Raw genomic sequence first — 144179 nt, 5'->3', positions numbered from 1 at the left:
AAACCAAATGGCCGATGGTCTTCCAAGAGCTTGGCCAAGTGGCAGATGGTCATCCAAGAGCTCGATCAAGCGTATGAGCAAAACGCGATCGAGTCAACAAGGAGGCCTAGAGTGGTTACTGGGATAGATGGTAAGGAAGTCTCCAGAAGGTTTTGTAGTGCTCAACAATTACAACAACTATTAGAACGTGAGAAGCATCTAGAAAGCAAAGTAATGCTAAAATAATTGTCAACAACTATTAGAACGTGGGAAGCATCCAAAAGGCACTAATGACGAATGGTTATAGCAATCGTTAGAATGTGGGAAAGATCTAGATGACTGGATTGATGATATAAATAGCAAAGAAAAACAACAAGAAAAATCATCTTGTACCAACCCAATCAAACCCAAATATATCTTTTAATTATCTTTCAATTGCCAGTCAATTTACATTCCACAGTGTAATCATTTATTTTCCCTGTTAAGCAAATTATATTTCTTAGTATAATCATTAACTTTTCAGTCTCCTATTTACATTCCATAGTGTAATCCGTAATAGTAATCACGTAGCTGGTAACTTTTACCTGTAATTTGAGTTCATGCTCGTACACTGGATTCAGTCGCCTTTTTGCAATTGTTCTTCGCAACTGACTGTAAAAATCCCTTCTTCATTTCTATTTATCTTTATTGAAAAGTTCTTTTGTATGGAAGGTAAAGGAGTATTCCATCGTTAGATGATGAATCTCACCATCTAAATATTTCCTTATCCAATTTTACACATTGAGCGAGTGACTGAATAAGTGGCTGATCTCACAAAATCTCGATCATACACTATGTGTCTACTTATCTTGACGTTTGGAGTTATTGTTGTTCGGTTTAAATTGAAGTTGCGGTTGCAATTCTGGCACGCCGCAAACCTAGTGCCAAAATCAATGTCAAACAACCTCCAGGAAGTTTTCAACCATAAGAATTTAATCTCCATTGTGTGGTCTGTCTATGTCTTGGATCTGCCTCAGTTTTGGACCTTTATTCTGAAATGATATGGATAAATGAATAGACAGTGTGGATAAAACCCATACATCACAGTGATCACTCAGAGCTCCTGCTTGTTTGGGTTGGAGACGGGCGAGTGTAGGATGCAATCCGCGTTCTATGGATTACAGGTTGAGAAATAACTTAGCATCATTATCCATCAAGAAAAGGGGAGGGCTTAAATCATGTGGACGGTGGATGAAGGAGTGCCTTGAGTCTTGAGGGTTTTACTTCTACACGTAGTAACATTGTTAAGTCAAAAAGTTAAACCATCCAACAAACATCACATCTAGTGCGTTCTAATACTAGCATTAGAAATGGAATCAGTGTTTTTTCTTTTCTTTTTTAATCCTTCTAAATTAAAGCATAATTTGGCCGATTTGAATTTAGTTAGGCTCCATTTATATTTTGTACGTACATTAAAATTTTAAGTTATTATATTGTTAATGAATTAATGCATTCAATTTCAAATATAATAATGACCATTTTGTTATCCTCCTTAAGATTATAAATCAACATGGTTTGAATTTTATTTTTTTTACTGAGTCAGCAATTACTAATGCTAGAGGTGTTGCATGTGAAATGCGCATACAAAGAGAGGAATGATGACGTCTTTGGGCATGTGCACGTGAAATCCAAGCCCTCCATAAAAAAAGATCAAAATTTTAAGTTTATAACATAAATGTCATATCATACCCTTAAAACAATGAAGGTTTCTATCTAAAAAAGGCAAATTTTTCTAAGACCTGTTTGCGTTATATATGGAGATTAGAGGTGTACACGAGTCAAATCGAGTCAAGCTATGCCACTAGCTGACCCCAGCTCGAACTTGGCTTGGCTTGGTCTTCGAGCCTGACTAGCCAACTGGGCTCAGTTTGGTCAGTAGCTCGGGCTAGTTCGAGCTGAGTTCGAGCCAAGATTGAGTCTGTGTGGCATTTTCACAAACACATGGAGTGCACTTTTAATTTCTTACTATATGTAAAACAACAGCAACTTTTCACAGGTATTTCATCAAATACCTTATAGGCAACATCAAAATCAAGAAAAAAGAATATTTGTTTCATACACATACCTTCCTTGCACCATCCGACACTTCATTGAGTCATTTCATCAAACACTTGGTGAGCAACATCAATATCAAAGTAATCGAGTCAACGAACTGGTTCGATTCGAGTCTAGTTGAGCTTGGGCAAGCTCGAACTCAGTTGGAAATTTTTTCAAGCTCAAAAAATTAGTTCAACTAGGCTCGAACTCAGTTTCGAATCGAGTTGAATCGAGCTTTTTCAAGTCAAGTCGAGCGAGCTAACCGAGCTAACTCGGTTCGTGTCTAACCCTAATGGAGATGTGTAATTATAGTAAATTCATACCATATATGGCTATGATCTTCCATGGGCACCTTCGATTACTCATTCGTCTACCATTTATTGGATGGTTAAAGATCATCAAATCAAAAATGATTTTTGAGGAGGGATTGATGATCAAAGGTAGATCCCATAAGGTGGATAATGCAAATCATTGATTGGTCGATTTAATAGATGAATGATTTGAATGAGTTGATATTTAAGATCAACAGTTGGATTAGGTCAATATTGAACATTAACGGTTACCATGGATTGATATCATTGATAAGCAGTCTGATTGGGCCGACATTTGAGTGAACTACCCTATTGAGGTAAAATTGACTATCAAAGATCTAATTTGATCAATATTAAATATAAACGTCCAAGTTAGTGCCAAAGTCTAAAGTTTTAATTCCAAATGATATTAAAGATCAACAATCTAATTAGGCCAAATTTAAAGATAAATAGTATGACTAAACAATTTGGTTGGGTAAAAATTCATGATTAATCATCCTATCAAGTCAATATTGAAGATCAATTTAGAGTGGATCAATATCAAAGATGAACAGTTTGATCGGCCAAAATTGGAGATGAATGGTTTGATTTGGTCTTGATGATTAATAGACTAATCAAGCCAATATTAAAGATGAATGATCTGATTAGGCTGATAATGAAGATGAACCAATTTGATTATATTAATATCAAAGTTGAATAGTTTGAGTCAAATGATATTGAAGATAGACCGTCTAATTAAGCTGAAATTGAAGATCAATGGTTAAATTGGACTGATTTCAAAGATCAATGGCCTAATTGGGTTGAACTTGGAGATGAATGCTTTGACAGTTAAGATTAATAATCTAATTGAGTTGATATATAAGATCAACAGTAGAATGAACCAATATCAAAGATGGATAGTCCAATTAGGATGGGATTGGAAATAAATGTTCTGATTAAGCAAATATTGTTGAGCAGATTGGGCTGATAATGAAGAAGGATGGCTTGATTAGATTGATTTCAAAGTTGACGAGTTTGCTTCAAACAATATTAAAGACCATTGATCAACTTAGGGTAAAATCAATGATCAACTGTTCAACTGAACTAATATCATACCATTTCATCTTTAGCATCATTCCAATCATATTGTTGATCTTCTATCTGCCTAATCAGACTGTTGATCTTTAGTATCAAACCAATCACACTATTCATCTCCAATTTTGACCAATTCAGATCATTTAACTTCAATATTTAGGGAATAAATATACATATCCAAATCAATGATGCTTGTATCATAATAATTAACATGAAGCAAGAAGTGGGAATTGAACTCACATTGTTAGTTTGGAAGGCCAATGATCCAAGTCAATGTCAATTCAACACTTCTAATGTCTCTTATTCAAAACTCAACATGAAACTTTGGTTTCATTTGGCTACTTTCTGGAAGATGGATAGATTCTCAGATCTAGGGTATAAATGAAACTAAAAAAAAAAAAAAACATTTACGTTGCCTAGAAAAAGGGTGTCATACAAAATGAGACTTTAAAGAAAGAAAGAAAATATTCATGACATTTATATTAAATTTTCTATTTGTAGGCATAAAAAATGACTCACTTTCGAGATGATACCTCTAGAAAAGGAATAATCATATTGTTGATCTTCAATATTCACCTAATCAAACCTTTGATCATTAATAACAACATAATTGGATAGTTCATATTCAATTTGGCCTAATTAGAGCATTCATCTTTGATATTAGTTTGATCATATCATTGATCTTTAACATTCACCTATTGGACTATTGGTCTTCAATATAAACTCAATTGCATTATTGTGGACGTGGATAGTGGTTGGATAGTGCTCATGTATGCCTTTTTAAGGACGTGTAAATATGTTTGATGTGTAGGGGTAATATATTTGATTGGAGTCACCACTAGTTACTTCACTTCCATAGTCAACTAGACCTAATTGAAATGTTAATTGAGAGACTCCAAAGGTTCTCTTTCCTAAAATGACTACTTGATCTGTAACCGTAGATTTAATGTAAGGGACCACCATTACAGAGATGGAAGGCGTTAGGCACGCCCTCTGTGCACACAATTGTGCAGTCTCCTTTATAGGGTTAAACAAACTATTATAGATAAGGATTAGTTCTGGCGTGCCAATGATGCAAGCTAGAATTACTCTAAAGTTAAAGGGTTTGTCTGGGTTTTTAATCCAACGAATAAGTTAAGGGTTTTAAACAAAATAATAAAAGACTAAGGATCTAGGAATCTACTCATAAAAATCATAATATCTCATTCATTGATTCAATTCTTACACCTCAATTAAAATCGAAGTCATATCCTATCCAATAGGAAGATAATTCAGTTAAACCAATCATCAACACCAATAATATATGAATTCAATTGAACAATGCTCTCATGAAGCACTTAGATATCAATCACAGGGAATCAAAAGTGTCTACAGCACCTATAGGTGACAATAGATCAATCAATCATGCAGACTAATTCCTTCTCTAATTCAGGTTAAGCAATTATTAAATCAAAGCATTCATTATAATCGTAGTTTATAACAAATCTAGAAAATCAACAACTTAAAAAACTTTAAAGTAAAATCCAAATCAACTCAATTTACTAGCATCATTCAAATCATTATTTATTGAATCAAATAAACTAAATATTATAATTAATTACAAGCTTCATCCCTTAGCCTTAGCTAAGAGATTAGCCTAACATGGTTAAAATCCTAAAATAAAAGTAAAACAAAAACGTAAATGACAAACTAAAATCGAGGGATTAAAGAAGAAGAATAACCTCATGGAATTTTGGTCATCCATTGGTCTCTCTCCTAAGCACTAATTTTTATTTAGAAGAGCCTAAAACACCCATTTATATAGGAAAAATTTGCACCGACTTTATACTGGCTTCAAAATTTCGCACTTTTATTACGCTTCGATCGCATCGAAGTTGAATCGAGTCCAACCAAAAGTGCCTTCAGGTGCAGCCAAATTTCATTAAAAATATGTCTGAAGTCTTTGTCTCATCTAGGTTACACCGAACCCTCCTTCAGTGGCATCGAACATGACTTCAGTCGCACCTAAGTATCGAGGCGAATTAAGTTAGAAATTCATTGATAATATCTAAATATTAAATATTTATCCTCTCAATTGCATTAGTTTTCATACATACAAAGTGCTTAATTGATTAACTAACATATAATTTGTACATGCGAGGTAATCTGAGAAACAAAGATGAAACCATGCTTAAGATGGAGGATTGAAGCTCAAAAGATTAATTAAGAGAAGACTTGGAGATTTTGAGGGCATTAATGAAGAATTCACATGCTAAAGATCCAAGAAAACTAAGTACAAATGATGAAGAAATGACTGAAAATCACATAGTGCATTAATAGAAATAATAAACTATTTGGTCCCACCTGAGGTTGGTTCGGTCCGACCGAATGTGTACAAAACAGTCAAGCAAGAAATAATGATTTTTAGAGATAAATCATCTCGACACTTAAGTTCGACCGAAGCCATGTTCGGTGCCACTGAAGGAGAGTTCGGCACAACAATGTGAACTGAATAATGTGCATATTATAACGATAACACCCCCTCCCCAACCAGGGCACGGCATCTGGAGCAGCTTCCGCCTAGTCTCGACCTCTACAATCACCTCACAACTGGTATTTAATGAGGGATCGACCGACACAAAGCAAGTGCATCCCCGCCCAAACCATGGAAGCAATTGAGCTCGCTAAGTCCGATCTGCGCCACACCATGGAGAAGAGGAGATTCGGAAAGGCTCCCGAGGCCACAATAGAAAGTGAAGTCTCGTGGGAAGCCAAGCTTAAAGAAATCCTAGGACAGCTTAATGACATTTAACAGGCATGTTGAGCCTGGGGTCTGACCTCCGCGGAGGCCATGCTTGAGGAAGTCGAACCATTGTTCACTGACGACATTATGGGGGCTCAACTCCCGTCTAAGTTCTGGATGCCCCATATCGCTCCCTACTCTAGATCTGGAGACTCGGACAAGCACCTTGAGTCCTTCAAAGCCTGGATGGAGCTTCATGGCTCCTCGGGCCTCGTGACGTGCCAAACATTCTCCCTAACCTTATTGGGGATGGGTCAGAAATGGTATGGACACCTGAAGCTGACATCCATCAGTTCTTTCACTTAACTTAGAAAGGCTTTCATCACTCAGTTCAGCGGTGGGAAAGTTAGGAGAAAGCCATCAACCAACCTCCTTACAATCACTCAGAAGGAGGACGAGATGCTAAAAGACTACATCATCCATTTCAATGCTGAAGATGTCCAGGTTGACGATTATTCAGACCAGATAGCTCTGTCTGCCATGGTAGCCAGCCTTAAACGAGGAAAGTTTCTCTTCTTTATTGGTAATAACCTCCTGAATACCCTTGTTGACCTACTTAACCGAGCTCAAAAATATTTCAATGATGGAGTTCTTTAGTTCATGAGAGCTACTCGAGGAGGAAACAACTCGGCTAAGGATAGGAAGTGAAGGGAAAAAGGGGAGCCCTTTGCCGCTAACACTAAAAGAAAGAAAGAGGATGACCAATACCAAGACCAGCGTACCAACCGATATCCGAAAAGTCACTTCCATCGGTACACTCCCTTGAACACCAAGCCAGAGTAAGTACTTGAGGAACCTGGGCTAAGTAAGAAAACCTGATGACCGAGCTGAACCAATCAACCAAGCTCGGTAACAAGGCTCATCGGCCAACCCTGACCTACTCGACAAGGGCGACCTCCCTTCTTAAAGGGAAAAAGTTACTCAGGACACTACTGTTATTTTACTATCTACTATGCTCATGCATTCTATAATAAAAGAACTTCCCTAGGTAAGGGGAAGAGAATTTCTTTTAATGATTTCTCGACTATCTAAACTACATGACCGACTACGAGGACTTCCCTCAATGAAAGGAAAAAAAGTCCTTTACTGAGTTTTACAATAGAAGAACCTTCCTGGGTCAGGGGAGGAGAATTTCTTTCAAAGTTCAACTATCTAACATACGTGATCGACTATGAGGGCTTCTCTTAATGCAAGGGAAGAAAGTCCTCCACTATAAATTCTACTATGAAAGAACCTCCCCAGGTCAAGGGAGGAGAATTTCTTTCAAATTCTGACTATCGACTAAAAGGATTTTCCTCAATTTAAGTCCTTAGTGCTCGGCCTAATACAACATTTACTATTTGACGGATGACCTATTGATTTTACTGTGCACGACCACCACACATAAAGGCAATAAAATTGAGGAACATACATGGAATTAGTTGACCTTCTCATACATTAGTTTAAAAATTACTTCTCGAGTGCATATAGTATAGAGCTCAAAAGTTGGGGGCTACTGTTATGTGTAAAATGTGGATAAAATAAATGTATGGGATAGATGAGATGAGCAACCAGACTGGATGATTATGGATTGCTCGAGGGCCAAAAAATCACCTCGACCTCTTGAGCCGACTAATGACTTTGGAGGTCGGTCTTGTTCGCCGACCTCAAGAGACAACATTGACCTCGGGTACTAACCTCGGCCTCAGGTACCAATCTCGACCTCTAATACTGACCTCGGTCTCGGGTACCGACCTCGACCTCAGATATCGACCACCAACTCAGAATAGAAATACCCTTACAATATATAAAGATAGGATTACCCTCCGAGATTTTCGCCGAGGATCATGTCGGTCAAGGATATTCTTAGAGTTAGAGTCCGACTCCAATACGGGCCCCTCAAATCAACTTAGATATGCATACCTCCTAGAAAGCCTATAAATACACCCACTACTATGGGTAAAGGTACACACAACAAATATCCCGATTCTTCTACTACTTCTGCAAACCTACCCTTACTTAGGCATCGGAGGGTCCTTGGCCTTAACCGACACCCCCAGTGCATTCTCTTGTGCCTTAATTAATTGTAGGTACTTAATGGCTCGTAGGAGGTGAGGTAGGATCAACCAGATTTCTGCATCAACGGTTGGCATTGGCTACGATGGTAATTCCAGACATCTTGGGCACCACTTGAGTTAGGCTCACCCACTGACTATTGGAAATATTGCCTAGTTATTCCTACTATTGCTTCCTATCTGGGTACTTGGGCTACAATTAGATTGAGATAGCTCCTGAATATCAGGAGAAGACCACTTTTACATGCCCGTTTAACACATTTGCTTACCGAACGATGCCATTTTGGCTATGTACTACTCCTGCGACATTTCAGAGATGCATGCTTAATATCTTTTCAAACATGGTTGGGCATTTTCTAGAAGTGTTCAAGGACGACTTTTCCATTTTTGGAAGTACATTTTATGAGTTCCTCGAGCACTTGAATTTGGTTTTGACAAGGTGTGAAGAGAAAAACCTTGTCTTGAATTGGAAAAAGTGTCACTTCATAGTTCAGAAGAGAATTGTCCTTAGTCAAGTTATCTCGTCCAATGGAATTGAAGTGGACAAGGCCGAAATAGATTTAATTACTAATTTTCCAGCTCCTAAAAGCATATGTGACATTCACTCTTTTTTAGGTCGTGCAAGATTTTATAGGAGGTTCATCAAGGATTTTTGCCAAACCTCTAGACCATTAACCTCCTTTAAAAAGATGTCTCATTTGAATAGACTGACTCGTACCAAGAGGCTTTTACAAAGCTAAAGGATATGTTGACAATCGCACTAATCATACAGCCAGTCAATTAGAGCATTTCTTTTAAAATCATATGTGCTGCTAGTGACTATGCTATTGGGGTTGTGTTAGGCCAAAAGAAGGACACGAAAGCATGTGTTATTTACTACACAAGTAGAATGTTGAATGGTGCCCAAATAAATTACTCTATCATGGAAAAGAAACTCCTTACCGTAGTCTTTGCTTTGGACAAATTCGGGTCTTACTTGATTATATTGAAAATGATAATTTTCACTGGTCATGTGGCATTCAAGTATCTTCTCTCCAAAAAAGATTCTAAGCCCCGTCTTTTGAGATGGATCCTCTTACTCCAAGAATTCGACTTAGATATACGTGACAAGAAAGGAGTAGAGAACATATTAGCGGACCACTTGTCTCAACTAGTTCTTTCATATTCCATTGAGAGTTCACCAATCAAAGACACCTTCCCATATGAACAATTATTTGTTACCTCCCAATTACCTTACTTAGTAAGCTGACATAGAAAATTATCTTGTGACAGGTAAATTGCTAATACATTGGACATCACAAGATAAGAAAAGATTTTTAGCTGAGGTACGTAACTTTTTTTGGGATGACCCTTATTTGTTTAAATATTGCCCAAAACAAATCATTAGGAGATGTGTTTTGAACAATGAACACTCTAATGTCATCTCCTTTTGTCACTCACAAGCTTATGGATGCCATTTTTCGGTAAAAAAAACTATTGCTAAGATTCTGCAATGTGGTTTCTATTGGTCGACAATGTTTAAAGATACCCATGAGTTTTGTAAAGCGTGTGAGCAATGTGAGAAAATGAGAAGAATTTCATGAAGAAATATGATGCCCAAAAATTTGATCTTAATTGTCAAAATTTTTATTATTGGGGTATCGATTCATGGGACCTTTTTCCCAATCTTTTGAACATCTTTACATCCTCATAGATGTGGATTATGTTTCCAAATGGGTAGAGGCGATTCCATGTAGAACTAATGACTATAAAATAATTCTACAAAATTTAAAAGAAAATATCTTGTCGAGATCTATAATTAGTGTGGTGGTTGGTACTTTTGTAATAGACGATTTTAGAACTTAATAAGGAAATATTGTATTACACACAAAGTGGCTACACCTTATCATGCATAGACAAGTAGCCAAGTTGAAGTTTTCAATAGGGAGATTAAATGAATATTAGAGAAAACTATGAATCCAGAACATAAGGATTGGTCTTTACGGTTAACCGACGCATTGTGGGCTTATAGGAATAGTTTTAAAACTCCTATTGGAATGTAAGTTTGTCACTTGCCATTGGAATTGCAACATAGGGCATATTGGGCCATAAAGAAGTTCAATTTCAACATTGACAAAGCTTGCATGTTGAGTAAACTCCAACTTGTGGAGTCGGAAGAAATTAGGAAGGACACGTATGACAGCGCGAGAATATATAAAGAGAGGATGAAACTGCTCCATGACAATAACATTTTTAGAAAAATATTTGAACTAAATCAGAAAGTCCTCCTTTATAATTCTCATCTCCATCTCTTTCCTGAAAAACTATGATTTAGATGGATTAGACCATTTATTGTAATGCCCCGAATTTCTAGGGCTAATTAAATACTCAGCTCCAAAGATTCCAGGTATTACTTGCGCTTTACGAAAGTGAAAGTTCCTTTTGTACGTCTATTATTTAGTATCTGAGCAGTTGCATAATTAAACTAAAAATAGAGCAACATGTTCCAAAATGATTGCAATGAAAATGAGAAATTTAAATAAATATGTACGGTATGTCTAGTCGGAGTTCGGTCCTACAACTGGGGCCAATATACATTTCAAAGTTCCAAAATGAAGACATAATGTTCAACTAGATCCAAAACACTCAACGCTCCCAATCAAGTAATATGCCGCCTATATCGGCCTGTCAAAAAGCTGGAAGAACGAGAACTACTCTTGATCTAAGTACGCGTCCTTTATCTCATCCACCTAAGCAACTCTTGCATTTATGAATGTGTTTGGTTGGTATTTTAGAACACCTCCTAAAGTGGGAGTGAGTGATCGACTTAGTAGTTTCATTAACTATAAGTTACACATGTTATCAACCCAATTAGTATAGGTAAGGACATTAAAAAAAAAGAAAACAACAATTCTTAAAAACTCTTATTAAGTGCAAAGCATGAAGGTATGACATGATGCATGCTCTTTCAAAATTACACTCCCTCCCAAGCGACTTCAACGCCTATTTCACATATGTCAATACTTCCTTACAGGCAACTCAATGCCAAATTGCAACTCCTAGCTAATGCAATGCAGTGAATGCGAATGTTAGCCAAGTAGTTATTTAGTCCTATTCATCTAGCAATTTTGGGAAAACTAGGGTACCCTTATTTTATCGTGGTCTTAATTGGATTAAGAGGCTTGAAGCGGTCGAAGCAGCCCCTCACCTATGTCCCATATTCCATAATTAGGTTTATCACCCATGCAACAATTCCCCCATCGGTGTGAGGCTAACACTGGCCCTACCGATCGCTAAGGACCTGGATGACACAGCCTGGACGTACAGGGTTAGGCGGCCCATCGATGGGTGGAGGGCGTTCACAATTAGTATAAGAGTTGTCACTCGAACATAAGTGTGAAACAGTCGTGGTGTCAATACGGTTTGAAATTCTAAGCTTATAGCCTTCTTGGTTGCTCATTGGTCACTACGGGGAGGCTCATCACCCCAGCGTAGGTTGACAGCTCGGACACGGTGTCCCATACCACCATGTCTGGTTCATGAGTCTTGTGGATCAAATCGCTAACGATTATAAATAGACTCATTCAATGGTAACGTAGGTATTCTAGGTTTTATTCAGTGTTATCACAAACCACAATTTCCAAGCAATTAATCGACTCTTAGACCGGTTCGGTTGACCTGAGGCACTTGGCTTGATCGACATTCGTATAAGTGTCCCACGTAGTCTAGCTATTGTCGGTCGTCCGAGTCTAACCTGGGTCAATCGAACATGCTAAGAATGGGCGGTTTAAACTGGACCACTCCTTAGTTCAAGCGGTTAGCCGACGTTCCCAAGGCGGGAAGTAACCAAGTATCGCTACAATTCAATAGTTATCATGTTGTTCTAGCGTTGTATTAACGTCACTCCCACACAGGCATTTTATTAAACACATAAGTACTAATAGGTCTACACATCTATTAAATATCGTAGTTAGCACGTGAGTATCATTCAACATCACACTTCTACATCGGCATTCCATCGAGCATGTAATCAGCAATAAAAAGGATAAATCAGGTCAATCGGGCATTTCATCGAACATGTGCACCTCAATAAACAGTTTTAATAAACAACTTGCAATTAATCTCAAGATGGAAACATATAATGAATTGATGAAAATCACTTGCCACACACGATCATTAACTGGACCCTCAGGGGTCGATAAAAGGCAACCTAGGGTTAATGGTCCGCACCTTTGCGGCGAGTCTCCCGATTTAACGTTTTCGGGGATAGGATTTGGCAGAAAGCATTGGAACCTATCTAACACATGAAGCTTATAAGGGACTTGGGAAAGGAAATTTCGATTGCAATAGGGTTTGGAACAAGGGGGTCAAATCTCACCTTTTGATATTCGACAAAACTCGAAAGAGGTCCCGATTGCGACACAGATTCCTCTCGAAGGAGAGGAGAGCAACTCATCTTGATTGGCTCTTCCCTTGCACTCCTTTCCCTTCTTGCTTCCTTGCTTCCCTCCCTCACAATTTCCAAGGTTAAACAGTCAAATTCGTGTAAGGGGAGAGGGGTGTGAGAAATAGGGTATTTATAGTGCCAGTTTGGGTATAAATAGCCCCAATGGCACTTGGTCCCTCACACTAACCCTATGGGAGGTAGTTTAGGCTAGTAGGGTCCCATATGGGGGCATACAGGGTAATCCCGTGTCCCAGTAGTGGATAAGTGATACAATGCTGCGGTTCGATGATCGAGCGCACTGATAGACTTGGAAGGCCTCAACTCCGATTGATGGTGACCGATCATCAATCAGGTCCCAATTTGTACAGATTCAGACAAGACAACAACTTTAATGGGTGCCTCTAGTTTGGCAGTCATTCAACGGTTCGAATGTCACGACCTCACGATCGAATGAGGGTGTTGTCTTTTCTCAAATTTCATGTTATTGCCCTAGTTTTTTGCAATCATTAGGCACTCAGCCTGTGGGCCTAAGTTGAGCAACTTCTGGGCACCGACCTGACTCAACACCCATAATGGGCGTCAAGCTCGCCAAGGCGGATGTCTTCTCGAAATTTCAAGCCCCGTGGGTCGCTAACACGTGATCCATTACCAAAACGGTGAATCGAGCCATCCCTAGGGGAATTTGGTTCTTAGTGCCAATTTCAGGCCCTGGTTGGCATTTGGGGTTAGCCACGCTCGCGACCTTACTCGCTCATGATTTGGGCGGCGGCGCTCATTAGACCCTAAGTGTCCTAAGCCTGCTAATCCCAATAGGTCGGTCAAATTTAATTTGACTAGTACGAAAATTTCCTGGACGTTACATTTATAGTAAAGAATTTCTATCCTTATGGAGCTGTGGAAGTTGTGAATCCTAAAAACGGTTATGTGTTTAAGGTAAAATGGTAAGAGATTGAAATCATTTGTGGAAAAAATTATTCTAGATGAAATGTCCATATCTGTGGAAGATCCTAATTGATCTCCTAGTCTGATAGAGATAATTTCCCTTGCTTTCTTAGGATTTAGTTTCCTTTAGTAGAGTAGGATGTTTGATTTGTAAATTTTAATTGCAGAAACACCAATCTTTGAAGTTCGCTCTCGTACACGTCGTCCTTCAGGTACTTATTTTCTCCTACTCCTCTTTATTTTATTGCTCTAATGTTACATATGTTGCATATATTTTATACATTAAGGACAATGTAGAAGTTAAGTTGGGGGGTGGGTTTTCATAGGAAAATTCGAGTTAAAAATTCTTATTTTTTTAATCATTTTAAAAAAAGAAGATTTCTATAACTTTAAGTAGTTTCAAGAGATAAATCTGAGAGTTAATATTAAATAATTTTGAAACCTAGATTCTAGTTACTTCAAAATTTTTAAGATTAACTTCAATTTAATAATATTTAGTCGAAATTTTTTTAATATTGATTGAGTCATGAATATAGCATGTCATACTTAGCTTACACATTAGACCTTAGTTGGATACTGAATTTTTGAAGTGATGATCACTGAGAATGTTAAGAACTAAGCTTGAGGAATCTGTCCATCATGTTCATTGAAAAAAGTGAAAAAAGAAAGATTACTGCCCATGTAAAAAAAGTTGTTCAAAAGGATTACCTATTGAATTGTCCATGAAAAGACTGTTTGGTATAAAAAAAGGGACAATGAATGGACAAAGAAAAAAATTAGTGTTAAAGTCGTCGATAAAAATAATAATAATCAAAAGCTGGAATAGTGAAGTTTTGAGTTGTAAGACAAGTTCTATTTTAGGTTTTGGTTAATTTAATAACTCCTTTGATTATTATTGTAGACATGAAAGGGAAAAAACTAGATTTGCGGTGGTGTTAAGTCTAGATTATATAATATATTCATGAAATTCAATGTTGGGAATTATTCAATTATATGATCATTACTTTGAGTTTAATAAGGATATTTATTAAAGTACTGAAACTTAGGTGAATGATATGTTTGATTTTGGTTCTCTATTGATTGGTTTAGTTAAAATTATTTGAGATTATAGGATTGACTCTTTGTGGAATTATTTTTAAATTTGGAGTTTTTCTCATGTTTTGCCCAGGATTAGCAAAATGCTGGTTGGGGGTGTGATAATATCTAAATATTGCATATTTATCCTTTCAATTACATTAGTTTTATGCATACAAAATGCTTAATTGATTAATTAACATATATTTTATACATGCGAGATAATCTGAGAAACAAAGACGAAATCATGCTTGAGGAGGATTAAAGCTCAAAAGATTAATCAAAAGAAGACTTGGAGATTTGGAAGTCATTAATGAAGATTTACATGTCAAAGATCTAAGAAAACCAAGTACAAAGGATGAAGAAATGGTTGAAAAATCACACAGTGCATTAATAGAAATAATAGACTGTTCAGTCTCACCTGAGGTTGGTTCGGTCCGATCTAATGTGCACAGAATAGTCCAACAAGAAACAATGACCTTAAGAGATAATTCAGCTCGACACTTAGGTCCGACCGAAGACATATTCAGTGTCACTGTTAAGTGAGAAATATTATATATTTCCCCCTTATCGTGCATTGATTTTACATGAATAGATGTGTTTAATTGATCTATTTACGTATGTTTTGTTATGCAAGGTGATTTAGAAAGGTAAGATGAAAAGAATAACGAAAGAGAAGATTTAATACTAAAATAATGACAAAATAAAGATTTGGAGATTTGAAGGTGATTAATGAAGAATTCAAGAGCCAAAGATCCACGAAAGCCAAGTACAAAAGAGAGAAGATTGAAAAAATCACAAAGTACATTAACATAAATAATTGACTGTTCGGCCACACTTAAGGTTGGTTTGATTCGAACGAATGTGCACAGAATAGTCCAACAAGAAAATGTGATTTTTAGAAGATATTTGGCTTAACACTTAGTGTAACCAAAGCCATGTTCGGTGCCACTGAAGGAGAGTTCGGTGTGACTTGAGGGAGATAGATACTTCATACTTATACTGGAGAAATTCGACTGTAACCAAGAGAAGGATTGGTGTGACCAAATGTAAGTTCGGCTCCAACCGAATACTATCATCTATGCGAATAAAGTGTAACATAAGCGTGTAAAATTGAAGTCTGTTTCAACTCTGTGTGAGTTTTTTTTTTTAAAGGGGTGGATCTAGCCTTCTAAAACACGAATTAGGGTAGAAAAGAAAGCGGAATGACTTATGACTTGTGGAGCTTTTACGGAATCCTCCTTCTCCATTCCTTTGGTTCTTCTTCAGTTTTTATGTTTTTCTTTTGAGTTTAGTTCAATCATGTCATGATTGGCTAAATCTCTTAGATATGCGCACAATTAGCTAAGTGAAATTTGTTTGCTCGGTATCAAAGGAGCCATTCTCGAGATCGTGGGAAGTTAGCAGGATAAGCGGGCCTTATTCGAGAATAATGGCGCGAGTTTGAAACGGTTAAGTGTGGTGCCCATGATCTAAAGTACTAAAAATGCACCACACGAGTTCAATAAAGATGCACAATCGATGCAAATGGGTTTCTTTATTTATTTATCTTCAGGCCAAATATGTTTATTGTGGCAATGGCCGATAGCTCTATTAAATGGGCCAAGTTATGAGAGAATCAGTTATGAATTGCGAGGAAAATATACATAAAGTCTTCGATCGATCATGATAATTTTATTTCACTTTGCTAGTTTTAAATCGCATAATTACATAAGATTGGAAAACTTCTCTATTGGTAAGGATGGTATCAAGGACAAGGCCGATTCATTACAAAATACAGGATTAAGGAAGAAGAGGATGGATGGGATAAGCCGTTGATGAAGAAGATAATCAAGATGACGATTTTGTGTCTTCTCTCGATTAAATGCTTCAGCCTCCACGTGATGTTTCCCTACAGGTAGTTTTATCTGGAACCCTATACATTACATTATGCCGAGTCATCTCTCGACATATTGATAAGGCTGCAGATGGCCTAAGACCCCAGGCTACATGATCAATCCTGCTAGAGATTGAGCAGTCTTGCTGAAGAGTTGTTGGGAATTGGGCCAATGAAACCAACCCTCTGATGTTCAGCAGGACTCGGCCTGGGTAAAGCAAGTGGATCTGAGTTGAGCCATTTGTCAATGTTTAGGGACAACACCATCGACCGTGGTGTCTCATTAATAGGGTAATATGCATGAGTTCCACGCATTACGTTTTCCCAAGCCGTCTCTTGGCTAAGTTCCATATCCAAAGACAAGGAAGGAAGTGGTGAAGTGGTCGAATCCGGCTGCTCCATCATCATCTCAAGTCGTCAGAGTGCTGTGGAAATCTCTATGACTATCCGAACAAATTGATTCTCTATCTGAAGATTAGCGGCACTCGGAATATGAAGGAGGGAACAGTGAGTGTGAAGGAATTTGATAAGGATTTTAAGTCTAATGGTGATTTCTCCTTCATGGTTTGGGGGCTTAGGGGAGAAAATCCATCGTAGGTATGGCTAAGGTTATCAGGGCTATGAGAGGTTTAGAGCCTAAGGCCTTCCTTTTATAGACGAAACGAAGCAAGTGAGCAATTAATGTACATAAAGGGATAACGTCGAATGGGCTTTTCGAGACATAAATACATCAGTTTTTGAGGCATTGGAAAATTGCAGGATTAATTCTTCTTAACATGACATATCACTGCAATTGAAGGTACGGTGGATACGTTCTAGGTTGGTTAAGTACTAAAAATCTGTACTGTTGTACCGAGGTCGAATGAGGTGTGCAAATAGTCCTTGATCTTATGCATGCATGGCTATAATGTGAAGGTTGTGATGATTGAATATTGGCTGAGAGTTTAAAAAAGTTTATTCATTGCTTTGCTGGTCGTCGACCACAACATTACATAAGGAAATATAGATGCTTAAAAGCAATAGCGGCTGATTAAACTAGGCCTTCAAAATTTCAAACTCCGCTAAGAGAGCTTGCATCTCTGCCTCATCCTTCTCCCTGGTAGGACCCCATCGGTCTTCTTCTTCGATGAAGCGTGGCAGAAAATGAAGCAGCTAATCAACACGAACAACGATTGAGCGAACCTCAAGCTCGGCCGTCCTTTTTGAAGTATAACTCAGCGTCAATCGGTTCGATACAAAGCAATTTGTTCATCCAAGAATTCCAAGTCTGTTGGAGTGGCCATTTCTTTTGCATAAAAGGCACTATCTCATTCTCGCAGCTAGTCCAACAGACTGGAACGATAAGATTACAGGACTCCGAGCATTACTCGATTGAACTGATGCACTTGAGTGCAACGTAACTGGTCATACCAGGCTACTTCGTATTTACCATTGATATCGGCATAATCTTTTACGACCATTTCTTGTTGGTTGAGGTAGCATTCATTTACATCATGACGGTAGAAGGCTCTTTCATAACGGTCCACCATGGTGGTCGAGCAAGCCGGAAGCATTAGTGACGAACCTCCTAACATCGGGCAGTAAGAAGGAAAAAGAAAAATCTTTCAATCCTTCGTCAAAAGTCTCTTTGAGAAAGGACTCCACACCTGCAATAAGGGAAGGTAATTCAATAGCCATTTAGTAAGATTAATTCAGAAAGGTAGTGAAGAAGTCAGGGATTGGATGTCATTTATAGTAGGTTATATAGAGGCCCACGATCTACTGAAAGTATGGAAGAAGAGCAGATACATGTTGCAGTTTATGTGGAACATGGGCAGTTAATGCATGAAATTCTAGAGTAACCCACATTCTACGAAAGTCATGGGAATGGCTTGAGAAGATAGGCTCAAAATAGTTACTCAAAGGAGTTAGGTTGCAAAAAAAATGCTCGATGGCCATTCATTTATGTAAGAGACATTACAAATTAGAAGACAAGAAAATTGGTAAGAATGTTTTGGCCATCTCTATCTGTTCCTTGGCAGTCCACAGTGATGCTTCCTCTTTAATGGTTGATTAGGACAATCGGCCGGCATCCTCTACTTGAAGGCATGTTACAGGAACTAGTCTGGATATTTCTTTAGTGATCTTGACATGTTCTACATGTTTGTCAGCCATATGTTGTTGTAGCATGAGTAGCTCAGCCTCTAAAGCCACAATTCTAACTCCTAAATCTTGACTTCCATCTCGATGGCTTTCACAGCGCCATTCTTGGTTATAAGCTCTTGAGCGACCTCTGAATTGGATTGTCGTGGCTGTGACTGGACAATGGGGGTTTCTACCCCTGATTGTTGGTAGATGATGATATAAGCGGCGCGGGTAAAGCACGCTCCTTGTTAACTGAAGCTAGGATGGGCAAGCTGTGCCCCTGGATGATTGCTGGAGAGGAGAAGTTGACCCCTTGATTAACTAAAGCTAAGACGGACAAGGTGTGCCCCTGGTTGATTGTTGGATTGGGGAGGTTGTCCCTTTGATTAACTGAAGCTGAGACAGGCAAGGTGTGCCCCTGGTGATTGTTGGAGTGGGGAGGTTGACCCCTCGATTGATTGAAGCTAAGACGGGAAGGGTGTGCCCTTGGTTGATTTTTGGAGTGGGGAGGTCGTCCCCTTGATTACTTGAAGCTGAGACAGGCAGGGTGTGCCCCTGGTTGATTGCTGAAGCGGGGAGGTTGTCCCCTCAATTGATTGAAGCTGAGACAGGCAAGGTGTGCCCTTGGTCGATTTTGAAGTGGGGAGGTCATCCCCTTGATTGACTAAAGCTGAGACAAGCAGGGTGTGCCCCTGGTTAATTATTGGAGTGGGGAGGTTGACCCCTCAATTGACCGAACCTGAGATGGGTAGGGTGTGCCCTTGGTTGATTGTTGAAGCGGGGAGGTCATCCCCTTGACTGACTAAAGCTGAGACCGGCAGGGTTTGACCCTGGTTGAATGCTAAAGTGGGAAGGTTGTCCCCTCGATTGATTGATGCTGAGATAAGCAGGGTGTGCCCCTAGTTGATTGCTGGAGTGGCTATGATGATGGGTATCAAGGCATCCTAATGATCCTCGAGGTGTTACACTTGGTCTGATGCTTCTTCTTCTTCCGGTGTAGGCAATTCCCTCCTAAATGATCCTAGGATTGTTTCTCACTAGATAAGAGGCCCTAGAGCCTCGCCTAGGCATAAGGGAAGACTTTTATACACTGTGGTCAATCCTTCTAACTTTTTCTCCTTGCAAGGAGCCCTAGGTTTGACGAAGTTGATTGGCATGCATCATAACTTCCTCTTCTTATATTTCTCCTTAAGAACAAGCTTGTCTCCCAATCCCCACTTCCTTTTGTTGTAGGTTGTCTCTACTACCATTATCTTGAAGTGATTTTTTGTACGGTACTTGAAGCTTTGTCGCTCTACTTGTGAGAAGACATATTCATCACTCATTGGCGATGGATTGGTGATTATATTCACAGTCTCGATCTTGAAGTTGTGGTAAGGAATGTCTTCCTCTGAGTGTTGAATGTCGATGACTGGGATGTCTAGTTCTTGTGTACTGTAGTTGCTTGTTTATCTGTATTGAAGAGAAAAAGTTTTTTCGTACAGAAGGTAGAGGTATGATCCATTTTCAGAGGACGAACCCCACCCTCTAATAATCGTCCGATCATCTTAAGCAACGATGTGCAAGTGGTTGAATAGCCGAATGATCTTACTAGATCTTGGCCATATACAGTCGATTTTCTACGTATTAGCCTATCTTGGCACTTGGGGTCGTAGCTGTTCGGTTTGAATTGAACCGCACATTCAATTCTTGCACACCCGCACTAATCATGTGACCGAGATTGAAATAACAACAACAACCCTCAGAACCAAAAAATCAAGTTGACATGTGATTCAAGTGAGCCACACAAAAGAAAATGGTTGGGAGAGAGGCATCTACCCTTATTTTCACATGGCCCACCATGATGATTATATGAAATCCATACCAACTAATAAATGTCATACCAAAACTTAGGTCTCAAGCCCAAAAAATCAGCCCCATCTAAGTGGGCCGCACAAAGGGAAACAGTTTGGAGGGTAAGCGTTGTCCTATACATTATTTCCAATCGTGTGGTCCACTTGAATCACAAATGGGGCTTACTTCTAGGCCCTGATCCTAACATATGGTGACACACCTTATAGGTGTGGTGGATTTCACGCAAACACCATGGTGGGGCCCGTCCTTACGTCTGTCAATTTTCTAAGTGGTGAAATAACTCTCATGTACCATGTATTTATTGACGTTAATTATTCATCCGCATCTATGCTGGTTGGACCTTAGGTGTAGTCCAACTGGTTGGACTTGAGAGTTATACACACACACACATTATATATATATATATATATATATATATATATATATATATATATATATATATATATATATATATATATATATATATATATATATAGATATATATATATGCTGAATGCTCAGCTATGCACTAGTTCGCACGGAACTCATGCAAACTTTTTTGAGAACTCATCATATGTGATGTGACTACAAAATTTGAACGGTCCACTTGAAGTAGCACCACATGAAACCCCACAGACCCAATTTTTACTTTGATCCAAAACTTTGGTAGGCCATGAAAAGTGAAAACAGTTTCCTCCCTTAATTTGCATTTCTCTTTGCTATGGCCCATTAAAATTTTAGATCAGGCTGAAAATTTGTCCCTTGGGGTTTCATGGGATTCCGCATCACATGGATTGTCTGGATTAGACGCCCATGACACGTGTGCAAAGGTTCTTACATGCGTAAGTGCGCATGTGTCCAAAATCTGAATGCTCACCTGCGCACCTATGCACGTGCGCACCTTTGTACTCATGTCATGGGTGTCTAGTCCGAACGGTCCATGTGATGTGTAATCCCATGAAACTCTAAGTGACAAATTTTCACCCTGATCTAAAATTATGGTGGGCCATACCAAAGAGAAATGAAACTCAAGGGAGGAAAGTGTTTTCATTTTCTATGGCCCACCAAAGTTTTGGATCAAAGTAAAAATTGGGCCCATGGGGTTTCATGAGGTGCTGCTTCACGTGGACCGTTCAAATTTTGGATTCACATCACGTATGATGAGTTCTCAAAAAAGTTCGCACGAGTTCCTTGCGCACCAGTATATCCAATATATATATATATATGTGTGTGTGTGTGTGTGTGTGTGGGAAAAAGTACTATACGCTCGACTGTATGTTACCTTCCATACGGTCGAGAGCTGTCACTATGCTAGCAGTTGGATGGCGAAAGTTTCAAAGGAACGGTGAGATTTTACAGGGAGAAAGGTGAGATTTGATAAGTGAGTGGAGAAACAAAACCGGTGAAACCGGCTCTCTCTCTCACGTATATTTCCTACGAAAAGCCTCCGCATGAAGGTCTTGCCCTAGAAACCTAGGTAGGGCTTACCGTGGGGTTTTTTGAGAAATCCACCTCGTCCATCCGTTTTTCTCATATCATTTTAAGTTATGATCCAAAAAATGAGTCAAGTCCAGGGATTAAGTGGACCACAAGTTGGGGATTGAACATCCACCATTAAAAACTTCTTAGGAGATGAAGAATTTTCAGATCAATCTGATATTTGTGTTTTCACTTCATCCACATCTACATGACCTTTTGAATGGGTTGGATGGTAAAAAAAACATCATGTTGGCCCTTAAAAATATTTCAATGGTGGGTGTCATTATCACTGTAGTTTCATTTGGTGTGGTCCGTTGGAGCTGTGGACCTGCTTCATTTTTAGGATCATAACTTAAAATAATATGAGAAAAGCAATGAACGACGTGGATAAAATGATTACATCACATTGGGTCCCACAGAGCCCTGCCAGACAGATTACCGGGTAGGACACAATCCCTGTCCTCTTTCTTTTGCGTCAGTGCAGAATGGCCGGAAACGAATTGGCTAGTCCCCTACCACTGGCCAGGTGGTGATGGTCGGTACTCTATGGGCCCCACCATGATGTATGTGTTTCATCCATGTCGTTTATTCATTTTTACATATCATGTTATGGCTTTATCCCAAAAATGAAAGGGATATAAATCTCAAGTGGACCACATCATAGGAAAACAATAGTGATTGTATATCCACCATTAAAATCCTCTTAAGGCCCACTGTACTGTTTATTTGACATCCAATCTGTCGATTAGATCATATAGACATAGATGAAGTGAAAAAACAAATATCATCTTGATCCAAAACTATTTTGCATCCCAAAAAGTTTTTAATGGTCAATGTTCAATCAACACTGTTTCCTGTAATGTGGTCCACTTGAGATTGGGATATACCTTATTTTTGGTCTCATACCCGAAAATGATCTAGAAAAATAGATGGATGGCATGAATGAGACACATACATCATTGTGGGGCCCACAGAGCACTGACCACCCGCCATTGGCAGTGGCAGGGAAATCGGATTGCATACTGAGTTACTTGGGCCCACCTTGAATGTATGTGATTTATCCACATCGTCCATTCATTTTTCCATCTAATTTAAGGGGTTAAGACCAAAATTGAAGCATATCCAAAGATCAAGTGGACCATACCACAGGAAGCAGCGGAGATAATGATTTCCACCGTTGAAACCTTGCTAGGCTCCATAGTGATGTTTAATTTTCATTCAACCTGTTCATAAGATCATACAGGCATAGATGAATGGGAAAAACAAATATAAGCTTGATCCAAAACTTCTGTGGCCCCCAAAAAATTTCAACTGTAGACGTTCAATTCAACTATTTCCTGTGGTGTGGTCCATTTAAACATTTTATATATTTCATTTTTAGGCTATAACCCCGAAATTATTTGGTAAAATGAATGGATAGAGTGAATATAATAAATAAATCACAGTGGACCCCACAGAGTTTACTCACTACGCAATCCACACTCACTACGCAATCCGCTTCCAGTGGCAGGGAGTAGCCAATCCGTTTCTAGAACGGGCCTGTTTAACGGACGCGGGTTAGATACTGAAAGGTTGAGTAGCAATTCCGCTACTAAAGTGACGTCACTAAGTTTTGTAGGCCTCACTATGATGTATGTGTTGTATCTACACTGTCCATCCATTTTGAGATATCATTTTAGGGCATGAGCCAAAGAATGAGGTAGATAAAAATCTGTAGGGGACCCCACCACAGAAAACAGTGGGGAGAGTGATTCCCAAAATTGAAACTATCCTAAGGCCCATCATAATGTTTATTTGAAATCCAACCTGTTCAAAAGTTAAGAAAGACATGAAAGAAGGGAAAACACAAATATCAGCTTGATCTAAAACTTTTGTAGCATTTAGAAGTTTTTATTGGTGGGCGTCACTGTCCCACTGTTTTCTGTGCTGGGGTCCACTGGAGCTTTGGATTTAACTCGTTCTTTCGATATTGACCTAAAATGATCTCTCCAAGCGGATGGAATGAGTGGATACAAAACACACATTATAATGGGGCCCACGGAACTTGGTGACATCACTTCAGTAGTGGGTCTCGCTACTCAGCGTGTCATTATCTAATCCGTGCCCCTGTTCGACGAAAGCAGATTGTGGAGTAACTCACTACCCTTAGCGTACTGAGTAGACACTGTGAGGTCCACCATGATTTATGTATCTGATCCACTCCATCCATCCATTTTACCACATGATGTTAGGGCTTGAGCCCGAAAATTAATCATATAAAATGTTCAAATGGACCACACCACATGAAACAGTTGAATTGAACATCTACTGTTAAAAAAATTCTTGGGCCCCACGAAAGTTTTGGATCAAGCTTATATTTGTTTTTTCTCTTCATCCATGTCTGTATGATCTTATGAATAGATTGAATGACAAATAAACATCACTGTGGGGACTAACATGATTTCAATGGTTGAAATCAGTATTCCCACTATTTCCTGTGATACGATCAACTTGAGACTTGGATTTGGTTCAATTTTAGGCTCAACCCTTAAATGATATGGAAAAATGGTTGGACGGGGTGGATTTCTCAAAAAATTCCATGGTAGGCCCCACGCAGGATTCTAGTGCACTACTTCATGCTAAAGGCTTTTGCAGGAATTCTCCGAGTCATATTTTAATAACTGGTTTTGTTTCTCTACTGATCCTCTAAAATCATATCGTTGGTTTGAAATTTTCTACATCCGACCACTTGTGTGTTGCCAGCTCTCGACCGTATGGAAGGTAACATATGGTCGAGCGTATAGTACCTTTTCCCTATATATATATATATATATATATATATATATATATATATATATATATATATATATATATATATATATATATATATATATATATATATATAACATGAGATATTTTGTGCACTAACCAACACAAGTAAAAAGGGTGGGCTAGGATTAGGCCCCACCATGATGCATTCACAAAATCCACCCCGATCATTAGGTATGTGATAGAAATTTAGTACTATGTCTTAAAAAGTAGGTAGATTTGTGATTCACATGGGTCACACCAAGTGAAACCGTTTGGATAGTGAGCATCCCCTACATTGTTTTTGCTCATGTGGCCCACCAACATTATAAATGTAACCGATCTTTTATCCCTACAGCTAAATTTTGTCACACACCTTATGGATGGAGCGGATTTCAAATAAACATCAAGGTTGGCCAACCCCTAGCCGACTCAGCAGTGGTTGGGATGCGTTAGAGACGTGGATTGCATGGCGACCATGTCAGTAACTAACGACCTTGTTTCCAGTTGGTGCTAGTGGGCCCAATGATGATGTATATATTTAATCCAAGCTATCCATCCATTTTTCTAGCTCAATTGATAGCATGATACCAAACATGCATAAGATCGAAATTTAGAGTGGACCACACCACATGAAAATAATGGTGATTAAATGCCCATCATTAAAAATTCTTAGGTACAATTTATCTGCCATCCAACCTATTGATTAGGTCACAATGACTTGGATGAAGGGTAAACACAAATATCAGCTTGATCCAAAACTTACGTTAGTCCAAAGAATTTTTTAATGGTGGGCTTTCCGGCAATCTTGAACGATTCGGATTTTGGGCTCATATCACTATAAATGGATTCTCAGAAAGTTTTCACAAGAACGAGTGTGCAGTTGAGCATTCCTCTCTCTCTCTCTCTCTCTCTCTCTGTCTACACACACACATAGAGTAATGGTCTACTACCCATCGTACCGTATAAGGCCTTTTGCACACCAAATTACCATGGGTCATGCCAACTTAAACAAGTGTGCTATAAGTGAGCCTCACCATGATGTGTTCCTTTGATCCACTCTGACAATTCAGTCCGTGATATCAATTGAACTGTGAGATGAAAATAATATGGCTGATTTGTGATTTACAGGCCACAAAATAGAAAATAGTGGGAGAGGAGAAGCCTACCTTTGAATTTTTACGGGGCCCACCATGACGTTTATGTGAAATTCATTTCATCCATTAATTGCCTTGTAGAGGTTAATTCATGGAGACAAAACATTAGACCCATACCTGATGTATGTGGATCACACCAAGTGAAGTGATTTTGATAGTGGGTCCCCTACACGGTTTCTACTCATGTGGCCCACTAGAATTATAGATGTGGCTGATGTTGGAGCAATATGCTTAAATTATCATCATGATCCAATATGGCTGGAGAGGATGTTACGTACATGTCAAGTTGGCCTCACCTCCAGTTGACACATTATTGGTTGAGACGTTGTCCTAGGATGTAGATTACATGCTGTGACGATGATCAGCCACCTAGCAGCTGGTTGGTGCTCGTCAGCCCAACAATGATGTATGTGTTTAATCCAAGTTGTCCATCTATTTTGCTAGCTGAATGTATGGCATGATCCAAATATCAAGTGGACCATGCCATAAGAAAGATTGCTGGAAAGCGCACCATTAAAAAATTCTTTGAGCCAATGTAAGTTTTGGATCAAGCTGATATTTGTGTTTTTCCTTCATCCAAAGTCACTGTGACATAATCAATAGGTTGGATGGTAGATAAACTATACCTAAGAAATTTTAATGATGGGTGTTTAATCACCAATATTTTTATGTGGTGTGGTTCATTTTATAATTGGATATTATGCATGCTTGGGAACATGCTATCAATTGAGCTACAAATAGGGATAGATAGCTTGGATTAATTATATACATCATCGTTGGGCCCACTAGCACCAACAGGCAGCAAGGTCGTTAGTTACCTACATGGTCAGCATGCATCCCAACCATTACTGAGTCGGCTAGGGGTTAGCCAACATTGACGTTTATTTGAAATCCGCTCCATCCACAAGGTGTGTGACAAAATTTACTTGTAAGAATAAAAGATCAACTACATTAATAATGTTGGTGGGCCACATGGGCAAAAAAAGTGTAGGGGATGGCCACTATCCAAATGGTTTTACTTGGTGTGACCTGTATGAATCATAAATCTACCTACTTTTTAAGACATACTACTAAATTTCTATCACAGACCTAATAATCAGGTTAGATTTCGTGAATGTATCTTGGTGAGGCCTAACGCAAGCCCACTCTATTTTACTAGTGTCGGTTGGTGCGCAGAATATTTCATGCGGTGCTGAGCTGCCTTTTCAATCAATCTCTGGCTGCATCATCTCAATGTCATCCAGCCCGCTATTGGTGCTACGATAAGGGATGGAGTCCTCGGTCTCAAGTGTTTGTGTGTGTGTGTCTATATATATATATATGCCTCCGTAGGAACCCATGTAAGGGAACTGTTTGCGCACATATCACCATCGTTGGAGTGTAATGACGTCATCAAGTTATATGGCCCTACTATGATGTATTGTTATATTCAAACTCTCCATCCATTTTAGGTCTACAACAAAAGGCAGTAAAGATTTGAGCACCTACCGTTGAAATCTTGGGTGACCTTTTTAACAGGGTAGATTGCAAATAAAAATCATGGTGAGCCTGGGGAAGGTTTCAACTAGAGTAGTTATTGTCTCCACTGCTTTATGTGGTATGGTCCACTTAAGTTTTGGATCTACCACACTTTTGCGCTCATGCGTTAAAATGATCTTGCCATGTGGATGAACGGTTTGGATATAATACACGCATAATGGTGGGCCCACAATACTTGATGACGGCAACACACCATGGTGCGGCACACCACGCATCGTGCGGGGATGGGATACCACCCCACAAGGAAATGCCTAGAGACAGACGGTCCTGTCATGGGCTATGTGGCCCACCGTGATGTATGTGTTTCGTCCATGCCGATCATCCATTTGAAAAAAAAAAAAAATCATTTTAAGGCATGAGCCCAAAAATGAAGCAGATCAAGTAATCAAGTAACCACACCACAGAAAATAAGGGATTGAATGCCTACTGCCCAAAATCTCTCGGGGCCACGGAAGTTTTGGATCAAGCTGGTATTTATGTTTTCCAATGTTTTCCTTTCATCCAGTCTATGTAACTTTATTAACACGCTGGATGGCAAATAAACATCATGTTGGGCCTATGACAGTTTCAATGGTGGCTCATTGTCACCACTACTTCCGGAGTGTGGTCCACTCAAGCCTTCTATCTGTCTCGATGGCTTGAATAAAACACATAACAGCAGGCTCCACAGAGTCCCTGACAGGACCGTCGGGCTTTAGCTAGTTGGTGGGACCCGGGACGGATTACCATGCGGACAGGGCTCTGTGGGGCCCACCGTGATGTAAGTGTTTTATCCACGCTGTTAATCGTTTTTCTTAAATTATTTTAAGATATGATCCAAAAAATAATGTAGGTAAAGAGCTTAAGTGGACTACAAATTGAGGATTGAATGTCCACCATTTTTAATTTATTGGGAGCGGGAGAAGTTTTGGATCAAGCTGATTTTGAACGTCCACCATTAAAAATTTATTGGGAGCAGGAGAAGTTTTGGATCAAGCTGATATTTGAACGTCCACCATTAAAAACTTATTAATAAGGTCGCGTAGATGTGGGTGAAGTGAAAAAAAAATATCAGTTTGATCCGAAGCTTCTCTAGCTCCTAATAAATTTTTAATGGTTAACGTTCAATTCCCAATTTGTAGTCCACCTAAGCCCTTTTACCTACCTGATTTTTTGGATTGCATCTTAAAATGACCTAAGAAAAATGATTAACTGCGTGGATAAAACACTTACATCACGGTGGGGCGGGGGTAGGACGCAATCCGCGTCCATCCGCGCCCCCACGCAGTCCGCTTCAATCTTTCTTGGGTGCCGCTTCGGTGATCCCCGGATCCACCGAGGTGGGTGGGATCCCTGAGTGCGTGGGGCCACCGTGATGTATGATCCTTATATCCAGGCTGTCCAACCGTTTTGACAGCTTATTTTTGGGCATTATTAAAAAAATTGAAGCAGATCAAAATCTCAGTTGGACCGTTAATCTCAGTTGGACCATAACATATGAAACAGTCCAGGGCCACCTAAATGTTTATTGCCATCCAATTTTTTTGGTAAGGTCACAAAGACCTAGATGAAAGGTTCACACAAATATCAGCTTGATCCAAAACTTTTTGTCGCCCGCAAGAAGCTTTTAGTTGTTAGTAACCACTGTTTCCTATGGTATGGTCCAATTGAGATTTAGATCTGCTTCATTTATGGGATCATGCCATAATGAGCTGTCAAAACTGTTGGACGGTATGGATGTAAGGAATATACATCAAGGTGGGCCCACAGTCAGCGACCCCACCAATTCGGTGGCCCCTTTCTCATATGAGTACTCCGTGAAAGCCGAAAGCTAGGTTGGGCCACCGTGATGTTTGTGAAATACGTTCATCTGTTTTTTCAGATCATGTTAGGATATGGTCCCAAAAATCAGACAGATCCAAAAATCAAGTGGACCACACAAGAGAAAATAACGAGGATTGAATGTCCACCGTTGAAACATTTGTGAGGGTAAGGATAATATTTTGTGTTTTCAGTTATCTCAGTAAGAATGACCTTATGAATGGCATGCATGGCATATGAACATAACCCAAGGGAGGTTACAACTGTCGGCTCTCTACACACTTTTTGCTGTCGCGTGTAGGGCTGTCAACGGGCCAGCCCAGATTTTGATTTCATGGGCTTGAGCCCGCTCATTATCACCCTTGTCGTGCGCATATGGCTCCTGTACCTACGGTTGCTGGGGAAGGATTGTACTGTAGACCTGCTCTCCTGCGGAAACGGATTGGCTACCCCCCTGCCACCAGTGGCTGGTGGTCGGTGCTCTCTGGGCGCCACCATCATGTACGTGTTTCATCCATTCCGTTCATCCATTTTTACATATCATTTTATGACTTGATCCCAAAAATGAGAGGGATATAAATCTCATGTGGACAACACCACATGAAAACAATAGTGATTGGATATCCACCATTAAAATCCTCCTAAGGCCCACTATACTGTTTATTTCACATCCAATCTGTTGATTAGGTCATACAGGCCCAGATGAAAAGACAAAAACAAAGAACAGCTCGATCCAAAATTTTTATGGCCCCCAAAATGTTTTTAATGGTCGACCCTCATTCAACACTGTTTCCTGTAATGTGGTGCACTTGATATTTGGATATACCTCATTTTTATACTCATAATGTAAAATGATCTATAAAAATAGATGGACGGAATGGATGAAACGCATACATCATTGTGAGGCCCACAAAGCACCGACCACCAGCCATTGGCTGGTGTAGGGGGGAGTAGCCAATCCGTTTCCCTCTCCTGCGCACATTATTAGGTGAGTAGCACACGTGTCGTAGGCACAAAATCTGAATGGTCCATGTGATGCAGCACCCCTTGAAACCTACCAGGACCAACTTTCGGCTTCATTCAAAACTCTGGTGGCCCATAGCAAAGATAGAGGCAAATCAAGGGAGGAAACTGTTTCTGTATATCATCGCCCACCAGAGTTTTTGATCAAGCTGAAAGTTTGATCCCTAGAGGTTTCATAGAGTGCCGGATCACATGGACCGTTCAGATTTTGTGCCCAAGACACATGTACGAAGGTGTGCAGGTGCGCGGGTGAGCACCTCTCCCTATATATAACTAAAAACTGTGTTTGGGTGAAAGGAGCAAAGTTGGGACGACTCCGCAAATCAACTTACTTGGATCGCAAGGCGTCCATCGGAAACCTGTAACTGCAAAATCAACTTACTTGGATAGAAAGGCATCGATAGGAAACCTATAAATATACGAGTCCCGAAAAGGATAGACGTAGAGAGAGAGAGAGAGAGAGAGAGCGAACGAACGAACGAACGAACGAACGACCGACCGACCATACGTACATACATGGAAGGAGGAGGAACAGAAGCGTTTCCTGAGCTGGGGAAGCACTGCCAACAATCTTCATGCAATCAGCTGGACTTTCTTCCCTTCAACTGCGACGCATGTCTAATGGTCTGTCATCTCTCATCTCATTTCCTTCCCCATCTTTACTACTTTCTCCTTTCCCTTTTCCTTTCCGTCCATCAGGTGCACCTCCTCGACTTCTTCATCTCGCAGATGAGGCAATCAGGTAGGTCACATCCGAGTGAACAATGGGAAATCATGCTTAACGAGCTGGATTTGGATTGGCCTTTTTTTGTATCCGTTTGTCGGATGTACCTGATGAATGGCTTGGATGGTATATACACGATAAGGTGGGGGCCCACAAAGTCCAGTAGGTTTTATAGGTCAGGCCTCCATCCTCCCAACGGGTCCCCTTTGTATGTACCACTTTCTGTGTTTCCCTCCAATCAGCCGTTACACATTATGGAAAAGGAGGATCTGACCCACCCATTAGTGGGCCCCAGAGAGTGTAGACACTAGCCTATCATTCTCATGCATGTTTGTGTGTCATCAGCAGCGTGTTGAGTTGAGGTGACTTTCCCAGATAAAGAGAGGAATGGTGGAACATGGGTAGCCTACCCTAATTAGTTGGGATAATAAGGCTTAGCAAGATGATGACACCCGTTGAGATAACTTGCAAAAACAATTCACGGATTCGTGGATCACATCCATGCCTGAGATGGGTGGGCCGCACCCCCACATGACCTGATCACTGATCGTGTCATTATCAATTATTCTTATTCAGCTAATGTAGAATTTATGTTCATCTGGGCTTGCTGGCTGTTGAATGGAGTACCATTGGATTGGGGTTTTGTCCGAAAGTAACACTGGCTTATTGGCAGGTATATTGCGTGGAGCATAGATCCTACAAATCCCACGACTGCCCAAAAGCTGAGCGCCAGAGCCGAACTGTGGTGGTGTGCAGCTCATGTTCAATGTCGATAGAAAGAGACGGCAGCAAGGATGACAAGATCATCTTGGAGCAACACCAACAGTCTGGGAACTGCAATCCTTCTAATAAGAAAAAGCCCACATGCCCCGTCAAGCGATGTAAACAAGTACTGACCTTTTCCAACACCGCCGCTTGCAAAATTTGCCATCAGAAGGTGTGCTTGAAGCACCGTTTCCCTTCCGACCATGCCTGCAACAACCCCGACGCATCCACAAGATCTAAGTTACTGACTGCTTTGGCTGCTCGGAGCAACAAGACATGTGGGCAGGAGAAGCATATGTCATCTCCTCCCCCACCATCTGTCAAAGCTTATTGATATTGAATGGCTGATGTTTATTTATTTCAATAACATGTCTCCAAAAACCCCTGTAATCTGCATTCCACTTGCAAAAATAACCAGCAAGCGTTCCCTGTGGACATAATAAGGAAAAATAAAATAAAAAATAAAAAATGCAAGACATGCATCAAAGAATTGCCTGCAAGAGGTATCTCCTTCCGCGCGAGAGAAATAGCAACAACCTCTTTTGTGAGTCTGAAATCTCTAACACCAACCGAGTGAAAGACATACATTTCAAGGAAAGACAGGAAGCAAACCTCCCTCAGTGATATCACTGCAATACTTGCCACTACAGCAGAAGGCAAATCTCTTAACATAATATGTAGATAAAACACTGCACTAGACTTCTATCTATTCATGTAACTTGGATTCGAGTTTGCTGGGAAGAATGCTATTTTCAATCAACTTGAAATTGGGGAAAACCTTTAGGCCAATTTTCCAAAAGCGAAAAGTTAAAAAAAAAAAAAAAAAAAAAAAAAAAAAATACATGGAGAGGATTATCTTGATATACATGATCCCTACGTTATGTTACCAATCATTCAAAAGAACCGACATCCCTACCCTTCATTTTATCCATCTTTTCTCAAACCTCTCGTGACTGTCGATGTTTGGAACGAGGCAAGAGAGCAAGGAGAATCTTCTTCCTGGGTCCCTACACAGCACAGCCCACAACCTCTCATGAGAAACAAAGTCATGTCTGATAATGATGATGATGATGGTGGTGGTGAACATGAACACATTTGACACAAGTCCTCAGACCCTATCTATCAAACTCATCTTTACACATGGAATTTAAGAAACAAGCAAAAGAGCATGATTGCATCCCATTTAACAAGTCCTAAAAGTTACTTGGCGCTGTTCATCAGTAACTGATTTCCTTTCCAGAATACTTGGAATGAAAATTGATTCAAGTTATGACTTTAGAATCACTACAATGCAGCGTGCCAGTTAATGTCATATTTACCAGAGCACACAAACACATGAATTTATAGACATACATACATAGATACAGAACTTTTAAGTTATCATGAATCAGGCAATTTCTTTATTACATTAATGAAGAACTTTGTCCCAACCTTGGCATGAGATGATAAGTTAATAACTCGATATTTAATAATATTTTCTATTCAGGAGAACATTCCATCTCCAAAAATTTGCAAGTCAGTAGTTCCTGTAGCATATCTACACTTCTCTTTCACCACTCTTCTAATCTATTCAAATTAATTTTTCTCCACCAACATCCTCTGTTTGGTTAAGATTGCATGAGGTTTATTTCCTTGAGTTTCTACAAAAGGCAATTCGAATTTTGCCATCCATAGTTGAAGGTCAATGCGCGCTGAGCAGCACTTATTTATTCCTAGATGAAAGTAAAACAAATCTGGCCAGTACCCGTGGAAAGTTCCTAATCTAATGACTTGAGTTTCATGACTTTATGTAAGGACACTGTTTCCTCCTCTCATGTCCACTGTAATGCTACTCAGAAGCTAATATTCTGGCAAGAGGAAGGGTTACCAGAGCTGCTCTAAATCACTATTCAATAGGGGAGAGGTGGTTGGAGGTGTTTGAAAAGCAGTAAGGGTAATGGGATCCAAGATCCGGGCAAGGGCCTTGGATAAGGCAAGGTGTCAAGCACCTTCTCCACCTGCATGTGTAGACGGTCTCTACCCTATGGGATTCAAGGTTCATGGGATTAGAGCTCTAGGCAAAAATCCTCACATAAGTAATAACAGAAAAATAAAATGAGCAAGCAAGTGCGAAAAGGATGGAGATGTAGTAAGTAAATGAATGAGAACTCCGTCTCTATGGACCATGGAGGGCCTTAGATCTAGAGATTTGAATAGGAAAAAAACTTTGTAATCCTCCTCCCAGTACAGGAAGCACTATGAAACCTGAAGGGTTCATAGATCCTTGACACTTTCTCGTTCCTTGATACTCCTCATTCACAAAATAAAAATTCTAGGGAAATGGAGTGTGGGGTAGCAGATATGTTGCAATATAATATGGGTTGCAATGTAATATGAGAAGGCCCCTGTCTAAATGTGTCTCTTAGTTTTCTACAGATGGTCTTCGATCAAAAGAATGAGTGGGAACTGGGTCCATACTCATGCCTTGGTGGTAGATTCACAAGAGTTTCAACACGAGGTCATGGGTTTGAGTACCCATTGTGGTGAAATCCCACTGTGGTGTGAGTGCGTGGGTGTGTGTGGGGTGAGAGTGCCAGTGTACAAAAAAAAAAGGAATGAGTGGGAAGAACTCTCTAATCCTCCCTTGCACTAGGAGGCATTAGGAGGATTAAAGGGGTCTTCGACCCTTAACCCCTTTCCTTTTCCTTTTAACATTAGATGTTCTAGGGGATGGGATTTCCTATGGTTTTGTCTAAAAGCAAGGAGAAGAGGAGAGATGGAGTGTACAGGGGTGGGCGGGAAGTACCGAATCCGAATGCCATTTGCTAAAAGGCAAGGGATCTTATTTATAGATTTAGGAAATGGGCTTTTCGTAAATTTGGAGGAACTTGGTTAAAAAGGTGGAAGGGAGTGGCACAATCCCATAATATTGACTGCAAAGGGACACATGTCACATACCCATAGGACCTTGGGTAGGTATTTTGGTAATTTTGGACTCTCTTTAGGTGCAGGGGCACGTCATTTTCTCAAATAAATAAATAAAAACAAAAACAAAAGAAAGTGAGAATACAGGGGGGAGTTCCTTGGCAGTCGTTTTTAGGCAAATGATAGATTGGGAACATATGGAAATTTCCTAAGAGAGACACTGGGCAAAAAGACCAAAGGAGACTCATGGCACAAAAAGACAATAGGAAACTCACAACAAGAAGAAAAAACAATACATATGGTAGAACGACAAATGCCACACATGCCAACAAGACAAAAAAGGAGACACATGAAAAGACAAATGAGGCACATGACAAAAGTACAAGAGGAGACGCATGGTAAAATGTCAAAGGGGGGGCAACAATTTCTAAGATGGGCACATGGCAAAAAGTCAAAGCGGACACAAGGGAACTAGCCCAAGGGAGACACGTGGCATGTTCCTAAGTGGGACACATGGAAAATGGTCAAAGGGAGACAAATGGCAAATGGTCAAAGGAAGACACATGGCAAAAGGTGAAAAGGGGAGTGTAGTGATTATTTAGGCGAAATCAAATCTCCATCATCAGTCTTCAAACAACTCATGATCAAACTGCTTTATGGGTTAAATTTTCAAAGAATCATGTGTAGATCATCATCATAATTATTATTATATTTATTCTGGGGGACTAGAGCATGATTGTGACCATGTGAAGGGTGGGCCACCATTGAAGGTCCCACATGAAGAGAGCCCTTTGCTTGAGTGATTCCCATCTTAGGCTCACTTGTTTTAGAGAGATTCTCTTACTTTGTTTTAGAGTTAAATTATAACTATTATTACCATAACTTTTCTCGCGGCCATTTTAGTATATTAAATGGAGTCGAGAAAAGTGAAATTAGTCCCTTTTGAAATATTATTAAGCTAGCTTTCCAACAAGCCTAAGACCATGCATTTCCAACATCGTATGAGCAAGTTGTGGTTGATTTTCTTAGGGTGTATAGGGTTGTGACGTGAATAAGGGATATCCTATCATTTAAGCTAATGTGTTGAAATAGATGATTAGGATTAGAAGTTATGAGGTGGAACGAAAGGTCTAAATTGATTAAGTTTTAAACTATGAATGGGTTGTAATCGGTTTATATATATATATATATAAAGAACCCTCTATGTGGAGAGGAATAATTATTGATTGGTGATAAAGAAATTCAGTTTGCACCTGTGTGTTTATGGGATTGAGAATAGCCTCACTAAGCCACTCGTGGAGATCCAATTTTGAGGATTTTTGTTCTCTATTGTTGAGTCGCTCGCAAGTTGCCAAAATCTGGCACGATCAACATGATTTGTTGCTGGGTCGCCTACTAAATCACGACATCAGTTATCCGTTATTGGCTTCTGTTGTCGACACTTTGCCATCATCCTTGATGCTCGCACGTCTCACCTCAACAATATGAATGACCATCATTATTTAGAATCAGAGTGAAGTCACGACCAGTAACCGATCCCTATTCCCCATTCTACCACTGCTGCCATATTCATCTTCATCATCTCCATTTTCATTCCCCACCCTTCATCATCATCACCATCGCTCACCATCATCATTATAATCCATTCCATCATAGATTCTACCTCAAACTAGTCAAATCTTCAATCTTAAATGAGGTGCCTGATTGCGATGGTGGATTATTGGACCTTAAGGTCCAATATTTGACGAAAAGCCCAAAGAGATCGGTCCGATCATTGCCAACCTCTACCCAAAAACATCATCAGCGATTCAACATCAACAACTACCACCACCTTGTTGCCCATTGTTGATGACACACTGCTATCATAGTTGCATAATATGCCTCCACCATCCATTGATCGTTGTGTCTCATCACTGTATTTGTTCGAGGGCTCAAGTGGAAACAAAACTCAAGGATGAGTTTTTCTCAAACTGAGGAGTAACGCATTAAGCATTTGAGCTACATCGATCTCCATTGTTGATCTTCAAATGGCCCGCGATTAATCCATTCAATGGCCCAAATTTTTAAGGAATCATGCGTGGATCGTTATTTTTTACCCGGAGAACCATCCATTGTAGGTACCACTTGAAAAGTTCTCTTTTTGGGCAACTCTCATCTTTGGTTTGCTTGTTTTTAAAGTGATTTTCTCTCAATTTTTATTATTTAGATAGAGTTAAATTTATAGCTATTATTTTTGTTACTTTTCCCGTGGCTCACTTTTGGGATATCGAATGATGTCAAAACAATGTGAAACTGATCTGTTTAAAAGATTATTTAGCTTTCCAATTAGGCTAAGATCATAAAAATCTGACATCATATGAACAAGTTATGGTTGATTTTCTAAGGAAATGTAGGATTGTGAAAGGAACATGGGATGTTTTTGTCATTTTCAGCATTTTGTTGAAATAGATTATTAGGATTAGGAGTTAGGACGAATGAAGGGTCTAGATTGATTAGGGTTTAAACTATGCATTGGTTGTAATCAGATTTTTCTTATAAATAAAGACTCTACGTGGAGAGGAATTATGCTAAAAAAAATAAAATCAGTTTGCACTGTGGTGTGTTTCTGAGATTGAGATTTTCCTCATTGAGCTGCACGTGGAAGTCCAATTTAAAGGTTTTTGTTTTTCCATTGTTGAGTCACTTGCAAGGTGCCAAAATCCAGCCTGATTAACGTGATTTGTCGCTAAGTTGCTCGCCAAATAGTGGCATCAGTTATCCGTCATTGGATTTTGCCATCAACATTTCAGCATCATCCTTGATATCCACGCGTATTGCCTAAATGATATGTACTCTCATTAGGGAGGAACATGGTTAAAAAGGAAAAGGGATACATAACAAATAATTAAAGGAAACATGGCATTTTCCTATAAGGCCTACGAATGGGAAAAGGAAGTAATTGGGTGTGGTTTTATCCTACGGTTATGATCCCTTGTGAAGTACGAGTTTGGGAGTGGGCCAACATGTGTTGGTGCTGATAATCAAATCAAATCAAATAATTTTTTGAAAGCACCTAATGCCTAGACATTTCTAAATGGGCACAATAGTCATGTCCAACATGTGTTGGTGCTGATAGTTCTAGTACCAACGGTCCTACCATTGCTCAAAACCAAAACCTGCAAACAATTCTATATTAGGAAAGAAAGCAGAGGAACATCTACAGTAAACGGGAGCTATTCCTAAGTTGAACAAAGGTCCCAAGCAAACTTACCCAGATAGTGAGTTGCTTGGGTACGTGGAACTTAAATGCATAAGTGTATTGTTGCTTCCTCCAATAGGTTGTGTGCTAGGGATCATAGGGTTTGATCCAATACATGTGCTAAATATATGCAATTTAGATTTATACATGAATTGACATCGCAATTTATATATGAAATGATAAATTGTTATTATTATAGATCTCGTGAATAGTCTCATATTATATGCATGTTATTGCATGGATCAAAGCATAAATCTCTATATTCTAAATACAAATTTACACCACAACTTAATCAACACTAAGACTATAGAATCTTAATTTCAGGTTCATAAATATAGTGATCCAGATCATAAATGACCTGTAATTGCGATCACATGATTTGTAACAGGGTTGGTAATTTAAATAACATTGGTCTAGAGACATGAGCATGGTACATGCTTCCAAGTTGCATCCCCATGAAGCATGATATAACAACTGGAAGAGCATCACAAACAGCATATCACTAGCCTTGCCTATAGAGCTCCCGTCCCAATTAAATGCATTAAATGAGTCACATCTGATATGTTGACTGCGAATGAAAGAAATTATCTCTTTAACCCTACCCATAAAGCTCTCTTTTTTGCTTTGATAAGTCATCCTCACCAATCACAGCCAAAGGTTTTACATTGAACAATCCATCTCGACTTTGACTACAACTCCTACACCAATAGGACCCACCCACATTCCTAAACAAACTTCCTTCAAAGTCGAGATTCAACATGCTAGTACAACATGGACTCATAACTATCCTATTTTCCCCTCTACTGTTTCTATCTGTCTTCCACAATTTCAGATCATTCCTGTTTGAGATCAATTTGCCTCACACCCACAAACTCTTCGTAAAACAAGGCCAAAAGATAATTCTCCCTCTTGCATGCCCAACCACCTTGCCTTCATTTTCTAATCATTCCATTTTCAGATCATTTTTCCTCAAGTCCACAAACTCTTTGCAGACCAAGGCCAAAACATAATTCTCCCTCTAGCTTGCTCAACCACCTTGCACACATTTTCAGCTTTGCTTCAGAAGCATCTATCATAAGATTCCTTCCAGATAAACCAAAACAAAGCTGAAATCTGGAGAATCCTGCCTTGCAGGAAGTAGAACTCAATCTTCCAAGCTACTAAAATAGCTCGAGAACTCGAGCTTCCATCTTCCACAATTTTTAGCCTGAGATCATTTTGCCTCGTTCCAGAAAACTCCTCAAAATCAAGGCTAAATGTTAATTGTACCTTTGGCTCCTATATCTTCAGTGTTATTCCAAAACAATCTATTTGTTCTGCTCCTTCCAAATAGACCAAAAACCATTGAAAGCAGAGATTCCAAAGAATGGTCCCTCGTGGCAAAAGTTTCCAACCTTCTAAAAGAGCTGCAAGAGTCTAGCATCAACCAGGAGACTCCTACCAATCCAAGGATACCCATCCACTTAAGTCTCCTGTGTGAGAAGCACTATCTAGTCGTGACTCCTTTAGGTGTATTCAATCTATATGGACAAAAAGGTCCATCCCAATGGTGAGCTTTGTAACTGCCTACCTTCAGTTGTATCCTCTAACAAAAAGTTTCTTCCACTGTTTTGATTGCTCTCCAAAGACCCGATCATTGGGAAGATGGAAGGCTTGGAACATCCACTGTCCAATAGAACCATAGTTGCCTTGAATTGCCTTCTTCCAAATCCCATTTTCTGTTAATATTGAAATTAATCAGTACCTTAAAAATTCTTAAATCCTATGACCTGCCCACTGTAATACATATGAAAATGCAATACAGTTTTTATGTTTCTTCATATTTAACACTAACATATCTGATAATTTCTAAGGAGAAGATAACCTAAATAACATCACCATAATGGCGTACCCTGGTTTTTCGAGGTTGAAACTCCAGGTACCTTTCAATATGTAGTACATGACGCCCGCAGCTTTCATGGGTAATATGGGAAGGAAATAAATGATTAATAGAGCCAATCCCTAGGAATTTGGCGATAGCCATGCAATTCCGAACAACATGAAGAAAACTTCCCATAAATTCGTTGCGAAAGAATAATAAATAAATAAATGGTCAATGTTTCCTCATCGTGGTAGCACATGAAACACATTCTGGAGAATCATCTTTCTCTCACGGAGATTGTCGGCCGTTAGCACTGTGTTACATCCCACCAGTGTTGTGAATAGCGGTGTAGCGTACGCTACCTAGCGCATTAAAATAGCGTATTTCCCCTGTAGCGTAGCATACACTACATGCATGTAGCATGTAACATGAATAGCGTACGCCTCAGAAGCATGCTCCATTTTGGTTAAAATAAAAGATGTACTTTGTTTTGTGAGTTTGTAAAGTGTTTTAAAATGGCGGTGACTCATATTTCTCACACGTGGCAACATGTAGATCTATCCAGACCATCCTTCACACACGTGGTGCTGCGTAGATTATAAACATGTGCTCATTTAACCTTTTCGACAATCTAAACCATTCAAAAATGGGCCTCCAAATGTACGGATGAGACTTTTTTCCTCTTAGGAGATGGTGGGAGACTCATATTAAAACAAAAAAAAAAAACTTTTTAACTTAAAAGGTTAAGAAGGCTTTCTTTCGAAAGCCCTATCTCGATGCCGCACTTGCCGCAACAAGCTTCCTGGAGAACTTCGATTCTCTCGATCCAATGGCTCATTGAAGAAGAAATTTTGGGCATTGAATCGGCCCCATTGGAGAATCTTATTCTTGTATTTTCAAGAGCATTGAAGCCCAAACAACGGAGAAATCACATTTCTCCCATTTCGCAGCTGCAAGGATACATAGCTCAATAAAATTAGTTTCCAGTTGATTAAATCTCTATTCAAGGTATGTTTTGGCCCTTTAATCATTGCTAATGAGTTTTCTTTTATTTATGTTGGAAAGTTGTGGTTATTTTTTCATTTTTTCAATTTTTTTTCTTTGTGGGGTCCTCTATTGTGTTTAATGCCATGACCCACATGCGTGGAATCCACTGTAGTGTGTGTATGGCATGGCCCACATGAGTGGGGGTCCACTATGATGTGTGTATGGCACGGCCCACATGTGTGAGGCCCACTGTGATGTGTGTATGGCATGGCCCAACTGTGTATGGTGTCCAACTGTCTACTCAGTAGTGTACACTATCCATCTGTGAATTTTATTTTTCAGTAAATTATGGTTAAATGTCCATCAATTGGGAATTTTTTGTTTTTCAATAATTTGAAAAGAGGGAGATGTCTAAGGGTAAAGAGAGATTTTTTGTGGAAATATGTTAAAAAGGATCCACTAGGACAAGCCTGTAGAAATTATGTTTTGTAAATTTTGTGGTCAAAGATGTACGGGAGGCGTGACTCGCCTAAAGAATCATTTGGCTGGAACACACAATGGGATAAAGCTATGCCCAAAAGTGACAGCGGAAGCAAAAGAGGAGTGTCAAAAGGCTCTAACAGTGTATCACAATGAAAAAGATAAAAGAAATGAGGTATTTCGTGATATAGGAAGGGCAGGATCGACATATTGTTCTAATTTTGGTAGTGATAGTATGGGTAATGATGCTTTTGTGATTGGCAGTGGATCTTCTGGGACTTGTAACCCTGTGATGAGAGCAAGAGGTCTCATAGACCAATTTGTTAGCAGTGAACCGCGACAGGCCACATTGAATTCAAAGTGGAAGAGGGAATAGAGAAAAGAAGTGTGCAGGGCGATTGGGAGATTTTTTTTTGGAAATGCTTTGTCATTCAACCTTTGTAATAGCTCATACTTTCCGGCTATGTGTGAAGCGATTGGAAAGTATAGGCAGGGATTGAAGCCACCATCCATGCATGAGAAGAGAACATGGATACTAAAGGAGGAGGTTGGTAACATTGATACTTTGATGAAAGCATATAAAGATTCATGGAAAACTTATGTGTGTTTGATTATGTCCGATGGTTGGACAGAGGGAAAGAATAGAAGTATCATCGACTTCTTAATAAATAGTTCGGCCGGAATGATGTTTTATAAATCTATTGATGCTTAAGATTCAATAAAAGATAAAAATTTGTTGTTTAAATATCTTAATGATATTGTGGAAGAGATCAAAGAAGAAAATGTGGTTCAGGTTATCACAGATAACCATTCGAGCTATGTGAGCGCCGATAAGAAGCTGATGGATAAGAGAAGAAAGATCTATTGGACTCGATGTGTTGCACATTGTATAGATCTAATGTTGGAGGATATTGGAAAAATGAAGATTTATTCTGAAACACTCGAAACGGCAAAAACAGTGACAGTTTATTTATGGACATGGAATTGTCCTTAGCATGATGAGAAGCTTCACAAATAATCATGAGCTTCTACGGCCGGCAGTGACACGCTTTGCAACAGCGTACCTCACCCTTCGAAGTATTTATAAGCAAAGGAAGGATCTTCAAGCCATGTTTGCATCAGAGCAATGGTCTTCATGTTCTTGGGCTAAAAAAACCAAAAGGAATAAGGGTGCGGGCTATCATAATGTTTGATCCAAAGTTTTGGCCGCATGTTGTGTTATGTGTTAAGAGCACAATGCCTTTGGTAAGTGTTTTGAAAGAAGTAGATTCAGAGGAGAGGCTGGCGATGGGCTTCATTTATGAATTGATGGATTCGGCAAAGAAGAAGATTGCATTGAATTGCAACAATGTAAAGAAGAGATATCTTCCAATTTGGAAGAAGATAGATGAGAGATGGTCTCAGCTTCATCATCCTCTACATGCAGCTAGGTTTTATTTGAATCCTCAAATACGGTACTTAGATAAGTTCTCTACACACCCTGAGATAAAAAAAAAAGAAAAAAAAAAGAAAAAAAAAAGGGTTGATGGAGTGCATGGATAGGATGATCACTGATATAAATGATCGGTTTGATGCTGATATTCAATTGGATGAATATGACTTTAGAAGAGGAGATTTTGGTTCTTAGCTAGCAATTACAATTATGATGAGGCGTTCCCTAGGTGATTCATAGTTTCATTTTATGGATACCATATTTTTATAACTGTTGAAAGCATTTCATTAATTTCTAATTAATTTGTGTAGCTGATTGGTGGGCACGCTTTGGAAATAGAACACATCTTAAGAAGTTTGCAATCAAAGTTTTAAGCCTTACATGCAGTGCTTCTGGAGGTGAGAGAAATTGGAGCGCTTTTGAGCAGGTGACTCTTTTACTCTTTGATGTTTTAAAACAACTTTAATTAGTACATTAGCAAGTTTTTTTTTTTTTTATAATTGACATTAATCACCATATGGAATTGACAGATTCACATGACGGGGAGAAATCGGGTAGAGCAACATAAGATAAATTCACATATGGAATTGACAGATTCACATGACGGGGAGAAATCGGGTAGAGCAACATAAGCCTTACATGCAGTGCTTCTGAAGGTGAGAGAAATTGGAGCGCTTTTGAGGAGGTGACTCTTTTACTCTTTGATGTTTTAAAACAACTTTAATTAGTACATTAGCAAGTTTTTTTTTTTTAATAATTGACATTAATCACCATATGGAATTGACAGATTCACATGACGGGGAGAAATCGGGTAGAGCAACATAAGATAAATTCTCTAGTATATGTGATGTATAATATGAAATTAAGGGAAAGGAGTATGAAGACGAGTATGACAATGGATCCTATATTAGTTGACCACATTGCCTCAGATGATGAATGGGTTGCTGAAATAGAAGACCCTCTTCTCCCAACTAATGTATCGTGGCTCGAAGATCAAAGCATGGCATTTGATATTAGTGTTATTACAACTATTCTGAATGTAGATGATCTAGCTAGCAACAATCCACCACCACCACTAGCATCTAGTGGTTCAAGTTCAACTCCTTGTACCCCAAATCCTCCCCCTTCCATTAGTAAAACTTATAAAAGAAAGGTTAGCAAGTTAAGTGCTACTCATAGCTTCCAACTTAAGTTTTTCATGAACATTTTTCACAAAAAACCAACGAATTCCTTTCTTTAATGTGTAGGTGGTCCTATGGGACAATTTCTTTCTCTTATAGCAGAGGAAGGAGACATGGGCAAGAATGTTAATGAAGTGAACGATGTAGATGATGTAGATGCAGATGTTGATGATGAAAGGCCTAGACCTAGTGATGACATGGATGAGGATGACAAGGATGATAATCTATTAGATGATGATGATGAAGACCTCTAACGTCTAGTGCCTAGTAGATTTAGTGCTAAATTTGAGAATTGAGAGTTCAAGGAATGTGAAATTTGTTTTGTACTTAAACCTCTAAACCTTTGGGATTTTATAATAGTTTATGCCTGTGAGTTGTGACTTGTGGTTTTAAACTTCTTAATTAGACATCATTAATTAAAGTAGTTTGCTTAGAATGTTTTTGATGTGATACTAATTTGATTTAGTTTAAATATGTGAAAGGTATCCCAAATCGGTCACGTTTTGGCCGTAACAGCCGATACGTAATGGTAACGGCATCAACCGTTACGCGATTCGGCCCTAAAATGGGGCACCTCTGTTTTTGGGTTCGTAACGGCCCATAAAGGCCGTTACGGTACCGTAACAAACGTTACGGTCCATAACCCTAAAGAAAAATTAAAAAAAAACGGTAAAAAAAAAAAACATACCTTTTTTTTTTCTTTTCTTTTCTTCTTCTTATCATGGGGCTGCGGCGGCAGCAGTTGCTGCCCTTCTTCTTCTTCTTCTTCTTCCTCTCTCTCTCTCTCTCTCTCTCTCTCTCTCTCTCTCTCGGTTCAGTCCCCTCTTCTTTCCCTCTTTTCTTTTAATTTCCCTCTCCTTTTCTTTTTCCAGAAAAAACGAACAGAATGAAACAGCCACGCAGTTTTTTTTTTTTTTTTTTGTATAATCTGTAGTGCACACTCACTATTTTATTACGTGGGGTGGGGCCCACCTTGATTTATGTATGGTAAATCCATGCCATTCATAATTTTTCAAGTTCATTTTAAAGCATGATCCTTGAAATGAAGGGATCAAAATCTCAATTGGACCACGCAATTGGGATTGAATGCCCACCACTAAAATCTTCTTAAGGCCCATTTTGTGATCCACCTAAGATTTGGATTAGCCTCATTTTTTGGTCCATGCCCTGAAATAAGTGGGCAAAAAGGATGGACCACATGGATATACAACAAATACATTGAGGTGGGCCCCACTTTTAAAGGCATGCTCACTAGTTGTCCACTGAGGATTTAAATCTACCTGAATTTTTGGACCATGCCTTAAAATGAGTTGGCAAAATGGATTGACGGCATGGATATACAAATATATCAAGGTGGCCCACCTAGCCCACTAGTGGTCCACCTAAGATCTGGATTTACCTTTTTTTTTCCAATACCTTAAATGAGTTGACAAAACGGATGGATGACATGTATATATAATACATAATCGAGTGAACCCCATGTACATGGCCCCAAAAATTTATACATGAGGTATATATCAACTTAAAATTAACCAATTAAATTTTGGGACCATTGTTGCTAAGTCACAATCCCAAAATTAAATTGTTTGAACAATTTTCACTATTAGTTTGTAGACACTTGTTTTTTGAAATAGGACCATTTGATATTTTTCATTTTTCATTGTCCAATAAATGTCCACCAATCCATTAGTGGGATAAGTGCCAATAGATTGCATTAATTTGAGGCTAGTTTAGGGCATCAAACGGTCCCCTAATCAGCTCCGAATTGACAATACTATTTACCCTAATTTAATTTAATTTTTTTTATAAAGATCTATTGAGGAAAATGATATCAAATTGTTAGGTATATGAATTATATAATAGGATACAAAAGTCCTAAATCTATATATTTAATTAAAATGTATGTGAGTCACGAAGTATGTAATGCACTAGCACAATAAATAAAAGGAAAACTTGAAAATATAAGATGTTTTGGTATTACATTCATTATAGTGTGTGTGTGTGTGTGTGTGTGTGTGTGTGTGTGTGTGTATTAGTTAGAAAACTAAATATCAAAAGTTTGTAGTTAATTCCAGGTTTTCAAGTTCATAAATCCATCAGACAGCCCGATATAGCATTCTCACCAAAGAGTGGACCGTTACACCACCATAAACATGTTCCAAATTATAAACGAATGCATATTTGGAATACTTGAATATTCCGGAGTTAATCCATATTTTTTCATATTTTTTTGGCAAAAAATTTTTTTTTGCACCGTTACGGGCCGTTACGCCCCCATATCCGTATCCGTATTGGTGGGCACCATTACGCCAACCGATACTAATACGAAATACTTTGATGTGAATTGGCTTGCTTTTACTTGAAAAATGAAACATGTGTAGACATTTCCATTTTTATTTTTTGCATTTTTTTCATATTTATTCTTACAATGTATTATATGTTTTCTATTTTTTAATATAAAAAAAAAAAAAAAGTATTGTGTAGATTGCGCTACACGCTATAGGGGGCTAAATGCTACGCGATACGCTATGCTTTATTTAAAACACTGGTCCAGCCAAATGATTCTTTAGGCGAGTCATGCCTCCAGTACATCTTTGACCACAAAAATTACAAAACACATAATTTCTATGGGCTTGTCCTCATGGATCCTCTTCAACATATTTCCACAAAAAATCTCTCTTTCTCTTTACCCTCAGACATCTCCCTCTTTTCAATTTACTAAAAAACAAAAAATTCCCAATTGATAGTCATTTAACCACAATTTACTGAAAAAATAAAATTCACAGATGGACAATATACACTACCGAGTAGACGGTTGGACACCATACACAGTTGGGCCAAGCCATAGATGCATCACAGTGGGCCCCACGCATGTGGGTCATGCCATACACACACCACAGTAGACTCCACGCATGTGGGCCATGGCCGCGCATGTGGACCATGCCATAAAACACCACAAAGGACCCCATAAAGAAAAAAAATGAAAAAAATGAAAAAATAACCACAACTTTCTAACATAAATAAAAAGAAAACTCATTAGCAATGATTAAAGGGCCAAAACATACCTTGAATAGAGATTTAATCAATCGAAAACTGATTTTTTTGAGCTATGTATCCGTGCGGCTGCAAAATGGGGGAAATGTGATTTCTCCGTTGTCTGGGCTTCAATGCTCTTGAAAATATAAGAATAAGATGCTCCTATGGGGCCGATTCAATACGCAAAATTTCATCTTCAAGGGGCCTTTGGATCAAGAGAATCAAAGTTCTCCAGGAAGCTTGTTACAGCAAGTGTGGCATCGAGATAGGGCTTTCGGAAGAAAACCTTCGTAACCTTTTAAGTTAAAAAGGTTTTTTTTTTTTTTTAAAAAAAAAATAATAATCTAAGTCTCCCACCATCTCCTAAGAGGAAAAAAGTCTCATTCGTACATTTGGAGGCCTATTTTTGAATGGTTTAGATTGTAGAAAAGGTTAAATGAGCACATGTTTATAATCTACGTAGTGCCACGTGTGAAGGATAGTCTGGATAGATCTACATGCTGCCACGTGTGAGAAATATGAGTCACCACCATTTAAAAACACTTTACAAACTCACAGAACAAAGTACATCTTTTATTTTAACCAAAATGGAGCATGTTCCTGAGGCGTATGCTATTCATGCTACATGCGTATAGCGTACGCTACAGGGGAAATATGCTATTTCAATGCGCTACGTAGCGTTTTTGGTACGCTACGCACTACACTACAACGCTATTCACAACACTGGTGGGATGTAACAAAGTGTTAACGACTGACTGGCAATCTCCGTGAGAGAAAGATGATTCTCTAGAATGTGTTTCATGTGCTACCAAGATGAGGAAGCATTGACCATTTATTTATTTATTGTTCTTTCGCAAAGAATTTATGGGATGGCTTCTTCAAGTTGTTCGGAATTGCATGGCTATCGCCAAATTCCATTGCACTTATTTATTTATTTATTTATTAAAAAAAAACTTTTTGTGGAATGGCGGTGGCGTTGGAAAGAGCAGGCAAAAAATCTGGTGGCTTTGCTTACTTGTAGGGCTATGGTTCTTATGGCTAGAAAGGAACAATCGTTGCTTCAACAATTATCTATCCAAGGTTGTTGCCCGTTTCCCTGATAGTTGGCTTGAGTTGTAGTTCTCTTTCAACTTGCATATATTTGTAAATGTTAGCTTTGGTCTTGGATAATAAAATTCTTTAACGTTCATAAATAAAAAATATAAAGTAGCACACACTCAACCTTTATTGCCATTATCATGTTCACGGTCATCATAGTCTTTCCTCCAACAAACTATAATATACCATACTGTACTATTGGAGGTGGGTAGATGATCATCAATTTGTTCAGAAGTAAAAAACTAGCTACATTAGCAATCAACATAGATTTTTATTTTTATCCTCTTTTGAGATAACAACAAATTTATTAAGAAGACAACAAAAATGGGAAAAGAATGCAACACCCATGCAAATCAAAAAGATTTGTAGCCAAATTAGCCGTAACATATCCAGCCCAAGTCGACACAAAACCCCTGATCTTACTAATAACATTATCCACCTCCATTCTTTCGTTCCTAAAACAACGACCATTCCTAGCCCCCAAATAACCCAAAGGATACCCATGAGGCACAACCTCCATTTAGCCTTTGTCAGCTTTCCCAATACCTCCCCCGTGGTAAGCCCACAAAAGATGACCCACTGACTTCAGCATCACCTAATCAGTGCAAAGCAATCTTAAAAACTGGACCCAGACTCTATAAACATGAGGACAATTAAAAAAAGTTGATTAAATGATTTAGTGTTCTCCATACACATCAAGCAAACATTGGGAACTTTGGATCTCCTTTGAAGATTATCGATAGTAAGCACCCTCTTACACGCCACAAGCCAAACAAACACCATGACCCGAGAAGGAGCCCCATAAAACCAATGTTGAAATGGATGAGAAGGACTGGACAACTTAGAGATTAAGGAATAAAGCGAATGAACCAAGAACTTTTTGGATTTATAACCCTACCAAACCATCCCATTCGCTTCCAAAGGGGAAGGAAGAGCACATTCGAGATTGTTCAACAAACTAGCGAACTCAACAAGCTCCTCATGCAATAGATTCCCATGGCAAGTCGGACATCAAACCACCTCTCCACCACAATAAGAAAAGGAAGTTGCCATAGACATAAACCAGTCAGGAGAGAAAAAAGATCCTGAAGCGCATGATCACCACACCAAATGTCCACCCAAAATCAAATTAGGTGCCTATTACCCAAAGCAAAAACAATCCCCCTCCAAACCAAATGCTCAATAGCTACAATCCCTATCCATAAATGAGAAGCTCTATAAACCCACGAGAAGCAACCCTAAATATGTTTTAGGAAAAGACCCAGACTTGCACTCGAATAAACCCACAAGACAACAAAGACCATCGCTACAGACATGCACTCCCAACAATTCAGACTTGACCACATTAACATTCAATCTGGAGACCGCTTGAAAACAAACGATAATTTTCTGAAGGTTATCTACTGAAGATTCTTCCGCATCACAAAATAGAAGCATGTCATCAACATACGGAAGATGGGAAACTTGTCATCCGCCATCTACCTTAAAACCACCAAATAACCCATTCTCCTCCCCCTTATGAAGCATCATACTAAGAGCCTCTCCTATCACCACAAACAAATAGGGAGATAATAGGTCTCCTTGTCGAAGACCCCGTGACACCTTAAAATACCCTTTCAGGTACCCATTAACCAAAATGGAGAAGGAAGCCAATTTAATGCAAGCTTGATTCCATTCTCTCCACTTACGGCCACAACCCTAACGATCAAGTATATAATCTAAAAATTCCCAGTCAACACGATCATACGCCTTTGCAATATCCAACTTGCGAACATTGCCCTTTTCTTTGTCTGGAATCAATGCATTCATGCACGATAAGGACGCCGTCCAAAATCTGTCTCGCCACAAGCACCCCCAGATTTACTGATATGACCTTCGCTAAAGCCCCCTGAACCTGCAAGCAAGAATCTTGGCTGATAGATAATAGGACACCAATAAGACTAATTGGCCTAAAGTCTTTAGGATGATTTGCTCCTTCAACCTTAGGAATTCGAGCTATGAATGAAGCTCCAAGCTCACTAGAAAGTTGGCCATGCTCGAAGAATTCTGCAATATAATCCATCACATCCCTTTTAACTAGGTGTCAGAACTTCTGATAAAACATCATAGGGAAACCATAGATGCTCGGAGCCTTGTCCCCAAACATGGAGCTTAGGGCAGCTAGCGCCTCTTCTTCTGCAATTGGCCTTCCAATATCTCAATGTCCTCACCACTCAACCTTAGAAATTCTAAATTATCAAGCGGCAGTCTTGACCACCGATCAACGTACATAAGTTGTGTAAAATTAAACTATAGAGTTGCAAATCTTGCTTTTGTCCGAGGTTCTCATACCATACACAAGAAGATATTTTATTCTCGCAAGCATGGGCACTAGTAATGTTATGGAAGAAGCACATATTTTTATTCCCTTCCTTAGGCCACAATGCTTTATATCTCTGCCACCATTTTATCTCCTCTTCCCTCAAATGACTGGCAAAGTGAAGGATAACTCATCCCTCCTCTTTCTATCTTCCTCCAAGAGACCGCCACCTTCTTCCAATAGGTCTAACTCATGAATCTCTTCCACCATCTTATTGAATTTGGCCTCCCTAGCACCAAGCACCTCTTTCTTCCACAATTTAATTTTAGCTTTCAACATCTTGAGCTTACTACTCAATCTAAAGCTGACATAACCCTCTACCGAGAAAGAAGTCCACCAATCTGCCAAAAGTTGATTGAAGCCGTCAATTTCCAGCCAAGCCAATTCGAAGCTGAAAGGTCTAGGGCACCAATTATCTTCAACCACCTCCAAAATAAGCAGACAATGATCAAAAGAAATTCTTGTTAGTTTGCGCTAACTAAAGGAAATTTCTCAACCCAATCCATCGACATTAAGAATTTGTCCAAATGTGCCAACGATGCATTATCCTACCCGTTGGAGCATGTAAACTTGGCACCCCCAAAGGAAGGTGAACCATCTTGTGGTAAGCCACCCAATCTAAGAAAAGCTTCATACTCTTGGTTATATAAGCCCACCCCTGGATTTTCCTAGGAAAACCAAACCACATTAAAATCCCCCAAAACACAATACGATATCTCCTACCTCTGCCTTACACTGTTTAGCTCCGCCCAAAGTTGTCCCTAAAACTATAAACACATGGTCCATAGACAACTATAAACACCCATTGAAAACCAGAAGAAACATGGCAGAGTTTGACTGAAAGAGAGAAAGCATCGACAAACACATCCTTTTCCACTTCTCAAGATTTGCAAGGAACTAAAGTCCCCCCAGCAACCCCATTCGCGTCGATAATAACCTGACCTTTAGATTTAGTCCCCCAGAGAGAATCAAGAATACCTATATCAATGGATTGCAATTTGGATTCCTGAAGAGAGATTATATCCACCTTAGTTTTCCTGCATGCCTTTCTAACCTAAGCCCACTTGAATTTGCACCCCAGGCCACGCACATTCCATGACAGGACTATCACTGGACATCCGCTCTACCCAATCTTCCCCTCTTGCCTCCGTTAGCTTTAGCCATAGTCTCGTAATTAATAGAGCACTGTAAGCTTAGGAGTTCCCTCATACCTTCAGGAGATCTCTTCGGCTTCAGCAACTAGAGATCTTGTTGCCACTGAGCTCCCCTAGCTTGGACAAACTGAAAGAAAGCGTGGACGTCCTCATCTTGCGCCCTAAAGGTCATCCCCACCAGTCCCCCCACTCTTTCAAAAATGTCTTTGGTCCATCAGAACTGTTCCTCAGAGATCGAATCACCCACACCCAGCGTATCATGATAAACCTCCATAATTCCAACGTCAATCATGCATATCATATATGTATTTCCCCCCATCTTCTCAACTTGGAGAGGAGTGACAACGACAACCCCTTCTAAAGACTTGATCTCAATTCTCACACAGCTTAGCATCTTCTTCCCATCCTTTTAACTTTGTAGCACTCAATCAATCCCCTAATGTAGTGTGGATTGTATTCACGTCTGCCATGGTCCCCTGGTCTCCTGAGAAAAGAGCACCCTCTGTACCCGATATGCCCTAGGATTGCATACACCCTCCTACAAAATCCCCATGTAACAAGCAACGTTCTCTGTTTCCGCTTTCAGAAGATCACTAAGCAACCCCTTTGTGAACTTCCACTATCTCTGTGATGCTGGAAGAAAAGTGAAATTGAGCCTTATGGATCATATAAGGGGTCGAAGGTCCCACATGGGGACTTGGGGCACATGAGTGGAGCTGCTTAAGGAAGCCCCATACGCTAGAGAGCTAAACCGCACGTCACAGAGAACTTAAAACATTCACACATGTTGAGGACACTATTAAAGCCAGAACATTTGAATCTCATTCCGCGTGTGTTGAAATCCAACCGATCATCACCTGATGCTAACTCATCACTCTGCCATGGGTCATCATCAGAGCCCCCCTCTGAAACATCATCGCCATTTGATTGAGGCTCTTGCCTCGGAAGGAGAAATGAGATAAATGCCACCATGGCGTTCATCCCTGTCCTATTTGAACTCCAAACCTTCGCGTCACCGGCAACTTCAATCAGATGAGCCTGGCTCAAGCTCCGATCCTACTTCAAAATCGAGGTTCGATAGAGGTGTGCTTGCCTTGAGAACTCCCACGGAGCACATTTTCCACCCGTCAACCCCTCAGTCTCGCTGACCTCACCTACCTCCTCTCCCCCAATGGGCTTCTTACATGATACTACTGGTGCTCCGCGAGAGTAGCCACCCCGAACTACATCGATTGCCCCCAGTCGACTACCATGACTTCCGACCACACTGCCAACCTCCCTACACTTCCAGATTTCACCCCACAGGAGAGGACATCTGCCAATAACCTCCCACTAAACCTTAAACATCAGCCTCCTTTCCCCAATCACCATAAATAGAAAGGTCTGATCTATTAGAGATTTCTTTCTCTTAACCCTCACTCTGGCAACACCCAATTCTACCCCGTTCTCCGTCACAAGGTTGATTTCGACCACCTCGCCCAAACAAACTGCAACTGCAACGAAAAAAAAATAAAATCCCTGAACCAAAATTCTAAGGGAAACGAAAAAAATCCATGAACCAAAATTCTAAGGGAATCCCCTAACTACGAACAACACATCTTCCTTGCCAAAAACAAAGAACTCACATCTTCTCATGAGATACATCGGACCATCTCTATGAACACACACCAGCTATTAACAGGTTGTCCATGTCTCCTTCCGGACGCAAGTAGATCCACACCTCATTTGATTTAATAGGCCTCAGCGAAAACTCATCAGGAGCTAGACCACAACACTCCAACAACCACCCCTCAATTTGAGATAGGGTGGTATCCTCCTTTGCTTAAGCCACCATTGAATGTTGCAATGAGTCCCAAGGTTCTCAAATCGCATCCTGATTGATTCAAAGCACATACGCATTTGTAGGGCCCTTCATGGAAGGCCCTTCTCCCTCCTACATCTTGATCATTAACTACTCCTTTCTTCTCTAAATCTACTTATGTGCCCTCCTCTTGCGTCTGAGCATAGTTCTCCCCAGCTACAATGTCCTTGTAGGACAAAGAACCTTCTCCCAAATTCTTCCCAACACACTGAGCTTCATCGAGATTCCTTCCAGGCTCCAGCCTCCCTCATCGTTATCACCATTGCAGCAATAACCAACTTACTATTCTTCTTCATCTCTCAACTTCTTTTTCCTCTCCTCTCCTCCACTGTTTGTCGTTTTGAAAAAAAAAAAAAAAAAAGAGTTCTACCACATTCCTACATGCTTAGGGGCCACCATATACAAAATGGTGGTGACTCTTCAGCAGTACACATGGCATTGGTTGTGCGGCCATCCAAACTATCCACATACCAGACGTAATTGTGGACATACTCGGAGAAAATAATCTTAAACATCTGATTATTTACCTTCCAATTGGACACCAATCACTATTTCATTTTTTAAGCATCCATTTGATAGCCATTAATGGGGGCATATGATTGCTTGATCACTGTGATTTTAAAGATATGCTCCACCCACGATGCCCTAACACTTTGGATGGTTTGGATACTGGACATTGGTGCCACATGTGCTGTGAGGAGCATGAATGCATGAGTCACCACCATTTTCAAAATGGTGCTTAAACTGACATGGGAGCCTAACCCTTACTTCCTTTGCTAAGACCACATGCGGGTATAGCTTACACGAGAGGCCTATCATCAACTTGCCTTCACTTGTCTTGATTCAGGTCAACTAGTTCTGATACAACGAAAGTCAGACCAAGTCGGGTTTTTTTTAACTATACCAGGGCCAGATACGTCCCACTTCCCACTGAAACCGATACAACTAAGGCGATACTAAGTCATATTGGGTGATTGTTCAAACCATCTATCTTGTACACAATCCTCCAATGGCATGACTCGTAACTCTGAATCTGACATAACCTGAACCAAATATTTTATGAGGTATAATAGTGAAGTCAAATGCAACAATCCTCTAATACATTATAATTGCATGAAGCATGAAGGGGAGTAGCCTCAAATCGAATATGAGGGCGGAAGTTTCGATTTCAAAATGTTCACAAGTATTAGCTTTGAGTGGGAGTGGGAGCGGGAGTCCAAAGCTAATTTGAAGCAGAAGCTGCACCTATGGAGAAGGTTCCAGCAACTAAGTGATAGCCATGCCTCCAGCATATCAAATGATGCAATGAATGGCTACCATGGATTCCACGGGAAAAGAAAATAGTTTCCCTTGATTTGATGTTTTTCTGCCATTTGATTTGCGAACAAAAGTGGATTCTAAAGTCATCATTAGGCTTTTCCACAAGTCCTTTTCTCTGACACAAGAAACGAGGTACAAATTGTCTAATGAATACAGGATTTCAAATTAGTTTTCCTTACAAATCAAACACAACCTAGCTTTTGGAATCCATTTTTTCATCTGATGGTGAAATCATTATTACGTTTTCCTTTCCATTACCTTGGAATCCATGATTTCAAACAGGCCCTAAAGTAGACAAGGAATGGTTTTTTTTTTTTTTTTTTTTAAAGATAATTGGTGCGGGACAATTAACCACTTGCTCTAAAAGCTTGAACTGATAAAGCATGGCGAATCAATTCCTTTATCTCATAGCCCAGGCCCCACATCCCATGGGTTAGGACCTCGGCCGAACCCCCCTTGTAGGCCCCACATCACATGGGTACCGCCTCACACGAGCCAACCGCCTCACACGGGCCGCTCACCCCGAGTGTGTCCCCACATCTCACAGGCTATACCACTCAAAAATGCCCCTGCATTATTAATTAAAAATAGTGCCAAAACTGCGCTACAATATGTCATTCCAACAAAGTATCGCCAGTTGAGCAAAACTCCACGATATCCCCACCTGAGAGAGAAGGGAAGCCCATGCCTTTCACGCCACCACACTGAATGAATAGGTGGTTGACCAATTCCTCATTCCTGCAGATGATGCACATGTTGGGGAAGGACATATTGTTTCTTCAGGTTAATCTAACACTGCACGCAATTTCTTCACTTGGTCCTTAATTGTCAACTCACTTTTGGAGGTCCCATAAATGGAACATTCTTCTAACCACCGAACAAATGAATATTGAGACATCCATTACTAAAGGAAATAAATCTTACAGATGAGTGTAATATTCTCTGTCCATAATCTGCTCTCAGCAACAGGAAAACCTAGAATCATATGTACTTTCAAGAACATCTTAGTTTGAATGAGTCGTGTGAAGTGGAAACTTGGGGCTTGGAAAAATAACCCAGCATGCTACAAATAAGGATGAAATTAAATGTTCTTAAAGGTCATAAACTTAAATCTGTTCAAGGATTCAACACTTAACCTTTATAGTCTGAATCTCGTCCAAAAAAAAAATAAAAATGTATTGGAGATGCACAATAGCAGCAGTATGCTAAACTTTCCATGTACTTATAACACAGTACTTGTAAAGGAAAAGCAAGTTCAGTTAATAGCTGATTCGGTAGAGCATTTCAAAGTAATCAAACAAGCAGGATGAGACAGACAACTCAGAGTAATGATAGAGACAGAATTACAAATACCATTGGTATCCCTAACTCTTTGAGGTCATTGTCCCCCATCTGCTTCAACGCAGTCATATCAACCTGCAAAATAAACCAAAATTATGCCTGATGTCAGACAATTAAAAAAAATATAAAAGACATCTCTTAGAAATCATCAAATGCCCATGAAACTTTCAAAGATACCCATATCCACCCATAAAAATAATTCACAAACCAGAATGTACAAGACCCCAGTCAAAATATTGTAGTCATAGTCCTGGCAATTATACAAGTGCTTATTTCTGCCATTGCTTTAAATCCTAGTTAAACCATTCTCAATCATAACATTCCCTATGAGGGAAACCACAGCCCAAAAACAAAGGAAACCCAACCCACTTAAGAGATACAATCAGCTAGAATATTCAGATTGGAAGCCCACTCTTTAACATAGAAGAGAGCTCTCCCAAGAGAAATAGAAACTGGAGCCCACTTATCCCTAAAGCGACGGTTGTTTATCTCGCTCCAAATAAACCAAAGGATAGCCAATAAAGACAACCTCCAAAGCTTCTTTCCATCACTACCAATACCACCTCCATGCTAAACTAGAAAGAGATTCTCAATGTTGCCCGAGAACACCAAAGCAGTCTTGAACACCCCCCAAAGAGCCCACCCAAATGAATTGAGCGTACGCGGGCAATGAAAAAAGTAGTTTACTGATTCCGCATCACTAAAGCACAAAAAGCACATATTGGAGATGCACATTGCCGATTCATACTCACCAACCATGCAAAAGTTGCTATCTTTGGAGGAGCAACATAGCCCCAAATGAGAATTCCTCCAACACATTGGAGAGGTTTCTTCTACAAGAAGGGACCACACCGTATTTTCACCCATAACCGAGAAACAACCGGCCACATAAGACTTGGTATCCGAAGCAATCCTCACTAATCTAGGGAACTTGGCTCGAAGAGATCTGTTGCCTAGCCAATCGTCATCCCAAAAAAGCACCCTTTTCCCATCTCCTAAACCAAAACACACACCCTTCTTAAAGCTCTCCTTCACACCTTCAATGGCCTTCCAAATACTAGAGGCTCTATGGAGAGAGAAGCCCTTCACCCACCAACCACCTCAGTCAAACCCCACATTTAGATGCAACTACCCTTCTCCAAAGATTCTCTTCCTCCAACCTAAATCTCCATAACCATTTACCCAAAAGCACCTTATTGATCTCCTCCACTCTCATTATCCCTGCACCCCCTTCCTGAATTGGCCTAAACACGTCATCCCACTTTAAGAGATGGAATTTCAGAGATTCAGACAACCCTAGCAATAAGAAAACATGCCTTAGCTTGTCCAACCATTCCACTGCCTTCAGAAGCAATGTTCTTTTCAGACTAAAGTTGATACTCAATTTTCATATGATCCATGTCCCACCCCAATACTCAATTTTCATTTGATCCATGTCCCACCAACTTAAAAGATACAATCAGCTGGAATATTCAGATCGGAAGCCCACTCTTTAACATTGAAAAGAGCTCTCCTAAGAGAAACAAAAACCAGAGCACACTTATCCCTAAAGCAACGGTTGTTTCTCTTGCTCCAAATAGACCAAAGGACAGCTAATAAAGACAACCTCCAAAGCTTCTTTCCATCACTACCAATACCACTTCTGTGCTAAGCTAGAAAGGGATCATCAATGTTGCCCGAGAAGAACACTCAAGCAGTCTTGAACACGCCCCAAAGAGCCCACCCAAAATGAATCAACCATACAAGCAATGAATAAACAAGTGGTTTTCCGCATCATTGAAACATAGAGCACATATTGGAGATTCACATCGCCCTCTTTTCAAGGTTATCAATGGTAAGCACCCAATTCATACTTACCAACATGCAAAACTTGCTATCTTTAGGGGAGCATCATAGCCCCAAATGAAGTTAAAGGACATGGACGCCCAACGCACCTTTAGGGGTGAGGGCTATGGAAAGATCGGACAAAAGACTTGCCCAATTTTTCTATATTCCACACCATGGAATCTTTCGTCTCCAACACCAAGCTGGTGTCGTGAAGCTTTTCCACTACCCTTGAGAATTCCTTCAACTCTCTCATTGGAGAGGTTTCTTCTACAAGAAGGGACCACACCGTATTTTCACCCATAACTGAGAAACAACCGATCGTATAAGACTTGGCATCCAAAGCAACCCTCACGAATCTAGGGAACTCGGCTCGAAGAGATCTATTGCCTAGCCAATCGTCATCCCCAAAAAGCACCCTCTTCCCATCTCCTAAACCAAAACACACCCCCTTCTTAAAGCTCTCCTTCGCACCTTCAATGGCCTTCCAAATACTAGAGGCTCTATAGAGAGAGGAGCCCTTCACCCACCAACCGCCTCGGTCAAACCCCATATTTAGATGCAACTACCCTTCTCCAAAGATTCTCTTCCTCCAACCTAAATCTCCATAACCATTTACCCAAAAGCACCTTATTGATCTCCTCCACTCTCATTATCCCCGTACCCCCTTCTTGAATTGGCCTACACACCCCATCCAACTTTAAGAGATGGAATTTCAGAGATTCAAACAACCCTTGCAATGAGAAAACATGCCTTAGCTTGTCCAACTGATCCACCCCCGCTTTCAGGCACTTAAACAGAGACATGAAGTAGATTGGCATACTAGACATAACAGCTTTAATTAAGGTAAGCCTTCCCCAAAAAGAGGAGTATCTACTCTTCCACACAAATAACCTTGCTTCCACTTTTTCAATAACCATGTCCCAAAGATGTTTCGGCAACTCACCTATGCAAAGAGGAAGCCCAAGGTAATGTTGGCGTGAGTGTGTGGGGGTGTGTGTGCTTGTTTAAAAAATAATAATAATAATAATAATAATAATAATAAGAGGGAAAGAGCTAAAACCCATAGTTTTGAATACCAATATTGTAGCAACCAATACGGGTTTATCGTATCCATATCAGCTCGATACGAGGGTGGATCAATTGGATATGAAACTCCAATCGTGTATCAGGTTGTATTGGCACCAATATTTAGTACCTGTATCAAGCGAACAAACCGCAACACCCCCCCCCCCCCAAATTTCTCCTTCTTTGCTTCAAATCACTTCAATACATCAAAGAAGAGGGATTTTTAGTGCCATTTACAGCTATTTGGAGAATCAAAACAACAATTTTCATCCAATTTGAAGAATCGAAAGAGGTTGGGGCCAGTTTTGAAAAAATTGAAAAAAAAGGCTTTTTTTTTTTTTTTTAAATTGTTATCCTTGTTCAAATCCATAAAAATGTTCATTATATACCTAGATCTATCAAAGCCTACTGGATTTGGAGATCGATTTAATAATTTTTGTAGTTTTTTTTTTTTTTTTTTTTTGGAATTTACGGCCAATTTTTCAGCAATTTTTAAAAATCGTTTCTTTTCTTCTTTTTTTTTTTAAAAAAAATTTTTATAAATTTTTTTTTAATCTAAGCACAAATCTATAATGGGGACTCAGTTCCAATTAGATTTACATCAGATCTTATTGGAATAAAAAAGTTTAGTTTTGGGGAATTGCTGTCCAAATTTCTAGAAATTCCAAAAAAATGTTTTTTCCTTCTTTCTTTTTTCTTTCTTTCTTTCTTTCTTTTTTTTTTTTTTTTCAAATATATTGCTTTGGGGGCTAATTTTGTTAAGATCTACACCAGATCTGAGGATTGTTGTCATTTTTTTCTCAAATATTATGTTTATTTTTCTTCAATTTCAAATTTTTTTGTTAATTATTTTTTAAAATATGTTGAAATGTAATGCATAGGGGTTAATGAGGGAGTATTTTGCATCAGATCTGATTGGTGATTTGGTTATGTCGGGGAAATTGACATTGGGGATCCGATTTGGGGAAAATCATAAATTTGTTTGATTTTTAAGATTGTTTCTTTTTTTCTTGTTTTAAAATTTCAAATCCAATTTGTAATTAGTTAATGATGCATTATAAAAATTATTGTCTCAAATATATGTTGAGTTTCTTAGTTGATGATGCAAATTGATAATACATTTTCCTTTATTGTGGTGTTTGTGGCTTGTGCAGACTGCAGAAACATTGTCTTATCTAATCTACTATTGTGTATTGAATTTGACCATTGTTGCATTTGTTGGGAATGGCTGGGAATGAGAATGAAAATGTAGGGTGGAAGTATGGAGTAAGGATAGGTGGGAGTAGACAATAAATTATATGCAAGTTTTGCAGTAGAAGTGTGAGCGGGGGCATAACCCAATTAAAACAACACTTGACCATCAAAATAGCCAAGTTTCAGAGTGTGCAAGTATCTTTGAAGCAATAAGGGAGGAGATGGAGAACTTGGAAGAAATCAAAGGTATAAAGGCGATGAGGAAGAAAGAGAAGAAGGTTGTGCTTGATGCAGGTAGAGCGGAGGTGTTTGGGGCTTCCTACGCAATTGGTTGATGAGGACATTGAGTCAAGAGGATTCGGATAGGGAGGTGATGATTGCGAGGAGGAAAAGTTTACGATGTCAACGTGAGGATGATGAGTGGTGTCAAATGTTTGGGAGGAATGGTTTACTTCATGATGTGGGTGGGGGGAGTGGTAGTCGTAGTAGGCATGACAACATATGATTATTTAGTGGTGAGACAGTATTTAGAAAGGACACTAATACGCAAAAGAAATTGAAACACATATGGTCAAAGCAAATAGTGGATAATCTTGGAAAGGCAGCTGCAAAGTTGTTATTGCACAATAGTATTCCTCCACATGTTGTCGATTGCTCATACTTTCAAATGTTTGTGGATGCAACAGCTAATGCAAGACCTGAGATTAAAGTGCTCAGTTCTTACGGCATAGATTCGAAGTATTCAAATGTAGTGAACAATGGAATGTGGACTTATGTACTATTAAAGTCCCTTGATATACATCACTATGCCATCCTCTAAAGGCTCGAGCTTTTAGAGCAAGTGGTTGTTTATCATGGTATCATAGCTATCTTGATCCATTTTTCTTCTTGATCTCTCACTTCTTCATCTTACTTTTTTTTTTCATTCTCTCTGGGTCTGACATAACCTAATCTCATGAGGTTGTTGTACCCCCACGTGATGGGTGGTGAAATCGTGTTTAATGAAGGTGTGTAAGGCTTCCTTTTGCATTCTACCCGCGTGATGGAACAAAGTAATCTTTCATCTTGTATGCAATCTACAATCAGTTTTGAAGTATGGAATCATATTTGAAGGCTGAAATTTTAGAAGTTTCATGAAGCCCTCCTTTATTGTGTTGATAGAGACAAGTCAAAACTCAGAAGCAGGTATTGGTTTAGTAGGTCAGGTTGTTGAAGAATGTGTTTATGAAAAATTATTTGTTATTATTTAGATAGATTCCAAAAATGATTCCACGAGCAGTATTATATCCTCGTCGGATTTGGTGCTTCCAAAAAGCATCAACAAAATTGAATGGCATGAATTACTTATAGTGGGCCACATCTGTAGAAGTTTTTTGTCTGGAAAGAGAAATATTTGACATCGCCTAAACCTAATATCACTGCGACAGACTATGATGATTAAGTTGCAGAGGATGCCCAAATTAAGGCATTGTTATGCAATAACATGGAACCACATATCAGTGCCAATATAATTTTCCTCAATACCGTCAAAGATGTCCAAGATACCTTGAAGGAGGATGTATTCTAGTGAGAAAAACTTAATCCATATTTATGAACTCCTACAAAATATATCCGCATTCCAGTAGAAAGATAGAAGTGTGGGAGAATATTATTCTACCCTATGCAGCATGAGGGAAGAGTTGAATGTATACCAAACATTGTCAATAGATTTTGAGGTTTGCTTAGGCAAAGGGAGGAATTTCATGTTGCTAAATTCCTCTCTGGCCTTCGATCTTAGTTCAGTCCTGTGAAAATCCCAGATTCTTGGAAGTTATGAATTTCCCTCAGTGACAAACAAAGTTCGGAGGACAACTGACATATCTACTCAGAATTCCGCCTCATCAGATCTTTCAACTTTTATCTCTGCATCAAGCAGAGGTGATAGGGGAATTCGAGGTGGTCGTGGTTGAGTTGGTAGATTTGGAGGTGGTTGTGGTCGTGGTGGCAGTAGTGGTCGTGGTTGTGGTTGGGGTAATCGTCACTGTACTTATTGTGGCCTCAACAATCATAATGTTGATTTGTGTTGGGATTTAGATGGGAAGCCTGCCTTGGCTAATCAAGTCAAGTCGTTAGAGGATAGTTCAGAAGGTTATGTATCCAAGCCTACCACTCCTACTAAGCCTAGTACTTCAAGTGACACAGTCACTATGTCCAAGGAAAAATATGCCAAACTTATGAAAAATCAATCCACTCATGCTTCTTCCTCCACTGCTACCCTTGCTCAGTCAGGCCAATCTTGTCTTATGTTTTCTGAGAGTACTCCATGGATTATTGACTCTAGTGCTTCTGATCATATGGCTGGTAAGCATATTTTGTTGTCCAAGTTAGTCTAGTCTTCATCTATTTCGTCTGTCACCCTGGCCGATGGTACTTCAACTAGTGTATCTGGTGAAGGCATTGCGTGTCCTATATCAGATCTCTCATTGTCTTCAGTTTTGTAGATTCCCAAGTTCCCGTTGACCTTATTATTTGTAAGTAAACTAACCAAATCCCTAAATTGGTGTCAAATTTTATCCTTCTTATTGTGAGTTTCAGGATCTAAAGATGGGGATGATGATTGGTGGAGGGCATGAATCTAATGGACTCAACTATCTCAAGGGTGGAACGACTGGAGCTGGAGCCGCATTACAAACTAACATCTCTCCTCATCAATGGCATTCCAGGCTTGGGCACCCATCTTTAACTAATTTAAAGAGTTTTGTCCCGTCTTTGTCCTATGTGTTTAAGTTAGAATGTGAAGATTGTGAGTTAAGCAAGCATTGCAATGTCTTTTCTATCCCGTGAAGATAAAGTTAGTGATAAACCATTTTATTTGATACATCCAGATGTTTGGGGACCCGTTCATATTTCTAGTTTATCTGATTTTAAATATTTTGTCATCTTTATATATGATTGCTCTAGAATGACATGGTTATATTTGCTGAAAGATCATTCTGAGATATTTGTGTATTTTAAAGAATTTCATGCACAAATCCAAATTCAATTTTATGCTAAAGTGTAAGTGTGCGTTCTAAGATCAGATAATGCTAAGTACATATTAAATCTTTTTCACTCCTATCACTTATCTCATGGCATCGTCCATCAAATGTCTTATGCACACACACCGTAGCAAAATGGAGTTGTGGAGTGTAAAAAACCGTCATTTTCTTGAAGTGGCTAAGGAATTATTATTGGATGATGTTTTTGGGGTGACGATGTTTTAGCTGCATATTATCTTATAAATCGGATGCCCTCATCAGTATTAGGAGGTAAAACTCATTTCCTGTCTTGTATTCCCAATATCCTTCCTTTTCTCTTCCTCTTAAAATTTTTGGATACGTATGTTTTGTACATCAATTTGATCATGTCCCCAATAAGTATGAACCCAAAGTTGTAAAGTGTGTTTTTGAGGTACTCAAATACCCAGAGTGGCTACAAATGCTATAATCATATCACCCATAGACAATATGTGTCCACGGATGTCACCTTCTTTAAAAATACTCCATATTTCTCAGATAATGTGAAGACATTGCAACTTTCCACAAACTCTACCACCCTTCCTGTGGTGAAGAACACACATTTACCTGGACAAACTCTACCACCCTTCCTGTGGTGAAGGACACAAATTTACCTGGAAAGCAAGCCACTGAGTCACATCCAAATCTACTGCTATTGCAAGTCTACTCCAAACGTTCCAAGAGGAGTACTGAAGTGCCTAATAATGTGCCCTCCACCTGTTCTACCAATCCATCTGAAGATCCTCCTCTTCAATCTCCACCAAACTTGTTGAATGAAGCTGATCAACCTATTGCTATTCGAAAGGGAATACGTTCCTGTACTCTACGTCCTATTTCCAATTTTGTTTCTTTGAATGGTCTATCACCTTCATTTCGACAGTTTGCTTTGTCCTTCTCATCTATGTCTGTCCCTCAATCGTTTTAGGAGGTGCTTTATAATGATGGGTGGAAAAGAGCTATAGAAGAAGAAATAGTTGCGCTTCATCAAAATCAAACTTGGACTTTGGCTAAGTTACCTACAGGGAAACGTGCGGTACGGTGCAAATGGGTATATACGATTAAGTACAAGACTGATGGCATTGTAGATCCTTTAAAGGCCCGATTGGTGGCAAAAGGGTATACTCAGACTTTTGGAATAGACTACTTTGAAACCTTCTCCCTAACGGCCAAGCTTCATTCAATTCGCATGGTAATCTCTATTGCTGCAAAATTTGGACTAATCCCTATATCAACTGGATGTGAAGAATGCGTTTCTTCATGGTGATTTGCTTGAAGAAGTATACATGGAGTAACTATCTGGCTTCGTCAAATTTATGGGTCAAAGTAGTCTCCACGCGCATGGTTTGACAAATTTAGTAACGTGGTAATTCAGTCTGGGATGAAATGCAGTTAGTCTGATCACTTGGTCTTTGTTAGGCAGAGTGAGACTGACACTCTAGTTCTTGTTGTTTACGTGGACGACATCATCATTACTGAAAATGATGGTAAAGGCATATCTGAGTGAAGAAATTCTTGCAGCAACACTTCTATACAAAGGATTTAAGCTATCTACAATACTTTCAAGGTATTGAGGTAGCTTGGTCAAAATTGGAAATTAATTTATTACAAAGGAAATATGTTATGGACTTGTTAGCAGAGACGCGTTTATTGGGAGATAAGCCGGTTACAACTCTCAAGGGCAGATGAAAGAGACTTGTTTGATGATCCAGGCAGATATCGCCAGTTGGTTGGTAAATTGATTTATTTAACCATTACACGACCAAATATTATTTATCTAGTCAATGTAGTTAATCAGTTTATGCAAGCCCCTCGTGTATGAATGTAAGAGGATAAAACTAAATCCTCTTCCGCCCAAAAGCACCCCAGAGAAGAGAGATGACTTCAAGAAGAGTAATCTAAAAGATGTGAGGTAATCCCAGCCTAAGTCTCTCCACATTATAAACGCCGAAGAGTTTGAAAGGGAGAAAAACTAATTAATTGGTGTATGCTCTCGTGGCAAAAGATGTCACATCCGAGGTTAGCGTAGAGTTGTCACCTGAAGTGAGTCTAGTGTTGGAGGAGTTAAGAGATGCTTTCCCTAAGGACCTACCGGATGAGCTTCCACCTATGCGGGACATTCAGCATACCATTGACTTTGTTCCCTAGTAGACTCTACTAAACCTTCCGCACTACCGAATGAACCCTACAGAGCATGCGCAGTTGAAAAGACGAGTTAGTGAGCTTCTTAGGAAAGGGTTCATTTAAGAGAGTTTAAGTCCACGTGTTACGCCAACCCTCCTCACATCTAAGAAAGATGGCACTTGGCACATGTGCATGGATAGTCGGGTCATCAAGAAAATCACAGTCAAGTATCGGTTTCCTATACCGCGTCTTGACGACATGTTGGATATGATGGCCAATGCCACGATCTTTTCCAAGATTGACCTCAAAAGCAGGTATCATCAGATATGTATTCGCCCATGAGATGAATGGAGGACAACCTTCAAGATGAAGGACGAGCTATACGGGTGGTTAGTCATGCATTTTGGCTTAACCAACGCTTCGAGTACATTCGTGAAAGTGATAACCCAGATGTTAAGGCCCTTTATGGGTAAGTTCCTAGTGGTTTACTTTGACGACATCCTCATTTATGGTACTTTTAAGGAAAAACACCTTCACTGTTTGAGGCAAGTTTGCGGGGTCCTTATGATAGAGAAATTGTATGCCAAGTGCCAACCTGAAGAAGGGTTCTTTCGTGTCTGACAAAGTTTTCTTCTTAGAGTTAATTTTTTTATCAGGAGGGTATGTCTGCAGACCCTAAGAAAGTCAAGGCCATAGTAACCCAGGTGTTGAGGCCCTTTATGGGTAAGTTCTTAGGAGATAAATGAAAGATAACCTTCAAGACGAAAGATGAACTATATGAGTGATTAGTCATGCCTTTTAGCTTGACCAGACCAACGCTCCGAGTACGTTCATGAAAGTGATAACCCAGGTGTTGAGGCCCTTTATGGGTAAGTTCCTAGTGGTATACTTTGACGACATCCTCATTTAATATACCTCTAAGGAACAACACCTCCACCATTTGAAGCAAGTTTGCGGGGTCCTTAGGACAGAGAAATTGTATGCCAACATGAAGAAGTGTTCTTTCATGTCTGACAAAGTTATCTTCTTAGGGTTCATTGTTTCATCGGGAGCGCATGTCTGCCGACCCCAAGAAAGTCATGCCATAGTGAGTTGACCTAAACCGCAGAGCATTCATGAGGTGTGTAGCCTCCACGGTTTAGCTACCTTTTATAGAAGGTTCATTCGAGGCTTTAGTTCCATTATGGTTCCCATCACGGATTGCATTAAGAGCGTTCAAAGAGATTAAGGGCAAGATGATTGAGGCTCATGTCATGCACCTTCTTAACTTTTCTAAAGTCTTTGAGGTTGCTTGTGACTCGTCTGGTGTAGGTATAGGTGCAGCACTAAGCCAGGAAGGGCACCATGTCGTCTGTTTTAGTGAAAAGTTGAAACACCAAATTGGTGTATGACTTACCTGGAATATTTTTGTGGATGGTTATGATCGTGTTGTGACTTATACCTACCCCTTCTTCATCGATGAGATTACCACACACATCACTCCTGCCTAACGATGCTCCGATGGAACACTAAAGTTGTGCTCCTCTCCCCTGTCTGCGGAAGCCGCTCCCTTTCGAGCTACCAGCTCCTCTTCTACTCTAAAGTCAAATCTCTCCCCTCCGTTACGGAACTCCCTAGCTCCTTCACCTTTCCACCTTTAGCTCAAGTCTTTATATCTTGACCACTACTTTTACAGTATCAAGGTCCGTCATCGCCCACTTCTTGACACAAATCTGAGCTACACCAATTTCCTCACAATTTTTTGTCACTGCATCTATAGCAATCACTTCGCCCGGACACGATCCAATCACTAGAAAGGCTTCTCGGAACCATAATTCCAATGGAATTCCCCAAATCAGAAACCAAACTTCTTCTCAGTTAAAGGATTTTTCCGCCCATCTCCTAATCTATCTTATGGGCCCATCATTAAATAAGGCTCTTGCAACCACCTCTCGATCCAGGTTAACCCCTAGTCTAATAGAGATCCAAACCTCATTCATCTAGAAACGCTTGATAATGAAGTCTACCTCCGCCAAGCCACAACAATCTTTGAGCTAGGACTATATCTATGACTTGGTGGCTTCTTTGTTAGTCTCAGTAGCCCATGACCATTGCAAAGTATTCCAGGCATTATCAATCTCTACCAAACTAACTTGAACCACCTGCTTGTCGTCGGAGACCTCTTTCCATATCCATTTCACTTCTTATTATTCCTTCTCCCCCTACAACTTCAACTGATATCTCTCCAACGGCTGCATCCACGAAGGATTTTGGATTCTCCCCTATTCTTAGCATCTTCCCCCCCGCCCCTCTTTTTCTTTTCGAAATACCTCCTGCCTTTCTTCGTCCTTCACCTCCTTGCCATCCTCCTCCCAGCCTCTTGCCTTCCTCGCCCCTTCTCTGTTTTTTACCTCAGGTCCAAATCAAGTCCTTTGAACTTGGAGCTTCTTCTCTTCGAAGCTTATCCCATGAAGCATCTTCACTACCAACACCACCTCCTACGAACTCATTTAGACAAAAGAAAATCCTCAATAAGCCAAAGTTTTCGAATCGCGAGCTACTATCACCTCCATTACCTTCCCCGTGCTGCCAAAGACCTTAGAGAAATCAACGGGTACCATCCCTTAGGGAAGCTGACTACAAACAGGGTATGGAACTCCAACTCCTTCCTAGCTCTTTCTCCTCCAACCCCCGCTTCCTTCTTTTGACTTTCGTCCAGATTCCCTACTCCTCTTTTGACACTGCCCCTCTTCCTTCACTGCCTTGTACTCCTCCCTCTCCCCGACCTTCCTCCCTTTCCCCTTTACATGCTTTCCCCCAGACACTGCTTTCGCTCTGTCCCTCCTCCCTTAGCATCACTTTTTGAACTCCGCTCGCCCGGTCTTCCTTGTTTGATCCTCCTTCCTCCGGCCTCGCTTCCTTTTTCATCTTGTCAATTTTGTCTCTTTTGAGAAGTTTATTCTCTTTACATTACATCATGGTTTCATTAGAGATGCAAACAGCCATTTGCAAACAGTCATGTTGCAGTGATTGAGCCTCTAGTCTAATGGGCATTTAGTAACTTGAACCAAACAGTTTCAACTCCATCATCATGGAAGGATACTCGAGAAATGCTATTATATGGATAGGGAAGGCATTATCATTGGTCCTTGGCTAATATCTTAGAGGAAGTCGTGCCTGCATCATTGAGTGTGTCATTCTTGCATGTCCTCGGATCAGCAAATTCTAAGGCCAATAAGCTCACTGAGGGTGTTGCATGTCCTGATATCCTTTTGACTAGCATCTTCAGGATGAGTGATGGTGCTTCCTTAGGCCTTAGGTTGTGATCTCTTTGTTTGGGTGCTCGTGTGATTTCAAGGTCGGGTGAGTGTGAGTTTTTGTAGTTGCATTGTTTGGTTCCTTCCCAATGTGTTTGTATCTGCTTTCATTTCTTTTTCTTTTTCTTTTTAATAAAAATCTTTTCGGTCATAAAAAGTGTTAGAAAGAACCCACAATTCAATTTAAAAAAATTTTTAAAAAAAATAAAATCCATTCATTTAATGCATGCTTAATAATGTCAATCTGTAATATTGTATTGTAAAAAGTAACATTTGCCATGAACTTCAAGAAAGCTTCAGGAGTATCTTACCTCCTCAGCCTGAAAGAGAATGGAATATTTCCCCAAACCTAGTGAATGCAACAACCCGGCAACGCTAAGTGGTTCCTCAGCCTACACGAAGGCACAACATTAGGCAAAAGAATTGAGAGGATTAAATGTAGAGAGGACTCTTCATAAAGAAAAATATAAACCATAAAGACACCAGATATACACTTGAAAGGATAAGAAACAGATACCCACCACCATTTCTAAGAGCTTTTCTTAGAATAATATCTAACTGCAAAAAGCTAAAGACTAAGTGAACAGGGATTCAGTGGTCAACGATTCTGAGTTTATGCTGGCACTATTGCTATTATTTTACAAATGCTGATATTCTGAGTCCCATGTTTCAACCCAGCACGTGTATCTGATTTAGCATCTTGAAGTTTGATCTATGAATTGAAAATTAATAGACACAGGAACAGCATGCAGGGGTCAATGCCTCTTCAGTGTATGTTGACACTGATGCGATTTCTTTACAAATGACTGACTTGGAAAAGCTATAATTCATTCACGATGTATCACCTCAAACAATTAAAAGAAAGCAACACTTGTCTGAACTGAACTTTTAGTTGCCATAGCATGGACTACTGAATAAGCTTAAACATAATTTTCAAGCAAGTAAAACAGGTTAGGTCAGCTATGTCTGGACTGTATGTTAATTTCTATGAAAAAGTTTTCTCATCAGATTAAAACTCTCCTCTAAGATGTGTCATATTATTAACCACTAGTAATCAGAGGCATCCTTTCTCAGATACAGATATACTTCATGATAGCACAAAGATAGCTGCCAAATATGTAGATAGAGGCCGTGTGAAAAGTGTCTCCTTTTAGAAAACGATTTTTAGTGATAAAGCATGAAATAAATCAAACAATGGAGGGCGAGTAAGCCATACAGTATAAGAACTCTTATGTACCATGCCAGGTGGAGGAAGTCGCACAACTGGTTTTGCAGCTTCGAGGGTAGCAGGAGCTTTAGCCATAAAAGTTGTGGGTCTTGAAGCATCAATGGCCCCTTTCGTCAAAAATGAATTGGATCTTGGAGCATCAAGAGGCCTTATTGATGAAACTTGCCGCAGCCCATCAACATTCCTTGTAGAGGAGATACCCCTAGAAGAACCTAAAAGTCTGTCTGGGGATCTATGCCTCAATCCATCAAGGGTCCAAGCAGAGTAGGATTTTCTCAATGAGTCCACCTGAAGCAAGTCATCTGCACTTCTTGTGGGAGGAATTCGGCTCAAAAGACTGGTGGCCTTTGGTTCAGGCATGCGTTGTCGTGCATCAATTCTTGATGGAGCATGAACCGTCCGTGAGAGCTTTTCACGGAGGTCTACACCATCATGTTGTTCACCATCACTCCGGGTTCTCCTAGATAAGTTTTTGCGCATGAGTTTGTGTCTCAAATCATCTTGACCAACCCGAGCATCTGTAATCATTCAAGGACATTACAGAGGTAAAACAAAAAAAGTATTCACAAATACAAGAAGGTGATGACTTTTCAATGTTCATGGAAGGATACTGGAGAAGTACTGATTGCCATCATTCACAACATCTTTCCGTTGTCTGCATGACAAAATGAAAGCAGTCAACCTAGGAGTCCAAGATGTTCTCTCTGTTAACACAAAAAAATAAGCACTCAACGTCCATGAATAGACTAGAGCTATCATCTGCAGATATGACATGGATACAGGATGACTGCATAACTATTCTACACTAAATATTATAGTGTTGACCAGTAATACAACAATACATTACCTATTTTAAAGCATAGAGATGTCATATTTTAAGAAGGCACACTTAGATTAGCACAACTGAATGGGCTGGCACCAAGGTATGCCAAATCGGTTATGTATCGGCCGATACGTAACGGTAACGGTGCGAACCGTTACCCGTTTCGGGGCCGTATCGGCCGATACGGGCCCGTTACGGGGTGTAACGGCCGTAATGGGCCGTTACGGGCCCGTTACCGGTAACTTTTTTTTTTTCATTTTTAGCTCTGTTTTTGCTGTTTTTTTGAAACCTCTTGCTTCCAAACTGTTTCTCACTCCTTCTACTACTAATTTCGACCAACCTTGGCTAGTTATTTGAGATAAAAACACATTATATTACAGATTTTTTTGAATCAAAGCTCGGTGGGCCATTTTTCAGAAATTCGTCAAAAATAAGTATTTATACTTTTTTTAGATGTTTTGCTGTTTTAATCATGTCATATGATGTGTTAATCATAGTGTAACATGTTAATGTGCATTTTACAGATTTGGGGTGCCATTTAATAATTTTTTAATATTTTTTTCTATTTACGCATGAATTTTGGCCCCTTTTTTTAAAATTCGAAAAATCAATTTTTAATGGTTGTTTTGCTGTTTTAATCATGCTATTTGATGTGTTAATCATAGTAGAACATGTTAATGTGCATTTTACAGATTTGGGGTGCCATTTTATATTTTTTTAATATTTTTTTCTATTTACGCATTTATTTTGGCCCTTTTTTTGAAAATTCGAAAAATCATTTTTTAATGATTCTTTTGCTGTTTTAATGATGTCATATGATGTGTTAATCATAGTAGAACATGTTAATGTGCATTTTACAGATTTGGGTTGCCATTTTATATATTTTTTATATTTTTTTCTATTTACGCATTTATTTTGGCCCTTTTTTTGAAAATTCGAAAAATCATTTTTTAATGATTCTTTTGCTGTTTTAATGATGCCATATGATGTGTTAATCATAGTAGAACATGTTAATATGCATTTTACAGATTTGGGGTGCCATTTTATATTTTTTTTAATATTTTTTTCTATTTACGCATTTATTTCGGCCCTTTTTTTGAAAATTCGAAAAATCATTTTTTAATGATTCTTTTGCTGTTTTAATGATGTCATATGATGTGTTAATCATAGTAGAACATGTTAATGTGCATTTTACATATTTGGGGTGCCATTTTATATTTTTTTCTATTTACGCATTTATTTCGGCCCTTTTTTTGAAAATTCGAAAAATCATTTTTTAATGATTCTTTTGCTGTTTTAATGATGCCATATGATGTGTTAATCATAGTAGAACATGTTAATATGCATTTTACATATTTGGGGTGCCATTTTATATTTTTATATATATATATTTTTTCTATTTACGCATGAATTTTGGCCCTCAAAAATAATTGCAAACACTTAAATGTAAGATATTTTCATATTACATTCATTCTAATATATCTATCATTGATAGTAGATAGTTAGAAAATTAAATATATGAATTTTGTAGTTAAATTCAGGTTATCTGGTTCATAAATTCATCAGACAGTCCGATACAACTTCTCACCAAAGAGTGGACCATTACACCATCATACATGTTCCAATTTATAAATGAATGCATATTTGGAATGCTTAGAATATTCCGGATTTAATCCATATTTTTTCATAATTTTTTGGCAAAAAAAAAAATTTTGCGCCGTTACGGGCCGTTACGCCCCCGTATCACCGTTACGCTCCCGTATCCGTATCGGTTTTGGAAGTCACCGTTACGCCAACCGATACCGATACGGGACACCTTGGCTGGCACAATGCCTATCATGCCATGATTCTTTGGAAGGTAACACTACCAAGGATTGAACCCTGGACCACTCACACTACACAGTCTCTACCAGCCAACGTTGTCAAAGGTGATCGCATAAGCAATTATGCGATCGCATAATGCTATGCATATGGGTATGCGATCGCATAGCGTCCAACGGTCAGAAATCTGACCATTGGAACATAAATTTTTTTTTAAATTTTCAGAGCTTTGGCCCATAAAAAGGCACTCCACCCTTCTCCATTTGTAACATATCTTCCCCAAAGCTCTAATACACTCCCTTGCTCTCATTATAAATCATTCTAAAGCCCTCCATTCTCACTTAATCTCTTTCATAAACTCTCTCAGTCTTTACTATTTCACGTGAAGGCAAGATCAAGAAGACAATAACACTACCTAATCTCTCTCTCTCTCTCTCTCACACACACACACACACACACACATATTCTCTAATCTATTTCTCTCTCTATTCTCTTATTCTTCTAATCTCTATTCTAATATTTTCTTTAATCTCATTCTCTCAAGTCTCTCAACTCTCAACTCTCATACTCTTAGTCTTAAGTCTTATCTCATCTCAAATCTCAATCTTTCTTTCCTAAGCAATTAGCATCTATTTCTAAACTTTACTCTGAAGTTCTAACTTGTGTGATCTATTTCTTTCATTAGCATTATCAAGATCAGTGTTCGAAATATCGGTATCGTGCAATATATCACAACCTTGGGATACAGATACGTATTGGTTATCGCATGGGATATATCGTTTGTATCGCATAATTTATCGCACTTTTTGGGAAACATGGGGAAACATCAGCAAAATGGTTGAATTTTTTTATGAAACTTCAGGAATTATTTAAAAAGACCTTAATACACACTTTTAAATCATAAAATCTCAAAAAAGAAGTGCACATAATAAATTTTTTTTGCATAGGGTCCTAAGTTATGCGTTATCTGATTGAACTAAGGTAAACTATATTCAAATATGATGCATAACATTTATCAATGTATAAAGATATGTATGAAAACATAACTAATGCATTCAAAAGCAAAAGATGTAGTAGAAATTAGAAAACATACCTATCAATGATGTTTGTATTCAATATCTACCCCGTCCATGCATTTTTCCATATCATTTAGGACATTATCCAAAAAATGAAGCAAATCCAATAATCAGGGGGACCATACCATAAGAAACAATGGTGATCAACCATTAGTGGGCCACAAAAGTTTTGGATCAAGCTGATAATAGTTTTTTAAAAAAAATTTTACTTCATTCAAACTTATGTGGACTACGCAAGTGAAAATAGTTGAAATTGATGCTACCATCGAAAACTTCTTGGAGCTGCAAAAGGCTCTGATCAATTAATGCTACCGTCGAAAATAATAGGGGCCCAACTCGATGCATGCACGGCACATCCGTATCGTCCATTTGTTTTGCAACCCGATTTTAGGGATTGGCCTAAAAAATGAGACAGATACAAAATTTAGGTAAGATGTGGGCCACTCCACACAAAATAGTGGTTATTGATCATTAAAAATTTTATGGGCCACAATTTTTTTTTGGATCAAGTTGATATTTGTTTTTTCCTTTCATCCAAGTCCATGTGAACTTATCAATAGGTTGGATGGTAACAGTGGACCTTAGAAAGTTTTCAATGGTGGGGGATCAATGACCACTGTTTCTTATAGTGTGATTCACTTGAAACTTATATCTGTTTCATTTTTGGGACCATGCCATAAAATAAGTAGTCCAAGTAGATGGACGACGATTGATATGCAATACATAAATCGAGGTATCCAAGCAACCAACAACTTGAATGGGACCATGACCATGGGGTTACCTTGACATAAGATGGTGTATCAAACCATCAATTCATTTTAACGTATCATTTTATGGCATGGGCCAAAAAATAAGGCAGATCCAAATCTAAGGTGGACCACAACACACAAAATACTGGTTATTGAATGACCACCGTTAAATTTTTGTGGAGCTACAAATTTTTTGGATCAAGTTAATATTTATGCTTTCTCATCCAGGTTAGTCAAACCTTATGAATGGATTAGATGGCAAATAAACATCATGGTGGGCCTTAAGAAGCTTCAATGATGGACATCATTGCCACCACGATTTATGCGGCGTGGTACACTTGAGCCTTACAGATGTCTCCTTTTTGGGCTCATTCCTTAAGATTACCCTTGAAAATGAATGGATGGTATCGATTGGCTAGTGTACCACACACTAGTGACTTGGCTGGTGTGGGTACGTGTGGTGCGAAGATGACCGTTGACACTGGTCAAACTCCAGTTGTACAAACAGTTCAAAGGATATCAAAGTTACATTGGCTCCAAAATAATGTATTTATTATATCCACACCGTTCATCCATTTGGAGAGATTATTTTAGATCATGAGCCCAAAAATGAGTCATATCCAATGCTCAAGTGGACCACACCACAAATAGTAGTGGGATAATGATTCTCACTATAAAACCATTTGTAGGGCCACCATCACGTTTATTTTCCATCCAATCTGTTCATGAGGTCACACAGACTTGGATGAAGAGGAGAAACAAATATCATATTGATCCAAAACTTCTGTAACCCTCAAAGGGTTTCAATGGTAGATGTTTAATCTCCCACTGCCTATTTCAGTGTGGTCCACTTGATCTTTGGATCTGTCTTATATTTTGGCTCAAGCTACACGACGAGCTCGCCAAATGGACAAACGGTTTGGATATAACATATACCTCATAATGGGACCCACAGAACTTGGCGACATCAACACACCATCCAGGTCGGTGGATCCAATTCCCGTAATAAGGGTTAGGGGCCCTTTTTTTTCAAAGGAGAGAGGGTTCCGACATTCCAGAACCCTGAAATCTCTCCCAAATCTATGATTTGGCCGAGGATTTCTTCGAATTTTGCCGAGGATTTCTCCGAATTTCGCCAAGGATTTCTCCAGATTTCATGATGTCTCTGAATTTCGACGGATTTCGCCCGAATCTCTCCCAAATCAGAGATTTTGTTGCTTCAATTCGAATGGCCCTTCAAATACAACTTTTGATCAGAGCGATCTCCTCTACAGGTACTGAATCTACCTATTGAAAGTTTTTCTTTTTTCTTTACTTTTTTTTTTTCATTTTTTTTCATATAATGATGCTGTCCCAACATCCCCGAGTTGTAATATCGTTGATATCTCATATTATCGAATGATATTTGGTGATATTATGCTATATTTATCAATATATCGATCGATACAAAATATTCTGTAATTTTTTTCAATTTTTTAGTATCTTTCTGAGGGTTTCGTATCGCTGGACTGCGATACCGATATATCGGCCGATAGTATCGATATTTCGAACATTGATCGAGACTCAAGAGACTGAACTATTCCAACTCAAGAGTCAAGTCACCCAACATTCACTTCTATTTTGTTTTATTGTAATTTGTAATTGTACAAGTGTTTGTATTTGTGCTCATTCATTCATTCTTAGTTTCTAGTTTCTACTTTATAGTTTCTAGGTTCTATTTTCCAGTTTCTAATTCTACTACTGATTATTTTATCAAGCATCAAGATTGAAGACTCCGACTCCAAGAGAGGTTGTTAAACTTTCCAGTTTCTAATTCTACTACTGATTTATTTGTGCTCATTCATTCATTCTTAGTTTCTAGCTTCTACTTTATAGTTTCTAGGTTCTATTTTCCAGTCCTCTCTCTCTCTCTCTCTCTCTTGATGCAGGACATGAAATTCAAATATGATGTGCAAGAATTCAAGCTTAAGATCACATTAGTTCAGAAACAACTACACAAATTCCATATCCCACATGAAAGTCCAAACATTCAATTAAGGGGAATCTATGTGGGTCTAGGCCTATACAGGCTAGGGCTGGAACAATAAAAATTATAAGCTAAACGATATTCAAAGGGAAATAGGATTCAGCCACACATGCATAGTAATCAGTCCCTAATCCAAGGAATTCCCTAATTTCGATTCAAGGAACACTGCGGTGAGAAAAAGGGCAAATCAACTAGGGATAATGTAATCTAGGGTTATGATTTATGAAATTAGGTATAAAAAGAGAAAAATAGTAAGAAACCCTGAACCTGAGGCAGCTCCTGCGCGTGGACAGTGGGCCAAGTGCGTCCGCACGTGCGCTAGAGGCTGGCCACACGTGTGGTGGGGGGGCGAATCCAAAAAAGGAATCCCTGGCCTTAGTCGACCAGGCTTGGGCTGCAAAACCTCCAAATCTCACGTCGATCCGAGTTATGGTCTCGTCGTGGTGCTCCATCGAAGTTTCAGCCCTCCTGTAGGGCCAGATTCTGAAAACTGGCTGTAGAGGGATGAACAGCTGCAAACAAACGGATTTAACACGAAGATGGTTGTGGGATGGATGAAATAAGATGGAGGGGCAGATTGGGATAAACGTGGCTTCGCACCACGGTAGTTAACCCTTCGAAAAGGGAGGGCTTCGCACCCACTTTAATTTTTCCACAACTCAAAAACTCAGAGAGCAGAAAAACCATGCAGGAATTTTATTCAACTTCAATGAATCAAAAGAACTATAGAGGGTGCCTATTTATAGGGAAAACCCTATACCCCAAAACTCGTACCATGTGCGCAACCTATTACTTGGCGATGAAGTAAACTAAAATAGAAATCAATCAAAGAAATCTAAAGCGTTCATGAGGTTCTAAATAACATAAATAAGCAAAACCTAAAATATGAAATCAATCCGACTAGCGGGCTACGAACATGAGATCCCATGATGGGCTTTTCTTGACTATCGGGCCCACTCTTTTGAATCAAAACTTCATCTTCTAACTAAGAGGCCCTCCCTAAACGTCGTCATCGAACCAGATCGACGGTGGGGCCCTCCTTCGTACTTATGTGCGTAGGGGGGTGGTGTGTGTGCGCGTGTGGGTGGCGTGCTAGCGCGCGTGCACACGATATCCTCATCAACTCTCCCCGGCTGCGAAGATTTCACCACTGGGGAAATAAAACTCTTGAACCGCTCCAGGATGTCACGATCAAGTCTCTGAAGCTCCTCCTCAGTGAGCCACGTGCTGTCTGAAGGTGGGCGTGACTTTCATTTAACCAGGTATTTCTGAAACCCGTCGTCCGACGTTGAAACCATCTCATGGTCCAAGATATACTCTATTTCCTCTCTCGGTGTGTGAATGCTAGGTATGGGAGGTAGAGGCTTGGAAGAAAGGCCGGGAAGAGGCCATGATCAAGCGGTAAATCTGGGGAATCACGATCGGTGGGCGAAGGGCCGGACAAAGTATCAGTGGGTCCCTAAAAAGCAAGTAGATCCTCCATATTAAATGTGGAACTAATTCCCATGGAAGGTGGAAAATCTACCTCATACGCATTGAGACCGTTTCGTTTTATAATTTTGAAGGGTCTAGCACTACGCGCGTGTAACTTACGAACGGCCCCCGGAGGATACCGCTCGGGCCGGATGCGGACCATCACAGAGTCCTCAATATTGAATTCTTTGAAACGTTTATGCTGGTCTGCAGAAAATTTGTAATGTTAATTACTAGTTGTGATCTTTCGCTTGATTTCTTGATGCAATGAATGAATGTGATGCGCAAAAGATTCTGCAGACTCCGACGGCCCTAAGGGACAATGACATAGGGACTAGATAAATAGGCTTCCTATGCTTATAACCAGTAACGACTTCAAAAGGACTTAGACTCGTGGACCTATTGACTGAACTATTGAATGCAAACTCGGCTATGGGTAGTACGGTGTACCATGTCCTGGTATGCTCCCCCACTAAACATCGAAGTAAACTCCCTAGGCTCTTATTAACCACCTCAGTCTGGCCATCGGTCTGAGGGTGGTAGGCAGAAGAAAATTGGAGCCTAGTATTCATCGTGTGCCATAGTGTCTTCCAAAAGTAACTCATAAATCGCACGTCACGGTCAGACACTATAGTTTTTGGTAACCTATGCAGTTTGACGACCTCACTAAAGAACAGCTTGGCAACATGAGATGCATTGGAGGTCTTAGAACAAGGAATGAAGTGGGTCATTTTAGAGAAATGGTCCACAACAACAAATATGGAATCATGCTTCCGAATAGTCTTGGGAAGTCCAAGCACGAAGTCCATACTGATGTCCTGTCAAGGGATGAATGGGACTGGCAAAGGTGTGTATAATCCTGTATTTTGTTTCCTTTGCTTTGCCAGTTGACAAGTACAACATTGCCCTATAATTTTGGCCACGTCTCGGTTGAGGCTTGCCAATGAAATCTATCCTCCACTAGGGCAATGGTCTTGTCTTGACCAAAATAACCCGCGACCCCTCCTGAATGTAACTCCCAGACAAGAAAATCTCGGAGGGAGGTGTGTGGTATGCATAAGCGGTCACTCCTAAATAAATATCCGTACAAAATCAAATATTCAATGTTAGCTCCTGACGGACTCTCTAACAACGACGCATACACAACTCCGAAATCTGGACACTCAGAATACTCTTCTTTGATGCGCTCAAGGCCCGTAAATTCAACGCTCATGGAGTTGAGTAATGCGACTCGACGACTCAACACGTTGGCAGGCTTATTCTCTACATCGGTCTTGTGCTTAAGCAGAAAAGTGTACTCTTTAAGGAATTGAACCCACTTGGCATGCCTAGGGCTTAATTTCTTCTGAGAGTTCAAGTATCTCAAGTCCTCGTGATCTGAGAACAAGATGAATTCTTGCGGTAATAGGTAACGACGCCAATGGCGTAGTGATTGCACTACCGCATAGAACTCCTTGTTATAGGTGGAATATCTTTGTTTCGCCTCATTCAGTTTCTCACTAAAAAAGGCGACAGGGTGCCCTTCCTGACTAAGTACTCCTATGCCGACACCTGACGCGTCACATGCGACTTCAAAAGCTTTTGAAAAATCTAGAAGTCGCGTGACTGGAACTTCGGTCATCTTGATCTTTATCTCCTTGAAGGTTTTTGAAGCTGCCTTTGTCCATTGAAACTCTCCTTTTTTTATGCAATCCGTGATGAGAGCTGTAATGGAACTGAAGCCTCGAATGAACCGCCTATAGAAGGTAGCTAAGCCATGAAAGCAGGGCACCTCATAAATATTGCGTGGTTCAGGCTAGTTGACGATGGCTTTGACCTTCTCGAGATCTGCCGATACGCCCTCAGCTGACACAATAAAACCTAAAAAGATCACACTACAGGACAAAAACGTACACTTCTTTAGGTTGGCATATAACTTTTCGGCCTCAAGGATCCCACAAACCTGCCTCAAGTGGCTGAGGTGTTGCTCCTCTATAAATCAAGATATCATCAAAATATACGACCAGGAACTTCCTCATGAAGGGCTTAAACACTTGGGTCATCACACACATGAAAGTGCTTGGGGCGTTAGTTAACCCAAAGGGCATAACTAGCCATTCGCATAGCCCATCCTTTGTCTTGAAGGGAAGGCCGTCTTCCACTCATCACCAGGGCGTATATGGATTTGGTGATAACCACTCTTCAGGTCAATTTTTAAGAAGATAGTAGCATTGGCCATCATATCCAACATGTCATCAAGACACGGTATGAGAAACCAGTACTTAACTGTAATTTTGTTGATGGCCCTACTATCTACACACATCCTCCATATGTCATCCTTCTTAGGTGTAAGAAGGGCGGGCACAGCACACGAACTCATGCTCTCTCGAATGAAACCCTTCTCCAGGAGTTCATCAATCTGCCTCTTCAACTCAGTGTGCTCCTTTGGGTTCATTCTGTAATGCGAGAGGTTTGGTAGAGTCGCCCCATGGATTAAATCAATGGCATGCTGTATATCCCTCATAAGGGGAAGCTCATACGGTAGATCATCAAGAAAGATATCACGAAACTCATGTAGTACCTGAATGACCTCAGTGGGTAACTCTACGCTAGTCTTTGGTACACTCTCCCTAGCCACAAGGGCGTATACCATCAAGTCTGCCTCCGTTTCTCGCTCAAAGTCTTTGGCATTCAAAATATGGAGCGGTTTGGACTTCGACTTCGACTCCTTCACTTCTTTTGGGCCGCTCACACCACTGTGTGGTGGACTCCTTTCCAGTCGTATTCTTGGGTGGCAGAGGATTTACCTTCACCTTCTTGCCTTCAAACCAAAATGTACACACATTTGAACGACCAAATATGGCGACATCCCTGTCATAGAGCCACGGCCTACCCAGAATGATATGGCCCACATCCATAGGAACAACATCACACCAAATTGTGTCTTTATATGATCCAAACTAAATAGGGACAAGACAGCGGTGTGAGACTGGAATGGATGTTTCAACCTAAGAGACTCTGTAAGGGTGAGGATGGGCTTCCAGCTTCAAGCCCATACGACTCAGTGCTAGTCGATGCCACGTTGGCACAATTACCACTATCCACGATCATCTTACACTCTTTTCTCTACATTTTGCATAAGTGTAGAAAATCGTGTTGCGGCGCCAGTTATCACTGCTCTTGGCTTGAGCCAAAGCGCAACGCACAATTGTGAGGGTCACAGACTTTTGCGCTCCCTCTTCCTCATCACTAGGGGTCTCTACGGGCTCATATTCTTCTTCTTCGCCATCACTCTCTGGGGGCACTACTTCTACTTGCCCATCAATGAAGAATACTTTGGTGCCCTCTCTTGTTCTACACTGGTGAGCAAAATAACTAAATCCCTGACACCTAAAACACTTAGTGGCCCCACTTCCACGTGAACTAGACCCGACAATCTCTTTACCCTTATCATCCTTGGGCCTGGCCTGAGCATTATTGGAAGGTTTGTTTTGGAATCCCGTGTTAGGTCTAGTCCCAGAGGGGTTGGCTTTAGCACTGGACTCGCGAAAGTCAAACCGCCTTCCCACAGATCCTTTAAGGTATTGCTCGACGTCTAACACTACTTGGTACAACTGTTCAATAGTGTTTATGTCTTTGGCGAGCAATTCTCTCCTGATGTCAGGACGGAGGCTCGTTTTAAAACGAACAAGGGTGAGTACTAGGTCCTCATTAACCACACAGCGGGTTGAGTACTCTTCGAACTTCTCGATATAGTCCACCACACTCATGGAACCCTGTCAAAGAGACTGTCATTCCTCAATCAACCGTAGGCGATAAGAGAAAGGGAGGTACTTCTCTTTAAGCGTTTCTTTCACTTCTCCCCAATGGACTATTGGGAGTTTCCTCGCTCTTTCTTTTTTTTCGCTTAACCGTCGCCTAAAACCTCTTTACTTGGCCCACAAGCTTCATCTTGGCGAATCGGACTCCTCGAGCATCCGACATGTCATACCACTCAAAATAGTAGTCCATATCCGCCAACCAATCTAAAAGGGCTTTAGGGTCCAAGTGACCATCAAATATAGGGGCATCCACTCTAACTCCCTCGAGGAGTTGCACATCTGGGTCCTATTAATCATGATGTCCCTCTCGGGGTGGGTACACAGGTGCGCGCTCATGACCAACTCCTTGGCCGCCTCCATTCCTTGGCCTAACCTCCTGACCAACTGCCTGAGATTGGGCATCTTCCCCAGTGGTGGGGTTTGCCCCGAAGGAGGCCTCTATTTGGTCAAGGCGTTTATCTATGCGTTATTATAAGTGCTTACTTAAGGAATCAACCTGCTGGGTTAACTTGATCACTGCTTCTTGCAGTTGCTCCATGTTAAGTGTGGGGTGCAAACCGAAACCACGACCCGTACATGTGGGCATACACTGACTTGCTAAACCTAAGGACCTTCTACGACGACTATATGCGTCTAAAAGAACTAAATGACACTATGAGACTATATGAAAGAGACTACACACCGTTACTAAAATTCAGCAACATATATCAGGGACTACGGTCTTCTAACAGCTATATGTGATGAACTGGATGCGTAAAGGACTCAAACAAACTAAACCCTAAATATGTGATGTATTCCCCTATAAGAACCCTAAGCTCTGATACCAAATTTGATGCAGGACATGAAATTCAAATATGATGTGCAAGAATTCAGGCTTAAGATCACATTAGTTCAGAAACAACTACACAAATTCCATATCCCACATGAAAGTCCAAACATTCAATTAAGGGGAATCTATGCGGGTCCAGGCCTATACAAGCTAGGGCTGGAACAATAAAAATTATAAGCTAAACGATACTCAAAGGGAAATAGAATTCAGCCACACATGCATAGTAATCAGTCCCTAATCCAAGGAATTCCCTAATTTCGATTCAAGGAACCCTAGGGTGAGAAAAGGGGCAAATCAACTAGGGATAATGTAATCTAGGGTGTTATGATTTATGAAATTAGGTATAAAAAGAGAAAAATAGTAAGAAACCCTGAACCTGAGGCAGCTCCTGCACGTGGACAGCGGGCCAGGTGCGTCTGCACGTGCACTAGAGGCTGGCCACACATGTGGTGGGGGGCCGAATCCAAAAAAGGAATCATTGGCCTTGGTCAGCCAGGCTTGGGTTGCAAAACCCCCAAATTTCATGCCGATCCGAGCTATGGCCTCGTCGTGGTGTTCCGTCAAAGTTTCACCCTCCTATAGGGCCAGATTCTGAAAACTGGCTGTAGAGGGATTAACAGCTACAAACAAACGGATTTAACGCGAAGACGGTTGTGGGATGGATGAAATAAGATGGAGGGGCGGATTGGGATAAACGTGGCTTCGCACCACGGTAGTTAAAACCTTCGAAAAGGTAGGGCTTCGCACCCACTTTAATCTCAGCCCTTCGAAAAGGGAGGGCTTCACACCCACTTTAATTTATCCACAACTCAGAAACTCAGAGAATAGAAAAACCACGCAGGAATTTTATTCAACTTCAATAAATCAAAAGAACTAAAGGGAGTGCCTATTTATAGGGAAAACCCTATACCTCAAAACTCGCGCCATGTGCGCAACCTATTACTTGGCGATGAAGTAAACTAAAATAGAAACCAATCAAAGAAATCTAAAGCGTTCATGATGTTCTAAATAACATAAATAAGCAAAACCTAAAATATGAAATCAATCCGACTAGTGGGCCACGATCATGAGATCCCATGATGAGCTTTTCTTGATTATCGGGCCCACTCTTTTGAATCAAAACTTCGTCTTCTAACTAGGAGACCCTCCCTGGACGTCGTCATTGAACCAAATTGCCGGTGGGGCCCTCCTTTATATGTACGTGCGTAGGGGGGGTGGTGTGCGTGCGCGTGTGGGCGTGTCCTCTCTCTCTCTCTCTCTCTCTCTCTTCCTTCATTTCAAGACTCTCTCTCTCTTACACTAGTCTCTCCCTCTCGCTCTACATTAGTATAATAGAATTTAATATTTAATATTTACTATTTACTTTATTTATTAACTAATTTGATATTTAGTAGTTACTACTCAGTACATAGACCTTAGTAGTTAGTATTTAACTCGTAGCTAACATATATCTTACTTGTTTGTTTTATACTTTCATTGTTTGTCTGATACACACTTACCCATACACTAGCACGCTACGGTCACTACTTACTACCTACTACCTAGTATCATCATGTCTTCTTCCCAATCTTCTACTTTGAAGCCGAAGTCATAGACCCGGGTAGGAAGCGCGGGAACTATCAAAGTGCCGGTGAAAATCCCAACTAGTGTGTGATCTATGCAGATTCATAAGTTCCAATGGTATTGGCCAGCATAAATCACGCCTTGTGCATACATCGGGGGCAAATGCAAGAGTATGTCCCAATGTTACTCTAGAAATTCGTAAAGAAATCATGGGGTACATGGACAAGCATGCTAAAAAAAAATATGACACAGCAGTTACACAAGAAAAATTTATGGAGAGAGAAGCTTATAGGGACATCAATGTAGTAGATTTGGATGAATCTACACCACCTACATTCATAGGGCGATCTAAATCGGCTGCCGAAAGAGCCCGTGGGCATGAGCCTATGCATGGGTGGTGTAAACCGCATCCAGAAGATATGGTTGACCAAAGGGGTAAGGGCAAAGGACTTGCCCTAGCCATTTTAGAAAACCGATATAAGAAGGATAGAAAAACCACGATTCAGTACATTGCAAAGTGGTTGTATAAAGGTGGTGTAGCTTTTAACACAGTAAAGATGAAGAGTTTTACAGTAACAATTGAAGCTATAGGTTAATTTGGACCTGGCTTGAAACCCCATTCCTATTATGAAGTAGGGGAGAGTTGCCTAGAAAAGGAGGTGGAGTTTACTAGAAACTTTTATCTCCGAATATAAAGAAAGTTGGAAAATCCATGATTGTTCGCTAATGTCCGATGGATGGGCCGATAAATTTGGTTGGGTTGATAAATTTCTTGTAAATTGTCCAACTGAGACAATGTTTTTAAAGCCCGTGAATGCGTCGCTCCATTCCCACACGGCCGCTTATTTATTCAAATTGTTAGATAGTGTAGTTGAAGAGGTAGGGGAGGAATATATTGTCCAAGTTATCACGAACAACGCAACTAATTATACAACTGTTGATCATCTTCTTATAGAGAAGAGGCAACGTTTATTTTGGACATCATGCGCGGCACATTGTGTAAATTTAATGTTAGAAGATATAAGTAGGTTATATTTTTAAGTAATTGCTGAGACTAGGAGAATCACAATTTTTATGTACAAGCGTGCCCTTCTTCTCCATCACATGAGAAACCACCTAGGGTGTAACTTGCTTTGTCCAATCATGACTTGATTCGCAACAACTTTCTTGACACTACAATGGTTAAATTCAAAGAAACCTAAACTTACGACTTTTGCAGTGTCGGTCGATTAGAATAATGAAACACGGTCAAAGAAGGCCGAAGGAAAGTTAGTCCAACAAACCATTCTTTCCCAATCATTTTGGAATCAAGTGGTAAAGGCCTTAAAATCATCGAAATCCTTAGTGCGTTGCGACTTGTGGACGGTGATGAAAAGTCACCCATGAGCTATATTTAGGATGCGATGGAGAGGGCTAGAAACAAAATCATGAAACACTTCAACTATAAAGAACGTGATTACCGGCCCATCCTAAATATTATAGATTGTAGACGGGACGGCCAAATGTCATTCTCATTGTATTCAATTGCCTACATCCTTAATCCGGTCGTATTCTTTGCATCCGCCGATTAGACTGCGGTAGCGACGATGCATATGGTTGGATTTCTTAACACTTTAAAAAGAATGGTTCCAGAAAAAGATGACCAAGATAGAATTTCTTGAGAATTGGACTTCTACATGAAGAGTGCAAGGATTTGGTCAAGAGAGATTGTTATTAGGCACAGAAGTATGAAATTCCAAAGTATGCAATGTTACGAAGTTTTACTACTTACAATGTAAGAAGTCTAAATGAGAAAGTGTCTAACTCAAACTTATTTGCACAACCGACTAGTGGTCTATGTATGGAATTGACCCGACTAGGAGGGATCCAGCACTATAAAAGCTGGCCATGAGAATTCTTAACCTTGCAAGTTCTTCGAGCACAATTGGAGTACATTCGAGTTAGTAAGCTTTACAACTTAAAGTTATATAATAGACTTTCAATTTCAAATTTCAATGTTAAATTCCTAGTTCACATTCTAAATGTTAGGCAGATTCACACGAAAAAAAAAAAAAAAAAGAAGAAGAAAAGAAATCGCATCGAACAAAAGAAACTCAATGACCTGGTCTTCATGCAATATAACCAAAAGTTGTCGGAAAGATTCCAAGCTAGGCGAGAAAAGCTTGGATTCTATGATCTCATCAGCTTAGATGATTTGGAGGTAGATAGTGAGTGGCTTATAGAGACAAAAGATCTAGTCTTTGCCAATGAGTCCCTTACATGGGCACAAGTCGAAGACGCCACTTATGAATCGACATCTTGCAAAGGTTCTCAACGGCGAAAAACAAGGGCGAACATTAGCACGGGGCCTATTAACAATCAAGGAGAAGAAGATGATATTAAGATTTTGAAAGTACAAAAAGATGCTCGACCATTAGAAGTGGATGAGCAATTTGGGCGGACAGATGATGAAGAAACAGAAGAAAATGAAGTGTACATTGAAGAAGGAGATGACTCTGATAATAATGATGGGGATGTGCTATAATGGGAGAGGGAACAATGTCTATAGTAGATTAGTAGTTTGTAGATTTTGTTTATTAATAAAAGTATTAAATTTTTATTAATAAGTTGTTGAGTTGTTAATTTTTAATTTTTCACATCTTATGGTTAAAGATTTATTAACTTATTAGTTATTATAGCTTAGATAGTATAGTAATCAAGGTATTCAAAATCGGTTACGTGACGGTAACAGTCATAACCATTACGCGTTACGGGGTCGAAACAGCCGTAACAGCCATTACAGAAAAACGGGCCATAACGGCCCTATAACGGTCCAGTAACAGTTTTTTTCAAAAACTAAAAAACGGTCGTAACGGCCATTATGGCCCGTATCATAACGGTAACAGTGGTGGCCGTAACAGCCACCGATACCATTTTGGAACACCTTGATAGTAATAGTACACAAATTAGTTTGAAATTTGAAATAGATAAACAAAACTATGAGAGTAGTTAAGTCTTTATGGAGAAAAAAAAAAGAAGCAGATTTTCCCCTTTTTCAAATTTTTTTCATTTTTTATTTATTTTAAAAAAAAATTGTTGTGCGATCGCTTATGTGATTGTGAGATCACTCAAGCAATCAGGCATAAGCGATCTCTCGGGATCGCTTAAGCCATTTGATAACATTGCTACCAGCTCATCTAACGAGTGGGAGACTTTCATGTTATGGAACACCATGAAAAGATGGGTAGGTTTCTTGCATGTATGCAAGTTTTTACTAGCCGAAAATTTGGATATTGCTCCTGAAAAATAAAGAAAACTGATACAACAATAAAAGGATATCCCTCTCCCTCATGCTTTCATTATTTGCAAAGATAAAGATTAGAGGAGAAAAACACATGGTTGACACGCATTTTATCTGTTACTGACATGGTGCTCTGCAGGTGTATCATTCTAGAATAGTATGGTACACCTCGGGAGCACCCAAATACATGACTGTTTTCAACAGTTCCTAAGAGCGACTAGCATGTAGAGGAGACGCACTGGTATTTTGACAAAAGTTAGTTCTGTGTTGCTCTCATCCTCATTTTCTTTCTGGTGCATAGTAACCTCAAATGCAATGATTTTGGTACAATACATAGGGACTATTGTCCATACTAGTTATTCCAGTATCCTAGTGGTTCTTCAATGGCTCTTTTACATGGTTTGGATATGCATTGTGAATTTGCAAGATCTTTATGTAATTTCCTTGTAAATCACTTCTCTACTGTATATAACAAGAATTGCCACTAGCAAAAATTACACACAATTAATCATTGAAAACTACTAAACCATGTAATAGGAAATGAAGTGATAAGGGCTTCTAAGCAATTGAATAGGCATTTAGGTAATTCAGGACGAAGCTGCTTAACAGTCTTCTCTCAGCTAAAAGAGTACCTTTTACAGCCAATTCTCATCCCGTCTCTCCCGCGACTTAAAACCCGCTTCGCCTCTCACAATGTGCATTGATTGCACCTGCCAGTTTTAATAGTATATATTGATGTAATGATGGAACTCTCACTAACCTATTCCAATGATGGACTAAGGGAATCCAACAATTTAATTAACGCATTGCAATGGTCCCTGCAGATGGTGGGACCAAGCTGCAGTGTAAGCAGTATGCCAAGGTTGGTTCCAAGAGCCCAGGTAAAAGAGAAAGGCTGATGTATATCGGGAAGCCAATCATAGAAGTTCTGCCAATCTAGGAAAAAGGGCAAGTAGACGATCATTATGATGATGATGATAGATGTTACAAAACTGATTCCTGTTCTGATTCTATTTTCAGCAAAATAAGATTCATAAAGATGACTTCAAATAGCTAGGAGAAGGCTATGATGTTGATAATTGATGTCATAGGACTATAATTATTGGTGTTAGAAAGAGAAATGGATGGAAACAAAACTTTATTAGACCAAAGAAGAAAACGTGAACAAAAGATATAGGATGCTAAGAAATCATCCACCACCCCCAAAACAAAGAAAAGCATGAGGACAGCCTCGCTAGGCAGCTAGAAGAGGCCTTCCATAGGTGAGTTTGGAGAACTCCAATGGAGTTATTTTACATCAAAACATGATTTTTGTGCACAGTGTGATCCAAAACTGAAATCAGACCAGGACACATTTGATGAGAAAAATTGCGTTTTAGGGTGTGTTTGGTCTGTGGGATTAAATGGTATTGAATTGTATTAGATGGGATTAACACCATTATTGTGCAATGATTGCATGTCTGGAAATACCATGGTATTTTGGCCATCCAATCCCATGTTTGGGATAAAATTCTTGCTACAGGAAAAACACTGGATTAAGCAAAATCCTGTTTGGTGGACCATGGAATTGTAATCAACGAACCAAATTCACAACGGATGCCGGTCACTTGTACATGTATATAACCAGAATGTCACGTGCAAAGGGTATATGGATGGACAACATGGATAAACACATGCATCAATGTGTAGCCCACATGTGTAGTGGATTTCAAAATCCAGAAATCCCACATGGGACCAAATGCAATTCCATCCCACCTATTCCCAACATTTCCCATCCTCCCCAAACGTCCAATGGAATTTGCACAGGACCAAATGCAATTCCATCCCACCTAATACCATGCGCCAAACGCCCCCTCAATTATTATTTTTTTCATTGTATTAGGAAGAAACAACCACAAATACATGAGTTTCATGCATTAACATTTGACACGGAAAATATAGATTCCCCTCCCCAAGATTACCTGATGCACGTGGTTTGCAAGTGATTGCATGCATCTACAAGGAATAGCCTCGCCTCAAAATGGGGCGAGGACACCCTAACGTCATAATATATATATATATATATAGAGAGAGAGAGAGAGAGAGAGTCATGCTCACATGCGCACCTTCTTAGGTGAGCACCCGTGTGCACCTTTACACACGTGTCATAGGCCCAAAATCCGAATTGTCCATGTGATGCGGTGCCCCATGAAACCCCCAGGGCCCAACTTTCAACCTGATCCAAAACTCTTGTGGGCCATAGCAAAGAGAGGCAAATTAAGGGAGGTAATTGTTTCCTTTTGCCATGGCTCACCAGAATTTTGGATCAGGCTGAAAGTGGGCCCTAGGGCTTTCATGGGGTGCCACGTCATGTGGACTGTTCAAATTTTGGGCTCACATCACGTATCAAAAAGTGCTCACAAATTCTCATGAGAACCGATTCCCGGGTGAGCATTTCACTATGTGTGTGTGTGTGTGTGTTGATAGGTTAAGGCTGATCTACAATTAGGCCACTTTTATGTTTTTGAAAACTGTTTGTTACTTAAAATACAATTTTCAAGTATTTATTTAAATAGAGATATGCAATGTATAAATTATTTCATTATTCTATTCGATAATTGATCTCTTTTACTTAAAAAGTTAGTGCATTAAATAAAACCATGCACATAGCTCTATATATATGGATACAACCCAAGCGTATGAACCAATGGTTTTAAAGTCAAATGGGATCATAAAATCACAATTCGCAACAGGATTGAAATAGTAATCTTCAAATGATACGATCGTAAATCTCAAATGATAAGATCCTAGAATTTTTATAATCCTTTCATAAAATATAGAAAATTTCAAATAATATTCATAAAATCTTAAAAAATAGGCTAATGATCAAATATTTATTATTTTATCATTCCACATAATATATTGTAGATAGTTGTAGAATATGTTAGTAAAATAAAAAAACATTTTTTTGACATTATTTCAATAAAAATTAAGATAAAATTTGTCATTTCATTACTTCGAAGGTTTTAATAAAGTCACTACGAAAGTGTAATGATTAAATAGAAGGAGATTATTAGAGGTCTAAACTCTGGGAATCAAAAAAATAAATGATTTTCAAAATTGTGCCAAATCATTATTTTAAAGTCTCATTTAGATATATTACGTAATTAACAGATAAGTATGGCCACAAACTTGATGACTTTTAGGTAATGTTCCCCTCAGAGCATAAAAGCCATCATGCTTTAAAGTCATTACTACAAATTCCTGATGAGGCCTTCTAAAAACATATAATAAGTTTTTCATGATCATATGAATAATCAAATAAACCTATTGAGTTTAAAATTGCATAATTTCACAAAACACAAAAAATAAAAAAGCAAACTTTGAATTCAAGATGCATGACATGATGTATAGGCCTTTAAGTTGACGTCAAACAATAAACCCCCATCACCACGATAAATATAGGCTGACATAACTGCATCAGTTCATGAGAGCATTCCAGATGAGTCATAGATTAATTTGGTGTCTTGACTAGTTAAGACGCAAGAAATTATAAGAAAAAGCTCCACAATTAAGGTCAAAGAGGAAATCCAGCGTTAGTCTCTTATTAGAAAGAATTGACAAAAAAAAAAAAGCAATTGAACTTTTCTAAAAGATTCTTAAAGCCCCCACCAATTTAATAACATTAAAAAATCAAATCTAAACAAGTATAATTTGGATCATAAATGGGGATTTGAATCATACGATTCATTTAAAAGGTATTCAAATCATTTTCCCTAATATTTTAGAAACTGGAGTCATGGGCATCACCAAGTGGAGAGTGAAAAAAGTTACAGAAAGAATGCATACCGTTTTCTTTTGGACCGGCCACCATACAAATGACGAGTGTCAACATTGCTCCCCCCCAATCTCTCTCTTACGGGTCGCTTACTTCCTGATGGTACGTAATCAGAATGACTGCCATCTGATATGGTATCTGCTCTCTTTACAACCTGAAAACGGTATAAGAAAAGGTGATTCTAGGGAAGAGATTTGTCATCCAAAACCAAGCTCAGAGAGTCAAACACACTAGCCAAGTGTTAACTCTTCAATTCAATTGAGAGAAACAAAGACATGTTACTACATGCAGTGAACACCCACTTTTTGTTTAATGGCGCAGTTAATACCCAGATATTAGTATCCCACTAGATATTGAGGATTTTTTATTTTTTTTAAAGAAGAAATTAAGGACAAACTTTTCTGAGGATATAATGAGGAAGGAAATTGTTAATAAATGCCAACCTATGCAACCTAGACACAAAATTGTGGTCATGCCAACCCATACAACTTAGACACAAAATAGTGGTCCAGCATCTGGCTCAAAAAACCAGACAAACCAACAAACTATGTAGTTATTGCCTTAAACAGCAAGCTTTTGAATAAACTGTATATATAACATGTACATAAACAGACATGCAATAATAACTATATAATACTATATACAACAGAACAAGATATAATTTAATTATCAATTTAGTCCAGGAGTCAGGTTAACCATCTTCTCACTCACTGCACGGTGGCGTGGTCAGCTTGTAGTTATCTGTTCAAATTGTTACAGGTCAATTTGGTGATGCCAGCATAGATTGGAAGTTTGGAGCCCTTCTAGAGGAACAGCCCTTTTCTTCTCTCTTTTGTTTTCTTTTTAGAATAACATTTGTTAGTACTCAAAAGAGGAAAACAAGAGACAGATAGAGCTGTCCTATAGAAATTATTCCCTGGACCAGAACAGCAGCATAAAATATAGAATTCATGCTGAAGCGAGTTCAATACCCTAGGGTCAACAATACTTGGAGAGGTGATAAACAAGATGTTTAGCCTCAACACCAAGTCTCTGATATTACCACAAAGGACAACCTTCATGGTTCTAGCTGATTTGCCTCGACCCATTCCAAGATCCAGTTCGGAGACCGTGTCACATGGATGGAGCAGCATAATTGTCCCTACCACCATCAAACCCTTGAGATTTAAGTTCTGCCTTCACATGGTACATCGTTCCCCTCAGCTCAAAAATGATCAAAATAACATCTCTATTTCATTCTTTTTCTTACTAAACAAAAAAAAAAAACAAATAATAATAATAATAATAAATAATCAAAAAAAAAAAAAACAAAAGAAAAACAACTTCTTTGGGATCTTGGTTTTGTTGCTACTCGTTGGTCCTATTGAAAGCAAACAAAGATGGTTTACGAACAATGAGGAGAGACTAAGAAAGAAGAAACGACAAATGGCTTCATGGCCTCTAGTTTGAAAGAATATAAAGGTATCATTATTAGATCTCTAGGGCATTGGAAGAAGGCGGTGAGAAGAAACAAAATTCAAATGGTGAGCGAAGTAACAAAATTCCCTATTTTTCTAAATTAAAAACAAAAATCGATTCTTGAATTACTCGTTACCCAACAAACAAGCGACATAGAAGGAAAAAAAAAAAAAACTCAGATTATAGTTGCACGAAACATGAAGCAAATTGGCAACAAATTCGGGTTTGGGAGCAGGGAAGCATCTGCTCCAAAATGTAAGCAAGTATAAATAGGTAGGAAGTGGGAAGGACATAGTCTGAAGTGGGGATTCGATGCAAAGCAGCACACCAGCACTTAGAAGGATCTTACAACCAGTGATTTAAAACAGTATATTGGCCGATACTATCAATACCGCATGTTGTCGATACAATATACAGGAGAGTTATTAAATTCCCTTGTATCACCAAAAAAAAAAATCACAATGTATCGCCAATACATTGCAATATATCAATTCATTGCGATATTTTGCCAAAAACCCTTCATAAAATTCCCCCGTATCGTCAATACCTGCAATACATTGCGACATGTATTGGCGATACGCTGAAATACATTCCCTTACTGGAGATTCGAAGAAAAGAAATTGCAGAAACAAAAAACCACAAAAATCCATTCTCTTAAATTTATTTGGGGGAATCTGTTTTTGTACTTGTATTGTATGATTTATGAATTATATGAACTCATTTTGGATATAATTGCATAAGACAACAAATAGTTTAGGATCGTGTACAAAGGAAACTTGTTATCCATACTTGGTTTTTTTGATTTTTTGAATTCTATGCAATCATGTCTCTTTCAACGTATTCTAAAATTCCGTTAAAATGTTCCATCATTTCCAATGTTTCCCTCAAACAGTGATACAACCCCTGATACATGCAATATTTCTCATGCTATACCAATATGTTTCCATATCCCAAGGGAGGGTCTGATACATGCATCAATGCCAATATTCAAAAGGCTCATATTTTGAATCTTTCATATACTTCAAAATAAAACCATTGGAGTTTAGGCCTTAGATCTGGATTGCCATACAAGTCATGCATATAGTTGAAACCAAGTGGCAACCCATCCACAACTGAGTCAGCAATTTGGACAGTGAGAATTCTTCTAAAACTATGCCATGTGTACAGTTAAAAACTAAGTAGACATGCACAGTTGAACCAGTGATGTCGACGGTCTGGATTGTTGTACAACTATGCCATCTGTACGGTTGAAAGTTGCCCACCATCAATAGTTAAACCTGCAATGTGGATGATCTGGATTGCCGAACAGCTACACCATGTGTACGGTTGAAACCAATTGGCCCACCATTCACAGTTGAATCAGCAATTTGGATGGTCTGGGCTGCCGTTGTACAGTTGAAACCAAGTCGCTCACCATCCATAGTCCATCCATAGTTGATTCATCAATCTGGATGGTCCAGATTGACGTACAACTGTCACATAAAGAGTCACCACCATAGTAAACATTTTTTTAATGGTGCAAAAATAAAGCAGAGTCCTGCTTGTTCTTAGCTGGATTCTAATTTTTCTTTGGGTCCAGCTATTTGGATAAAACTACTATTAAGGGTTACAAAAAAGTGCTCAAAATAGTATTTATTTGGATAACCTGTTTATGAGCAAAAACTGTTCGCACGTGAAGTGGAAGATAAGCCCTGTAACGGTTGAAATTTTTTTTGTATAAAAAGTATCGGCCCCATATCAGCCCACTATGGGCCTATATCAGTCCATTACGGCCCGTATTGGCCCACGATGGGCCGATATGCCAGTACGAGCACATATCGGCCCATCGTGGGCCCATAACGGCCATTATGGGCCATTTTTCTCAAACCGAGTGCGTATGGGCGCACATGTGAGACAATTCCACCACCTAGTTTTTGGACACCTATTCATTTCACTCCCCTTCTTCCATCTCTTAATAAAAAGATCCATAGCCCTTAAACTATGTTATGCAGACAAACTCTCTCCTCGTATAACCTTGTAATCCTTACATGTTGATTGTTATGTTTTCCTAAGTAGAAAGAAATCTATTTGGCTGGTATAGGATCCACTTTTGAAAGTTACTAAATGTTCATCTCTCTTTTTAAAGTATGTGTTTGCTAGAGCTAGATTGCATACCATAGCGAAATCAAGGATAGTAGTCCCATCTCATTTCACCCAAAACCATATCCTTCACATATGCTCTCATATCCTCTACTTTCTTTTCCTGCATGTCCATTTAAGTCTCCTCCTAAATATCCTCCCTCAGTACAAAATTCCTTGCACTAGTCCATCCATATCCTCCCAAAATTGTCTCTTGATTCTATACTTTAACCCTACCTGTAACATGGATGCACTAAAAACTTATTTTTTTGAAAATTGATAAATTTATTAATAACACCAAAGGCACAAAAAGAAAACAAAGACAACATGAGAGAAAACAAAAACTACACCGAGAAGAAAGGAAAAGAATAAAAAATTACTAAGAAAAAAAAACTAAAAATAACAAGCAAAAACATTAGAGCTTGAAGATACAAGAAATAATACTACAATCTGGCAAAGAGATGCTAGCAGACCAATCCGAAATATCCCAGGAGATTGAAGCTGCCACGGTTGCAATAAAAGAGGAGGCATTCCTGAAGCTATGATTGCTTCTCTCTCCAAAGGCCCCCAAAGAATGGCCATAATCAATAGGTGTCAAATCGCAGCGAGGTCCTTGTTAGCACTTCTGCCATGCCAAGCGAAGAACAGATCCACCAAATTGAGATTGAAGATAGAGAAAGAAAGGCAAACCAAACCCCTCGGGTGAATGAACAATGCACGAAAAGGTGGTCAATGGACTCCTCATTGCCCATGCACAATAGGCAATAGGCAGACATTAAGCAAAACCAGACCATGCTTACGCAAATTATCAATGGTGAGGGCCTTCCGCTTAGGGGCTGAGGAGGCGGCACTGAGAATCTTGGACAGGGAACCCATCAAGAAATTGCCAAAGATATCAAAGACCAAGGGAGCGTTTAATGCGAAGGAATTCCTCCAGCTTTAAATCCGACAGGTTCCTTCTATAAGGGAGGCACCAAATTCCAGAGCCCAAGTTAGAGAAACAACTAGCAATAGAAATGGATTGGTCCACCACTATACGAGCCAAAGAGGGAAAGAACTCGAAGAGGGCCTAGACAAATCCAACGGTCTATCTAGAAAAAGATCTGGGATCCATTGCTGAGAGATAAAGAGAACACTTCCTACACTTTTGGTATCAAAATAGCTATCGCCTTCCAAACACATGAGGCTCTATAAAGGGAAACCGGATTGATACACCAACCCCCTTTGGATGAGCCATATTTACTAGCAATAATTTCTCTCCACCAAGTCCCAGCCTCCTAACTGAAGTGCCGGATCCATTTGCTAAGAAGGGCAAAATTAACCAAAGCAAAGTCCCGGATACTACCTCCCCCTTTTGAGTATGGCTTGCAGACCTTGACCCAGCTCAAGAGGTGAAACTTGCAAGAATTTGAGGGAAGTTCTCAAAGAAAATCTCCCCTCGACTTATCTACCTAGATAGGATAAACTTAGGATGGCGAAAGAGGGATAAGAAGTATGAGGAGAGGTTAGAAAGGGATGCTTTAATGAGGGTTAGACGACCACTTAGGGAGCGGGTGTGGCACTTCTAATGGGCCAACTTCCTATCCATGCCTTTAATGACCACGCCCACAAGTGTTTAGCAATCTTACCAATACAAAGCAGGAGACTGAGATAGGACGAGGGAAAGAAGCTAGCCTTACAATTGAAAGTATCCGTTGCGTGAGAAAAAACAAGGGAGTCCGTATTAATGCCCAGTATCTCACTTTTAGAGAGATTGACTTTAAGGCCTGAGACCACCTTGAAGCAACAGATAATTTCTGAAGGTTCTCAACTGAATCCTCCTTAGCCTTGCAAAAGAGAATGGTGTCATTGGCAAACTAAATATGACTCATAGAGTGGCCAGAGTTTGCCATCTTGAACCCATTAAAGAGGTCAACTGACTCACCTTTTCTTAACATCCTATTGAGGCCTTCAGTGGCGATGACAAGAAGAAGGGAGGGAAAACAGGTCACCCTGCCTCAATCCCGTGAAAGAGAGGAAGAAGCCCTTGAGGGAGACATTAACCAAAACAGAGAATGTGGCAAAGGAGATACAAGCGTTAATCTAGTTGCGCCCACTCAACCCAAGCCAGAGACGGCCCGATTAATGTGGTAAAAAAACTTTCCCAAGATCAAGCTTACAGACTACTCTCCTCCCAGACCAATGGCAAGAGTCAGATGCATTCATGGGCGATGTGTGCACAATTAAGGATTTGGCTATGGGCCATGAATGCACCTTAAGCTTCAAAAACTACCCTGAAGAGAGCAGGATGGAGTCAGGAAGCCAAAACTTTAGCGAGGATTTTGTAGGGACCCGCTAGTAAGCTTATGGGTAGAAAATCCTTCAGATGGGAGGCCCCCTCAATTCGTGGGATGAAGGCGATGAATGAACACCAATAGAGCAAGGAAGTTGATTGTTAGAGAAGAAATCAGAGAAGAAAACAATTAAGTTTGACTTGATTAAGTCCCAAAAAACCTAAAAGAAGGTTGGGAAAAACTCGTTCAGACCGAAGCTCTGTCTCTACTGAGGGAGAAAGCAAACACCTTGATTTCCTCTTCAGAGAAGAAGGATTCAAGGGTCGTTGACTCCTTGGCAAAGATCTTAGGAAAATCGAGGAAGTCTAGTTTACGACGGGTCCAACCTTCTAAGGAGACAGGTTGGAGAAGAAGAAGACAGTGTGATCGCAAACTTGTTGCTTGTTCTCTACACTAGAATCATTGATAGAGATAGAACTTACCTTGTTATAACAAGCCCTAGCACTAGCTATGCAATGGAAGAATCGAGTACATAGAACTTATCTTGTTACAACAAGCCCTAACACTAGCTATACAATGGAAGAATCGAGTATTCTTGTCTCCTTCCTTGAGCCAGAGGACATAGGACCTCTACCTCCATTTAACTTTTTCTTACTTAATTTTACAAGAGTGGACAGTGTAGAGACCTCCCGCACAACTTTCTCATCTGAGAGTTGGCCTATCTCCTCCTCTTTAGTATTAAGGGACTGGATGGCTACAAGAGAATTATTAACATCAACCTCAATGTTGTCCATGGACTCCTTTCTCCAAAGGGCCAACTTATTTTTATTAACTTCAAGTTCTAGTAGTGGACAAAGCTAGGAAGACTTGCAATGGATAGAAAAGTCCATCAGCTATCGACCATCAAAGCAAAACCTTCAATTTTGAACCACGATAACTCAAATGGAATGGGCTTAAGCCCCAGCTCTCCTCGACAGAGGTAGGTCGAGGCAAGCCTCGCTGCAAAACCATTGGAAAGAAGTCCATCCAGTCAGGCGAGAGAGAATGAGGGGGATTGACCATTCAACTAGGTAAACTTAACGTCTTGGAGCAAAAGGTCGATGGGATCATTTCTGAAAACCCACTCAGGGAAGAACCTCATGCTTTTGTAAGATGGTCGTCATTCAACTTCTCAAAAGAAAAACAAATCACATTAAAATTAACCTCTGAGACACGAGAGCAGTGACCATCTATTCCTAATCGCATCAGGTGTTCTCAAAGCAAGCACCTTATAGCCAAGTGTTGAGGGTCAAATGTTGCATATTGGACCCCATCTATTACCTAGTTTTATGAACATGATAATGTTTAATGTCCTATTTTAATCATGTTTGTGTTGCAAGATGAATTCAAGACCTTGGATTGAAAAGGATGTTAAAAGCATGGATTTTACACTCAAGAATCACCAAAGCCAAGATTGGATCTGATGAAACCAAGAATGAAGAATGCACATACTGAAGATCCAAGAAAATCAAGTTAAGAATGAACAAAATCGGAGTTTTAAAGTAAAATTGTGTAATCCTCGACCAGTCCTGGCCTCTACTCGACCAGTCCAGGCTACGCACGACCAGTCCTGGACACCACTCGACCAATCAAAGCTCGACCGGTCGAGCTTCCTCAACTCGAACTCCAGGGAGTAAAACAACTAAATTTTCGTCCTACTCGACCAGTCGAGGGTGTCCCACGACCTGTCAAGGACGTCCCATGACCGGAACGTTACGCAATTTTTGCGCGGACTGCGTAAATTTGAGACGGTTTCTAGAAATTTCCACTCGGTGCGAAAGTGTAAGACCTTAAACTATAAATAGAGGTCCCTAGGGCATCCCTAGGCATCATCTAGGATTTGAGGAGTGGAGCAAACACGTGGATAAGCCGTCGCCAAGAGTTTTTTCTTCCTTTCCTTAGCTGTTTTTATGCTTTTATTAAGAGATTCTAGTTTAATCATGTCTATTGTTGGCTAAACCTCTTAGCTAGGGCTAAGAGGTGAAGCCTGTAGCGTGATGAGATGTTTCTATTGCTTTGATTCATGTTTATATTGAACTCTCCTTGATTTTAGTTTGATTATAAGGAATACTTTCAGTTTTTAATGGCTTGTTGTGACTCAAATTACAATGGATCTGCGATAGCTGTGAGTATGTTCTTTTCATGTATTGAGATTGTGAATTTCGGGAATCTTGTTGTTCACCATCGTCCCTTGGGCATGGTCGGATAATGGAATCCTCCCTAACTCTCACAAATCTCTCAGATTGGTTTTGGGATTCGTAAATCCTATTGTTTGCCTTGTCTCATGGGCATGGTTTTGTGACGGAATCACTTCCAGTTCTCACACCTCTCATCCATCGAGAATTAGGTCAAAGGAAGTTCAGATTTGATTTTATTGAAATATCTTCCAATTGGATAGGATGGGACTCCGATTCCAATTGTGTGACTTGAATCAAGCATAGATCTCCCTGATCTCTACAAGTGGATCCTTGGAAACCCTAGTTTCCCACCTTTGAATTTCTTTAGTTTTTCATTCTCTCACAATTACTCTCAAATATTCCAAATTTAGGTTTTCGTCTTTTTCTAGTTCTTCTTCTAGTTGTTTTCAGAATACGCACAAGATTAGTCCTTGTGGATTCGAACTCGGTCTCACCAAGATTATTACTACATCACAACCCTACACTTGGGGTTGTGAACACCAAGGTGTTCTATATCCATTACAATACGGCCGTAAAGGCCAATATGTATAGGTAACAGTTGTAACCGTTACGCGATATGGGGGTGAAACAGAGCAGTTGGTTTTTTAAGACCATATCGACCGTTATGGGGCATAATAATCGTTACCCCTGTAGCAGTCGAAAAAACTACTTTTTTTCTATTTGAATCCATTTTTCTCCTCATTTTTTTCACCTTTCTTATTCCAAAAACTTTCCTAGAACATTCTACAGTAGATATAGACCATTCTTAATATAGTTTTTAAAATTAAATCTATAAATTGAAGCGATTTGGGTGAATAAAAGCTCCGAGGGCCATTTTTCAAAAACAAAAATAAAAATGGTATCTATTCTTTTTATCCGATTTCTAATTCTAATGATTGATTGTGATGTGTAAATATTAGAAACACATAACCATGTTCATAAATTCACTAGATAACCAGATACAATGCTCTCTCCAAAAAGTGAACCGTTACGCTACCATAAACATATTCAAAACAAAAAATGAATACATATTTGGAATATTTACATTATTTTGTATTTTCTAAATATTTTTTCAGAATTTTTCAAGCAAAAATAAAATTTAAAAAAAAAAAAATCAACCATTATGGGGGTCATAACGAGCATTAGTCGTTACGCCCCCGTATCTGTAAAGGTGGTGACCGTTATGGCCACCATTACCATTACCGATACCAAATACCTTGCTTACAACAATTAAATAGGGACCATAGATAGCCAAAAAGATTCATTTGAAGTCAGAGGACGGATATTTGAAAACCACATAAACGGAGAAGTCTCCGATGAGAACATCCTCTTTGACCTAGGACCTAGAGTCTTAGGCCACCAAAATACCCCCGGCAGAGCCTAGGCATCCAAGGACACCGTCTTTATGAGAGGATCCCTAAATGGAGTCCATCAATGCACGACTAACTGACTAGATCTTAGACTCTTGCAAAGCAATGCTCTAAGCCTTAAAGCAACGATAAATATAATTGTGAGAGCTCTTTTAAGCATACTCCTAGGGCTGTGAACATTCCAGGAAAGGATCTTCATTGAGGAACCTGCTTTCGCCCTCTTCCCTTCCTCGTACTTATGGAACTAGAGCAAGCTTCATAGTTGATCAAAGATTCTAGGCTGACGATCTCTCTCCGGCCTCTAGGAGATTTGTGAGTTTTTTTAATCTCCTAAGCCATCGGGGCACCTCTTGCCTCAATAAACTAAAAGAGGGCGACATAGTCACCATCCCGATTGCCAAATGACACACCACCTATATCCCAAACTCAATGAAGGCCTCCTCAATCCATTGAGGGTTTCTACATTTTGAAAGGATGGCATTGAATGGAGAGTGGGGCGAGGAATCCTCTCTTAACACAAGTTTTGTCAATAAAATCCTACCCTTACTCTCCTAACATCTACAACTTTATCTTTTAATCTTTACCTAACACTAACCCAACCCCATTTCTATTATTGTCCTTTCCTATAAACCAAAGTCTATATCCATCAATTTCGATTGTTTTAACCCCTTTCCACTTGGTCTCTTGAACGCAAGCTATGTTAACTCTCTTCATTCATCATATCTACTAACTCCATACTCCTACCTATCATGTCCCTATATTCCATGTGGCAAGATGACCTATACACCTAAACTACCTACTTTATATGCACATCCAAAATGGCTCAAGAACTGTTGCCTACTTCTCACACCAACCAGGCATTGTTGCAACACGTCACTTCTAGAGGACACCCTAGCCAACCCTTGCCCGTTTCTCATTATAACGGGGTTCACATGCAATGTATTGCTTACAAGGAATTCCCTAGCATGAGTTTGGAATGTCATATTGTTCAAATTCATGATGAAAGTTATGGCATAAGTTTGATGCTAGCCACCAACCTGACACACCCTCCTTTATCCGGGTTGGGGACCAGTAATGAGAACACAAAACTCCCATAGGTACAATGTAATAAACTATTACCTACGTGGATTACAATCAAGCTCTATCTAATAGTATATTACATCAGGGTGTCTCGTATCTGTTACGATACGGCCGTATCGGCCGATACGTAACGGTCGTTACGGGCCTTTAAAAAAAAAACAAAACAAAAAAAAAAAAAAAAAAACTTGCCTTTTTTTCCTTTCTTTTCTTCTTCTTCTTCTCTTTCTTCTTCTTCTTCTTCTTCCTCTTCTTCTTCTTCTCGGGCAGCTGCGGCTACGGCCTTGCTGCGGCTGCGGCCGCGGCCTTGGCCTTCTTCCCGTTCTCTCTCTCTCTCTCTCTCTCTCTCTCTCTCTCTCTCTCTCTCTTTTCTTCTCTTCTTTCCCTCTTTTTTCTTTTCGGTTTCCCTCTCTCCCTTTTTTTTTTTTTTTTGCAGGTATACCACGGACCAGCTAGCTGCTGTAGGTACGTGTCACGCTAAGACGAGCACTGACACTCCTCGAGCTCCGAGTTGTACGAACGGTTCAAAGTAGATCAAAGTTATGGGCTCCACAGTGATGTATTTATTACATCTACACCGTTCATCTATTTTCAAAGATCATTTTAGAGCACTCCCCAAAAAAGGAATTATATCCAAAGATCATCTGGACCACACCAAAAATAGCAGCGGAGATAATGATTTTTACCGTTAAACAATTCGTAGGGCCCACGGTAACGTTTATTTTCCATCCAATCTAATCGGACCCGAGTGGGCCCCACATGATTTATATATTTTATCCATGCCGTCCATCCATTTTGCCACGTCATTTTAGGTTTGGATCCAAAAAATTAGTAATATCCAAATCTCATGTGGACCACACCATAGGAAACAGTGGTTATAGAATGCTCACCATTAAAAATTACTTAAGGTCCACTATAATGTTTATTTTCAATCTAACCTATTAATTGGGTCACACTAACGTGGATGAAGGGAAAACACACATGTCAGCTTGATCTAAAACTTTTGTAGCCCCCAATAAATTTTTAATGGTAAACGTTTAATTATTGTTGTTTCTTATGGTGCAATTCACCTGAGCTTTGGATGTGCCTCATTTTTTGGGCTCATGCCCTAAAATTTTTTGGCAAAATGGATGGACGGTGTGGATATAAAACATTCATCACGGGTGGGGCCCAAAAAACTTTGACATGTGTGCTACACTTCACAATCCGAGTCCCGCCTAATTCGAGCCTTAAAAAATTGTACACAAGACATATATTAACTTAAAATTTAGCAATTAAATTATGAACTGCAATTGCTAACTCACAATACCAAAATCAAGTTGTTTGAATAGTTTTAATTGTTAATTTGTGGACTTTTATTTTTTAAAATAGGGCCTTTTGATTTTTTTCATGATTCACTATCCAATAAATGTCCGCCAATTCATAAGTGGGATAATGAAAATAAATTGCATGAATTTGGGGCTGATTTGGAGCATAGATTGGTCCTCCAAGTCAGCCCCAAATTGGCAACGCCATCTACCTGAATTTAATTTTATTTTTTTAAAGAACTATTGGGAGAAATGATATCAAGTTGTTAAGTATATAAATTAGATATTTAGAAAATTAAATATATGAATTTTGTAGTCAAATTCAAGTTATTTGGTGCAAAAATTAATCAGACAGTCCGATACAACTTCTCACCAAAGGGTGGACCGTTACACCACCATAAACATGTTCCAATTTATAAATGAATGCATATTTGGAATGCTTAGAATATTTCGGATTTAATCCATATTTTTTCATTTTTTTTGGTAAAAAAAAAAATTTGCACCGTTACGCGCCGGTATCGCCGTTACGCCAACCGATACCGATACGGGACACCTTGTATTACATAGGTTGACTAAATCAAAAAGTTAACAAAGTATTCTAAATACAATCCATAAAAAGTTGCATCCATTAGATGATTGGTGAGTGGGATTTGGTGTTTCCCTACCATGATACATCCAGAGGGGACCTTCTAAACAATTAGGAGAGTCTAATGTTAGATTCAAGAGGATGATCTTGTTTTGGGTTTTGCTACTTTGGTGAGGTGCTTTTGTGCGTTCCTGTGGATTCCAAGGGTTTTTTACAAATCATTTTTGTCAGGGGTAACTCTTGCAGTGACCAGAGGTCACTCTTGCTTATTCCCTTGGATATTTATTTTTTTAATCTTCATTGATCTTTTCCAGATTGGTTTTGTTCTTGCTTCCTTTATTAATGAAACTTATCATTGTCAATAAAAAAGAAAACTGATAATAAGTACCGATCAAAGTTGCTGTGAATAGTGCATAGTGGTGATAACCAACATAATTAGGCGATATAAAGAAATGTAACAATCTAATGCAGTGTCCCCAAAAGTACACTAGAAGTTGAAAATTCCATCAATCCAACAAAAGCATAAAAAGGAGTCGAAAAATGACATTATCTGCCCTGGAAAAAAAAAAGTTACTATGGTTGGAATGGCAAACACAGAAGATCAAAATGATAAGAGAGCAGGTTATAAAAGAATAAAAAAAAATGACAAAACTCTTTTTTTCTATATGACCTTGAAAAAATGAAATCTAAAAAAAAAAAAGCGAGACGGAAAGAAAGCCATAAAACACATGTACACGTGCACGTAAGAGTAGGTAAAACCCGTCAAACTTCAAGATTAAGTAAGTAGAGTTACCTGACCGCTACGCCCCAGGGTGATCGTAACCTGGGGCCTCGACATTTTTACTTCTTCTTCAGCGGAATCAGATGAGTTCCAGCGGCAGCTCCCTCGCCCTAGAATTTATTTGTATTTTTTTACAAAAAGACAAAATCAAGGAGATAAAATCTTTGCATAGACATGTAAGAAATATATATTGAAAAAAAAAAAAAAAAAACAAACAAACAAAACAAAACAAAACAAATCTGCAAATGGAGAATAAGAAAAATGAAATAACACGTGGGGTAGAGACAGACCTCACCTCATCACGGAGAAAAAAAAGAGGGAAAAAAGAAAAACAAAAGCCAAAAAAAAAAAAAAAAGGGACGGAAAAAGGGGGTTGGGTTTTTATGAGCAGGGGAAGCAACGTTCAATCGGTATGCTGATTGTGGGAAGCGAGAATAAGGGTTTATTTGTTCAACGTATGGGAATGGAGTGCCTCTCTGTATGTATTAACTTTCTTTGGGCCCTCTCCTCTCTCAAAGGCCAATTATATATGATAAGTGGTCCGTATTTCTTTCAAAGTATACACGCTTTCTCAGTTCTGGCAATTGGAGCCCACATCTCACTAATCCAAACCATTGATCAGTTGAGAACCATTGCGGATGGGCATTCTTCTAAGAAAATATCTTGCAGATTGGAAGATACCTGGACAATTTGTATATTCTGCTTATCAACCGTCTCTCTTTGGGCATGGTGATTGAAACGCTAAGATGGTCCTGTAAAATAGATTCTCGAGGCATGGATTCATTCAGTGTTAGAAACAGCGATTGCTCACGCAGATTGGCAAAAACATCGGCCATAACTCATTATTGAAAAGACGTGTTTACTGGACAGCCATTAAATTGTAATTCCTCAATTCTGACGAGAGTTGTATGTTCCTCATTTCATAAATTTTCAGCTTTTAATTACACCTTTCCACGTACAAGAAGGAGATTACTGCTCATTTTAAAATAAGGGCTTGATTTTACCCTTTTGGGCTAAATTTAATAACTTTCTTTTATTCCATTTTGCCAAAAAAATGAAAATACTTTTATATGCAGTTTAATTATAAATACCTATTTTGAAAACATGTTGTAACAAATTTATACTTGCGCATGTCATTCTGAGCTACAAATATTAAAGCAACATATATAACCCTATATATAACTAGGGCTGTACACGAACTAGTTAGCTTGGTTAGCTCGCTCAACTTGACCCGAAAAAGCTTGATTTGACTCAGTTCGAAATTGAGTTCAAGCCGAGTCGAGCTGATTTTATGATCTCAAAAAAATTTCAATCCGAGTTCGAGCTTGCCTGAACTCGACTCGACTCAGATCAAACCCAACTTGAATCAAATCAATTCAGTGACTCGGTTACTTTGATATTAATGTTGCTCACCAAGTGTTTGAAGAAATGACTCAACGGAGTGTGGTTGGTGGTAAGGAAGGTATGTATATGAAACAAATACCCTTTTTTCTTGATTTTTATGTTGCTTATAAGGTATTTGATGAAATACATGTAAAATCATTACTATTGTTTTACATAGAATGAGATTTTGAAGGTACAGTTCATGTTTTTGTAAAAATGTTGCATAGGCGAACTCGGCTCAAACCGGCCCGAGCTGCTAACTGAACTAAGCGAGCTGGCCAGTTAGGCTCGAGGATCGAGCCGAGCCGAGTTCGAGCTGGGGTCAGCAAGTGGTCGAGCTGAGTCAAGCTATGCCAAGCTTGACTCGGTTCAACTCATGTATACCTCTATATATAACCATCTATATTAGTTTGTACACATGACCCAATATTCTTGTGATCCAAGTTGATATGACAAAGCATTCACTGGATTCAATGGGTACACAAGGGTCTCGTACTCCAATGTTCCACATGGACATCTACACTTTAACTCACATCATAATATGGCAAATTAGTTGAGATACAAACCATCCTAGAGGTAGGTTTGTTTTGTAAATACCCTTTTGCCTAAATAAAGTTATCCAACTATTCATGCATTATTTATTATTATTGTCTGTTGGGTACTATCTTATAAATAACTTGTTTTTACTCGGTAGCAATAGCAATATAAAAGTTACTTTTTAAAGTTAGTTTGACAAGCACTGGGTACTATTTTAAAAATAACTTAATATGTTAAAGTTAATGGCCCATTTGGATATCACTAAATAAATTACTTTTTCTCTTTACAACAGTAGATAAGTAACTTATTTCATATAAGTAAGTTTGGTTATGATTAGTTATAAGTAATTTTTTACTTAAAAGTACTTAATTACTTTAGTTAAAAATTTTACCTTTTCTACTTTTCATAAGTTACAAAAGAGGCATAGGGGAGACTAAAGAGAAGAGAAGCCAATAAATAGGTTGTTTACCTAACATACTTATGTTCTTGATAAGTAGAAACTAAAATAAGTTCCTTGTGGCATACGTAACTTATCTTAAGCAACTTAAGATTCAAACAGTCCCTAATTATAGCCATCATACCAATATATATATATATATATATATATATATATATATATATATATATATATATATATATATATATATATATATATATATATTATAACTTTTTAATTTTGTCCTCTCTCTCTCCATGTAATGGACAATCTATATTAAATGTGGCCCTACATGATTGATGGCCCACATGATCCATATCAAAGGTGCCCTTCACATGATAGGCAATGCAAATTGAAGGTGGGCCTCACATGATGGACAATTAACATTGATGGTGGGTCGACATGTTGAATGACCCACATTAGGTGGGCCCCACTTGAGGACAATTCACATCAAAGGTCTGCCCCTAATGATGAATGGTCCACATCCAAAGCGAGCTGGCATAATGGATGATCCACTTTAAAGTTGAGCATTGCATGATGGATGATCCACATTAAAGGTGGGCCCCACATGATGACAACCACATCCGAGGTGAGCCCTTCATGATGAATTGCCCACATCGAAGGCGGGCTTCTCGAGGTGGATGATCCACATTAACGATAGACCCTTACACAATGGATGGTCCACATCAAAGGTTGGCCCCACATGTTGGACGAGTGATATTAAGGGTGGACTAAACAAAATTAAGGATAAGTACTCATTTGATGTAGAAAAACCAAACATATGTTTGTACTTTTTGACTTATAAGTATATTATTTACCAAACATACTTATTTCTTGAATAAGTAGAAACCAAGATAAGCTACTTGAGGTATAAGTAGCCTATGTAAAGTAACTTACGATCCAAACGAGCCCTAAGGGGTCATTTAATGTTAGAATAGATATGAAAAATAATTTTGAAAGAAAATAAAAATTGGAACGTCACGCCTATTCCTTGTAAAAGGAAAATGTTAAAATCTTTCAAGCAAGACAAGTCATGAACGTAATTGCTATGAAATAGTTCACGCCCATTGGTTCGTTCGATTATTACAATAAGTTCCTCAATGCATTACCTTCAGGATACAACACCTGGCTTGGTTATCTCCAGCGTGCACGGACCATAGATGAACCCAACACCTAAACACAAAGCAAGAGTGCTTCGCACGCCCTAGAATGAAAAGGAAAGAAGAATCTATATTTTTTAAAAAAAGGAGATATTGTGCTATCGAGTGCACTCTCGAGCCATTGGTTTTTCTTCTAATCAATTGTCTCTCTTTAAGCATTGGGATTGAAAGGTTAAGATGGTCCTGTAAAATAGATTTTTGAGGTATCAATCCATTTAATGTTGGAAACAGATGATTCCTTACATAGATTGATGAAATACGGGACATAACTTATCATGATTGAAAAAAATGTGCATTATACCGACATTAACATGTAATTCCCCAACTTTAGTGAGGTGCCTTGGTGGCCCTAACCTTAGACCCAAAACAACCTTAGCATCTAAACGATCCTAACCTTAATTTATCACCCCTTAGCCTTATGAGCCTAGTTAGAACATAATAAGTAAGGCTAAAAGATGCGCAAAGCTGTTGTAAATATTTTAGCCTAAAACATCAGTTTTCGAGCAAAGATCGATCCCATTGACAGATCATCGATGCCTCTCGAGCAAAGGTTTCGATTAATTAAAGCTTGCCTCGATCAATCGAATCTTAGACCAACAGCAACTATCTGAAAAGCTGAAGTTTCTCAATCCAATTAACGAATCTTTGATTCTATCGAAGGAGAGTTCGATCGATCAAAGGCTCAGTCGATTGATTGAAGATGCCATTTTCTACCATTTTTTATCATTGGAACTTGGTTCATAAATATAGGGCATTTGGTATTTAAGATTTTGGATGGATTTTTATATGCATTTATAGATTAGGTGATTCCACACTCATATCATACATCCCAAGCCTCTAATCACATGAGATTCAAGTTATCTTCCTTGAGATTACTAATCAATTGTTCTTGGTCTCTACCAAGATCTAAAATTAGATTCTAAGCCTATTGGTATATTATTGTCTAAATCCTCTAACATCTAGGTGAATCCCCTAGAAAATCAACTGTCCATTAATCGTAGGAGATTCCACCACCTCCCTTGCCTTGGTCACCTCATTGGCACATCACATGCAAGGCAAATATTCATAAAAGTTGAAGCATCGACGTCAACGATCGGTGGAGCAATTGAGGAGTGGATTCAAGCACGAAAGAGCTTTGAAGAAATAACTTAAGCAATGCACTATAAAATGGGCTCAATCCGGCAAGTAAGTTGTCATTTATAAGAGTTTTCATACACTCATTCCTTGTATAGGATTGAGTGTAAGAGTTTGTGACCCAAACTTGAATAGTTTCTTGTGTAAGACATAGGTTCTCATGTAGGGCAAAATTCACCAACACGGGTGTGTACGTGGTTCATCGAGTACGGGTGCATATGTGTTAATCTCAGTGGGAGCCTCCGGCAGGAGTGTACATAGGTCCTTAAATTAGCATCACTAGTAGTTATTAGTTAGCCAATAAAAAATCAAATTAGTTTTTGAAAGAGCCACCAACACGGAGTGTCCATTCGTGGGGGTCGGCCTCTTCCTTGATCTCTTCAGGTTGTTCCGGGAGCTCGATGTTGGTGAACTCAACAATGAAGTCAGCTACGGCCTGACCTTTGATGGCGGTTCGGGGTTGATACTCGATGTTAAATTCGCTGAGCTCAATTGCCCACTTCATCAATCTTCCCGACACTTTGGGCTTCTAGAGTACTTGACAGAGGGGTTAATTGGTCGAGACCACAATGGTGTGGGCCTAGAAGTAGGGGCGGCGATGGTGAGATGAGATAATCAGAGCCAACGTGAGCTTTTCAATGTTTGGATATCAGATCTCGATCGGGACTAGTGCTTTACTAACATAGTAGACGGAAAGTGTTACGCCCCAAACTCGGAAACCGGGCTCGTAAAATTTTTGATCGCCGAATTCGGCGCTGACAGCCTCCGTAGTATCCCATTCTTAGCTCTCGACACCCATATGCCAGATTCCAATCCCGGGGTCCTATAAGGAGGATTTTCAGTGTGATTTTTTTTGAACTGTTAATCTGTTTAGGCGGTTACACATTTTGTACATGGTATCAACGCATATCGAAGAGATAAACCTGTTCGACATGTCACACATAATATGGTGTACCAGCTCAACAGTAATGAAGGAAACAATAGTAAACTCCAATAGCTCTTGTATACATCCCAAAAAAAAGGTGTAAGTCATATGTATGAATAAACCACAACTTGTGAGTCTACTGCAAGCCGGGAGTAAAACACGTCTTATCAGGGCGCTCTCGTAAAGACATGTAAAACAACCATAGGCATGTTATCAACCGAGCATGTTATAATATGTGAGCATGTTATCAATTAAGCATGTCATATAATTACACAGTTTATCATGAACATGACATCAATAACAGACATGTCACTTAACAAGTGACCATGAATCATTAAAATAGCCAATCATCATAAACAAGATAATCAAATTTCATTTTCTACTATATGACATATGATGGAAGGGCAATGGCAGAGAGTTGGAGTGTGTAGTCGGGATGATAGTTCGTAGTATCGCAAGCTGTGGGGTTCATTATAAGGGACTTCTATCTAAACCAGTCTCATACCTAAATTTGGATAGTTAGACTCAATGTGGTAACTCCTAATCTCAGGTTGGTCGCGCGCCCCAATCGTAATCCTTACCATTGCGAAGGTACACATAATAACTTGGTTGTGCACCACTAGTCCGAGTGGATAGTGGATGAATGAATGAATGAGTCGAATGCAGAGTATGCAACCCCTGCGCAGTAGCCTGCTAACCACTGATAGCTCACCCAGGCCCTTAAGCCTTGCCCACATCAGTGTCCGCCCACATGTGCCCGCCCACGTGTACAACAATGATGGGGTCTCATAATACTAGTACCAAACATCTCTGGGATCATCACCGGGGACTAGTATAATGCTGTCAGCCATACCAAGGCTATGCGGTACAAGGCCTATGTGGCCAATGTCATATGCAAGATGCAATCACATATCATGTCAGTCCTCATGAATCCACATATTAGTACAGTTCCTCTCTGGACAATCGCCGGGGTCTAGTACACTATACACCATATTGCCGCCCCACACTGGATGCACAACCATGCAAGTGGAAAAGACCTCACTATCCGTCTAGCCAATAGTCTGCCAATATCTATCCGGCACATCGATAGCGGACCCATTTACGAGCTGGTCATACTCAGCCTAACAATTGCCCCCTACCCTCAGGCGGGTAAGGCCACACCCCCTTCCAACCGACCATGATACAGTGGGAGACGCGGCCGCCTGGTATTCGGCCCTCACGCGCTCATACATCCACTCGGTCTAGGCATTGGAGCATCCTCTATGGTACCATAAGGGTTTAGGGACTTTCACCCTGGGACATCCTTCGCGCCCCTGTGCTTAACAAGAAATTTCAGTATTCAATCCTACCATCCACGCTATATCTGCGGAGGCTATAACCCTGATGTCGCTAGGGCATACAGTAATCAAAATCACACAATGTAAGATGCATGAGTCACACAATCCAATCATGCATCAATCCTACGCATACCGTGCACTCATGTGGGACAACTCTGCCTATGAGGGAATCCAGTAAACAACCTACCCAATGGTATATGTTATGGTCCATCACTCCTCATAACAAGAATACAAATGATGCATATGGGCATGAATCATGGTGTATGCCATGCATGATTATCAAACATAATAATGATCGGTCTCACACAATCACAATGGGCCTCACACATCGCAATGGGCCTCATCCAGTCACAATGAGCCTCATACAATCACAATGGGCCTCGCACAATGGGCCTACATACCATCATAATGGGCCTTATACAATCACAATGGGCCTCATACAATCACAATGGGCCTACATATCACAATGGGTCTCATCATGGCCACAAGATGGGTTCCAAGGTTTAAGTAGTACTACAAGGTATGGTGGAAAACATTATTCTCAATGAAGGCTCAATAAGAGAAAATGGAAATGAGCTTAACAATGGGCCCTAAGGAGGTTTGCAACGTGGACATTTAACCACCATTGCTCTTAAAGTACATGCTTAACAATAGGCCTTAGGGAGGCTTACAATGTGGACATTTAACCACCATTGTGTCCTAGAATGCGGCCCGCTATAGAGACTATCTCACAATGGGGCCCATGGCCCTTAAACTAGCTAGAAAAGTGGATGGACGTCATAAACATTATCATATACATCGTGGTGGGATCATCATCACATTTGGCCCTTACACAAGAGTCTTATATATCATAATGGGCCTCATCCCATAGGCCTCATATACATCACAATAAGCCTCATCACATATGCCTCATATACATCACAATGGGCCTCATCACATAGGCCTTATAAACATCACAATGAGCGCTCATCACATAGGCCTTATATACATCACAATGGGCCTCATCACATAGGCTTTATTTACATCACAATGGGCCTCATCACATACGCCTCATAAACATCACAATGGGCTTTACACAAGGGTCTTATATATCACAATAGGCCTCATCCCATAGGCCCATATGCATCACAATGGGCCTCATCATATAGGCCTTATATACATCACAATGGGCCTCATCACATAGACCTCATACACATCACAATAGGCCTTACACAAGGGTCTCATATATCACAATAGGCCTCATCCCATAGGCCTCATATACATCACAATGGGCCTTACACAAGGGCCTCATATATCACAATGGGCCTCATCCCACAGGCCTCATATACATCATATTGGGCCTCATGTATATCACCATGGGCCTCATACAAGGGCCTCACATACATCACGTTGAGCCTTATGGGGCAGCCTATATGGTCCAGAAAATAAATGGATAACATGAATATATAACACATACAACATGTTGGGCCTCTTTACATGAAAGGTAAGGCCCATACAAGATAGCCCGTACTAGATGGCCCACTTAAGGTTTTTAGCCCAGCAAGACCTAAGAGTTATTTTTTAGAGTTTAGATGCTGCATTAAATGCTTTGGGAAGGGGGTGGACTATACCGACGTGGCGTCACATAAATTCTATGTAAAGCAGACTTTTAGCGCAGGGTTGGTTCTAGGTCGTTTTAGAGTCAGATTCATGATCACGTGGGGCCTACATATGGTGAAAGAAAATAACCACCTGGTAGCTCTATGTATGGGCTTTACAAATTATAAGGCAGGCCTCATTAGTTGGGTGAGAACAATTTATGGTGATGGCCTAAACATGGGTACTTGGAGAAACTGTGCAGGAAATATAGTGCAGAATTAGTTTTGGCCCGATCTTGAGTACGTCCCATGATCACAGGGGACCACCTTTCAGTGTTCCGTCGGTGCCCTTGGTAGTACTATATATGTACTTCAAAAATGATAAGCCGAGACCAACTGGTTGTGCACATATAATATTTGGTATAGGGCCAAACATACGTACTTTAATTTTCTGCACAACCATGCCTTGCCTCATTTTGGGATCCACTCCCTGATCATGTGAGGTGTGATTTAGCCTGAGTAAAATATTATTTATCTATTCATTGGTATAGGTTAAAGGTTCCAAGTGGTGACCTATTCATATCTCCAGCGTGTGGTCCACTACAGAGACCCAAAGTTGGTACAAAACACAAATAATTAGACATTTTTCAGAAAGGGGGTCTGTCACAACTTAGGGCCCAATTTTCAAACACTTAGGGAATCATTCCTAACAAAAAGGTAGGACATCCCAGCTCACTTATATAAGGATTAAACATCCCCCAAAGTGGGACCCTTAACTACAGAGTGTGGGGTCCACTATAAGGTGTCAAAGAGGCCTACATGCAATACAATCAAGTACTTAGAAAATTTTCAGCAAACAAAAAGTGTAAAGGGAATGAAATAGATCCAATGCCAAGTGGGGCCCACATGCTAGCAAACCATAGATAAGAGACCCACAAAAATATACATGGGTTTCTAGATTGGATGAACTAATAAAATGCATAAATCACAAGTGATCCCACACCCAAGTGGGTCAATAAGAGGATGAATGTTATGTACAACATATATCCAACATACACATCTAGTAGCACATGAAATATATTGATAAAATCTCTATGATTAGATTCTCTGTTAAAAAATCTGATCTAATGGATGGTTTAGTAATACATCATTTAGGTTGTATATAGGTTCCAACAATATAGAGCCTTGGATCCATCTGGACCACACGTAGAAATTCAAGATTTATCCTTATAGAGGTATCTATCGGTCCAAAATTTTTTAAATTTTATTATGAAAGAATCTGACCATAGGGACCATACATATGATTATTAACTATCTCAAGTAAGTTAAGAGCAAATATCAAATACATCTGACCGTTGGAATCACGGGTATGGCCCAAACAAGAATGGTCATAATAATCTCTCAAATACATCTTTCATATAAGGCCAAGATCTCAGCTATCCGAACTCCCTATTATATACCGTTGAAAAGCTAGTTCAATTTTTTACGAATCCAACGGAACATATATTTTAATACATTCATTAAAGGGATTAAAATCGGGCCCGTTTTAGGCAAATCGGAATCCTGCATGTGCTGCTAGACAGCAGCCAAGTAAACTTGATGTTTACGGATGATTGGACCGTTGGATGGCTATAATATTTGGTCCAGAGTTAGTTCATATTTTAATTCATATTATCCCCAAGTTTCAACTCCGATCTTATCACAATTGATTTTATACGAATTTTACAAGTTGCCGTCCAGATACAAAAATGGGATTAATGTGAAGGGTGTAGATATAATGTTCATCACGGTGGACCATACTGACATGGGCCATTTTTCTGACCACCATAACCATAAATACATGCACACAAGAACTCCACAACAGCGGGGCCCACACATATTAAGAAAATAAAAAGAGAAAAAAAGATGAGGATGAGGAAGATGGAAGGAGGGGTGTAGACTCACCTCAATGGATAGATGGTTGGATGATGATGTATGGTCCACTCCCTCTTGATCAATGGTGGGCCACACCTTGGCCCCACTCTCTCTCACTCTCTCTAAAAATCTCAGAATTTTTCTAAGTATAGGAAAAAAATAAGTGCAAGAGAGCTCCTAATCTTATATAAGGAATTGGGGGTTGAGGTGGCAAGATGATGTGGCAAGTTTATGGGATCTTATTGGTGCTAAAAGTGAGGTGGAATGTGATGTATGGTATGGGTAGTGGATGGATGAGGTGGATGGTGCTAAGCATGTACTGGCCAAGGTGGAAGAGATCTAGACATGCATTGGCTAATGGATGGATAAGGGTTATGAGTTGTAGGTGATGCATGGTGGATGATGAAGTGGAGTGTTGCAATTGATTGTTTGAAGTAATGTGGCACAAATCAAGACATGCATTGGATGCATGTATAGGATGAGGTGGACATGAGCCATGATTAGTTACTAAGGCATGGGAAGATAATTAATGATGGGTTTTGGGAAAGAATCTAATTTTGTTTTGTAGTGCTTGTCTTATATGTGCTAGCTCATATTTTTATCATGTAGCAATTGTCCTATTTGTTGGTAATTTCCATATTCTAAAAGTGGTCTTTAGGCCCACATGGGCTCAAGTCCGATGGGCCTAACATAATAAAGGATACATAATTTGGGCCTTACATTCGATGGTAGCGGAGCATTGGATTGATGCGCGATTTTCACCATTGCGATCGCAACAACAACGCGGTCCACATGATAGAGGTCTTAAGATCATCCGAAACAAATCACTTAGGTGAGTTTTCTAAGTGCACTAGGGTGCAATGTATGGTCTATCAACGGTGAAAGTTGGGACATGTGTGCACACGAGTGATGTTGCAAAAGACCGGGATCCCACAGAAAGTTGCTTACCTCTGATCTCTTGTATTAATGCCAAGATGATTGCTGCATTTGGGATGGCTAGGTAGAGTAGAAGTGGCATTACTTAATTGGGTTTTGAGAGTAGAGGAGGCGACCCTAGATATTGCTTAAGCTGCTGGAAAGCTCACTCACAGTCATCGGTCTAAGTTAGTTTCGCCTTACCCTTCAGCTGTCGAAACAATGGAAGACACTTGTCGGTAGCTCTGAAAACAAACCTATTGAGTGGTGACTCTGCCCGTAAGACATCGGATTTCCTTTGTAGTTTTGGGTGAGCTCATATTTAGCATCTCTTGTATCTTGTCGATGTTTGCCTCGATCCCTCTCTAGTTAACTAGAAAGCCTAGGAACTTTCTCGAGCTTACGCCAAAGGCACATTTGCTCGAGTTCAGCTTCATCTGGTACTTTCTCAGTATGGCAAACATCTCCTCGAGGTCAGTCACCTGGTCTGTGGCCCTGATGATCTTGACTAACATGTCATTGACGTAGACTTCCGTGGTGCGTCCGATCTGCGGGACAAACATTTTGTTGATGACTCGCTAATATGTGGCTCCAGCGTTCTTCGGCCCAAAGGTCATGACCCTATAGTAGTACAGTCACTTGTCGGTGACAAAGTTGTCTTTTGTTTATTGTGGGGGTGCATAACGATTTGATTGTAGCCCAAATATGCGTCCATAAAGCTAAGTAGTTCATGCCCTTGTGTATTGTTGACCAGCTGGTCGATCTTTGGGAGAGGAAAGCTATCTTTAGGGCATTCCTTATTCAGATCTGTGTAGTTGACGCACACATGCCACTTTCCATTGGACTTCTTCACTAGCACGATAATGACAATCTAGTTGGGGCTATAAATTTCTTCAATGAATTCGGCTTCGAGGAGCTTTTCGACTTCTTCTCCTATGATGGCGTAACGTTCTAGCTCGAAGTCTCGTTGTTTTTGCCTCACTGGTCGGTGGTCAGGATTGACATTTAATTTGTGGACCATCACCTCAAGTTTGATACCCAGCATGTCCTTGTGGGACTATGTAAAGACATTAGCGTATCTCTTTAATATATTGATTGTAGTAGGTCTTATACGTAGCATTCCGCTGCCATAGATGATAAATCGTCATCATCGCTGAAGTGAATGATAAGTCGATAAATGATATATTGCCATTGTTGATAATAGTATTCTTGATAATATTTATGTTTAAAATAATGTATCAACTTGGCAATAATATTAGTTCGACGATAATGGCTTTTTTAATAGTGGTCAACAACAATAACGATGATGATAATATTAATTTGAGGATAATCATCGGCGCTTAGCGATGATCAGCGATAATTTTGATTTTGGCGATAATCATCGGCAATAATCAGCAATAAATTTGATTTTGGCGATAAACATCGGCGCTTAGTGATGATCAGCGATAATTTTGATTTTGGCGATAATCATCGGCGATAATTGACGATAAATTTGATTTTGGCAATAATCATCGGCGCTTAGCAATGATCAGCAATAATATTGATTTTGGTTATAATCATCGGCGCTTAGCGATGATAAATTTGATACGCTTGATACACGCTTGATATGCTTGAGAATCTTGCCTTTTATTCATATGAGAAGAAGAATAATACATGGCATTGCCTTTCGAGGGGAGGCTTTTTCATCCTTCCACTTGTCTTGTCCCCTTTTGATTAAGAAGTATTATGTTGATAATCTTTGTAATCAAAATTGCAACGACCTTCAGAGATGATATATTTTGATGAAGTGGGCATTGTCACGAATACTTGTAGCTCCACGTTCTAATCACAGAGATATGAAGAGTCACGTTCATAATGAAATATGCTTTTCTTCAAAATAATCATGACTGACTTCAATTGGGATTGTGTGTTGTTACCTTTTCTCTTACATCATACATTTTCCTTATGACAATTTCACCATTATCCATCATTTCTTGTAAAATTTTCTTCAAGGTGAAGCAATGCTCAGTTCAATGTCCAAGCAGAGTATGATGATAGCAATAATCATTTTCTTTCGTCATCTTCATTTCTTTTGGGCATTTTGGCCATGACAGTTTGATTTTCTCTGTAGCCAATAGTTGATTCATTATAGAAAGTATATCATCTTCTTCAAATGTATACTTTTCGCAGTTATTGAATTGTTTAAATCTCTTCTTTATTTTTTCCAATGTAGAATTACTCATTTTTCTTTCATTATAGTTTCTTTGTTCAACTCAATAGTTCTTCGTTTCTCTTTCTTCCTTGTCATTATCAGCCAAAGTCTTTTTAGAATCTTGAAACATCTGGTTCATATAAAAATCAAACACTTTCTAACTGAGCTTTTCTAGATTGCAAGCTTTTACGATCAAATCTTGAAAGGTCTGTATATTTGGGCCAACGAGACCCATTCAATATCTGGTCTTATGCATTCTATACATAACTTGACTTGTGTTTCTTCTTTCACCAATTGTGGACATGATGCCCCCAGTATCCTCCATCGATTAATGAATTCTTTGACTAATTCGTCTTATCTTTGGCAAATAGAAGCTAAAACGTCTGGACTAATTCCTTCAGTAGATGACCCAGGAAGTTGTGAATGATAATAATGAATATTTTTTATGGAACTTGCTATAGGAGATATAAGAAATGATGTTGTTCTTGTCATAACAGCCTTCCCTTTATCTTTCCATGTTTTTGACGGATCCTTTGTGGACGCCATGTTTGTAGTTACTTTTCTCTCTCGCTTTTCATCATTTTTTTATTACTATCTCACCCTGCTTTATCATCTTCTATAATATATCTTTCAGTGTGAAGCAAGCTTCTGTAGGATGCCCTAGAAAACGATGATAATGGCAATAATTCTCTTCTTTCGTCATCTTGACTTCCTCCAGATATTTGGGCTGGGGTAACTTGATAGTTCCAACAGTTAGTAGTTACTCCATCATTGGCAAAACATCTTCTTTCTCAAAAGACTATTCTTTGTGAGAGTTATATAATTGAGATCATTTATCATTCGCGCAACCTTTCTAACAATCTGAATCTTCTCTTTTCCTTGCTTCTTGTCTATTACAGAATGCATCTCTTTTCTTTTCCCGATCAATGACGTTTACCATTGGTCTGTTTGACACCTTTCTTTCTATTCTGTTTTGAAAGATTGACATTTTCCTGGCCATTAGCTCTAGTGCATGTGCTTTTGTAGCCAAATCACGAAAGGTTCTTATGTTAGCACTTGTGAGTCCAAATACAATTCCTGTTTTCATAGAATCTAGGCACATCTTCACCCATTCTTCTTCTTCGGGTAACTGTCTGCACGAAGCTTCCAAAGTTTTCCACCTATCGATGAATTTCTCCACGGGTTCGTTCTCTCTTTGCCATACAACAACAACTGTAATACTAACATCACAATCTAATGAGAAGAAGTTTAACATAAAAGCATCTTGCATCTGCTCCCAAGTTCGTATTGACTACGGCGCTAAATTAAAATACCATTGGAATGCTTTTCCTATTAACGAAGAATCAAACGAAGAATCAAACAGTCGCAAGTAGTATTGTGAGATGATGGAGAAATTACCTATCGTGGTAATGAAGTGCATTAAGTGTTCTTCTGGAGACCCATACCCGTTGAATTTTTAAAAGTCTGGATGTTTGAAATTAGCTGAAAATGGTATATCCTCAACTTCTCTTCGATACGACGTTCTATAGTGCAACCTTCTGGTATGCTCGCGTTCTCTGACTATTTCTGTAACTACTTGTCGCATTTTCTCTTGAGTTATGGCTCTCATAGCAGGTGTAGAGTCATGTGATCTCATCTTCAGAGGTTAAGATCCTTCAGGCCATTGCTCATTTCTATTTGTTGTAGACATCATTGGTGGAGCCACAATTTGAGCTACATTGTGGGCGAGAGTTGCTAAGGCTTCTCGAAGATTCCGACATTCTTCCATTAGAATCCTCTGAGTTTACTCCATCTTAGTCATACGCTCATCAACATTTGGTAATGGACCCTAACTTTTTCCTGTCATATATACAGTAGCTTCTTCACTTCTTGACGAAATTGTTGTCGAGGCGGGATATGAGCGCATTGGAGTGATAGGACTTGATAAGAGAGGAGTCTCGTTAAGTTCCCTTGTATTCTCACAAGATTCGACTGATTGTAATGTAACTAGTAGAGGCGTTACTTGCAAAGATACAAAGGATGATGAATCTTCTATGGGTGATTTAACCTTTTCTCTTCTTGTTTATCGGACATTCACGTCAGGCAAGGTTAATCTCATGATGTTAGGGAACAAGGGGATGTCCCTGGATAAAGTGTTCGAGGAGCGAGCGCAGGATTCTTTCTCACTGCGTTTCTCATCATTGGGCCTCTGATCATCTGTGGGGGAATCGATTTAGATTGGGCCTTCAACCTCCGACTGGAAACGACAATCCATTCGTCTCCTCTATCTCGCGAGAGCGGTGATACAAATATCACTTCGGCGATAGCTCACGAAATATTGCTTTTAGTCAGCATTGGCATATTTGAGATCAGTTGATTCTTCGAACTCGGAGAATGATTATGAGTGTATTCCATTATAAATCTAGTGGGAGTGAAGTAGAAAATTGTTTTGCTTAAAGTGATTGCCAATGGTCATAGTTTGTACTTGTCTGTTGTGGGGTAGTTCTGTCAGAGAACACAAAATGATATTAATTAGTATTTACTTAAATCTTAGAGATGAAAGGAATGATGTTCCCGTTAAGAGTTGCCATTTTGGCGTCAATATGACTCCAAGCCATGATGAAATTCTTTGAATAGTTCTTAAGTTATTATTGAGTGAGATGATCCCCAGCAGGGTTGCCATTTTGTTTTGACCAGAAATGAATAGTGTTTGATTTGGGAATTATCTCACTTAATAATAACAAAGAAAATAGATGAAGAGAATAATCATCATATTTATTCATTTTGAATTCGTTTACATCCTCATATCTTTTGATTCCAAGATAAAGTCTTTATGATTAAAAGTACAAGTATTGAATGAATTCAAATGTAAATTTTGGCAGCATTTCAGCTCATATCATTCGAATCTCCATAGGAGATGCAGAACTTCATATGCCTTCATATGAACAGATATCACAATATCGTAAAGAAAACTCCTCAAAATAACAGACCAATGCATCACTCTTAACTCATTCGTAGAACTCCTTGTTGAGTTGCGTGGGCCCGCGCAACTCAATGAGGGTTGCGTGGTTCTGTCTTGCTATCTCTTTCTCTTCTTTCTTCAATACATGTAGGAGGTATCAGTCTTTTGAGAGAAATTAGATCCCCCAAATGAAGGGGAAGGGGGGGAATTTATAGGCTTTCGCATGTGTGGACCCTCAAACCTTGTGCCATGGGCCCCACTTCGCATTCACTTCACATAAACACGAGAATATCCCATTGATGAGTTGTGCGGATCTGCGCGACTGTGGTGAGTTGCGCGGGTCCGCGCAACTTGACTCCCCGTGCAACTCTTCTTAAGTAACTTGAGTTTTCTTCAAATTCTTCTTTAGTTTCTTTCTTTCTTTACTTGTTTTCTTAGTCTAATTTTATGCTCTAATAGGTAGCATTCAGGGGAGTGTAAGAGTGAAATATACTCTCTGGTTGTCTGCTCGAGTGTTGTCCTTTGTCCAAAGTGTCGTCTCTTCTCTTCTTATAATTAACCGAGGGAGGTTGTTCCTCCTTCCACTTTCGGTCCTTGGCCGAGCTCCCTACACTTCGAGTGGCCTTTCGTGAGTTGAAGAGTTCTTCCGCATTAGAATATTTTTGTGCTCTACTAAGTAGGTCAACCAGTGTGGTCAGAAGATTTTTGTCAATTGAGAAGTGAAATCAGCCTTCCTTGAGGCCGGATATCATGGTGGCTAGGGCTATTTGTTCGGAGTAGTCCTCTTCCTGTACTACTTTTGCATTAAAGTGATGGTGATGGGATGAGTTGTTGTTTTTCTCCGATCTTTCCCACGATGAATTGAGTGATAAAGACCTTACTGAGCTGTGTGAAAGAATTGATTGATTTTGGCTTCAGCTACCTATACCACTTCCTTGCTGTCCCTGACAAGGTCAAGGAGAAAGCTCGACACATTACCAAGCTGGTCGCGCCATGCAAGTCTATCCATTCCCTGAAAGATTCTAGATGCCCGACTAGATCACCAATCCTTGAATAGGGAGTGATTCACGGCATCTAGAATCTCGACAGTAGTGGAGATGCCATTATGTTATTGGTGAACGGCGGCTCTGCTTCTTCCAGCATCGCTTCTACTAAGGTTGGGACCCGAGCTCGATATGCTTATTGAATATCACCAATCTGACCTTGTGTTTTCCTGAGCTCAGCCTCCCATGGAGCCTCGCTCTCGGTCATCTCCTGCGCCTTTTGTTCTCCAACGTATAGTGTAGGTCAGAGTCGCGAGCACGATAGTACCCACAGTGTGGCTTGGAGCTTGATTATGCTACTCAGGTAGCTACCTGGCTCTATATGAGTTACGAGGAACTTATGAAGGCTGAGATTGTTCAGTAGCCATGACTACTTCCATACCACAGTCAAGTGGAGGATTATGTCTCTCCTACATATGCATAATGCAGTCGATATTGTCGATCTGGATACTGACCTGGTTTTCTAGGGAGACAAGTCGCCCTCCTTGGTTGTGAAACCTGTTTGTAGGTGCTGTCAGAGCAGAATCGCATGTTGCTTGGAGGATGGACCACCTTGGTTTGTAGACTGTTCCACTGGTGCGAAGGGAGCTGCGGTTAAGGCAGCTAGAGCCTTCTTCCTACCCTTAGCCATTATAGAGCCTTGATGAGCAGCTAGAGCTTTCTTCCTACCCTTAGCCATTATAGAGCCTTGATGAGATGGAAACAACTTTGATGTCATTCCCATAGATGGCGCCAACTGTTGATGCTGAAATTCAGACGTCCTCCTTGGACCGCTTCTGGACCTACAAAATAGGACAACAACGGAGGCCCTGGTTACCACAGGGGAGCCTCCGATGCTTAAGTCAGCGCAAGCAAACTGGGTTAAGTAAAACGTAGGGTTTCTGGTGTCTTTGTGCGTACCTTTCACTGTAAGCAAGGTTCTTATTTATACTGGCTGGGTGACAGTGGCGTAGATGGTTCTTTCCTTATTTTGTAGGTGTGTATTATAGGGGGAATCTCCTGTCTCCCTCTGAGCATGTCGCGTTATCTCTGGAGACCTTCGGTAGAGAGCTCGAATCTCTTCTATAGGATTAATGAGTGATCGGGATCGGAGAAGATCGGGGTAGATGGCCGAGGCCGATCTCAGGGTTAAAAGGCTGAGACTGTCCTACAAATTAGAGGGTCGAGGCCAATCTTCCAAAGTCGAACTGTCGATCATGGTCGAGCCTTCCTTTGAGGTAGGTCGGGTCGATCTTCATGGTAGTTCATTGGTTAAGATAGGCAAGGGACCGACCAGACCCAAGCCCTATGTTAGATGGTTGTTCACAACCCCAAGTGTAGTGTCGCAATGTAGTAATAACTCGATGAGACACAGGTCGAATCCAAAAGAACTAAACTTGTACGTATTTTGAAAATAATTAGAATTAGAACTACAATAAGATCTAAATTTAAATCTGTAATAACAGAGAGTAATTGTGAATAATGTTGATTAAAACTATTAGTTGAAAGGTGGGAACTAGGGTGCCAAGGATCCACTTGTAGCTATCAGGATGCTACCTCACTTTAATTCAAGGGACAATTGGAATTGGAATCCTATCCTATTTAATTGGAAGATAAATCAATTAAATCAAATCTCTGAACTTTTCATTAATCTAGTCCTCAATGAAGGAGTATTGTGGTGATTAGAAGGGACTCCATCATCTTATAATGCCTAGGAGATGATGGTGAACAACAGGATTTACCAATCTCACAATCTTAAAATAGGAAAAGAAAATATCCAAGGCTATCACAACATCTGTTGTAATTTGAGTAAGAATAAATTATAAAAAACTGAAAATATTCCTTTAATATCAAACTAAAAATCAATGAGGTTCAATAAGAACAAGAATCAAAGCAAGAAAACTATCCCAATATTGTTATAAGCTTCACCTCTTAGCCATAGCTAAGAGGTTTAGCCAACCATAAACAAGATTGGATCTAAAACCCTAAAAGAAAGCATTAAAAATAAATAAAGAAGGAAGAAAAACTCTTGGGAGGCTGCTTCACCATTTGGTTCTTCTTCTTAAAACCTCATTCATGTTTATAACTCCTCAAAGAACCCATATTTATAGCTTTTGTCCGACCGTCTTTGAAAATTACCTCAAATTTACGCACTTTGCGTAACGCTTTCGATGTCATCAAACGTAATTTGAATTCGGAAGTCACGCCTTTTCGCACTGCATAACACCTTTCGCACTGCGTAACTCTTCATGTCATCGAACATACCTTAGATGTCATCAGAGTGTGTTCGATCAATCGAGAATGTGTCTAGAGTGTTCTAGCGATTTGCTAAAAAAATCCACAAAAATCTCGATGTTATCGATCTACCTTCGATGTCATCAAGTAGGTCTTTGAGTAATTGAACAGGGCTTCGATGTCATTGAGAACTGAATCCAATTTGTCCAGCAACCGGACTTAATTTTCATGTAATTCTTTGATGTCATTAACCCGTGTTCAATATCATCGAACACTAGCTTCGATGCCATCGAACAGTGGTCGATGACATAGATAGTGAGGTTCAGATTTTGTGAATTTCTGTACTTTGCACTTTCGACTTCTTTCCTTCTTCACTTAGTTTCCTTGAATCTTAGGGTCTTGAAATCTTCAATCTTAGTCTCCTAAAATTCATCCCTTGCCTTGGTGATTCTTGAGCATCAAATTCATGCTTTTAACATTCTTTTCAATCCAAGCTCTCAGATTCACCTCGCAATACAAACATGTATAAAATATACCCATTAAGTGTTATTATGTTCATAAAACCAAGATATAAATAGGGAAAAATATGCAATATTTGACACTCAACACACCCCCAACCAACATTTTGTTAGTACCAAGCAAAACATGCGTGAAGAAATTCCTAATTCTCAATGTTCAAATCACTTTCAGAAAACAATCTTTTGTGAAATCAAGTATGAATGAGTATAATTCAAAGAAGCGAGAGTGAAAATTTAAAAACTTAGAGCCGAATCAGATAAGCAATTAATCAAATAGGTTCTTTATCAATTACTTAGGAGCATAAGTTCATACATCAAGTTTTTCAATGTGCTTGGTGAATTTCAATTTACTTTCCATAAAAATACTATCATTTCATAATGTTAGTCATGCTCATCATCTCAAGATTGATTGAATAATCAAGTGCTGATTCTAAACTTATCCCTTTTTTCTTCTTTTTCCAGCTTTTGATTTTATATCGATGGTCACTTTTATTTATTCATTCTTTTCAGACTAAAAAAAAAAAATCTTTTTATTCTTTTCTAGTCTTTTCATTATTCATTCTTTTCAGACTTTTCATCATATATGACCTTTTTGTCGATCTCACTATTTTTTAACTAGTTCTTCTCATCTTTTAAAGGTGGATAAAATTCTACAGACTCATTTCTCAATATCTTTCAATGATTTACATACTAATAGTCAGAAATTCTAGTACAATTTAAAGAAAATAAATTGAATGTGTCTTGAGATTTAGGTCAACATGATATTCAAACTTCCTCTTAGTCCATTAGATGAGAGAACTTAAGTGATAGTCTACTCAGTTGATCAAACTCCAACAATTTAATATTCAATCTCTATCTTATCATCATGCTCAAGGCATTTTTAATTACACAAACTAACATATTCCGAACAAATTTTTAATTTGGGAAATTTTTTTGCTTAAAGACTAAAAAATAACTGATTAGTTTACCTAATCCACACCCCAACCTAAAATCTACATTGTCCTTAATGTAAAAGATATCAACATGTAACACACATGAGACAACAAAAAGAAAGGAGAAGTGGTGGAAATGTAGTACCTGAAGAAGGAGAATTGAAGCTTTTCCAAAGTTCTTAACATGTAGATGGGTTAGCATGAAGAGTAAACTTATTGAAAAACAAACTATCCTAATCCTAAATTTTATGAAAGCAATAAACATAACTACACCTCCATCAGATTAGGAGGTCAATCCTAGTATATAGGATCAATCAAAGGTATGGATATATCCTCTGAGTCAAACTTCTCAACAAATGGCTTAAGACGATGTTCGTTTACTTTGAAAACAATGTCATTCGTTAGATTCTTTATCTCGACGGCCCCATGAGGATAAACGATAGTAACAGTGAAAGGACTGGTCCAACGAGTCGAAGCTTACCCGAAAAAAGATGTAACTGAGAATTATACAGGACCTTTTGACCAGGTATGAATAATTTTCGAAGGATGTTCCTGTCATGGAACACCTTCATCCTGTCCTTGTAAATTTTCGAGTTCTCATATGCATCATTCTGGATTTCTTCGACTTCATTTAATTGAATTTTGCACAGCAAGCCAATGTTGTCCAAGTTAAAATTTAGATTTTTGATAGCCCAGTAGGTTCTATGCACCAACTCCACAAGAAAGTGGTAAGCTTTCCCATAAACAAGTCTAAAGGGAGACATTCCAATAGGGGTCTTAAAGGCTGTACGGTAAACTCATAAAACATTGGTCAAGCAGATTGATCAATCCTTATAGTCAGGGTTAACCATTTTTTTTCTAGAATTTGCTTAATTTCCCTGTTGAAAATCTCAGCTTGCTTGCTTGTTTGCGGGTTGTATGGAGTGTTCACCTTATGAGAGATGTTATATTTCTTCATTAAGTTCTCGAATGACCTATTACAAAAGTGTAACCCTCTATCACTAATGATGGCTTGAGGAGTTCCGAACCGGGAAAGGATGTTTTCTTTTAAGAATTTAATGACCGTTCGATGATCATTGTTCCAACACGGGATTGCTTCAACCCACTTAGTGACATAGTCTACTGCTAAAAAAATATAAATATTTCCAAATGATTGGGGAAATGGGCCCATGAAATCGATGCCCTAGTAATCAAATGCTTCAATGATAAGAATTGGGTTTAGTGACATCATATTTCGATGAGATAATCCTCCCAATTTCTGACAATGCTCACAAGCTTTGCAAAACTCATGAGTGTCTCTGAACATAGTGGGCCATTAAAAGTCACACTGCAGAATTTTGGTCGTGGTATTTTTAGCAGAAAAGTGATCACCACAAGCCTGAGAGTGAAAAAAGGAGATAACACTCTGATGTTCATTGTCTGACACACATCTCCTTAGAATTTGGTTTGAGCAATATTTAAATAGATAAGGATCATCCTAGAAAAACTTACGTACCTCGGCGAAGAATTTCTTTTTATCTTGCGCTGTCCAATATGTCGGTGTGAACCTGTGGCAAGATAATTTACAATGTCAGCAAACTAAGGTAATTGGGAGAGTTTATACAATTGTTCGTTAGGGAATATATCATTTATTGGTGTCGGCTCAAGGGAATCGGGGAGATCAAGTCTAGAGAGATGGTCAACCACTACGTTCTTTTCTCCCTTTTTGTCTCATATTTCTATGTCGAACTCTTGGAGTAGGAGGATCTATCTTATCAGGCAAGGCTTTACATCGTTCTTAGAAAGAAGGTACTTCAGTACCGCATGATCAGTGTAAATGATGATTTTGGATCCGATTAAGTAGGACCTAAATTTGTCCAAAGCGAACACTACAGCTAAGAGTTTCTTCTCCTTAGTAAAGTAATTCACTTGGGAAGAACTTGGAGTTCTACTTGCATAGTGAATCACATAGGGCTTTTTATCTTTTCTCTGGCCTAACACTGCTCCAATAGCATAGTCAGACGCATTGTACATAATCTCAAAAGGGATGCTCCAATCGGGTGGGCTGCATTATAGGCGCGGTTGTTAACATAGCCTTGAGCTTAGCGAAAACTTCTTAACATTGTTCAGTCCACTCGTAATAGTTCATCCTTTTAAAGTAGATTGCATAAAGGACGAGAGAGATGACTAAAGTCCTTTATGAATCATCTATAAAATTTGGCGTGTCTTAAGAAAGATCGTACATCATGTATGCTTTTAGGTGGAGGTAGGTTAGAGATAAGATCAATTTTAGCCTTGTCTACCTCAATTCCCTTAGAAGAAATTATATGTCCAAGCACTATTTCCTTGGGAACCATAAAATGACATTTCTCCCAATTCAAAACCAAATTCTTTTTCTTGCATCGCTTCAGGACATTTTTAAGAATTTTTAAACACTCGCTGAAGGATGGACCAAAAATATTGCCCTACCATGTAAGAAAATATACTCAACATGCATAATTGAAACATGACGGGGGCATTACACAACCCATGGCATCCTTCGGTAAGCAAAGGTGCCAAAAGGGCATGTGAATGTCGTCTTCTCTTGATCTTCAAGAACAATCTCTATCTGATTGTAGCCCGAATACCCATCAAGGAAGCAGTGGTAAGAGTCACCAGTTAGCCTTTCCAAAATTTGATCAATGAAGGGCAAAGGAAACTGGTCCTTATGACAATATTCAATTTTCTGTAGTCAATACACACTCTCCAACCAGTAGTAACTCTAGTTGGCATGAGTTCATTACCGGCATTGGCTACGATGATGATTTCGGACTTCTTAGGAACCACCTGAGTTGGACTCACCCATTGATTGTCAGATATAATGTATATGATACCCACATCCAACAACTTAAGTACCTCAGCCTTAACCACTTCCTTTATATTTGGATTTAACCGACATTGTGGTTGTCGGAAGGTTTTCACATTATCCTCAAGATGAATGTGGTGAGAACAAATTAAAGGGTTAATTCCCTTAAGGTCCACAATCGACCATTCAAGGGCTCCTTTATGCTCAATGAGAGTGGAAATAAGCACACTCTCTTGTTCTTTCTCGAGGTGGGAAGAGATCTCCACTGGGTATGTCTCATCTTGACTTAAGTAGATATATTTAAGATCAGTGGGCAAAGGTTTTAGGACAAGCTTCAGTGCTTTGAGGCTAGACGGTAAAGGCATTACAACAGTTTGGGGCAAGGTTTCAAATTGTGGCCTTCACTGGTTAACTTTAAGTACTGGTGTCGCATCAAGCAAGACATCCATCTCCCTAATTATGTCATCATCTAAATTAGGAGAGTGGGCCAACAATGTTTCTAAGGTGTTAGAGTATAGAGTCAAAAGTGCTCTATCTTCCACGAAAGAATCTATCAAATTAATGTCATAGATATCATCAACATCCTCTGATTATTTGCTCATGTTGAAAAAGATATTGAGCTCCAATGTCATATTTTTGAAAGATAAATTCATAATTCCATTCCTACAAGTGATGATTGCATTTGATGTAGTAAGGAATGGACGATCACGAATGACAAGAATTTGAGTGCTCATATCTACGATGGGTTGAGTATCTAAGACAATAAAGTCTATTGGATAGTAGAATTTATCAACATGGACTGACACATCCTCAATCATCTCTCTCAGTACACGAACTGGGTGATCGACAAGTTGTAATGTGGTCCGGGTGGGTTTTAATTCACTTAGACCCAATTGCTTATATACCAAGAAGGGAATCAAATTAACGCTCACTCCCAAGTCAAAAAGTGCATGCTCAATCTGGTGATTCCCAATTATACAGGTGATAGTTGGGCTACCAGGATTTTTATATTTTTGTGGCACATCTTGCTTGAGGATGACACTCACTTTTTTTGTCAAAAAGATTTTCTTTTATATGTTTTGCCATTTTTTAGTAATGCATAGATTTTAAAAAATTTTGGCATATGAAGGGATTTGTTTAACGACATCTAGTAGAGGAATATTGACCTTTACTTGCTTAAGCACCTTTAGAATATCCTGAAAATTAGATGGAGGTTTTGGTGCAATAAACCACTGAGTGTAATTAGCTCACACACTTTTTTCGGTTCTTCTTGTAAAGCAATAGTAGGTTTATCATTCTCATCTTCTTCCGGGTCCTTAGGCTTTTCATCCCTCATCGCAATAGATTTGTCAATTGTCCTTCCACTCCTAAGAGTGGTGATAGACTCGGCTTGCTCCATTTGATTTGAAGAACTTAGGTCACTAATTTTACATTGTCGCTTTGGATTGGGGAGAGGTTGGGTTGGAAACATCCCTTTCTCCCCACTCACTAAGTATGACTTAATCCTTTGAATTGACCATGCAAACATTTCTATTGTTGTTTTGAGATCCTGGAATGCTTGTACCTTATTCTGGTTGAATTGCTCTTAGTTTTGCATGAATTTTTGAACCGTATCCTCTTGAGGTCTCTTTTGATTTAAGAATTGCGTAAGGGCCTCCTGTGGATTAGCCGTTTGTCCATTCCTCCAACTGAAATTTAGATGGTTCATCCAGCTGGAATTGTATGTATTCGAGGTGGGTCCTTTGAAAGGTCTTTGGTAGTTGTTTATGATATTCAATTGCTCATTCAATATTTCTTGAAAAGAAGGAATTGTTGGATAATTTTTAGTTGTATGTATGTTACAAGCACAAATACCACAAACAACTTCCGCAACCTTTTCCGATTTGATAGGTTCTATCTTCTTATGTTCCATGGCCTCGAATTTCCTTGTGAGATTGGCCTCTGTTGTAGTCATGTCATCTTATCAAGCCCCAAACTCGAAAATCGGGCTGACAAAATTCTCTATCGTCGAATTCGGCACTGACAGCCTCTGTAGTATCCCATTCTCGGCTCCCAACACCCATATGCCAGATTCCAATCCTAGGATCCTACAAGGAGGATTTTCAGCATGAAATTTTTTTGTAAAGAAGCATAATCCAGTCACAACAACAACATCACCACATATCCACTACTAAAATCATTCGAGTGCAATGCTGAAAGGGAAATACATATATGAAACAAAAACTCTAAAGCTCTAGCACATGCTCCTGTCTCAATGCCGCTGCGACCTAGTGTCACAAGCACGCAACGGTCGTGCATAAGCTTACAAGAAGCTTAGTGGGTGGTGTATGTGTTTGTAAATCATGTGCCAAGCATATAAATATCAGAGTAAGTGAAAATACTGGCAAGTCTATAAATGCCATCAGCCTTATCCAGGCTATGCGATGCAAAGATATAGTAAGTCAAATATCATATACTAAGGATGCAATGCAATATGCAAATCTTAGCGAGTCCATGAATACCGTCAGTCGTATCTAGGCCGGGCAATGCAAAAACATAGTAAACCAAATGTTTTATGTTGAGGGTGCAATGTAATATGCAATGCAAAAGAAATGACAAAGCTAGAGTGTGTAGTGAGATGATAGTACGTGGTATCGCAAGCTGTGGGGTTCATCACAAGGGACTTCTAATCAAACTAGTCTCATACCTAAATTTGGATAGCTAGACTTAATGTGGTAAACACCTGATCCCAGGTTGGTTGTGAACCCAACCAAAATTCTGGCGATTGTGAAGGTACACATAATGATTTGGTTGCGCACCACTAGCCCGAGTGGATAGTGAATGAATGAATGAATGAATGAGTCAAATGTTGATATGCAACTCCTATTCAGTAAGTCCTCATATTAGTACCGTACATCTTTAGGATTGTCACCGGGGTCTAGTACACTCCAAATGGCTGCCGACCCACTCGGCCGCGCAGCCCAACGAGTGGAAAAGACCTCACTACCCGCCTGGCTAATAATCTACCAATATCTACCCGGCTCGTCGATAGCAGACCCATTCCCCGAGCTGGTCAAACTCAGCCTAGCTTTACCCCCTACCCTCGGGTGGATAAGGCCACATCCCCTTCCAACAGACCCCGACACAGTGGGAGATGTGACTTACTGGTATTCGGCACTCGGGTGCTCATGTATCCACTCGGTCTAGATGTTGGAGCATCCCCTGGCCACGAGGGTTTAGTGACTTTCACCCAAGGACATCAAACGTGCTCAAGTGCTAGAACCAAACATTTTTGGTGTCTTGTGGGTCATTCACGATATACTTGTGGAGGCCATAACCCTGATGTCGTTAGGCCGCCAAGTGATCATTTCACACAAAACATGATTCATACCATCCAATCATGTATCAAACCTGCGCGTATTACATGATCATGTGGGGTAACTCCGCCTCACAAGGAGTCCTATAATCATCTCAGCCCAATGAAATCTGCTATAATCAATCATCCCTCATAACATACATACCAATGATGCGTATGAGCATGTATCATGATGTTATACTAAGCATGTATCATGCAATCATGTGCATAGAATACATAGCATATAGGGATTCACATGCATCATCAATATCATGGCCATTCTCCAATACTATCATTATACATGCCCTAGGCATTAGTTGTCTATCATACATAAGGTCATCCTTACGTCCACCAACCTCATTTATTTATCATTATCCATGTATCAAGTAAAATATGGTTATCTTATCCACATTATCATCATGACAATTAATACGTGCATTATTATCACTTGGATATCAAGCATGGTAGTCAACTATCATGTTTTGTCATTGTGCATATGAAATATCATCATCATTACCATGAGGTTCATTTTCACTTCATGATTAACCTAAACAATGTCATAAGTACTATAAATAATTACTCATCCATCATCAATGCATATGCTATAATTCACCATCCATTAAATCATATATATCATTTCAACCAACAACTCACCATTATCATTATCATGTTACCATACATTTATCATCGTCTCGCTCATCACTAGGCGCATCCTACTAGACTAAGCACACTAGCATGATTATCAGATATAAACAATAACTGGCCTAAATACATGATGGGGTCCACAAAAGGACGGCGGATCTAGTCCAAAACATCGAGAATAGATCTAAACAGTGGATATACTAACCTGATACCACAGATTCTTCCATCTACATTAATAGTGGACGGTCTGAATGTCATACTACATCAAGGATAGACCTCATGGGGTGGGTTTAATGGGCATAAAACAAAGGAAGTCAAGAGGATGAACCTAAGTACAGTAAGTGGGCTTCCTCACCCACTCTATCATGTAATAACTGGGCTTTCCTATGGGAGCCCAATATGAATACAAGGTGGGCTTTGGTGGGGTCCACACATCTAGGACTATGTGTCCTTGCAAACGGATCGAGTAGCCCGTTCATCATTTAATTGGGCCTTGGGTTTGGTCACTGAGCTTGGTCAAACACATGTATCTAGGTGGACCACATTTCCTATGGAAGGCCCGGTATGACCACAAGATGGGTCCCAAGGTTTGAGTAGTCCTGCAGGATATGGTGGAAAGCATCATTATCAATGGGGGCCCAACGGTTTAGGTTAGCCCAACAAGGTAAGGTGGGAATTACTACATCAATGTGGGCTCAACGGTTTGAGATAGCCCATTAAGGAAATTAGGTGACACTAACATCAATAGGGGCCCAATGGTTTGGGATAGCCCAATAAGGGCAAATAGGTATCACTGACATTAATGGGGGCCCAACAATTAGGGGTAGCCCAATAAGAGAAGATGGAAATGGGCTTAATAATAAGCCCTAGGGAGGTTTACAACATGGACTTTTAACCACCATTGCCTCCTAGAATGCTGCCCGGTATAGAAATTATCTCACAATGGGGCCCATGGCCCTTACAATAGCTAGAAAGTAAATGGGCAACATACATATTACCTCATACATCATGGTGGCCTTCAAGGGACGACCCATGGTCTACATACATCAAGGTTTGCTACATGGGGTAGCCCATAGCCCAGAAAATAAATGGTTAGGGAAGACATACAACACATGCATCTTTGTGGGCCTGAAAATAAATGGCCAGGGAAGACATACAACACATGCATCTTGGTGGGCCTCATGGGGCAGCCCATATACCCTATAAAATGGTTGGGCAAGGTGTATAACACATGTATCATAGTGGGCTTACAAACAACCCACAAAGTCCAGCACAATAGATGGGTAGCTCATGCATTAAAATGGGCTCTGAGGCTGGACGTCCAGCCCATCTGGGCCTGCTGGATGTCCAGAAATCTGGACTGTCTGGTCCTTAATCCATTCAGACGGAAGGTGGGCCTTACAAGGCACTAATGGGGTCCATGGTCTTAGAAAATAGATGCTCAGTGTGTATGCATTACACCTTCAACCTGGTGGGCCTCACAGCCTCATAATATACAACTATAACAGTAATATAGGGCCTTTGCTGGATGTCCAACCCTCCCAACTTCTTGGCTGACTGGGGTCCAGTAGGTGGTCAATTTGGATGGAATACATAGCTCACGGTGGCCAATATATATCATAGTGGGCCCCACTAGATGAATGACATGAATACAACACATATATCAGGGTGAGCCTGCTGCTGGACAGCTAGTCCAGCAGCGCCCCAACCCTGCTGGACGATCCAAAGGGCTTGGACGGCCTGGGTATCACATAAATAAGGTGGGCCTGCAGCCATGGACGACCAACCCCTACTGGACTCTGGGCCTACCTGGGCATCCAGTAGATGGGCTGCTGCCCTGGCATGTGGCGTCCCTCAGATGGATAGCCTGGATGCTACACATATATCTGATGTGGGTCTCGGTTAGGTGGGCCACAAAAGGGGGTGAATGGAGAAGATAAAACACATACTTTAAAGGTGGACAACTGCTGAATGGACATTCCAGCAGCGTCCCGGCCCATCTGGGCGTTGGATCTGCCTTTGGGTTAGGTCTAGGCCCTGCTTAAACATGGAGAAATGAATGGACGATATGCATCTACAAGTACACAGCATGGTGGGGTCCATATGAGTGGTTCACCAGCCAACCATCAAGCTGATATTTATTTGTCTCCCAACATCCAGGCTTGCTTGACGGTGCCAGCATGTTGGACCATCCAACCTACTGGGCCCACTCCAGCATGGCCTCTCATGGTTGGGTGGCCTGGGCTCAACCACACATCAAGGTGGGGTCCACACGTTAATGAACTACCCCATTACAATGAGAAAATCAAGCTGATATTTATGGTTTCACCCCATCCAGACAGTTAACAATTGGGCCTGGAATTTGGACAGCAGCATGGTGCTGCACGTTATAGCCCACAAAGCTGTTAGACGGTGTGGTTATCCATCACATTCATCAAGGTAGGGCCCTCTTGGATGGGCCACACACATTAGACCAAGCTAATATTGGTGTTTACCCTTGCATACAAAATAGGACAACAAGGTGGGCCAACCTGCATCTAGAAATCTGGATAGCAGGACTGTCCCACCCTGCTGGACGGTCTGGATGTGTTGAGCACATCAGGTGGGCCACGACCATCAGGAAAAAATGGAGAGAGGGAGAGAGAGAGAGGGACGGAGCGAGAGGAGGGGCTCCACCACTATGAGCCTCTCAAGATAATCAAAACATACATGCAAGCCAAGGTGGGCCATTGGCCACACCTAATGGTCAAGATAGGATCCTCACCATTGATTAGTGGGTCCTACTTGCCCCATGCTAGAAAATATAGGAATTTATGCAAGAAAAATGGAAAGAATCTAGTCATAGAGTACACCCACCTCTCCTCCTCCTCCTCTTCTTCTTCCCTTGAACTCTCAAGCTTCTAAGGAGCTCCTTCAATGGTGGAGATGGGTTTTAGATGGTTGGATTAGGAGGGATCTAGCTTAGAAGGGGCTGGAATAATGGGTCTGTCATGGACGTCCCAAGTTCCTCTTGCTAGGAAAATGAGGAAGATGAGAGGGATGTATATGAGAGAAATGATTAGTTTGTAAGAGAATCATTGCTTGTGTAAGGGAGCATGGCATGCTTGCATTATGACTAGCAAGCATGGGGAGGGCTAGGGTGATGTCACCCTAGGTTAGGTAGCCTAGGATGATGTCATTCTCATGATGGCTCTAGCTAGAGAATCTACTTTATCTGGAATCTTGTGGCCTAGCAACGCGTAGTCTGTGGCCAAGATTATGCGGGGGCTATATCTCCTAGTCTAGGCATCGCATTGGCACACGAGACGCGGCATTGGAACCATGGCGATGGTGCGGTCATAATGGTATAGGTCTCGGGTTGAGTTGACTCGGGTTTTCAGGATGTGACTTGAGGTCGCTCGCAAACGCTGTTTATAGGTCACGGGTCACCGAAATTCAACGAGGAGGATCACGGGATCCTAAGGAACAACAAGATACTAGGACATAGGCCTGACACATCTTCCTCTTTTAAAATATAAATTCCTCCCCTTTCTTTTGATTGAGTAGGCTTAAAAGTGGTGGGTCTTGGGGAGGTGTCCCATGGTTGAGCATTTTCTGCCAATTGATCAAGGTAATCCCACGCATTATCGACTTCCTTGTTCATGAATTCACCGTTACACATCATCTTTACAAACTGGCACATTGGTGAAGTTAATCCGTTATAGAAAAAGCTTATTGTTCGCCATATTTCGTAGCCATGGTGTGGACATGAATTATGAGATCCTTGTACCTTTCGCAGCATTGGAAGAAGGTCTCTTCCTCTTTCTGGGCGAAGTTCATGATTGTCCTCCTTAAAGTGTTACTTTTATGAAACGGAAAAAACTTTTTGAGAAATTCCCAGGTCATCTCGGCCCACGTGCTGATAGATCATGGATTTAAGGAGTGCATCCACATCTTAGCTTTCTTCCGTCAATGAGAAAGGAAACAATTTAAGTCGCACTATATCTTCAGACACGTTTGGAAAGTGTTATGTGGTGACTATCTCATTAAACTCTTTGATGTGCAATTATGGACTTTCAGATTCTAGTCCATAGAATTTAGGAAGTAGTTGTATCATTCCAGGCTTAACATCCACGGTTCCTACATTCAATGGGAATATCATGCAGGAAGGTGTACTCATCCCCGCCGGTTGTAAATAATCTCGTAGAGTATGAGGCAGGGGTGCATGATGCACCTCATTTTCATCTTGAACTTCCTCAACTGGAAGTTGAGGTTGATTTGTAGCTATAACTTTAATTAATTCAGAGGATCTTAAGTGATGTCTAATCCGGTGATGGACAGGCAACCCTTCAACTAATCCTCATTCACTTAAGAGATGAAGAGTGTTATTACAGACTCACTTGGGCATGAAACACTCTCAGCCCTCAAGTAACTAAACAACTAAACTTAAAAAGAAAATTAGAAAAACTCAAACAAATAAGAAATCTAGAAAAGATAAGAGAGAGTTGGAGAGAAGTTACTTGATTAGGTTTGCTATGTTAGGATTCTACAAAACAGAAAACAAAGTTAGTTTCTAAAAACAGAAAACCCTAACCTAAAAACATAACAGAAATTAACTCTAATCTTAACTTAATTTCAATACTAATTAATCTTAGAAAAACGTAGCCATAGTCCTTAGCAATGATGCCAAAAACTTGTTCACAACCCCAAGTGAAGGGTCGCGATGTAGTAATAACTCGGTGAGACCGAGGTCGAATCCACAGGGACTAAACTTGTATGTATTCTGAAAATAATTAGAACTAGAACTAGAAGAAGATCTAAATTTAAATCTGAAATAAAATAGAGTAATTGTGAATAATGTTGATTAAAACTATCAATTAAAAGGTGGGAACTAGGGTGCCAAGGATCCACTTATAGCTATTAGGATGCTACCTCACTTTGATTCAAGAGACACAATTTGAATTGGAGTCCTATCCTATCTAATTGGAAGATAAAGCAATTAAATCAAATCTCTGAACTTTTCATTGATTTAGTCCTCGATGAAGGAGTATTGTGGTGATTGGAAGGGATTCCATCATCCTACCATGCCCAGGAGATGATCGTGATCAACAAAATTTACCAATCTTACAATCTCGAAATAGGTAAAGAAGATATCTAAAGCTATTACAACATCTATTGTAATTTGAGTAAGAATAAATCATAGAAAACTGAAAATATTCCTTTAATATCAAACTAGAAATCAATGAGGTTTAACAAGATCAAGAATCAAAATAAGAAAATCATCCCAACATGCTACAAGCTTCACCTCTTAGCCCTAGCTAAGAGGTTTAGCCAACCATAGACGTGATTGGATCTATAACCCTCTAAGAAAGCATTAAAAATAAATAAAGAAGGAAGAAAAACTCTTGGGAGGCTGCTTCACCTTTTGACTCTTCTTCTTAAAACCTCATTCATATTTATAACTCCTCAAAGAACCCATATTTATAACTTTTGTCTGACCGTCTTTAAAAACTACCTTAAATTTACGCACTTTACGTAATGCCTTCGATGTCATCGAACGTAACTTAAATCTAGAAGTCGCGCCTTTTCGCACTACGCAACGTCTTTCATACTGCGTAACTCTTCATGTCATTGAACATACCTTCGATGTCATCGAAGTGCCTTCGATGTCATCGAAGTGTGTTCGATCAATTGAGAATGTGTCCAGAGTGTTCCAGCGAGTTGTTCTAAAAATCCACAAAAATCTCTATGTCATCAAATTGCCTTTGATGCCATTAAGCAGGTCTTCGAGCAATCGAATAGGGCTTCGATGTCATCGAGAACTGCATCTAATTTGTCTGGCAAACAGACTTGATTTTTATGTAATTCTTCTATGTCATCAAACACTGGCTTCGATGTCATTATTGAACGGCGGTCGATGACATAGAGAGTGAGGTTCAGATTCTGTGAATTTCTGCACTTTGCACTTTCGAATTCCTTCCTTTTTCACTTGGTTTCCTTGAATCTTAGGGTCTTGAATTCTTCAATCTTGGTTTCCCAAAATCCATCCATTGCCTTGGTGATTCTTGAGCATTAAATCCATGCTTTTAACATTCTTTTCAATCCAAGCTCTTAGATTCACCTCGCAATACAAACGTGTATAAAATATACCCATTAAGCGTTATCATGTTCACAAAACCAAGATATAAATAGGGAAAAATATGCAATATTTGACACTTAACAATAGTCAGTTTCCCGAACCATTCACAGAGGTCATGCTCGGACGTTGGAACCAAATTATTTTCCTTGAAGTGCTTTTATGTTATTCCTCATACTAGTTACTCCTAGTTAGTTCATTTTCACCCATAACACAAACCATCTTAGAGGTAGGTTTGTTGTGTGAATGCTCTTCTGCCTAAATATTAAAGCTATCAAACTATTCATGCATTATTTATTATTATTGCCCATTTGGGTACTATCTTATAATTTTTTTTTTTTTTTTTTTTTTTTTTTTTTTTTTTTTTTAACTCTATAACAATAGAAAAGTTACTTTTTAAGTTAGTTTGGCAATCGCCCTTCTAAAAGTAACCTACTTTAGTTTGACAAGTACACTTTTAAAAATAACTTAACACCTTAAAGTTAAGGGTCCATTTAGATACGACCAAATAAGTTACCTTTTCTACTTACAACAGTAGATAAGTAACTTATTTCATATAAGTAAGTTTGGTTTATGATTAGTTATAAGTAATTTATTTATTTATTTATTTTTTTTACTTAAAAGTACTTGATCACTTTGGTTAAATTTTTTTTTACCTTTTCTATTTTTCATAAGTTACTGAAGAGAGGAATAAGAGAGACCAAAGAGAGGAGAAGTTGATAAATAGGTTGTTTACTAAACATACTTATGTTCTTAATAAGTAGAAATGAAGATAACTTCCTTGTTGCATAAGTAACTTATCTTAAGAAACTTATGATTCAAACAGGCCCTAATTATAGCCATCATACAAAAAAAAAATTTATTTTTTAACTTTTTAATATTGTACTCTCTTTCTCTCTCTCTCTCTCTCTCTCTCTCTCTCTCTCTCTCCATGTAACTATCAATCCATATTAAACATGGCCATGCATGATAGATGGCCCACATCGATGGTGGAGCCCACATGATGGACAATCCACATCAAAGGTGCCCTACACATGATGGACAATGCAAATTGAAGGTCGGCCCCGCATGATGGACAATTAGCATTGATGGTGGGTCCATATGATGAATGACCCACATTAGGTGGGCCCCATGCAAGGACAACTCACATCAAAGGTCCACCCCTAATGATGAATGGTCCACATCCAAGGTGAGCTCGCATAATGGATGATCCACTTTAAAGTTGGGTGTTGCATGATGGACAATCCACATTAAAGGTGGGGCCCACATGATAGACGACCCACATTCGAGGTGAACCCCACATGATGAATTACCCACATCAAAGGCGGGCTTTTCGAGGTGGATGGTCCACATTAAAGACAGACCCCACACAATGGATGGTCCACATCAAAGGTTGGCCCCATATGATGGACGAGTGATATTAAGGGTTGACCAAACAAAATTAAGGATAAGTACCCATTTAATGTGGAAAAACTAAACATATGTTTGTACTTTTTGACTTATAAGTATATTATTTACCAAACATACTTATTTCTTAAATAAGTAGAAACCAAGATAAGCTACTTGAGGTATAAGTAGCCTATGTAAAGTAACTTGCGATCCAAACGAGCCCTAAGGGGTCATTTAATGTTGGAATAGATATGAAAAATAATTTTGAAAGAAAATAAAAATCAGATCGTCACACCTATTCCTTGTAAAGGAAAAGGTTAAAATCATTCAACTAAGGCAAGGTGTGGATGTAGTCACTATCTTTGAAATAGTTTACGCCCCTCAGTTTGTTTGATTATTAGAATATGTTCTTTAATGCACTACCTTTAGGATATAACACCTGGCTTGGTTATCTCCGGTGTTCACAGACCATAGATGAATCCAACACTTAAACACAAAGCAAGAGTCCTTTGCATGTAACACCCCGAACTTTCCAATACTGAGTATTGAAAGTTCTCGAGTATTACCATGAAATTTAACTTATTATGTACATGTGTAAGATACTAATCTAGCTATCTTAACCTTACATCCATTCTCTAGCACGAATATGACCGTTAGGAATAACCTCCATTCATAGACAAGCCAGTTGACCATTGATCTTGAGATAAAGTCATCATATACCCAAGTATTCTCACTTGTCTATCATAACCAACTGTTCAGTCAACTAATCACTACTAGGTAAAGATATCTGACTGTCCACTCTGAGTTTAGACCACCTGAACATAGTAAACTAGCTACTTGATCTCAACATCCACTTGTACACATATCAAATTGAGATTCTGATTCATTCATCTTGTTCACCATCTATGAATATGCTTAACCCACCATCAAAACTACAATCAGAGAAACTTATGCATGTGAACAAGTCACTTGAATCTAACGGTATACATGTTCTACCTCTTGATCACTTAAAAAACTCAATTGTAATCATCCGTTTATAAAACTGACTGTACACCTACTTAAATACATGATCAAAGTATTAACCATCAAGTTTTTCTATTTTTAACATATAACATCCCAGATTTTCATGGCCAGAGTTTATACTTGTGCCCGAGAAAATCGGGTGTTAATAATTGACAAGGTCGAGCTAAGAGACCTAGGAGGGGGGGGGGGGTGAATAGGACTAAGCCAAATTAAAAAATTAAATGCAGAATTAAATGAATATAAATAAAGATAGCACTAAATAATCCCATAAAACAGAAATGAATTGCAACCTCAAATGTACAAGTATTGAGAGGTTGATACAGATGTTGTTCTAAGGACAACCTTACAACAAAAACCAATGGCTTATGGTAGGACAACCTGATTCTTAGAATGGTCTGTGTATCAAAATTCCAAACCGATACAGAGGAATAAAAAATAAAAATAGTAAAGAAAATAAACTAAGTGTAAGTGCTATAGTTTATAGCCCCTTTTTGTTGTTAAATTTGTGGTGCCAAAGACACTGTTATGAAGCGTGCATATGTGAAGAATAATGCTTTTCTCAAGATCAACTTTAATTGACAAGCACTGTTCACAAGTCAAGATCTCAAGAAGCTTTCAAGTTCAACCTCAAGATCTCAAGAAGCTTTCAAGTTTGAACTACATCAAGACTTCAAGCTTCACTACTTTCAAAGGTCTCTCGTCTCCTATTTTCAATGTCCTTACTTCACTATTGAGGTATGATTGACCTTGGGTTGACCTTTAGAGTAGGTCATTCTGGATACATAATTCATATGTTTTATATAAGTGAGTTTAGGCTGTTCTAAGACTAGTCCTGGACCTTGTTCAACTAGTCCTAGCACTGCTTCGACCTGTCTAAGAATTTCCTAGATTAGTCGTAAGTTTGTTGCAAAATTTGAATATTTTCTGTTAAGCTTCGACTAGTCTTAGGGACTGTTCGACTAGTCGTATGAGCAGTGTTGACTACTTCTTCGACCAGTCGTAGACCTACGACTTAAAGCACAATATTAAAATTTAGTTAGCTTCGACTAGTCGTGAGCAACCTACGACCAGTCGAAGGAGACCTACGACCAGTCGTAGACCACCTACGACCAGTCGTGAAATCGCCAGATCTTATCATGCCCGAGTTTTCAAATATCTGTTGGTTCTACGACCAATCATAGAGTTCTTTAGACCAGTCGAAGACGTGATTTGCTCACCTATAAATAGAGTACTAATCTCAGAATAAAACATTGAATTTCAAGCTAATTTAATTCGGCCTTCTGAGAGATAAGTCTGTGCTCCATTTTAAGCTAAGTGTGCATATTTAATATTCTCTTTCTTTAGCTTTTCAATCTTATTTGAAAAGAGGAATTGCTATATTCCGTTTTCTTGGAATCAAAATCAAATAGGGCTACGCCTCATTTGGTTTTATTTAAAATCTATTAGAACCTAGAACCATTATAAAGTGAGTATTGGACATTGAACCTTGACATTTAAATCTCTACTCCGACTTGGTTCTTCTGGGCTGCTACAATGAAGGAGAAATTCAGGTATTTTACGTTTGTGTAATTTACTTTCATTTGGTTTTCTTTTGGGATTTGCTAGAAAAATCTCATTGTATTAATTATCTGAGGAGAGACAGGAAAACTCAGAAGAGGGTTTTTTTTTAATTGTGTAAGCCCACAAAGAAAAACACAATTGTGAAGGTTTTGGGTGAACTTGGAAAACGTATCTTTGATAGTGAACGCTGTTATCCCCTGTGTGAGGATATTAGGAGTGGAGTAGCGCTGTGTGGCTGTTGTTGAACAGTTGGTGTACACACAGGCGAACCACTATAATTCTTTATCTTGTGGTTTGAATTCTTGCTTAAGTTTTATATCTCTTTTCATTCAGATTTGTGGAATGTATATGTGGATGTGAATGTTGTAAAATTTACATTTCAAGCACAGTGGGAATGTTGTAATAATTTAGTTTAAAATTCTAGCAATTTATTTCAATTCCTTGCTATTTATATATTCCTCTTTGGTTTGAGTTTTTGATACAAGGGATGTTCTAGAGATAAGGCACCTCTCAATTCTTGTTGAGAGAGGTTGCTTTTATTTCAGCATTGTGATTTGATTTGGTTTATTTGGCTATCTATCTTTCTTTATTTCGCTGTTAAAGTTTTATTTTGGCATCGTCCTATTCACCCCCCTCTAGGACGTATAGCTAGGCCATTTCATTAAGCTATTGCAGCATTCCCACACTTGCATAAAAGAGATTATAACATTCTCCACAAAAGCTTAAAAAGGAATTACAACATTCACACCATAACCTCAATCAATCAACCACCACAACACCAGAAATTATAGTGGTTCGCTTATGTGTACACCAACTGTTTAGAAAAACAGCCACACAACTACTCCACTCCTAATATCCTCACATAGTGGATATTAGCGTTCACTATGAAATAGGTTTTTCAATGTTCACCTAAAACCGTCACAATTGTGTCTTTCAAGTGGGCTTACACAATTCAAAAACCCCACACTCTGAGTTTTCTAGATCACCTCAGACAAACCAAAAAGAAAGAGATTTTTCTGACACAACCTCAAAAACCAAAAAGAGATTTTTAAGAAATGCAAATATACTTTTCTGGATATTCTCCTCTGATGCAGCCTGGTAGAACCAATTCGAAGTAGATGTTCAATGTCCACACTCACTTATGAAAAAGGTTCTAAGTTCTAATTGATTTTTAGATTAAATCACCTTTGGCTAACTTGATTTGATTTTGATTCTAAGAAAGGGGAAAACTAAAATCCCTTCATCAAATAAGATTGGAATGTAGAATTCAAAATCAAATGCAAAAAAGCTAAAATAAAGAGAATATTAAATGAGTACTAAATAGCTTAAGAATATTACAAACTTATCTCTCAGAGTGGTGTCTTGATTTTGCTTAAATGAATTATCAAACTTTGAAAATCGTGCTCTATTTATAAGTGTACAAACTGTTTACTCGACTGGCCCAGAGGTCAGCTCGACTGGTTGAAGGACCAACAAGAATTTAAAAAATTTCGAGTGCCATAAGAAAATACCGTTCCACAACTGGTCAAGTGGGTGGTATGACCGGTCGAGTGGCCTGCACGACCGATCGAGCCCTGCACTCGACTGGTCATGTGGAACCAAAAATGGTTGCTGGACTTTAAGTCGAGCCTGCTCGAGTCTCCAGGACTGGTCGAGGATTCAACTGAAAATCCAAAAAATCCATAACAACCTTTGGACTGGTCGAGAAAATGTTTAGACTAGTCGAGCCAGCACTTGGACTAGTCGAACATAAGCTAGGACTAGTCGAGAAAAAGTTTATAAAATTATGTAGTGACCCAATTTTAGTATGCAATCAATATGACCCATCCTATGGTCAATATAAGGTCAT

The 144179-nt window shown here is 39.4% G+C and overlaps 2 protein-coding genes across 4 annotated transcripts; one reads left to right on the top strand and one right to left on the bottom strand.

The window, feature by feature from the left end:
* Nucleotides 1–30642: 30642 nt before the first annotated feature.
* LOC131255431 (zinc finger AN1 domain-containing stress-associated protein 12) lies at nucleotides 30643–32325 on the top strand. Its single transcript, XM_058256139.1, has 2 exons — nucleotides 30643–30960; nucleotides 31734–32325. Exons 1-2 carry the CDS (start codon nucleotides 30853–30855, stop codon nucleotides 32157–32159), a joined length of 534 nt encoding a protein of 177 aa, XP_058112122.1. The 5' UTR covers nucleotides 30643–30852; the 3' UTR covers nucleotides 32160–32325.
* Nucleotides 32326–32412: 87 nt separating this feature from the next.
* Nucleotides 32413–104772, bottom strand: LOC131255430 (uncharacterized). Of its 3 annotated transcripts, none has more exons than XM_058256137.1 (8): nucleotides 104577–104772; nucleotides 104299–104396; nucleotides 91112–91254; nucleotides 70455–70498; nucleotides 69832–70361; nucleotides 68927–69007; nucleotides 56090–56152; nucleotides 32413–32832 (listed from the first exon to the last, which is right to left on the bottom strand). In XM_058256137.1, exons 2-8 carry the CDS (start codon nucleotides 104341–104343, stop codon nucleotides 32764–32766), a joined length of 975 nt encoding a protein of 324 aa, XP_058112120.1. In that variant the 5' UTR covers nucleotides 104344–104396; nucleotides 104577–104772; the 3' UTR covers nucleotides 32413–32763. The 3 variants fall into 3 exon arrangements, with proteins under 3 accessions (XP_058112120.1, XP_058112119.1, XP_058112121.1); XM_058256136.1 differs by having other exon boundaries at nucleotides 104582–104772; XM_058256138.1 differs by having other exon boundaries at nucleotides 69853–70361; nucleotides 104582–104769.
* Nucleotides 104773–144179: the final 39407 nt, after the last annotated feature.

Source organism: Magnolia sinica, chromosome 9 (genome assembly GCF_029962835.1).
Source record: "Magnolia sinica isolate HGM2019 chromosome 9, MsV1, whole genome shotgun sequence".
Classification (NCBI taxonomy): domain Eukaryota; kingdom Viridiplantae; phylum Streptophyta; class Magnoliopsida; order Magnoliales; family Magnoliaceae; genus Magnolia; species Magnolia sinica.
This window is presented reverse-complemented; position numbering and strand designations above follow the sequence as displayed.

Coding starts and splice junctions, on each gene's coding strand:
- LOC131255431 (XM_058256139.1), top strand. CDS start 30,853: ATGGAAGGAGGAGGAACAGAAGCGTTTCCTGAGCTGGGGAAGCACTGC. Junction 30,961..31,733: donor ACTGCGACGCATGTCTAATG/GTCTGTCATCTC, acceptor GCTTATTGGCAG/GTATATTGCGTGGAGCATAG.
- LOC131255430 (XM_058256137.1), bottom strand. CDS start 104,343: ATGTCGAGGCCCCAGGTTACGATCACCCTGGGGCGTAGCGGTCAG. Junction 70,499..91,111: donor GGCCGGTCCAAAAGAAAACG/GTATGCATTCTT, acceptor TTTGTCATGCAG/ACAACGGAAAGATGTTGTGA. Junction 70,362..70,454: donor TGGCAATCAGTACTTCTCCA/GTATCCTTCCAT, acceptor GAATGATTACAG/ATGCTCGGGTTGGTCAAGAT.